The sequence below is a fragment of the Melanostigma gelatinosum genome (assembly GCF_949748355.1).
Source record: "Melanostigma gelatinosum genome assembly, chromosome: 1".
Taxonomy (NCBI): Eukaryota; Metazoa; Chordata; class Actinopteri; order Perciformes; family Zoarcidae; genus Melanostigma; species Melanostigma gelatinosum.
In genome coordinates this window covers 19108764-19252942 of record NC_136634.1, presented here as the reverse complement: position 1 = coordinate 19252942, position 144179 = coordinate 19108764, and the positions used below count along the sequence as shown (strand labels likewise).

Sequence of the window (144179 nt, the reverse complement as noted above, 5' to 3'; positions counted from 1 at the left end):
CTTCGACGCTACTTCGACGCTCATGTCGAGGGAACGTTGATGTATGATGTCCACCCTGGTTCAGACTCGCCGCCAGGTTTGGCTGGCGCAGTCACCCCTATCTGAGACATGTAGGAGGACCCTCCGTACTGTCCCAGTGGAACCTGGTGAGCTGTTCGAGTCAGCTGCTATACAGGCGCTTCAGCGGACTGTTAGAGCTAGCCAGACCAGGCAGCAGTTCTCTGGTATTTGCAGGGACATGCCTGCACCCCCAGACTTAGGGGTCCCACTTTGGCCCCACAAGGCCGTTTTCTCAGCCTCCAGCTTACCCTAGTAGCCGCAACAGGCCTCGGCGTCCTGCTGAGAGGCCGGACCGCTACCTATACAACCCTACTTACGTCCCCGTCCCCCCGGCAGGGGTGCCAGGAGATGTCTCCAGGCTGGCTGTCGGGGTTCTTTCTCCCAGCAGTAGATTTCCAAGGGAGAGTGGTTCACGTCTATCGACGCCTATTCCCATGTTCCCATGGTGCATCACCATAACTCTCAGTCCTGGGTGCTTCCATTCGGACTCTCCCATCTCCCCATGGGTGTTCACAGTGTGTTACTGCTGTCCTTTCCCCCTGCAATTGCAGGGCGTGAACATACTGCCGTACTTAGACGACTGGCTGACCTAGGCGCCATCCCAGCTTCAGGCGCCACAGGACACTGCTCGCCTTCTCTCACGTGGCCCGGTGGGCCTCAAGGTGAACATGGAGAGGAGCTACCTGAGCCCTTCTCAGAGCATAACCTTCATTAGTGTGGCCCTATGAGGGCCTGTCTGTCGCCCCAGCATGTGGCCAACAACCCCCACAACCTCTCCCTCTTCCGAGGGGGCAGACGGTTGCCCTACATCCTTTTCTCCGACTATTGGGTAAACTGACAGCTGCCTCAACTGTCGTTCCCTTGGGTTTGCGGATGGCTGAACAGCCTTCACTTGGATGCCAAGTGGCACAGATACAGGGCAATAATATTATCGAAACAGTGCCTATTCACTATCCCCATGGAGGGAGTGCATATCTGGCGGACAGTGTTCCATTCCACCAGGAGATTGTCATAACAGATACCTGCCTCAAGGTGGGGTGCAGTGTGACAGAACAGGACAGCCTGGGGGCAGTTGTCTGCTGAAAGACTGCAGGTCCAGGTTCTAGAGCTAGCGCTCGAGCACTTCCTTCCATGTTTGAAGGGAAAGCATGTGCTTGGCCGGTGGACAGCACCTCTGCTGTGATTTCCCATGAACTATCAATGGGGCACCAGATCTGCAGAAGTTGCTACGGGGATCACCGTGGCCTTCTGACTTGGGAGGCCCCTCGCCTGACCAGCCTGTGGGCAATGTACCCACCAGGAGAACGGAACCAGGTTGTGGTTTTCCTGTTCCGTCACAAGCCTCCACCGTGAGAGTGGCGGCTGCATCCAGACGTGTCGACCCACTGCCCCCACTGGGTCTCCCTGACGGAGAGGACCAGCCCTCTGGGTCAAGATGCCCTGGCTCACACGTGGCCAGAGGATCTTCTTTATGCCTTTCCACCATTCCCTCTGATTTTGCTATAAGCTTGTCAGAGTTCTTCCCTGACAGGAGGGATCTCCTGTCGCAACTAGAGGGTCGGATTTGGCATTCCAATCCCTGCCGCCTTCAACTATGGGTCACGGGAGGGCCCGACCGGATGCTGAGTGGCTGCATAGAACCAGTCTGACTGACTATTCTGAATGCCAGTGCGCTGTCTACCTGCCTGCAGTACAAGAAACAGGTGGAAGCTGTTCTCTGACTGGTGTGTGGCTCAGAACAAGGTCCCAGTACAGCGCCCCGTGCCTGCTGTACTGAGTTTCTACAGTCCCTCCTGGATAAGGGCCGGTCTCCCCGGCATGGGACCTACCCTTGGTACTGGACACCTTATGCTTGTCTCCTTTTGAACCCCTGGCACAGGCGGAGCCGAGATGACTATCGGCAAGACGGTTTTCTCCTTGCCGTCAATTCAGCTCAATGTGGGGGCGAGCTGCATGCCCTATCAGTGGAAGAATCATGTCTGAGGTGGAACTCAGATGGCTTGGGTGTCACTTTCTGGCAAAGTTGCCCCCCCCCCCCCCCCCATTGGGAGAGGAGAGGTCAAGGCTGCTGTGCCCAGTGTGGGCCCTCAGAGCTTATGTGGAAGGCACCGCCTGCATAATCAGTTATGGTGAGCCTAAGAAGGGCTGTGCTCCTTTTAAAAAAAGAAAAAAGACAGCACCTGTCCCACTGGATAGTGGAGGCCATTGCCTATACATACAAGGTGAGTGGCTGCGCTCGGCCATCCGGGGTGAAGGGTCACTACCAAGAGTGTCTCCACACCAAGGGCAAGCCTGAGTGTTGTGCCTGTGGAGGATATATATGTGCGGCGGCCTCATGGGCATCACCGAGCACATTCACCAAACACTACAGAGTTAACGTTGCCAACCCTCACCCACTGGGGAGGGTTCTTTGGCCAATTTTCTCTGCCGGAGCTATAAGAGGTAGTTACTGTGCTTCCTCGTGACTCTTTTGGTATAAGTCATCCAGTGTGAAGCACTGCCTCTGGCGGTCAGTAAGGATGAAATAGAACGAAAGTTACGAATGTAACTACGGTTCTATGAATCCTGGATGACCGCCAGAGATGTTTTTTTTAATGCTATTCACATCTAGGACTGGCGTAGTAAATTAAAATAATTTAATACTTTTAAAATTAAATTTTCACTATGTGTTCATGATATTTGTCATAATTCCAGCCTTCATTTTATGCTTCAAAATAAACCGTGAATGCCAAACCTAAAATGAAATTAAAACGACAATTAATTCCTTCATCAAAAAACAATGTACTAAATGTGAATATGCAAATGAAAACTGGGCCTCTGAATGTTGACTGTGAAATTGAATGAGCTCCTTTAAATTTAACATAATATCTTACTTTTATTTCAACAACAACCTTTTCCCCAAATGTTTGTGAGCCCTTAAGTTTCAGTTCTGAAAGCACATTAATGTACATTGTGAATTTAAGAATGCATTGTGTACTGGTACAGCATGAATATGCACATACGGATACCAAAACTTATTATTTAAAAAATACAAACTGTTTTTTATTTTATTAAATTTTGTCACATACACACACGGGGTAAAATAAATTTGAATCCAACTGAATGGCCTCTATTTACAGTAAATGTGTCCAGAAAACAGACAAAGCAGACAAAGACACAATCTGCCTCCCATTCTGGACCCATCGCGCCTGAATCCTCCTCTTATCTCTGAGGACGACAGATGAGCTGTCTGCAGTGGCAAGGCCTTGAACGTGCCCCTCATCACTCACATTCAGTTCTCAGAGTCTTTGTTTGAGTTTGTGCGTGCATGTGCATGGACTTTTATTCGATTATACCATGCGTGTCTACAAATCCTCCTAAATAGTCATTTATTTCCTTTTTACACAGATATCCCTCTTCCTCCACATCCTCGTCTGCTCCTTGTGCTTTTTCCGTCTCCACTCATCTGCCTCGACCTTGCCATTTGCCCTCTACCTTCAGCTGTCTTCCTTAGAGATCAGAGGAAAAACGTTGGGTTGTAGCGACAATCACGCAAAGTCACACACGAAAAACATCATTTTCCTTTCAGTGCTGTATTGGGAATACTTTGGTTTACAACCCGCTCACTTCCATCCCTTTGAAGCGAGCCTCGTTCCACCTCCTTCTCCTTGTTAAGCTGTAGTAATGGCTCCATAATATGGGCAAGTGACCAAGGGGCTCTGTTTCAGGCTGCAGTTCAAGGCCATTACCCCTGTTTTAACTGCGGCTCCCGCTGGGAGCTGGGAAGTGGGTCTGCGTCTCACCCGACGGGCCAAAAAGGAAATCATTTATTTAATCATAAAACAAAATATTACAAAGAAAAATAAAAGGAAACGGTGAGCTACGGTCTGTAAGACTGCTGTGTAGACATTCAAATACTTTTATACATACACACACTTGCAAACGCTGCACGCTCTCACACAAGCCCAATAAAATGTCAATACGAACAAATTAGACGATGAAGCAGATGTTTACCTTAGTTTATTTGACATGGTGATCAATATCCTAATGGACCTAAGTATCATTGAAGTTGCAATTAAGGCTACTGCCTTTCTATATGAGCTCTTTCACAGGCTAATGGAGATCATATTTGTCCCCTTTAGTTTAATGTCTCCTTCATTCAGACTTCTACCTCTAATCCACTTGATCTGAGCTCTCTCTCTCTCTCTCTCTCTCTCTCTCTCTCTCTCTCTCTCTCTCTCTCTCTCTCTCTCTCTCTCTCTCTCTCTCTCTCTCTCTCTCTCTCTTCCATTTTCCTCCTGCTTTCTATAGCCATGCTAGTGGCATGACATAGGGATGCCATTGACGGTCTCAGTCAGTCCACCACTTAAGTCCAGAAATATCTCAGCAACTACTGGATGGACCTCAATTTGCACAGAAATTCACACAACAGGATCAATGCAACTTGAGATCCCCTGACTAGTGCTACCAAGAGGTTGACATTTAGTTTTTCAGTGAAAGGTCCCAACACCTTTTGGCTACAGTGCAATGGATTCTGAACAGACTTGCCTCCCTCAAACTGTAATAACTTTGGTGATATTTTAAAGGAACAGTGTGTAGCATTTAGGGGGATCTATTGTCAGAAATGGAATATAGTATTAATAAGTATGTTTTCTTAAGTGTATAATCACCTGAAGATAAGAATTCTTGTGTTGTCACTGTTAATATCTACATACGGAGCCGCCGTGCTTCTACCGAACAGACCAGAAAAGACAAACCAAACACTGGCTCTATAGGGACATCTATTTTCACATTGGCCACCATAGTTCACTGACACACTTAGCACACAGGAGAAGTTTTAGTCGGTTGCAATTGGCAACCTCGCCACTAGATGCCGGCAAATCATACGCACTGACTTCATCCAGCACGGTCATCAGATCAAATGGACCAATACTTTAGTTTAAGGATTTAGCAGGATGAATACAGATGACTTTGGTGATGCCCAGACTTTTCATCTGGTGCCGTCATCAGGTCAAATCTCAAATTTTTCCATTACTTTGCTTACAAATACAGTTTAGCAACCTAAAAGATTTTATTGTGGAAATTTCAATTTATGACACTCGCTTTGTGTTTTGTTTTTATATTATAAAATAGAAGCATGCTGGAGTACTAAGATGGTGATCATGTTGAACATTCTACCTGCTTCACATCAGTATGTCAGCATCGTCATTGGGACTTTAGCACACCGAATTTAGCCTTCAGCTCAAGTATAGCCTCGTGGAGACGCTGGCATGGCTGTAGTTAGTCTTTCCTTATGTCTTCTTGCACTGTGTGCGAGTCTTACTGAACTGATCTCTGTGTCTGTGCAACAGGTACAGTGTGACCTTCGGCTTTATCTTCTCAATCTGATGGCTTTCTTCCTCGGAAACCCAGCACACATAAGAAGGCAGCTCACTCAGACCTGCCTGTGAGAACATACAGGTGCAAGCAAAGCCCAAGCACAAAATGATTTTAAGCTAGTAGAATTGTGATATAGATGTGAAATGATTGTTTTCACAGCTGTGCACTTGGCGCTGATGCTTTTGGCTGGAGTGAGTGGTATGTACAGTATCAGGCAAGCTGCGCGCATAAGAGGGGGGGGGGGGTGCTCGGAGTGTGCTGTTACAGTGAACAGGCCGGGTTGTGCTGCAGCGTACGAGGGACATGAGATGAGGGTTAGTTGCAGGTGATTGATGGTGTTGCCTGCAGCGCTGTCATTGAGTAATTGACCTGAAGTCATCCGAGTTGTTAGTATTGAATCAAGCATCTGTAATGAAATCATAGACCCAGGCAGTGCTAAACGCAGGGTTCCAGCTCTAATGCAGCAGGAGTGATTAGGTTACTGCTGCACTCATGTTTCATGTCCCTGTGTTGCGGGTGTCCTCGTTGGTCTTCAGTGGGTGACACAGAGGTAGTAATAATCTGTAATATCTCATCAATTGTTATAGATAACAAGCTGATTGACTGTGTTTTCCCCCCAAAATGATTTACAAAATAAAAGATGTAATGCCGTGTAGTCTCTGTATAAAGAAGCATGTGGACAGTTGTATATGGATGCAGTATTTGTAAAGTGGTAGAAGAAGTACTCTATTATTCTTTTACTTAAGTAAAAGCAGCAATACCATAGGGTAGAAGTCCTCGATTCAAAATATTTTATTAAGTTATACAAATGTATTAGCATCAAAATATACTTAAAATACCGAAAGTAAAAGTACTCCTCATGCAGACTGGCCCATGTCAGAGTAATACTCGTTATTGGATAAGAATTATAGATGAAGTCATGTGCTTAATGTTGCAGCTGGTGAAGGTGGGGCTCATTTTGATGACTTAATGTACTGCTGGGTAGCTTGTGAATTTCCCCCAAAAATCAATAAAGGCATATCTTAATCTAAGAATAATAATACATCATAATTTATTTGTTGATTATATTTTGTATTGTTAGCTCAATCTGCAAAGTAACTCAAGTTATAAGTGAAATGTGGTGGACAATGCATAATGCTGTCCACCACTGTTCATTGGATATTGAAAAAAACATACAAGTGACAGCAGTGCATACAGTACATAAATGTCTGCAAACATATGTTCACTGTTGATTGTTGATGCTAGATAGAAATCAAAATGAACAGAAGCATTCAAAGTAGATGACTAATAATGAAAATGCCGCCCTTGGATGACTACACTGGCCTTGTGGCGAGACTCGTCGTTTTACTGGAATCCGATTTGTGCAGTCTCAGGGATAATTCCTCCGTCACATGCAATACAGTCTCAATCAAAACAATATTCATGTCTACGGGAATGTCGGGTGGGAGGCTCACTGCCTCTGTGGTCTGACCACTAACTGTGTCACGCACTAAAAGGATGGTTTGGTTCAATTTGTAAGCAGGTATTTAGTTATTTGTGGTACTTACCGAATATGACCGTCATAAGTAACCCGCTAAATTTAATGGCCTCGGGGAGCAAATTGCGCCGCTTCACTTTTAGTCCTTTTCTCGCTCTGCAATTCTCATATGCAGTGCTTCATGCATAATGTTTAGGAACCCATGCAGGTGACACTAAAGCAATATAATATACAAAATAAGGAGTGGATATTGATTTAGTAGGGTGTCAAAATAGTATTATAAACAATAACCAATGGACACCATGGCCAATATGTCTCCCAGTGGGCATAAAAGCCAAATGGTTAACAATGTGACTCATGGTTTGTCAAAGGTAGAAAGAAGGATATGAGCAATAGACTGATCATAAGAACAGGATCTCTGACCTCTGGATACACAATATCTACTGGCAGGAAACAGATCAATGCTGAGTCAATGGGAAAGACTGACACATCAATTTATATTACAGAAAGACAATGTTTTCATCAGGCTTCAAATTGAAATGAAAACAAAAGGTTGTTTTAGGAGGGAGAGAGTAGTGCCTCACTACAGTATCATTAAAGGATTCCTGTGCGTTGTTGTAGCTCTAAAGCTACTTGTTTTTGGTCGATCAACTAACCCATGGGGGAGCCGTGACATTTCCTCTCTGGCTGTATCTACATTGACATTAGCGGGCCCAGAGAGCTACTCTATTGGTGTGGTAGTGAAAGGTGATATAGGGGGAGCAGCTGTTTGGTCTCCACCTCTTGCTTGGGCTGCCTCCCAGCTGATGTGTGTGTGTGTATACACATGTGGATGTGTGTGTTACAGAGAGCAGTGTTCACATAAATCAACCACTATGCTACGGCTCACCCCGCATCATCTTGTTGTCAAACCCGAACTCTGCTTTTGTTACTTCACATTTTCAACTTTTATTTGCACTGTAACTCTGTCCGTTAAGTGTTCAGATGAGGTAAAGAAAACACAGAAATGACTCACACATGTACGTTTGTGTGTGGAACACAATGGATGAAATGATAGAGCAGATTTGAACCATTTACATGATTTAAGGGCAGTGTCTGTGTAAGTACTGTAGAATTTGTCTCTGAAGAAGTCTGGAGGAGGTAGTTACGCAAGTTTCACTGTCTGTTTAGACACAGACTGCAATAAAATGCAGACCTCACGCTTAAATCAAATTCTGCCACTACCTGGCTTCCCACCAAGTGCATGCTGGGACTTAGTCCAGACCTGTGACCATGAATTTAGAGTAAGAAAGAGAATAAATAAAAGAAATACATTTTGCCACATTTGTAAACTAACTTTGGTGTTTCTTTTGTCTGTGTGCTAAAACCTCAACATGTTAGAAGCAGTGCTGCTCAGAGGCACTACAGGAGGAATGAGAACTTGAAAACTATGTAAATAGCTCCTGGAAATATCTCTGCAGCTATAAAATCAACTACTTTAAGTCCCTTTCGCACATGCAATATTTCCCACACGTTTAATAACAAGGCAGTCTCTGACCCGTTATACTAAATTAGGTAACTCTACAGCTGAAGACAAAGCTTGTGGTTGTTAGTATTGGGGGGAAAAGCACCACTCGTAATGTTTCTCAATCCTTAAAAACAGATCCAATGACTTGAAATTCTTGTTAGGATAACAAAAAAACAGAGAAATGCCTTATAATATCATATGCACTGCATTTTGTAGTACATTTATTGAGGGAAATTACTTTTTGCTCTCTTAAGACTGAGATATAAAGCAATAAAGCTGCTGACCTTCCCTACCTGCTGCTTGTGCGAAACATGATCAACACTGCAGGTATAGAACACTTTATAAAATCAGGCCATGCTTCATCTGCTGTGAAACGCCACCGCACTTCTCTCTTGCTGTGCCGAGCTCTCCGCACGAGTCCTCCTTAAACATGATGACTCTCACCCAATGCACATTAGTCTTAATTAAACTAAAGTGTTTTCCCGCTCCAGACTGTATCCTCCCTCCTTCCGCTCCTCCAACCCTCCCTTTTCTGTCCCTTCCTAGTTTTTCCCCTCCGTCCTTCCAGCAAAGCTTCATCACATTTAATGACTTGGTTGACGGGACTCATGGGAGGTGCAACCAGTTTACATTAATTTATCCACAACCGTAGGCAATAAAGAAACAATGAGATGTTTCCAAGACATTTGCAATGACTCTCTACTGTAAATCACGGGCTCCATTTTCAGCGTGCGTAAAGCCTGGTCCAGATCTGTATGAAGAATGTAATGCATTTTAAACTGAACTTTAAACAGCAGTGGTTCCAAGACTTTTATCTATAAAGCACCCCGTTGGAAGATGAAAATAAAAGTCTGGCAATATTGTTTATTTTGTCAAGATACATATATACATGAAGATATTATTTTATCGTATTCCTCTGTACCTGTCACAGCTCTGCCACTACTATCCAGTTTTTTCCACCTCTCACTCACCTAATCAGTTCATTACTCTCACCTGGTCACTCTGCCTCCCCCACTATTTAAACCCCTGCCTCACACACACTCACTGCCAGATCGTTCTCCGCTTCCATGCAAGACTTTCCCGCGTACCCCCTTGGACTGATTCCCAGTTACCGACCCTGCCTGTTTTAGACTACGCCGCCTTGCCTCTTCCCCGGTAACTCACTCAGCCTTCTGTCCCCGACCACAAGCACCTGCCGCTGTTTTCCTATGAATATTCTTCCTGTTGTGTGTGCCAAAGAAAATAAAGTTTTGAGTCAAACTATCCCTGGTGTTTGTCGTACTGCTCCTGGGTCCTTACAACACCCGTTACAGCAGTGATTCTTAACCATAGGGCCGCGAGCGCCACCTAGAGGGCCGCGAAAAACTTTCAGTTTTGCACCTGTGGGCCGCGGGACAGCATAGGTTATCAATTGAAGACACCAGAGATATCACTGTTATCCATGAGACGCTCAGTTACAATATAGTAGTGATGGCGAGATGAAGCCTCATGAGGCATCGCAACACTTCAGCCAATTGGTTCGAGAAAGGGTTCATTACTCGAAGCTTCATGTGCACACGATACCACCTACTGGCCAAGTGTATGATCACAGGCAGCTGTATCTGAACCACATAATGTGATGCATTGAATTTTTGTGTCTGTTATGGCTGTTGGGAATGACTGAATTACAAAAATGTATGACCAAATCATTTCTGTACATAAATTATGACATATGTGCATAATAAAATATTTTTTTAATGTGTTCTGTGTGTGTACATTTTCCCAAAATGGTAGTATCATATGATATGGCAGGTTGTGTAATGATGTTATTATGTCACTTTAGGAAAATGGCATGGGCTTAAGCAGGCAGAGGACAGTGAAAGTGCTTGTGGAACTAGGAAGAGGGGACTGAATATGCTTGTGTAACTTGGACAGTGATGTACAGGACACGGGACATTTTATTCATTTTTATTCAGAAATAACAGTTTCTCAACAGTGTTTGGTTTTAAACGATTCCTTTTTTTTGACACAACCTCTCCGGCCTTTGAAAACACCCTTTCACAGGGTACAGAAGATGCTGGCGTGCACAAAAACGCAAGAGCAAGGCTATATAAATTTGCATATAGGAATTTTTGCCTCTCCCAGTACTCCAGAGGCTTTTCCAGCCTGCTTATATTTGGCTCAGAAAGGTAGCGCTGGACCTCCACAGTGGCATCTGCTGTTACATTTTGAGTCTTCTGTGCCTCCATGACGCTGGTGTCTAAACGATGCCACAGTTTGCTACCTAAGAGGAAACCACAGATCATGTTACTAAGTGTTCTCATCGGAATAATCAATCTCAAAATGTAAAATAATAGATTACCTCCTGTGACATCATGAGAGGTGGAAGCCTGGGGGATTTCCTCTCTGCTTTGTTTTGCCCGTATAATGGTGGCACACTTGGAGGTCAGTCGTTTTATTGCTTCGGTGGCTTTTGTTTGGCTGAAAAATCCTGTTACTTTAAATCGGGATCCAGTTTCGACACAAATGCCCTGAATCCAACATCATCCACAATACTGAAGGGCTGTGTGTCCTTCACTATCATGGAGACGAGGGCTTCGTCCAGCTTTTGTTTTTTGGTGGCTGGTTAAAAGAGAATAAATACAGTGTCTGTTACCTGTCTTTATTTGCACAATCAACAAAAGTGAACAGGGAAAAATTGTGATGGTGCATTTGTAATATTGTAATGACTTACAATGGCTAGGTGAAGCTCCAGTTTCCTCCTTATTCTCATGCAAGGCACGGTGATGCCTTAGCATGGATAAGGTGTTATTGTACCCCAACTCCTTGGAGCACAATAAACACCTCACCTTTGAATAAAATAAGAAACTGTGAAAAATACAGTTCTTGATAAGCAAACCTAATGTGTCTGAAATAGAGTTAGATTTAGCTTACCTTATTAGGAGTTATCAAATCAAAGTGTTCCCACACAGGAGAAATCCTCCTCTTCCTAGCTGGCTCCATCTTATCACCTATCCTTCTCTCCTCACTCTCCTCACTCTCCAAACTATCTCTCTCTAAACTCTCCAAACTATATAAACGCCATCCAAACTATCCAAACTCACAACTCTCCACCAACAACCCACATTTTGAATGGAGCCTGAGTGGTTTATATTGCTGTCAAACCTCTCGGCAAAATCTGAACCACTTCCCGAAGCAGTCACGTGGTACAGCCGGGCAGCGAGGCTTCGGACGTCATCATTTTTGGCTCCTCCCCTAAATGAAGCAAGCCTCGATACGCGCTTCAAGGAAACGCCCCCTCCATTACTCGACACACGCTTCGAAGCGTCGGCACATCTCGTAACATCACTACAATATAGCTTCCCACCACCTGGTGGCGGTAATGCGTCAGTCAGTTGTTTAACAAGCTGCAATAAGCAGAAGAAGACACTCAGCTAGCCGCTAGCCTGTAGCGAAAGTTATGGATAAGTTATTAAAAAGAAAAAATGAAGACGACAGTAGTGCCATACCCCCCAAAAGTCTAAATGTGTGCGCAAGTACAACCCTGACTTTCTTAAGTTTCTTAAGCTTTGTGAACGGAGGCAACGAGGCAGAGCCGAGTGCTCAGTGTGTGGAATGTGAGCTAATGCTATCAAACGAAGCACTGGAGCCTTCAAAAATAAAGCGACACGTAGCGACGAAACATCCAACGCTCGTGGGAAAGTCTGTTGGGCTTCTTGTTGTGTATGCAGGTTTACATACACATGATAATAAATGTCTTTGTGATCATCACATTGTATCATCTCATTTATTTAACAAGGGTTTTGCCTGTTCAACACCGGCATCCTCGATCCCCTCCCCTTCCGTTCCTACGGCTTGTTTGTGCAAATACGTCACAAAACATGTCCGTGTTTGGTATCCCAGCATGCCCAAAATCCTCATCTTTGCAAAGAAATCATCGATTTTCTTTCATTTCTTATGGTTTCTCCACAAAAGGAGCCCAAACACACACTGTCCAAAGTCGCCATAACCGCTGCAAGTCGTATCGTGCAGCATTTCGACGGAAAAAGACACATTACAGACCCGACAACGTGCTAGCGGATGTTACCATGGAGCTACTGCCTTCAGAAAACGCTAGTACTTATAGTACAAACCTTATACTCCTCTTCCATAAGCCGTCAACCAACGTTTGCGTAACTGAGCTATTCTCATTCTCGTTCGTGCGCTCTGTCGCAGCCATTAAGCACAGCAAGTCCGCTACTCACACACCATGTCATCGACCATATATACATCGTTTTTGCAATTTGCAAAGGCTAATAATAAAAGGAAAATAATATAATATCAAAATATAAAGGGAGAAACACCTTTAGTGTGTCAGAATATCATGTGGTTACCATGTGTCCATTTGGGTCTCCAAATGTCCTTTTAGAGCTCCGCCTGGATCTCTTCATGGAAGAAACTGTAGAATGGTCATACTTTGTCCAATCTTCTTCAAATTTGAGGCAGTTGTTCACTGATAGTGTAGTTGCAGCCCTATACTGTCCTTTACCTGTACAGATACAGCCACCGGCAGTTATTTATACTGAAAGATACTTTTCTATTTTATGCAGACAAAAATCTTAAATTTTTGCTGACTCCAAAGGCCCACTGCTCTGTTTCTGTATGACCTACGGGTTGTCTGACACTTTTGATGCATATAGTCAGAGTGGGCCCCGGGACACTTTGTACTTGAAAAGTTTGGCCCCGAGGTCAAAAAGGTTAAGAACCCCTGCGTTACAGTACCATAGAGCTCCTCTATTTAAAACAAATCAAGTACAAGTAAGCCACAACAGGACTTGTTGCTTCATTATCATGAAAATGGGAAATGTAGTTTATTTTAAGACTATCCCACATATAGTGTTTCTCCATAAATACTCACTACATCAAATGTGCAATGATCCATCTCTTAACATTATCCCCAATAAATGCACTCTTTGTTCCTGTTAAAGTATAGATACGTTTAAGTAAACCTGGAGCTGTTTTCGGAAACTATTTAACCTTTAAAAAGAAAAAAAAGTATTAAATGTCAGGGATTCCCAAATTGTGGTGAGCTGCCTAGGGGGTGCGCGCGAGGAAACATGTAATGGTGGTCTAATGGTGTAATAATTAATATTAAATATAATTTAAAAAAATGCACTTCAGCTCCTGCCGCCAGACTGTATTTTACGTACACACTAACTAGCCTAGCTTGCGCAGCTAACGACAGCTAACTTCATTCATTCAGCAACATTCATACAAATATGATAAACTGGCTGAAATCGGGGAAACTGTCAGGTGGGACATCTGCAGCTATCAGTCATAAAAGAGGAGAGGGAGTGGCGGCTGGTGGAAAATGTTCTAGGTAGGGCCATCTTATCAATTTCAGCAAACATCCCAGTATGATTTAATGCAAAAAAAAATGTAAGTATCACACAATCAGTAAATAACACTTATATAATATAATATAACATGTTTATTTATTGAGATGCCCCTATGGACCTTGTTATAGGAGGTAAAGATCAGGAGAAGTAAACATGAAGTGTAATTATGAATACTGATGTTAAATTAAGCTATGATGAGTTTTCACTGTTAATTTAACATCTCTATTACATGTTGATGCCTCCATGACCAAGTTAAGCAGATGAGAGTGAGGGACCCCAGTAGGATAAGGGGTTCAAATGGAACCTGAACTTAATGGAAAGTCAATGTGAAGAAGATAAGATGGGTGTGAGATGTGTCCTGGTCAACTATTTGACGGTGCAGGGACGACTTGCTGAGGCAGGTGAAAAGGGAATTGCATAGAGTGCCTTGTGCTTTGCTATAATGTCACAGCTGTTGCAGATTCCCTCTTTTTTTTCCCAGCTTCGCTACCTCAACAAACCCCTGCTGCATCCTCCGTCCTTCATCCTTTGTTGGCATAGAGTCACTATGGGGAGGCTGGCCACATTTACTCAAAAAATATTTTTTTGTGCGCATTTGGGAACTTGAAGGATGAAAGCTATGCATCTATTTCAACATATTATTGTATATTCAGCTTCCCCGGCTGAGCCCAGATGTCTTGAGGTTGGAATAGTGGGAACAATAAATCAATTAAAAGCAAATTCACAGATATTGAAACAAGCCCACACAGTCAGCCACAGGGCTTGTATAAAAACACTCCAGCAAGACACCCATGGCAGCAGTTTCTGCTCTATTTGAGAATCTAACATTTCACATTTGAACCCTTTGCTTCATTGTGAATGACTTGACAGCTGATGGCGCAGTGTGACTTTGCACAAACATGGCATGGCTTACCAGCAGGGCCGTGCAGAGTGGCCACCTCGAGGCAGATGGCAGTGATTCTGGTAACATCTGCGTCAGGCTGCCCCTGCTGTAAAATAAATTTCCCCTCTCGGCCTGAGACACGACTTTGTCGTCAGGAGCGTTAACATGCCATGTAATCACGCTGCGTCTGTGAATGCCATTAACCTCCTTTGAAACATGTCAGGGAATAAGAAGAAGGAAGGAGGCTTCTCTTTTCAAAAACAGGTGTGTGCACGTTTCCTTCAACTCCTGTATGGTTTTTAAACTAGAGACTTCAGTGTGCCGGTCATTTTCCTAATTCACATGAAATCAATCAAAAGGCCGACCAAGATCCAGGGATGGTGCACTGTTTCTCAAGGACGCTGTGCTGAAGTCTAAATCAGAGTATATTTACAGTAGCCACTTCAGCAGCCGTATAACTTACAGTATATGAAACACATTGTGATTGTACACTAATGAGCCTTGAAAGAGAGCATATTCCACATGGGTTTGCCTTTAATTTGTCAAGTTGATGCTGCATTTAGCAGAACAGGCCCCGTAACGACTGGCCTGGTAACCTCCAGCCCTTTCCTATCCTTTCTCTGTCTGTATTTTATTTTCCTTTGCATTCTTTTCCTGTGCCTTTTACCTTATTTTCATGTGAAGTTCCTGTCCTTTTCCATCATCTTTCGTGTTATTTCCTTTCCTGTGCCTCCAGGTTTAACTACTTATGTATTCCTCAAACGAAATAAACTTTCCTTCTTTCACTGGCTTCTCCTTTGGCTCGATATTTACGATGCTGAGGTGCAGCAGGGGTGTTTGCCCTGAGTACTAAAGGGAGAACCATGGAAAGGGCATTTTTTGCGAGCTGTCCTCTGACACACCACCCACACAGTCCTAAGCAGGGCGTTATCCTCTGCCATAAATCACTCGGGTCATTAAATCACACCCCAGACACTCTTCTGCCCTTTCTCATCACAGTGGTTTCTCTTCATCTTTATTCAATTAGGGGAGATTAATGGCCCAGGATACAGCATCCAGGTTGGCATTCTGTTATGGGGGACATGACTGAAACGTCACAGTCTGAGGAGGACACGGAAGGATGTGACAGGATGGGCAGGGGACGCTCATTTACTTTGGACACATGGTGATAAGCCGCACTGAGGAAGCTCTTTAACCCTTATGGACACACCTGTTGCTACTGGCTTGATTTGGCTTCGAGATAAACATTTCCAGAGGTAATCACAGAATTTTGTTTTACATTTCTGTGCATTGGAATGTAATACGCAATATCAGATTTTTTAAAATACTTTTTTGCACCTTTAAACACTGGTTTACAGTAAGGATTTCTCGTTTTTTTTCATCTGATTACAAGAAAAGTTCTTTCCTCATGAATGAAACTGTCCTGTCGATGGTTTGTGCCCTGTGAAGCTCGATCATCAACTCAGCAGCTGTCAGAACCCGCATACTTCACTACAATAGAAAAGGGAAATGAACAAGGGATTGACCAGTGTTTGATCTTTCAAACAGTGGACAACATGTGACGAGAAGCCCTGGGCAAAGGCTTTGAAGGCTTCTTGTTAGTCTTGCCACCACCACTGCCACTATAATGTCAATTTGGCGGTCAAAAAAACCACCCTGTTATGGTAGAAATATGAGAGACACTAAGTGAAAAAAATAACTTGTTTCCAAATGTATTGTTCTGTTGCTATGGAGAGCAGAGCTCCTGGGGGATACTTCATCACAAAATGATCTAAATATAGATTTAAAATGCATATTTTATACATAGGCCTTGTATAAAGCTGGTGGGATTTAGATGATAAGCTACTGAGTTGACGGGCTGTAATGAATAAAGCCTTTCATCAACTGCATTTTTGAACCAGCCATGTCAGTGGTAGAGTGTCTGGCATGGTGCCAACATGAGAGAGCGATGGGCACATTAAAGTGAAGAAAATTGGGATTTTTGTGGACGAGTGAACGAGTTCTCTGTTCTCTGTTGCATAAGAGCGGCTACATGTCAATGGCATGGCTCCAGAGATGGTGATGTTGGTCTGTAGTTGATCGGTCCACCACTTTAGTCCAAATATCTCGAGAACTATTTGATGTCTTTCCATGTGCTTTTGTACAGACATTCATGGTCCCCAGAGGATGCATCCTAATGACTTTGGAGATCCCCCAACTTTGCCTCTACCATCATGAGTTTGACATTAGTGGCTTCAAGTGAAATGTCTCAACAACTATTGTACGCATTGTATTCACTTTTTATGTAACGCCATCATCAGGTCGAACTTTTAAAATTGCCTTTGTATATAAAACTAACAACATTCCCACCAACTTTATGCTGTAATTTCTGGTTAGTGCTCATTAGCAAATGCTAGCATGCCAAGGCTTACTGACCACAGGCGACCACATGGTAAACATCCTGAACATCAGCATGTTATCATGCCGACATTAGCATTTAGCTTAAAGAACCGCTGTTCCTATAAGTACAGCCTCACAGTCTTGTTGTTGGAATTAAACATGTTTGACTGATTTATTTGATGTATATTTATTGATTTATTTGATATATTGTATGTAAAATAGCGAAACATAAGGCATCTGCATTGTGTGGAAATGACATTTGTGTCGTATATTTATTTTCTCATTGAAATTTGTTGCAGCAAATTAAATGTATAAATATTACATCAATGGTTTAACAGCCCGTAGCTGTCTATCGTAAAATCTATGATTAGATTTAACCTCGGTCATTTCCACCATCTTCACTTGTGAAAAAAAGGTGATGATGTTGAATGTGTTTTCTGCTTGTGAAATGAGTTAAAAAACTTCTTAATGGAAGAATAATGATCCAGTCTAACATGAATTGCAGCAACTTGTTTCCCTGTAGACTCTTTCCATCTGTGGAGGCTCACCCACATGTTGTACATTTCCCATACAACATTAATTGTCTGTGCAAGTGTTTTGCATTTTTTGCCTTCTACCTCCAATATATCACACATATGAAATGTCTCTCTGTCGGGAAACAGGGAGACTCTGTGAGGTCTGAATGTCAAGAACACTTCCTACAATGTGCTCTGTGGTGTTGCAGTCCTCTTATCTAAATAGTTCGGCTATTATGATTTCAACAAGGTTGTTTTCATTCCATTAATTATGCTTTCAACATGAGAAAAACAAAGGTTAGCATGATTTATTATAGAGACTGCAACAAACTAAGACATTTGAAATGTGCATCTGATGATTATCGGTTTTCCTGCATCTGCGTGTTATTGCAAAAGCATCTCAGTCAAGAAGTTCTGCTTTTGTAAAACGTAACTTACTCTGACTTCACAGAGAGTTGGAAGCAGCTCAGTTCTCTCATCATAGTCTGGAGTTGACTCAAGATGTTGTTGGCTGCTTCGTCTCTGGCGTCATCTGGCAGGTGAATGACAAGAGCAAACACTCGGGCCGCCGTGGTATTGTTCATGGGAGGGAAATCTCCTGGGAACCCTCAGCAGACTCCCCCCACACACACACATTTACAAGCCCTTGCAGACACAGGCAGGATTGTCTCCCATTCGTTAGTATTCATTTCTTCCACTGACTGATTGTCAGGCTCCGGGTTGCCATTGTTCAGGTTGTGTTGTGTGGTTTTAGATGTTGTGTAATGTGACAGTTATTGTTAATGAAGCTGACTGCAGTCTGGCAATTTGCTTGCTAAGGAGGAAATAAAATAAGATTTTGTATCAAACTGTAATAAAATGATGTACTAAATACTAACAAGGTACTCAAATAGCCCTTTAATTCAACACTTTATCTGCAGCTGACACACAGGACTCCTTTGTGCACTGCTTATATAATTAACCTTTACTCATCCGTGCAAGCCAAAGCACATTGGAGCAAAACAATCACGCATTTGGCTTCATGCGCACAGATACAGTTTCTCTCTGATGAAATGAGGAGGAATGGAAAGATCCTGATGTGGGAAGTAATGTGATTAAGCAGGGACTCGCAGATGCATGTTTCCAATTACTGCTGCTCTGAGTTTAATCAAATCACAACCACCCCAGAGCATCACCGTCTACATGTTTATGAATTGTATTTGAGAGAGTTGGCTGCACTGTGTGGTGTTCTTATTCTGGGTGGTACACAGCCAAAGATGCTTGAATAATCACTTCCTGTCAATGTTTAATTAATATTTAAATCTGTCATTCTATACCAAATCCAGTCCAGAAAAGTATGTTTTCATAGCAATAACAAAACAAGCATTTTAGTTTAGGTGTTTTTATGAATTTGTTGATTTGATTTGCCTGCTGATAAAGTGGGATTTCCAGCTTGGCATTAGTAGCATCATCCAAGCTGTGTGCATTTTGGCAATCAAAGATTTGAAATGATTCCAAAGCCAAGACAAACAATAGCAACTGACTGCAGCTTATGCTAATGACGCTGAGCAGCTGCAAACACATTCTCTCTTTCTGAACACGGTGTTATATTGTGATATTTTCAATAAATACCAGTGAAAAACTATTGTAATAGTTACACACTTAGCGCAAAACATTGTAAAAGTAGGTACTAAGATGTTGAATATTGTATTGCTTTTTATTTTTCTTGCAAAATGTTTGCAATATGTTGATGACTGCACAGTTACTCCATCTGGTTTAATAATATGGTGTTAATACATCCAAAAGGATAAACGAGTATTCCACCGATTTGCCACTGCGCTCCTATAACATTGTCACTTACAATGAACAGTTAAAAGAAAGGTTGATGTAGCACAACCAGAGATATTATTTTTATTCCACACATTCTTCTACCTTGTCAACCCTAGCGCCTACATTACCCATGATGCAACACAGCTGCAGACAGTTCGGTTGAGGATTCAGTGTGTTATGCTAGTTGTGGCTAATGTTGGTCGATTTTTCTCATTTCAAGTCTTCTGCTCCAACTGGCGCTGCCTCAAGTTATAAGGCTTCACCCTAGAGCCACAAAGGGCTCAATACAACTATTTCACATCTGCAGCAGTACTCCCAAAGAACTGTAAACAGACTTTAATATGTCGGTGGAGTTCCCCTTTAAGACCAGGAAAAGGACAGTAAGAACTTGCATTCCCCAACAAACAGCTGGTGCACTGAGGAAAGGTGCACAGAATAGAAGAAGAAACAATACGGCAACAAAAGGGATAGAAAGTCGTTTTGCTGAATGCATGAACCGTAAAGATGTTATGTACAGATGTTTTAACAAAATGTTCAAAAGTGTAAAAGCATTAACAGCTTACGTAACAGTGGCGGTTGGACTCACCTGAGACACTGGCAGTGTCTACAGCTCACGTACTCAGTGGACAATGATAGGTTCAATTTGATGAATATTTCAAAACAGGAGTGCAAGCTGATATGTTAAGATAGTATAGTCTGCTGTTACTACTTCTGGTGCTATTTGGAAGGTTAACTAAACACAGAATGAAATTAAAAATTGGTTTCGGATGGAAACATTAGAAATACACCAAACTGCATTACATGACAGTAGAAGTGCCAGTGAAAATATGGGTTCCACCTTTGGTTTTCCAATGTGGCCACTGTTTTGGCATTTTCAAGAACAGTTTCATCACTCTTTTCATTAAATTGCCATTTTTAACTCTGGATAAAAATTCCGGTTTTCGTGCTGGCAAATGTCTTTACGGGAACTTTTTCAACTGTCTGTGGCCAAGCAAATGACAAGGTGCGATCATATTGCCTGCTAAGAATTACACAGGCCTACAGTATGAGTGTTTCAATACAGTAATGACAGGAACATGGACTCAATCAGACCATCGGATTTGGCAAATACAACTTAAAGGTGGATGGAAAATGTTGGACCTCGTTTGACAGAAGGAAAATACACCTTCATGCCAGAATAGCTCGTACCAGAATAGCTCTGTGGCTGCAGCAACATACGTGATGTCATACTGTCAATATTAAATTAATCACTATGTCGCCAACAACTTGATTGGATCTCCAGAAGATACTCTAGGCTTGCCTGCCAATCCTCCTCTCCACATAAGCAAGAACAGTTCAGTGACGATAAACAAGAGTTCGGTTATTTCTAAGCCAAATGTTGTCATCAACTTTGCACTGCCTGCCATTTCTCAGGAAACCTCAGATTCATGGGCAAATGTACGCTCTGAATCTGCGCAGTGATGCTTTCACTGTCGCATTCTTCAACAGGATTGATACTTAGTAGGAGGGGAGGCAAACGAGCAGCTTGGCAACTGCATTAGCATAATTGCATCATTAATTGTGAATCCCTTTCACTCTGAGAAATAGTTGCTGGTACTGGGTGCAGCTTCTGGTCAAGAGAAAGGCTCCACACACAGCGGGTAGTTACGAGCCAGAGAAATGCCTGCTGCCTCATTAGTGCGAGGTCCCTACAGGCCCCCTTCTCTATATACAGGGGGGTCTGACGCCTGTGAATGACAAACCCATGGTGTTGGGTAGAGTGGAGGCATTCAGGTGAAAGTTATTACACTTTTCTTCCCACACTCAGCCGCATAACTCAGCTTTACTGTTTCCCCCCACAGGGACACTCCAAGGTTGATTGTATCTCTCCCAAGTGAAGCCGCTACCAAACTTGTGTTTGAAGAACTATTCCAAACTGGTGTCTCTCCACCATAATGAGGACGCTCTCCCAGCATTCCTGCCTGCTGGTGCTGTGAAGCAGAATGGAAGAAAGACTGTGTGAAGAGGATGAATGAGTGAGTAATTAGGAGTGTAAGGCCGATCTTGAATTAGCAAAGGAATGACAAGTGTGAAAGCCGACTCTTTATTTTAGCACAGAGAGAAACCTAGTGAGTGGGCAGAACATGATTCACAACAGGCGGCGTCAAACGCATTCAAGACACAAAGTAGAATGTGTGGAATACACGCTATTAAAGCTTTTCCACTTTACTACAGTATGACGCTTGTGAGATTGTTCTGATTGACACTAAGTGCAATTAAAGGAATAGTTTGGAATCCAGCCAAAAATGCAAAATCGCTTTGTTGCCAAGAGTTAGATGAGAGGCTCAATGCCACTCTTACATCTCCACGAAGCTAAAGCCAGCAGCTGGTTTGCTTCATATAAAGACTGGAAATGGGATACAAATTTGTCTGGCACATGACAACCCATACAACGGGGAATTGTTGCTTTTACACTTTATATGGATGAAACAAAAGAGTGATAACATGTTAATTGTTAAGCTTTAGAGGTGCTCGTAGATGGGTTATGTTGGGGTTGGAGAGAGCCTGGCTATCTGTCCCCCCATTTTAAGTCTCAGTTTTGCTGAAAGTTGAGACATAAGAAGACTGACACCACGCTCATGTTTGTACGGTAAATACACAGCTAAAGCCAGCAGGTGGGTAGTTTAGACCAAGGCAGGTTTATTTAATAGAATTATGTACAATATTTAGTACAATTTAAAAACACAAATTAGAGCAAAAGAATAGACAATTTAATATAGTTAAAATGCAAGCATAAATAAAGTAACAGTGCAGTGTAAGAAATTAATAATTATTTGAAAAGGAAGTGGCAAACAAAAAAGTCTTGTTTTAAAAGAACTAAGAGTTGCAGCCAACCTACAGTTTTCTGGGAGTTTGTTCCAGATTTATAGTGCATGAACACTGAACGCCTGTTTGGGTTTGACTCTGTGGACAGAAAGCAGACACGTCCCAGACGACCTGAAAGGTCTGGACGGTTCATAATGTAGCAGGAGATCAGAAATGTATTTTGGCCCGAAACCATTCAGTGGTTGATAAACCATTAACTAGTATTTTCAATCTTTGACAGGAAGCCAGTGTAAAAACACCAAAACCGGAGTGATATGATCCACTTCCTTGGTCTCGAGCAGCAGCGTTCGAGATCAGCTTCAGCTGTCCGGTAAAGACACCGTTACAGTAGTCAAGTCTACTGAAGATAGCTCACCCTAACTGCATGGACAAGTCTTTCCAAATCCTGCTGAGACGTAAGTCCTTTAATTGATGATATATTCATAAGGTGATATAAGCTGACTTTGTAATTGTCTTGATGTGGCCGTTGACATTCAGGTCTGACTTCATGATTCCACCATGACTTCTGGCTTGGTCTGTGGTTGTTAACATTGCAGATTGAAGCTGAGCGCTGACTTTTAATCGTTCCTCATTGGCATCAAAAAACGACCTCAGTTTATTCTTTGTTTAATTAATGGAAATTCAGTGCTTGTATTGGACCATACCATGAAGGCTAAAAACAGGGGGAAACAGCTCGCCTGACGATGGTACAAAACCTTTAAAGCACCGTTACCATGTTATATGTTTTTGATCTTATCCGTACAAAAACAAAGTGTACAACCTAGTTTTACAGGGTTTTACAGGGTTATTAGGGACAATGCTAAACTAAGCCAACCGGCTGCTGGCTGTAGTTTTAAATTGACCAAACAAACATGACAGTGGTATCAACCTTCTCATCTAACTCTCTGCAGAAAAGCAAATATAAAACTTTTCCTTCAACAAGATGTTACTTTTTAGACAATGTTTTCAGACAATGTTGGGAAGAAAAATTATAAAAGAGCATTTCCAGAAGCACCGTTTGGATTTTTTCACTGTCCTATTTCCTTTCTTGGCTAAATGATCACTCCAATTAAATGAGGGAAATGCAGTCGCTAATTATCGTGGACAAGCTGCTCAACAGTCCACACCCTAAAATGTCTCCCAGATTAAAACAAGCCAAAAGTATTAAAGTAACTTGTAAAATGGTCTCTTTCAAAAGCAATTACTGGGTACATTTCCTCAGCCTGTATGGTTGAACAATTATTCAGCAGCTGTGTCAAAAATGGCCAAGTTACATGCAATAAGACTCACTTGAACAAGAAGAGACGTGAATATTTAAATCATTTTCAGCTTTCAATTACAGCATTCAAGTCTTTATTTTCCAGCAGTTTGTGTTTTTGAAAGCAGCAACACAAAGACAAATTAATAATCCTCTTGCTGCCCTAAAATGTACTGTTCACATTTTGATCTGATATCTCACAGGGATGTTCAGGGTTGTTGTGATGTTCGGTTCATTATTCATGAATGATAAATAATTCAACAAGTATCTCAATGGGTCAGATGCACCGCAGTGTGTTTTTAGTGGAACATGAAGGATTTCACACACAATGCATTTTTAATATCATGTAGCTTTCACTTTTTCCGTGAAAATGTTTCTGACCTTTCTTGTTGATGTGGAAATGAAATAGCCTTCTGCAACGTATGAAATGCGAGACAGAGGAGAGAATTAAATGCACAAATCTACTCATAATGAACAATGCCCACGTGGCAATGTGGTCTCAAATTCATGGAAAACTAAGCACACCAAATGGTTTGGCTGTGCCTTTGTTGGATGGTGAAGTCTGTGTTGAATGACAAGAGAATTATGATTTTTGCCAGTTTGTTACCACCCAGGTTTGTATGAGAAAAGAAAGATCCCTGAAAAATGTCTAGAAATGTCTATGATTGTGTTCAATAAGTTGTTTTTAAAGATTCAATTTGTTTTTAATTGTTGTCAGGTAAAGAGCCAACACACTGCATAGTTTGGTTGAGTCTGTAATTTCTGTAAATGTTTAATGCTTAATAGATAGTATGAATTATTTCAATAGTTTGTTTTGCATCAATGTGTTAATATACCTTCCAAGCCATAATAGCCTACATTACAGGCACTTTGGAATTTTGAATTTGTGGTGCTTCAGCCACAGCACACCCTTGTTGAAAGGAGAAATAGTTGGCAGTATTTACTATAACTTAATATGAATATTTAATATCACATTATTCTACTTCACAGCAATTGTATTTTATCTTGAGTTTATATGCTGTGGTATAGATTGGAACCTCACCATACTCATCATTATGGCAATCATTTTAGGTATCTCCTTCACCAGATGAATTCAATGTTTTAGAGTCAACATGTAGCGTCACACGTTTTGAGCATTAAATGAATAAATGTACTGCTCACAATTTGAAGGAAGAAACTGGAGTGGATGGTTGGTGTGACAAGACACAATCATGCAAGTGGCTCGTGCTTTTAAGGAGACAATGTCAATGCAAGATACAGATGTTGTAATTGTACTGTGCTCGGTTATATGCAGAACACAGCAAACAAGTTCATTAAAACATTGCCAAAACACATTTTTTTCTATCTAAAGTGTGTCAGGTTAATGTCACTACCCCAATTTTTAATATGTGTAATATGTTATATCAACTTCTTTTTTTTCAACCAGTGAATATCACTGTTATTTGGAAGTTTTACTCCACTACTAAGCAACGTTCGCCACAGAGACATATAAAAAGAGTGTGTTGAAAAGTAGCTGATCCACTCACCACCCTGGCAAACAGCTCAGTGAAGAAAACAGGATGAGGATGAGTGCTTCTCAGCAATGAAAATCAGTTCTACTTTTCCATGTTTATAACAAATGGAGCATCCTGCCCAGTGGGAGCCTTTTAAGTGATAAGCTGCATTTATTTCTCAAATGCTTTTCTTTCTTGGTACAAAGCCGTGAACATCTGTCCAAGCTGATTATAAAACCAGATCTGTTTTTTCCTCCCCATGTCAATGAAAATGATGAGCAGTGAAAGGAGCCATCCAGGGACGGGATGGTCGTGATAAAAAACAGATGGTGAAGCATCAGATTCTTGATCAAATCAGTTAGTAGGCCAAACAAGGGTGTTCTGGTAGGCGAAGAGTTAACTGACTTACAATTAATATATTTGATTCATGAAAAATTTGATTCATCACAAGGTAGCCACGCCCTAAAGCATACCCTGCGTTATCATCCATTTTACTGTAAATGGAACCATAATTTACGAAAAGAACATCATGCTGCATTGAAAAAGACTTGATGATTGAAACCATGTTTACAATGTGTACTTGTACTACTTTTTTCATAGAGTTCCATATAATCAAACTTCTTTTGCAACCAGAAGAGTCGCCCCCTGCTGAACGCACATTTAAGGCACTTCAGCATTGGCTACACTTTTAAGACCGGGAGGTTGCCACACTTTTTGTCAGAAAGTATACGACAATAAAAAGTACTTGTGTGAAAGTATCTAGATCTAAGACTCACTGCTTGGGTTGGGGAAAAGAAATGTGTTACTGCCATCTCCCTCTTTGTTTGCTTCCGAATATCCTCAGAGGATCATTCCACTCAAATGTGTTTAACCTTTTAAAATAAGATGCTTTCTGTTTTTACCTTCGTCCTTCTTGTCAACAGCGGTCCCAAAATCATCGCCATCCTGGAGCAATATTTACCTCCCTGCCCTGAACTCAGAACACTCGTCTATTTGGCAAAATGTAAAGCCTCTACAATACATAAACAGAACCCGAGCTCACATTTCTTGTGTATGAACAAGCTCTCAAGAATTCAACATTTGGCCAGAAAGTAAAAGCAATTGCGTTTAAGTATGATGCCTAAAGTAGAGAGGCCTATCTTGTGATTAGAAGAGATGATTACATGGTGAAAATATATCATCATCTTGGATAGGTCTGCACACCAGCAGCGAGCCATTCTGGCTTCGTGCTGAAGTTTCAAACAAACTCGTGCTCCTTAAGTCGACGAAAAGAAAAGCTTCAAGTACATGTAAAGACCCAACAGTGGAGGTCGACATGATGGCGGTGTAAGTAGATGGAAGTTATAGAGCAAACCTTAAAAACAATATCAGAAAAAGTCATTCAGCATGTCATTAAATGAATGAAAAAGCAACCTCTTTCTCTCTTACCTTCAGCCAGTCTGTCTTTCCTTCATCTGCCCAACGTCTCCCCCCCTTGAGCTCACGTGCCAATCACAGAGGCAGCAGGCACTGCAGAATGTTTGTGTTTACCTTACAGATTTACACTATAATCTTTTCTACTAAATGTGAACCATTTGAGTTGGATTGTGAACATAAGATGGTTTGGATCATGTTTTACTGATTGCAGTGTTTTGCTTCCATAAAAGCAATATGGACACATACCATTCACATACAGTGCATGTTTACAGAACAAGGTCTGTGAGTTCAGGCAATCAACTTGAGTCCATTGTTACTCTCATATAAAACTTGTATGATTCTGCAAAACTGTATAACAATACTATGACAAATATAACATTGTCTCAACAGAAAAAAAACAAAAAGAGCTAGAGACATGCCTTTTTGATCCCATGCATTATCATTATTCTTTCCTCTGCCTACGTTACCCACAATGCAACTTGAGATTGGAGTGTGGTATGCTAATAGCGGCTTATGTAGACTCGAAGTAGAGCTGATGAGAGGGCTACAGTCTGGTAAGCTCACTTCTTTCTAGCGCCACATCACCAAATTCTTTTATTTTCAAACTTGAAGTCTTCAGCCCCAACTGATGCTGACTCAAGTGCAAGAGCATCATTTGCAAAGGGGTGCACGGGGACATGTCCCTTGCACTTTTTCAGAAGGCAGTATTGGAGCCCGCACAGTTTTACAGTGTGAAACTAACGTTATACAAAAACAAAGACAGGAGAAACAGCACCCGCTCAAGCTCTAAGTCCCCTTCCAACTCTCCCTCCTCCCTCCTTCAGTGCTGTCATTCAAACAGCCAGCCAGCAGCTCAGCAGAAAATAAACAGAACTGTTAGCAATGACTAAACTCTCATAGTTGTGTATGGCATTACAATGTCATAATATAGGATATTACCATACAATAGGCCATACAACATGTATTAGTATGGTTTGCCATAAAATGCCATGTATGTCATAAACATATAACATAGTATCTCGTATGATCATTTAGTATGCCAAACTTTAAAAGAAATATGCCATAAAAAGTAAAAAGGTCATAGCTGTTAAAATGTCATAAGAAATAAAAGCACAGTATGTCATAAAAAGGTTATGAAAATGTTATTGTACAACCGTTTATCAACAGACTTATTGTTTTATAATATGCCAAAACAAATCATAGTACAGTATGTCAGTAAAGGGTCATTAAAGAGGATAGAACAGAATACCATCACAATTTCATGAACAAAAAAATAAAATGTAATAGTATACTGTGTCATTGTCATTAAAAGGTCATACACATATCATGGTATAGTATTTCATCCAAATAAATATACCATATAGTATGCAACTGTCACAGCTCTGCCACTTCTCTTCTGTCTCTTTATTTCTCACTCACCTATCAGCTCATTCAGTGCACCTGTCTGCTTCCCTCATCACCAGCCTAACTCCCCTCACCTGCCTCTGTTCACAAATCAAGCACTCCCTCCTCATCAGCACAACTCCCCTCACCTGCCTCTATGCAGCCACTATATAGACCCCTGCCTCTCAGTCACTCATTGCCAGATCATTGCCATGTCTACCCGCCCGTTTGGCTCGTCTTGTTCCCAGTTTCCCCGTCTGCCTGCCCTGCCTTGTCCTGCTGGATTTCCCCGTCAAAAATCGATGACTTATTTCAACATACTGTGCTTTGATAAATATCTCCAAAAGTATAACAGATAGAAACTGTATATAGCAAACTTTTAGTACATGAATAACTGCATTTTTCTCCCTTTACACCTTTTAAATCTAAATTCAGCCCTAAAGAAAATAAATCCGTGCAGTCCCACCCACCCTAGCATCCCACAACACCTGTAGGATTTCAGTCTACGTTATCCATTATCGTCACTCCAGAATCCCTGCGTGGATCTTAGTGTGCCCGATGGGGCGCGAGGAGGTCAGAGCCTAGATGCTAAATTTAATCTCTGAACATATTCTTCATTCCCAGTGAGTTGGCTGACTGTACTGTGTGGTAGTGGTGGAAGCGCTAAGTTTACAAAACTGGGGGGTGAACCAAAAGTCACCGCATCAAATCCCTCAACCAACAGGAAGAAGGGCAAGCGACACAAACAAGTCTGTCTATTCTTTGTTTCATCAACTATTATAACAACACCCTTGAGACAGTCAGGTCAGCCTGCTCCCTGCTCTTTTCTTTCACACACCTGTAGCTTTTTAGTTTATTCAGTTGTGGATCACCAGCACCTTTCACATGTGGTCTCCTGCACTGAGATCTAATAGGGGAGTGTGCCCAATATGGCCCCCACATGTTCATTTGAAGGGTCATTTGCTGTTGATGTTGTATTAACACAAGTGTTTAGTTGACTGACCCAACAGTGATTTATGACCTTCTGGGAATTCCAGGAAATTGTGGTGAACGTGTAATTGCAGGGAAACATTTTAAGCACCTCGCAGTTCACTGGACATTGTTGTCCGGTCAGAGGTCTGGCAAACAGAGTGGGACTTACGTCAGAAAAAGATTGTTGGATGCCTGTGATGCCATAGCTTTGATTTCTTATCGATTATAATCTTAATTGATTGGAGTGACCAGTGCAGTTTCATGTAATTGTTGTTTACATATCATCCAGCAGCTCATTCAGTCCAAGCAGGGACATGAATCACACAGTAAATCATACAGAAAAAGAGGGAGAAGTGGAGTCTTTGAACCACGGAGCAGTCCTGCCCCTGCACCGCCTCCATCCTTCCTCGCTATTTCATCCAGGTGTCGATCACACAAAGAGCTGCTCTGTGAGTCAAACCATACCTGCGGTCATTACAAAGCAGCACTCCCACAATGAAACTCTTTGTCCAGGTGCTGCATGTTTTTGGAGCATTTGAAGAAAAAAAGTTCAAATGAATTAAGAAAGGATCACTCTGAATTTCACTGCTTTTAAATTCAGCAGGCCAACACACCATTAAGGATACATGCAGTATCCACAGCAGCAGCAGTCTTGATGCACTTTTTGATTAAGTGTGGTGCTGCAAAGACTTTGTGCTTGCTCTTGACCAAGTGACAGCTCAATGTAAAAGTATGACAATACCTGTAAGAGGCTACACCACAACTTGCATTTTGATGTCAAAGATAGTGTGGTGTGTGTGGCACTATATGGGAACAGAGAGCCTAAAAACAACCATCTTTGATACACATTGCTGTTATTAACACATTATGCTTCTTTCCTAAGACTGGTTCGTTGCAGTGGACAAGCTGAGTGGGTCCCGCTGAGGTCCAAACAGTTACTGTATGTTTCTAACTAACAGAGCCCTTTGGGTTGAATGTAATTTATGTATGACATGAACCAATTTCAATTTAGGCCCAGCTGTCAGAAGGTCTGAAACTAATCTGCTCCTGTAAGACTCCTATTAAAAGCAGCATTCAGTCTTGTTTTCAAGACCTTGTTGAGTGGTTCAAAAGGGAACTTATTTTGTGTACAAACTATGCAGAGAAAAAAAGTGATTAAAGCATCTCTAATTCAAATTGTATCTTCACAACTCAGAACGGAAGGCAATAATGGAGGTTTAACACAAGTCATATCTGACCTCTTGTGTGACCTGAACCAGGTAATTTCTCTGTTTATTTTGCAAATCGAGAGGAAATCCACTCCCATCTGTGTGACCAGTAATGATTTGGCTGTATGTGCCCTTGGGGAGGTTGAATTAATCTAAATCCCTCTAATGAATTTCCTGAACATTCCCAGCTCACACACTCTCATCTGCTTGGACAAACAGCCAATCAGCGGATACTTATTAATAGGATCTGTATTCAGCTTGATATTTAACCTTAGTTTACTGAGTGATCAGTGTAAATCTGATTCCATTTGTTTCTTTATACTTCATTTCATTCTAAATAAAACGTGGGTGGTCCTGTTACCCAAAGCCTTTATTTTCTCCCTTTGTAAAGATGTTGAAAAAAATAACTTCCAATGGTTGTGATGTGATGGATTAAACGTCTGACTTTACCTTTAGAATTATCCTTCTTCACTTTTTAAAACGTGTGCTGTCCCATTACTAAGCTTCTCATGTTATCTGAGAAGAAATAACAGAAAATAGTTTGCTTTGTCAAAAGTACCAGTGTACATTCTCTCCTGTAATGCATGTTGCAGCTTAAATGTGAAAATAATCGAAACATAGTAAGTATTTTGGATGAGAAAATGCCAAGGAGTTCTGATGAAGAGCATGAGCAAAAAAAAATAATATCTACACAGAGTTTCAGTGACTGTGTAAGCTAGCAGAGGGTTCTGTTCACAACACACAAACGGAGGATTTCCAAAAACCAAGAATGAAACACAAACACAAAACCACACAAAAGTGAATGCTTACATTTCCAAGACTGTTAAAACTAGAGACCATCTTACGATGGGATCACAACAGCTGGAACGTCAAATTTAGCTAAGGACCAAAAGTGGCCATAAAGTACCTATTTTACACACACACACAGTCAAAAGGTGAAAACAACAGTTTGTTGACGAGTTGTCATGGCTGGTAATAAAGACTGAGGCTGGTCATGGTGCACATATTCGCCAAGACTCATCATTAAAAGCCTTCAAAGCCCAGTGAAACACTGGTTTAAGCTAATGAAGAAACATGGCTTGGTTAAAACTGACAGCCGAATGGCTGCGATAACCACCAAAATGGCTGCGATAACCACCAGCTGCCTTAGTTCCATTTCATACTCAACATTAAGTGAATATCGTTTTGCCAAATTTATAAACATCTTCTGATTACTTCCAGAGCTCTTTTTTTGCTCTTCCCAGTAGAGTGCACTAACACGCCAAATCCACTCAGTTGACAGATTATATGATGGATGAAAAGTGGTTACCGTTCGGTACCTCTGGGTTGGTGACAGAACAATATGTAATCGGTACAACAGCAGAATCAAACTCCCCACAAAACAACGCTTGAATCCCATATAAAGTAAGTCAGTTCAGTTTTTTTATTTGAGAGGAATAACCCATTCAATATGTGTGCTTTGTTTGGAAATACGTTGAAAATGTACCTCACATTTTGCTTTAGGATTACAATTCAGACTGTTATGCACACATCCATTATCCTGCATACATTTGTCACAAACCTGGGGGGTGTTTACAAGGCTTTTCCTTATTAGTCTTACACGCTGCGGTAAATGAACAACATTTCTGCTGCCGGTCTCAATGGAGACTTTGTTCGTTTTCTCCACTGTCTGGTTTATGATACACAACAGAAGCAGTTGTGCGTGCTGTTTTTTGAGATTTCTCCTCGCATGACGATGGTCTGTGGCCTCAAGCTAGCAGCGTGGCAGTGTATGGCAGAGCTTGACACAATCAAAGGCATCAATTATAATCAGGCATGTAATGGGGCTGTCGGCATTGTTTGAAAAAGAGCTGAATTGCAACTTTGCCTTAAGAGGAAAAAAGGGGATTTTTTTCGACAGGAGACACGTTTGCGTGTGAGCGGAGAGACTCCACGTGTGTGTGAGGCTGCATTCAGGTTGCTTAAACGGATGAAAAACACAGATTTGCAATGTGGTCGAGCCTGTTAATTATTTTAACATCACTGAATGTATTTCAGCCAAACAAACACTTCATCATTGCAACAAGCTAAAACCGCTATTCTAATTCATCAGCTAGAATTTGTTTTGCATTAAATGGATTGTGCATGCTCATATCTCAGAGGGGCCAGATCCAAAAGCATTATCAAGAGTGTCATATGAGCTGAGTCCAAGAGAAAAAATGTTGATGGTAAAAACGAATGCATGGAAGACTGATTTTAGCTGTAAAAGCAATAAATAGCATAACTGCATTTCATTGCCTCGGATGCCTTTTTTATTCTTTTGACGTCAGGACGGATTAGTGTTCTCATCGTAAACTTTAATTTCACTTTCCCAAAATTATCAAAAAGGGGGTAACATACTGCTTTTATCAGAATAAACAGCCCCAGGATTCTTCTGGAGCTCAGTCAGGCCCACTGGTAGATGTCCAAACCGCAGCTTTGAGAGATTTTCCATTGGAATTTGTATCGGACCTGTCAGAGGGCCTCTAGGCTCAAACCCTGGTGCTGAGCATCCTAAAGCCTATTTGCAAATTACCTCCTTCACCAGAGTCGAGGGTAGAAAACCACACAGCAGCCTGCTGTCTGTCCAAGACCCAGCTACCTGGGGTCAGCTACCGCAGGGTGAAGCGATATGGAGGGGGGATGTTAGGGGGATGGGGGGGGTGTCAAACCTGGCTAACCAAACCCAACTGATACGAGACCTGTTGCTCCTTCTACGCTCACCCATCGGTGTCCCATTTCTGTTATTATGGGAGTTTTTTTTAAAGGTAGTGTCCAGAGTTGTTAGCAGCAGACTTTTTACTGGTTTTTGACATGAAGGTATAGTAAAGCAGACTGAGGTAGAGCTGAGCACGGTGTTCCTGTTCTAGATTTGCATGATGGATGGTGGCAGTGGCTGAGAGGGACGGGTTGCCTGCTCTAATGGGTCTCCGAGGAACTTAATCAGCCATTCCTGCAGCGCTAAGGATAAATAACAAGCCGGACAACTCTGCTACAGGGGGCGGCAAGAAAGAGCTGACTGATGGCACTCTTACAAAAAACTAGCAAGAGATCCCTTTTGCAAGATAATGAGTTTAATCATGAGTGAAGGCTGAGAAACTGAGACACATACTCTGAAAATTCATCTAACTGTGTGAATCAATATGTGTGCGCTCACCAGGCTATCTATCTGTGGTAAGGGTATCAGAGTATAAGGTGTGACGGATCTTGGTCAAACCACATATACAGACTCTAGTCAGCTCGCACAGCAAAGTCATACTATATGTGAGAAGAGCTCCACTGCAGTATGCTCATGTTCAATGGAAACTGGCCTGGGTAGAGAATTAAACTGTCAAAGAGCCCTCAGTAGAAAGTGTATTTTTAAACAGCCAGACGCGCTGCCATCCAGGTTTCTGATATGCTCTTATGGAGCGAGATTAGTACATTTACATGATTACGAACAAGAGCATGGATGTGGCTACTTGAAATACATGGCAGCAGCTGTCAAGAATGTGTTGATTGAGTGTTTAGAAATGTTCTGCAGCAGATGGTTGAATACAGCAAAGAAGGAGAGCAGAGTAGCCTGCATCCACTGGTGAGCATGGCCCATGAACTCAGTGTATGAGCTAAAACTGAGAAATACAATATACAGAGTGTACTTTAAAGTTGGAATGGAATCAAAACTACTGCAGCATATACAATTTCCTGTAACAATAAGCTAGATGGACTCCAACAGTCACTGTGTGTGAAGGGATTTTGAGACGAATCAGCTGTCCATGAACCGTCATTTACATTTCTCCTGACGTACACTCAGCCTCCACTCTCTACCACGCTCGGATGAAGTCAAAGGTCATCAGGTGGAATGCAAGATATGAGATGGTTTCCAAATGAAATGTAATAAAGAGAGCTTTTCTGCAAATTCCAGATGCTTTATTGATTCCAGTCATCCTGCCTTCATGTTAGCTTCTCCTGATGGAAACTGATGGTCATTGGCATTCAGATATTCAGCTTATGTTGTCATGTTTGGCTCACTGATCCATCAGGGCTGGAGGTTTATACAGATTGTGTAACACAGAGATGAAAGATGGGCAGTGCAGTCTGTGTTATGGGTGGGGGGTGGGGTGATGGGGGACTGTACTCCATCAACATGGACAGAGGACCGGACAGATGGGAAACCTGCCCAGATGTAGAGGCTCTGCAGCTTGCGTCACAAATCTCCCGACCACTGGTGCCATAATGGAGGTTCTGATAAAAAAATTGGTTGCGTCCAAAAATGTAAAAAGGGCCACACAATTTCATGAAACAAGCACAAATGCAGATTAGAATTGTGGACACTGATGTGACGCTGATGTTCCTCACTGAATTTGACACTATGTCCATACAATAACTGTTTCCAGCCATGTCTCCATCGCGTATACGCATTTCTCTCACCCTTTCTGTCTGGACCACATTACCTATTTTTCAAGAGAGCAGTCTGACAACAAGACCGATGACACAAATGATTGTTGTGACGTGGGTGTGGGTTAATTCAGTTCTGTCTTCAGTTCTGTCAGAAACACTTACATAACATGGCAAGTGGGGATGACAATAAAATATGACTTGGCGGTAGACGTCTCCTCTTGGGAGGAGCCTGCTGCATCAACACGGCAGAACAGTGTGAAAAACACGACACATGATAAATAACATGCAAATAATCCACCGGTGGGTACTGAGTGGAACCAAGGTGCATACAAACAGAGCGGAGCTAAAGCAGGTGGAGGCTGAATCAGAAGCTTCTGGCAGCAGCTGCAGTAAGTAAGAAACGCATCGATATTCCTGCATCATCTGGTCGACTAGGGGAGTAGAGTACTTATTGAATATACTTTATTGTGGTGGCTGAACGAGCACAACGCACTGCAACACTCACCTATTTAACAATATATGCAGCGTAATGAAACAGTGCAAATAGAGAGGGGGGATACTAAAACTGGAGATTATGCTGACTAGTAAAAGCCAGTATTTTCAATGATATCAGAAAAATGCAATTAGAATGTTATAAGTAAATAAACCTCTAAATATCTACTTAACCATCCTCACAGGTTGCATACCTGTATTTCTATGAGTCAACAAAAAATGTATTTTTCCGTGATCGAGGAAAACAGACACTTTTCTAAAGAAATCTACAATTTTGTCGAGCAAAAATATGTTTCCTGTCCTGTGAATCATTGGCGATTGGTCTCAAAACTGTCCAGTGTGTCACAGATTGATGTGAAGCTACAGCGAAGATATGAGTTGAAAATGTTTCAACTTGAATTAATAATTGGAACATATTTTCACGGCTTCATGAATTTGCTTCATAAAAATACGATGGAGGCGAGAGACTGGAGGGAAATAATCGTTTTTGGTGAGTTCAGTGAGAAAATTAGCTGAACACAGACACAGTCCCACATACACAGTTGGTGTGTCTGCAGCTCACAGCTAACATACGGTTGGTACATTGGAATAAACATGGTGCAGCAGCACTTATTTTACAACCTCCCACCCCCCACATTGTGATATTTGATAAGTGATGAAATCTGATAAATTTGCTGTCGAGACAGCATAAAAAATGAACCACAGATGTTTAAGTAATTTGATGAAACCAAATTGTACATTCAAATGTGCAATCTGTTCAACCGCGTTGCTGCTCACACAGCTGAGGACCTCCTTTATGGTTGTCAGTGTGTGTTAAATCAACTGGAATCATCTCTCTGTAGGTCAAATGAATAATTCTTCTCGAACGTTCTATTGCAAGTCATTGATCTTCTGGCGGCAGAAAGTATAGCCCAAAAGAGCCCAAACTGGATTGCACACAACTTCCCTATAAATAGTGTCCTAGAGAGTCCGTCACCCCTAAGCCTGTATTTTGTCCATGTGATGGTCTGAATGAAAATCCAGCTGTCTGGAGAGGAGCCTGATGTTTTGACAGTATGCTGCTGGATCTTCACATCTTGTCTCTGGAACTAATCAATCCTGACGCCACGATACGCACAGGCCGCACCTGCGGCCCCTCTCCGACTACCATACACACATACGGCATATGCACAATCTTGCATACACACAATTCTACACACACGCTCAGAGACCACTGCAGTACTCTCTCTACAGGGCAGAAGAAAGACAAAGTACATTCTGTCGGTATAGATGTAAAAAAAAAAATGGAACCATTTCCTGAGATGTGTATAGGTCCCAGCTGCCCCACAAAACCCACAAAACGGTGTGTTCAGAAGGTCTCAAGAGTTTGGCTGTTAATAGCGCTCTGTAAATCCTCAGGGGTGGCCATGTTGGGGATCTGGCTTGTGTCTCTGACTCCTTTTTCATGCTAACATTGTACACCTGCACAAGCACACGTGACCGCCCAGACAAAATCACACACATGACTGTGGTAGTAGCTGGTATACATGGGAATAAAGTCGGATATAAAACAGAGTAGTCCTTCGACCAACAATTAGTCAGAGCCAAATAATGGGTTTTAGAGGATTCCTACATGTCTCTACTGACATTTGGGAGAGCATTGGCACTGAACTTTGAGTTCTGGGAATCACATGCATCAGCGACTTTAGTTTCAAACCTTTCAAACCCAAACGCATATTACACTATGTACTCTTGTCTGTAAGTTGGTGTGGCGGCTAAAAACCAAATATAGAATGCTGTAGTGTTGAAGATTTATGGCACGGATGACGGCAAACCGCCCAATGTGTTCATTTCCTGTGGTGTGCCAGAGCTCTCGCTCTCGCTCTCTCTCTCCAAACACACACTACATGTACACACACACTTCACCCCCTCTTTTCAATAGCCTGTTGATTTTCGATAGCGTGCTCATGAATGTATAGTTGTTAGTTTAGATGTTAGTTGACTAGATCATTAGTATTAGAACGTAATAAACTCTGTTATATTTTAAAGAGCAGCTGTCTGTGATTACTTTGTGCATGTATTGTGATAATAACTGTATATGTGGTCTGTGCTCGAACTTAAACCTTCACTTTCACTCTGAATGTGTAATAGTACTCAGACTACTGACATTGTGAGTGAACACTAATTATGAGACTTAGTTTATTGTTTGGTTATTGGTCCCTGTTTCGCAGGGTGGTGCCCCGTTATTATTAGCTCCAGATGTGGGTAAGCTAACCTACCCTTGTTTTACAATCAACAATAAACTGTTGTACTATACTAAAGAGACAGAAGGCCAGAGAAGGGACTTGTTGGTTGTCCCAAATCTGCTGCTGCTGTTATCTGTTATAACAGCAGCCCTCTAACGTTATCGCTTCTTACTCAAACACTGCTGTGAGTCCGTGGAGCACTGTCATCATATATGCATACACGTGGAGGTTACATGACCATAAAGCACGGAGAGAGCAAAACAAACCATCTGTTTGGCAGTAAAACCGAAGGACAGTGACGATATTCAGAGCGAATCCCGTTGCTTTTCCAGACCTCAACTTTTGCTCTTAATGATTAAAAGGGCCGGCTAATTTTGAGCTGCGATAATCAAACTAAAGTCATGCGCTGGAGCAGCAATCTTACTTTTGGTTCGAGTCCCACCGCAGATCAAGCCAAATCCCCAATACTGGATGTTTAATGCGGTAAGCTCGTCTGAAGCTGTCACGATGCCCTGTGCCCGTCCCTGGACGTCATGCTCACTGAGTAAGAGGCTTTGAAATATTAGGAACAGTCAGATAGTCCCACAGTCACAGAAGCTGAAGACTCCAACATGACAGACCAATGTCGAAAGGCCTAATCCCAGTTTACACTTGCATTGATCCATCACTCTGTAATGATCCCTAACGCTGTAATCTGGTTTCTCTTTCCCTTCTCCCTCAAATGTATGTCTCTCACTCTCTCTTTCAAAAGGTCGGATACAACTTGCTATAACTCTGTTTAACAGATGAATCATGAACTGCTGAATTATGTGTTAGTACATATATGATTGTTGTGTTGCCGCTGTCTCAGGCAGACAAGTGCAGAGTTTATCCCTTTTGATCAACAAAAACAAAACTGCCCTCAAGTGTTAAGAGCTAAACGTTTCCGCTATTTATATAAGCATGTCAGCATGACCCTGAAATGTGTTACTGCATAATCCAAACAAAATAACAGATATTCTCCTCTTTCTGCTTCATGAGTGTGAGGCTCCCATCCTTCAGTGTTCTATAAGAGGAAGAGCACACAGGGCCAGCCATCCTTCTTTGAGTTGATTAAAAAGAGAACTCCCTGAAGATAAAGGTGAAGACGGATTCCTTTCATATCTTTATCACAACACAACCGGGACACCTTGTCCTCAGCCTGCACTTCTCATAGATATTGTCCAGTCAAAAATGATTACAGCTCTCTGGTTAGCAGGGCCACCGAGGGAATGAAGGAGCAGCCGTCAGTTCTCGCAGGGCATTATGGGACGATCAATCATTCGTTGTGAGGGCAGAGGGAAAGAATACGTGTGGGAAGAAGACATGGAACTTCAGTTTTTAACACTGAGCAATCGCAAATAAGCAACCAGTACATAATTAATATTTGATGCCATTCAATCACACACAAATCCATGTTCCTCTGGTGACGATGCTAGATGGAAAGTTCAGACATTAAAATTGACCTCAGCGAAAAATGAATGTATGTAGCTAATTGTATGGCAATGCATCCAATAGGTGTCAAGATGTTTCACAAACAAGCATGGCTAAGTACTACAGGTGCAGCAAGTGAGAACATTTGGGTGAACTGACCCTTTTGAGAGGAACATAGGTTGAAGGTTGAAATAGTAAATGTCTTAAGCTCCTTTCCTATTTTAACAATTTTTCTTATTGATTTTCTATTTATTTGTTCTGCACATGTCAGGAATAAACATCTGATGGCTATTTCTAAATCAACCCAATATGCCCACAGAGCTTACATTTACATTTACAGTGAACTCAAATCCAAAACATGTTTTATGGAAACCCGTTGGACGAAACACAAAAACACAGCTCTCCACCGCACTTAAAAAACAATTTCTGAGCATCAAACTAATGTTTGAGACATTCCACAATGGTGATGTGGTTGAAAACATCCTAAATGAGCTCTCGGGGTGAGAACAGAGGGGAAGATGTTAAATCTTTTTTTCTCCACTATAATTCACATATGACACACACACAGGGCAAAAAAGAGAAAGCATAACCTCTAGAAAACAAGCCTCTTCCCGGCCACAAGAATGCAAGTGAGCAGTGTGTTTTCAATTATATGAAACCAGCTTGACCATAGGTTGCTTCATTTAGCTGCCTTGGAGTCTACATAGTACTATAAAACATGTCTTTGTTCGTCCGCTGCTCATCCGACCGCCGGAGAAGCTTCTGATTCTCAGCAGTTGATTACTGGATTTACATTAAAGAAATATGCTCCCTTGTTGAGGCAAAATGTAAATTTTTGTGGGATCTGACAAAATGAAATGCCACAGTAACAATTATGAAATCTCCACTTCAGTATTATTGCATACTGTGCTGGCAAATTGTGTAAGACAGCGCCTTGTATGTTTTACATCATTCATATCGACAACAGAAAAACAAATTACATTCGGAAAAATTGTATGAATGACATATTGCATGCATAAAACATGTGGGAGGCAACAACAAATGATTATTTACAGATGTAGTCATAGGGATACAGTTTGGTGGTTTTTGCTTTGTGACAAAAACCTGGGATTCTGGAAGTTCTCCGGATTGTGGTTTACCAAGCCTCCTAAAAGATACACGAGCCCAGCAAATCTTTCCCAGGGTCTCTTTGTGCCAGATAGAGATTTGCTTAATTATTCCTCATATGAAGGGACCGGTGAGCACAATGTGTGTTATTATGCTCATCCGCCGGGTGCTGGTTTTCACGTTGTGCCCCGTGCACTTAGCTTTTTCAGACTCTGTAATTTCCCCCCGGGTCTGTTGAACATAGCTGTCAGTCTGACTCTGGCTCATAGTTGGGAAAGTGGCCACCTTCTCCTAGCAGACATACCGGCTTGCCTTGGCTTGGAGACAGCGGGCTCCCAGTTCCAAGTCCAGCTTCCTGCTCTCCATGGAGGGCCCGGCTTGGTGTGCAGCCTGGGAATAGAGGTTGAGAGGTTGGAGTGGGGACAGAGAGGAGGGAGTGGAGGCTGAGGAGAGAAAAAAGAGGCACATTTGAGGGATATTTCCTTTCACGGCTTCCGCTTCTCTCATTTTCTCCTTATTATCAGGATGGCTGGTGCCAGACCTCCAGCTTGATCCGGCTGAGGTGAGAGATGAGCTACAAAGTGCAGACAAAAAACTGAAAGTAGCAGCTGATCATTTTAGGATGAGGGGAAAATGCCAGCTCTTGTAGTGAGGTCTGCTTTCGATTAGGCTTTCCATTGGTTCTTCCACCAGTAGGGGTTAAAGGAAGAGCACTAGTCCTCTTTATATAAAAACACAAACAAGTTATTTATTCATCTGCCCACCCTCCCGTTCCTAAAACTCAATTCTTCATCAGCAGCTTATTCCTCTTCACATCTCAGCGTGTGTTGTACATCCTTGACTTCAGCTGCCTTGCTATTCACAGAGACCCATAAAAGCCTGTGCACCTCCACTCCCACACTCCCACAGCCTTGAAGGCAGATAGAGGTTTATCGGATGTGAAATGTACAGTGCACACTGCAGCTTTACATCCACCAGCAGGCTACTGCCCTCCTTCGCCAAGGCTCAACCTGCGTTGGCAGCCTGTGATGAGTTGTGCAGCCGCAGGCAGCACTTTTATGCACTGCCAAAAAATGAGAATATAATTGTGCTATAGGCAAAAGCAAGTCTGCAGGGCAGCTGAGAGACTGAGTGGTTCCTCCACCACAGGGATCCACAGCACAGTGGGCCAGAGAGAGCTTCAAGCACACATAGAGACATTCCAGAGGAGCACATGCATCGCTACGGGAACCGCCGAGCTCTCTTCTTTCAGGTTTGTCAAAAGGAGCAGTGACTGATTTGAGTGCTCATAAAGCATGATGGCTCAAACTCAACTGAAGACATTTTATACTGTACAATATTTGAAAAGCGATTTAAAGTTGTAACCCTTAAGATTTCAGTTTTGGTATCTGATAACAGAAAGTTGAGTTTAACACAACCGCAGACATTCACTGAGCAGCTACTTTGTCAGAAGCACAACTGAATAGACTGAACTGAACTGAAACTTAACTGCCTAAATATTTTAAAATGGTCCACTGTCTAAAAAAGGTACAACATATTGTGGCTTCTTCCCCCCCAGTTGAATGGTTTTAATGTAAAGCAGCAGTAGGATTACATGCAAGTGTAATTTCCTGTGTGCGTACAGTAGGTAGACAATCTGAATCCAGCGTGAGAATAGCAGACTGAAAAACGACTTCAGGATCAGAATCTGGTTCATTGCAAGAAATCTGCTTTGGTTTATTTGTGAGTCGACAAGAAACATACAGATAGAATAGAAAAAGTTACAATAAAAATACTATTTTTTTTATATTTGTGCGATGTTAAAAGTGGGAAGAGCAATACAGGAATGTGCAAAATATATCTTCTATGGGTTCGACAAGGGTTTACAGTATTAATAATCAAAATAATATGCAATGTATGGAGATAATGGTCCAAAAGAGGTGTTTTAATTTAATGTCAAAAACGGGGTTTGTTTTCATGAAAATCGTTAAGGCGATTGTTTGGATGTGATGTAAAAATAGTAACAGTAGAGCGAGCGCTGCCCAACCTAATCTCACTCTCAGACTGTGTGCACTGACATTCTAAATGGAGTCACTCCATACAATTCCAAAATCTCTTCTTTCAAGTTAGAACTTAAGCTTCACTGCTCTGCATTCGCCGCTCTGTATTAGAATGGATTATTTGTTAAATCAAAAGTGACTCCCAGGAAAACAACAGAGAGAACCTGCTGACAGCCTGTGTATAGACAAAAAAAAGACTTTATTGACCCAGTCCGTTTTACAGTCCACATGGAGGCTTTAAAAATGGCTTTTCTCTCTGGGCAACGTTAATGAGGTTTACCAAACTCTGCTCCCCAAAGGTAATGTGGTCTCCAGTATGGCTGAGATGCTTTTTAATGTTCAAGCTTATGTGATTATTTAAATCTTACGGGGAGCATAGTGGATACGGCGTAGATGGCATCAGCCACGAGACAACAAACATTATTCGGATGCGGCGTACTGTACATGACGTTGATAAATGACTGTTTCACAGCAGAGCTTCAGCTAAACGCTGAGTTGTGTGTTAACGTTGATCATAATCAGTGATATTTCTGCAGCCAGTCCTGTGTCCCCTTCGCCATAAGTCACTGTCATGCGTTTGCCCCTGAATATACACAGGTGGAAAAACTCACAGTCAGGGGGTCAAATTGAAGCAGCATAAGCGGAACAACTTTGAAACGGTGATATTTTGCAAGAGGCGCACTGACAGGACAGCGCAGAGGAGAGAGAGAAACTGGAGAGCTCGCTCATTATGCTGCCTTGACCTCTGAGGTCAGGGACAGGAAGGAAGCCGGCGGACACAGCGCCAAACTGGAACAGAGGTATTTCTCTGTTTTCAAACCAGCCACAGATGATGAGATTTGTTGTTTTCTACAGGAATTAGAAAATGATCTCTGAGCACCTCGTCATACTTTATTACTACAAGTCAGTGTTTATATTCAGGTTGTCTATTTTGAGAATCCATGCAAGAATTCCACAAAATGTATTATGTGATACAGTATATATGAAAGAGGTCCCACTACTGCTTATAATGTGGGAAGCATCTACAGGGGACATGTAATTGAATGAATCTGATACATTTGTGGCCAATGAATAAGCATGACTTCTCTGAGGCTGACAAGGTCAGCTAGACGCAGGTTAACAGACTTCATTTAAGAAGTAAACGACACGTAAAGTACAAGATGAACAGATTTTTGGCGAAGAAGACAAGAAAAAGAAGCAAAGCGCCTCAATCAAACACTTTCAAACAAGTTCACTGTCAAGCCATGTACACGTGTCTTGTCTTTAACAGATTGGGGGAAGTTTAACCTGCATTTCCATTTGCACAACAAACACTTTAAGCTCAATGAATAGACCGAAACCAAATACGTGTTACTCCACCCATTCAATACCTTCCTACTTCTCTACCCTGTCTGAAGCCCTCAAAGCGTACCTACACACACTGAAAACAGCTTACTTTAACCCAGCGGTTCCCAAACTTTTTAGGCCACGCACCCCCTTCTACATCCCGACCGGGTTCACGCATCCCCAATCCCCCCCCCCCCCACACACACACCTTAAAAAAAAAAAGCAACAGAGCCCATTTATCATCCAAGAAACTGGATGAGTGTTTGTCTCCGGACTCAGACGACCAGATGGAATCCTACCACAGGTACGTCTTTATTCTATTAAACTACGTCTGTATTCTAGTAAACTAAGTCTGTATTCGATTAAACTACATCTGTATTCTATTAAACTACGTCTGTATTCTATTAAACTACGTCTGTATTCTATTAAACTACGTCTGTATTCGATTAAACTACATCTGTATTCTACTAAACTACGTCTGTATTCTATTAAACTACGTCTGTATTCGATTAAACTACATCTGTATTCTACTAAACTACGTCTGTATTCTATTAAACTACGTCTGTATTCTATTAAACTACGTCTGTATTCTACTAAACTACGTCTGTATTCTACGTCTTCTTTATTATATTAAATTACGCCTTTATTCTATTAAACTGTCTGTATTATATTAAACTACGTCTTTATTCTATTAAACTATGTCTGCATTGTATTAAACTACGTCTGTATTCTATTAAACTATATCTGTATTATATTAAACTATGTCTGTATTATATTAAACTACGTCTTTATTCTATTAAACTACGTCTTTATTCTATTAAATTACATCTGTATTATATTAAACTACGTCTGTATTCTATTAAACTATGTCTGTATTATATTAAACTATGTCTGTATTATATTAAACTACGTCTTTATTCTATTAAACTACGTCTTTATTCTATTAAACTACGTCTGTAATCTATTAAACTATGTCTGTATTATATTAAACTACATCTTTATTCCATTAAACTACGTCTTTATTCTATTAAACTACATCTTTATTCTATTAAACTACGTCTTTATTCCATTAAACTGCATCGTCATTCTATTAAACTACTTCTGTATTATATTAAACTACGCCTGTATTCTATTAAACTACGTCTATATTTTAAACTAGGTCTTTATTCTATTAAACTACCAAATGAACTGTGAAGAATAGAAGAACGGATCATAAAAGTCACGGATCAGATTAGCACAAAATTAAAAAGGCTACATATTATTGATCATTAATGATCATTATTCAGAGATACAGATCTCTTTGATGTTTGATTACATCAGCTGGTCTACAAGGATCCACAATATTTATGACAAAAATCATTTTAACGCTCTGAAGTGAGTAAACCATCAAAAATAATAAATCTTATACTTTTACTTTATTATAGTAATTTATTGTTTTTTTCTTCATAAAAACACAAAATTTAAATGATTAGGAAATAAAAGATTACATTTTTACCATCATTATTACCACTGTGGTGGAATGAACTGACGTCAGGACAGCAGAGTCGCTGCCCGTCTTTCATCAGGCTGAAGGCCCCACCCACCTTGAGCCACAAAAAAAATATTTTTTTAATAATATTAATAAATTATCCAAATTGTCAATATTTGTGTTTTTGAGCTATGTAATATACCCAGTAATATTTGTAAAATAGGATATCTGCGCAAAATAAATGATTTTCCCTGATTGATACCTCTCAGCTGTCCCCATGCAAGTCTCTACTGCGCATGCACGTGCTGGGGCCAGATGGATTTGACCCAAGGAAGACGGGTCTAATAAGCAGCTTAGCCAATCACTGATTAAAGAAATAAATGAGTGACTTACAATTTAGCCAATCAGCGCTCTAAAAAAGACTTCCGGGAGGGCCATTCTCATCTGGTCCTCCCGGAAGTCTTTCCCGGAGTGCCCGTGTCTAGTTCTTATCTCGCGTGTTCTCGCTACCCAGCTGGACGACGGTCACCGGCTTGCGGTAAAGAAACACAACGAGGAGGTGGATAAAAACCGGCACATTTTATCAAAAATAATTGATTGTGTCAAGTTTTGTGGGGCTTTTGAGTTGGCTTTGCGTGGGCATGACGAGACTGACTCCTCGGACAACCCTGGCGTGTTCAAGGGACTGGTGGATTTTGTTGCGTCCCTCGACGGTGTGCTGGAGGAGCACCTGGAGACAGCCAGCGTTTTTAAAGGGACGTCAAAGACTGTACAAAATGAGCTGTTGGACTGCATGCTGTCGGTTGTAAGGGATTACATTCTGGAGGAAGTAAAGAACGCTGATTTTAAATCGGCATTCAAGCAGACGAGACGACGGACATTTCCACCCACTCGATGCCAACGGTAACGTACAAGAGCGTTTTAATGCTCTGGCTATGCTCTCCATGGAGAAGGAACTTGTCAGGGACATGCCTGACTTCAATAAGAAGTTCATTGAGAGGTTTGCCACTCAGAAGAGCAAAGTTCCTTTACAAATAACTGTCATAAAAACATGCAGGTTTCCTCACCGCACTAATTGGGTGTTTCTCCAACAAACAAGGTTCATAGGGGCATCTTAAAATATACTTGTTCTATTAGACTATATATGATATTTATATTTTATTATAATATATTCATGATATTTATATTGTATATTTATGATTATATGGTATTTATATATCATATTATACATTATACTGAATATTATTATTATATGATATATATATATCTGTATATATATTAATATACTGAATTGTATGAATAAGATGTCCTTATTATGTCAGTGTTGGAATAAATGATAACAATGTAACTGCAAAGTACTAATGCGTTTTTGGTACCTTTTTTTTTTGTTGCATTGAATTATACTATTTGCTGAAATTGATTGGATGGCCCGACCCAAAAAAAAATCCACCACCCGCCACTGCTCACACTCATTTCAATGATGATATCAAAATCTAAGTTGGGTGCTATTACACTGCACTATTACACTGCATATCTACATTAGTCCTGAAAGCAAATGATGTGACAGTGTCATTTTGATGAATCTGTTGCCTAAACTTAGTGTGGCCGGGATTCATGAGAAGGTGCTTGGACTGTGTTAAGCTTGTATCATGACTCTTTAATGCCATGAGTATATGCATAATGTATATGCATATACAATTGAGTTCCCCAAAGTATGTGAGGAGAATATTAATTTCCTGTGTTACCACATATTACAGATTGAATATGGCAATGGGAGATTTACCTACAATATACTGAGAAATCGGACACAAGAAAAGGCTCAAGAATCCACCTCCTTGTGAACTTTGCAATGTTCTAATGAACACTTTGTATTTAAAATAATTAGCTTCTGTAACATTGGGCTAGTAGCAGTGGTGTATAAAGTACTCAAAAGCCATACTTGAGTAAAAGTAAAGATACCTTTCTGGAAAACTACTCCAGTAAAAGTAAAAAGTCACCATTAGAATACTACTTGAGTAAAAGTCTTAAAGTATCTGATATTTATTGTACTTAAGTACAAAAGTACTTTAGTATCAAAAGTAATTTTCTGACATTAAATGTACATCATAACCTGTTCATTGAAAGTAAAAGTACAAGTAAATGCTGTTAATAAAAAAGCAAAGGGTCAGAATTTTGAGAATGATGAAGTTTATTCTTTTAAGTGCTGTGGCACCATGACCAAGGACATGGAGCTGTGTTGAACATAATTGGGTTGGCTGTGATCCATTCAGGAGCAACAATGTTAAACATAATATATTGTACATAAGTATACTTTTGCATCTACTATGAACTTATCAACATAATTCTCCGAAAAGCAATATGACACTATGAAGGAGTTGTAACAGTGCGTTTATAAGTATGCTCATTAGACTAGAGCAGGGGTGTCAAACTCATTTCCACTCTGGGCCACATCAGCATCACGGTCGCCCTCAAAGGGCCGGTTGTAACTGTAAGACTGTATAACTAACTTCTCCCTAACATATTGTTAAATAACTCTCTGCATTTGATTATTGTTTATTCAAGTGTAAAAATATTGTACATGCAGTTATATAAATGAAAAATTATATTTAAACACATTTCTGTTATTATACCATAAATCATTTTAATTGAGGGTTAATAAACCCACATGACTCTATCAAAGATCAAACTATTAAAGAAAATAACAAAGACAAATATCAAACACAAGTTATTACATTAACTTTGTTCAAAGCTGTTTGTGTCACCTCTCTGCATCACTAATGTTCCTCCCTGTCATCGTTCTGTGCATGCAGCTACATCCAAGAGCTGCTCACTGAGAGTCAGGTCTGAAGAACATGGATAGATGATGTATCCGTGTTGTCTGTGCTTTCATCAACAGCTCATTAGAAACACAAGTACCTGCTCGTCTCTTAGCTAGCTGTGTTGTTAGATTGCTGCTAGTTCATGAACTCGGTCTGCGATGGTGTTTCTTCACAAACTGACATTTGTAAAAGTCTGTATCTGGTCGGAGCACTGCTCACATACCTTTAGCATGCACTGGGCTGTAGCTGTGTAAATATATTCAGCTGTGATTGCAGTCTGCCTTTTAATTCTTGGACAGTTTGATGTTTTTCTTGGAGGCTAAATTTAGCTCCGTGTTTGGTGTCAAAATGCCGACGTGAATTGTATCCTTCATCACCGACACGCCTCATAACACAGAAGACAGACCAGTGTTTCTCCTTGAAGCACAAACATGTATTCGCTTTCCCATCTTTCATTACATTTTCTTCCCTCTGCATCAATTTTTCTCTTCATGGACATTTTGGGATTATTTGTCGATCTTTTTCAATTGTTGGAAAACCACTTTACGGGCTGTTGCCTCTCCTGTCCACCTGTTGTGATAGTTTTAATGTCTGTACACAGACAACATGCTATCTCATAATTTCAACTTTCTATCTCATAATTTCGCCCATGGGGATACTTTTATTATCAAGTCTAACTTTTAATTATTTTTCCAAAAAATAAAAAATAAAAAATCTTTTTTTTATTAAAATTGTTTTTTCGCTGGCGGATTCGCGGGCCACATAAAATAACGTGGCGGGCCGGATTCGGCCCGCGGGCCTTGAGTTTGACACATGTGGACTAGAGGATGTAGAGGGCCAATGCATAATATTATGTTCAGCAAAACATATCCACTTGATGCATCAGGTCAGTGTTTAGAGAAAGGACACCTGCCTTGTAAACTCCTGTGGGCCTGATTTGAACACAACAGAAAAAGTTTTGCTCAAGCTGAATCTGCAATTGGGCGACTGCTACCATCATAACTCCATCTGATCATCCACAACATGACTCAAATATCAAAACATGATCAATACTAAAGCAGCACCGAAAGTAACAACCCAGTCATTACTTGAAACTGAAAAATGTCCTGTTCATCTTCAAAATTGCGAGAATTCAGTCTCGCTCTTCTTGGGCTGAAGACGAGTCCTGCGATGCTAAATAGCCTTTCACAGGCCGCTGAGGCAGGTAGAGGTGTGTTCAGCGTCACACACAGCTTGCACACAGCTGCGAAGGATTTCCCTAATGCTAACGCTAATGCTAACACTAATGCTAACGCTAACGCTGTGCTCTCTCGGCTCCCGTCAATCCCATGGTGTGGTGGCTAGCTATAGCTAACGTTAGCCAACTAGTGCTGCACAACTGTCAACACTTCCTCAGCTCACTAACTCGCTAGCGATCCACTGGTGTTGGTCTTCGTCACCACCGTAGTTTGTTGCGGGAGTAGCAGGTGCTTCCATTTCTGCTTCCATCATGAAATCAGTCATCGTAGAGTGGAATTATACTCAGGTAGTCGCCCGCTAGCTTATAGCATGTAGCATCCTGGGCATCACTGGGAATCAAAACGCCGCGGCTTTGAGAGCACTTGTTTGCAATTGCGCATTAACGTGATTAACCAATGATTTAACTTGCTGCTAGGACCACTGATTCACCAAACCTGCTGGCTTGCAGTCTGTGTTCCACCACAGTCCCCAACGCTGCTCTCGTGATTCATTTTTTTCTCAAGATAGATTTGATTTTGTAGCGAGTAACGAAGGTTTCAGGGGAAATGTATCGGAGTCAGTATCAGTTTTCTTTGCAAAATGTAGTGAAGTAAAAGTAAAAAGTCAACAGAAATATAAGTAGTAAAGTAAAGTACAGATACCCAAAAAAACTACTTAAGTACAGTAACGAAGTATTTCTACTTCGTTACTATACACCACTGGCTAGTAGTAGATATTGCATCGCAACATAACGCCAAAGAAAGACAATTTCCTTTCTGGGCATCAAAACACTTCAATAATATGAAGCAGTCTCATCCTAATGCTTCTTCTATCTAGCAATAACAGTGGATATTGGGTCCAGAGGGGAAGACTTCGCAGCATCACGCACAGCCGTCCACTCGACAGAAGCTGGCTCAGGCACTTCAGATCAAAGGGGTGATAGTTCATCAGCACATACCACAAAATATCTGCTTGGTAACAGCGGGCAGATTTGTCAGGTCAGAGCATAAATAGACAAATTTCTTTCACCCAGTTTGAACTCTTCTGGATGCGTGAGGTGCTGGACACAGGGAATCCAGGCTTTATCAAATGCCACGAGACAAAATGTGAATATTTTAACATCAGAACAGAAAATCAAGTTGAAGGAGATGTGCATTTTCTCATCTCACTCACTCGTCACTTTTCTGACTATCTATTGTGAAAGAAATGTATCTTTCACGATAAATCGAATCACTACTTATTCTGTTCCCAGAGTCAGCACTAAACATGGAGAAGCAGCGTTCAGTTTTTCTGCTCCACATATCTGGAACAAAGTCCCAGAAAGCTGCAGGTCTGCTGAGACCCTCAGCTCATTTAAATCAAGATTGAAGACTTTTCTGTTTGCTGCTGCCTTTAATTGAACCACATTCAATTCATATATTAATCAATTTCCTGCATTTCTGCATTTTACTACTGCATTTTATTTCTTGTACTGTTTTTTAATGTTTTAATGAATGTTCTTAATTGTTTTTAAATCTCCTTTTCTTTTGCCTTATGTTTTGATGCTTTTAATGGTTTTATGTGAAGCACTTTGAATTACCTTGTTGTTGAAATGTGCTATACAAATAAACTTGCCTTGCCTTGCCTTGCCTTACTTTATCTTTTTGGGTCAAATTGTATTTCTTCAGATGATTTCATTAGCAGGCTCTCTGCTGCACATAATGCTGGTGTCAATGGGAAAGGACCCTTGACTTGATTCATCATTACCACTCTAATTTGAGCTGTGCGCTACAAATAAGAACTGACAAAATGATACGCTTGCATAAACACCCAAAAACAAAGTGTTGAGAGTTCTAAAGGCAAATGAGGACAAAGAACCTGGAGAAAAAAAAAATCCTGGAAACATTCCTATTTGTTTTGGCCACTGGCATTGAGATCCAAATAAACTCATAAGCTCAACATGCTGAGTTAATTTTAGGAAAGCTAGCAAGTGAGGAATGGCTGCAGTTACATATCATAGCTAGACTTGCGCAGAAAGAGTTCAGATAAAAGACGTATGATGAGAGGATACTGAACACATTTTTGACCGGTGATCGACCCATCAGGGACAGCCATCACCCGGCTTCTCTTCGGGACTCAGGTCTGCAGTATAGTTCATTATCAGATATGAATTAAGTTTCACATCTCTGTCTGCCCAAATGGTTCCTCTCTCTTCTCTGGATCGCCAATGCGTGCTCGCTTTCTCTCTCTCTTTGGCAAGATTTTTGGATAATGACCTAAAACAGTATCCTCTGCTGCTGTGGCAACTGCCACGTGCAGTGTGGTAGAATTTCAAAGTCAGCGGTCTACTTAACAACATATGGGAAGAAGGCCAAATGCCTCCTGAGGCCTACAGCGAGAAATGAAAGCGCATTGGCTTCGTAGCGTGACTATCCAACAAACCGGCAAGCTTCACCATTTCATTATTTGTGAAGATAAGTGAGGCGCACCTGTGTTTTGAGAAGAAGATTCAAACTGGACTAGACAGCCCCGGTGCATTCCAGTCCAATAAGGAAAGCCGGGAACCATAGTGAGCCCATACCTTCCATGTAGACATGTGAGAAACATCACACGGCAGACTGCTTCGTTCTCAGGGAAGGGTCTTCTGCTTGTCAGCTGGGGTTTGAATTGTGAGGGCAGTCGTAATCAAAACACACCAGCCATATGTAGACACTGTGCTACCCCTTCCATATGGGATTATTTATGTGTCTTCTCTGTTGTTGAAAGATCAAAGAGGAGGAAGGAGATTCGTTTGAGTTGATTTTATGACACATTTTAGCAAATTTGCAGGGGGGGAACATTAAATGCCCTGTAAAACCTGTTCCACAGCATGCAAGACCACCCCATTAAGTGTGCTAGCCCACATGAATACAAAGGACATCTGACTTAGTGCTGTACACGTTGCCACAGAGTGTGAAGGGAATGGGTGTTTCAGTATGGCGGTGAATGTTAAAAATCTGGAACTTAAATGTACTTAAAAAACAAACAAACAGCTGCACAGGACCCAGAACAAAAGGAGAACACAATCAATTTATTGTGGAAAAAGAAGCAACATTGTGAAGAAAGAAAACAAAAAAGTATTTTCTGGCACATTGTTCATCTTTATATTACAAAAAGGAGAAAAAGGCTACAAATCTCGATAATTTATACAAATACGACAACTTCCAAAAATAAATCTTTAATTTAGTAAACGCTCTGTGAACAAGTTTCTGCAATAACCCACCGCTTGAGATCCCTGAGCAGAGACACGGAGTGAAACACTTTTTTTTTTTATTTTTTTTTTTTTTACATCTTCACTCAAGCAATAATAATTATCAGTGTTTGTTCATAAGCACTTTATGTACACGGGAGAACTTAGCGAGCTCTTTGACAAAGGGGTGTGTGAGGTGAAGGTGAACCGTGATCATCTGACTGAACATATCACTGGTGACCATCACAGTCAAAAACAGAACAGTGTGACTGCAACACGCAACGTATATATATTCAACATCTCTATCCTCAACTGTCGGCGTCACTCTGTATTCACCAATAATGAGCCACTCAGCTGTATTTGGAGATTTTTCTCAGGAATGACCACATCCGCTAACTTCCTTCATGTTGCATGTAAAAACACAGTGCCAGCTGGTTCTGTTGCTAATGTAACACACACACAGCAATAACTATCAATGTTTAGACTGAGGACACGGAAAGCTCACGAGGTTTGTGGCCGACGACAAACAAGTGATAACAAATACTGTACATATTCTTACTTCCCGCAAGGTGCCGTTTCACTTACTTTATGCTGACAACAACAAACAAACAAGTAGACGTTAATAACACTGATTATATACAAAATGAGACTTTTAAGACGGAGTTTTGACGATATGGGAAATACTTCATGTAACGGACCAAACTTTCTCAGTATCTTGAGATTCCACTTCAAGTCCGGCTACTTTTATGCTGCAAGATTTTTTCTGTATACTGCAGGCAATGTAGGTATATATTAGAATTCATTTATACAAACACAATGAAATTAATTTGATTCCAACAAAAAAACATAGGCATTAAAACTCAAGACGTGCTACGTCTGTGTGCTGTTCAGTGATGTGTGGTGTGCATCGGCATAGCTTCTGTATTTGGTTGGAATAACTCATCAGTTTCAGCTCCTCACGCTCGTTTGTAACAACTTCAGACGTGTGAGGGGACGTGTACCGAACTACTGCACCGGCCTCTTTGTTATTTCCACTGGTATCTCTTTACTGTTGCCGAAAAAAAACGAGTTACCGTGGTGACTTGGCTTCCTTGCCAGTGCAGAACAAGAGGCAGTAGTGGTAAAAGTGCCACCTGTATGCTTCATGTACACTGCTGTAGGAGATTCATACCTTTTATTATAAGGCATTCCATTGTGAACAGAGTCACAGTTTTCTTGCCAACACATACTGTATTTGGCAAAAGTCCAGCCTTGGTGGAGCTTTTAGAGGCTATTGTTGTGCTTTACTCGCTACCAAATAAAATTCCTTTTTTCAAGTTTTCAGCAAATATTAGGACATCTGCTTCAAAATGGTTTGAAGTGATGGTTCTAATTTCATATCTTCATGAGGATGTGTGAGTAATCTCATGAGAGAAACAAAGCGATTGGTGGTAATTGGTGAGTTTTTAGGGATTTAAACCTGTTTTGGTGACGTTGGATGGTATATCCTGTTCCTCATTTTGCTTCTTTTTTTCATTATCAAGATGGAAAATGAGATCAAACAAAGAACTTTAATAAAACGTGATGGAAAATGCCCTCAGTGCAGCGGCCTGAGATATTTCATTTAATATCTTATCTCACACTGCTCTGGGGGGAAATTTAAAATCTCCGAACCACAATTCTTTTTTTGAAAAAAAAAATTCATCACAAATGTTGAAGGATGTACCCACTGTATGGTCTTACTTCAAGTCCAAGTGCTCTAGGTCTAAAAGGAAAAAAACAAACAAACAAAGAAGTGGTTCCTGTGAGAGCACTAACTTGAAGAAAGTTCTAAAGAGTCCAAATACCACGCAGCGCCTGCCAAACTGTGAGCAATGCTTCAGAGGAAAAGCTGCTGGCCTGAGGTCTATGCAGAGCTCAGGATTCATTAGAAGGGCTGCGCGGCACAGTCGTGGCCTCTCTGAGAAAACATCCTCCCTGAGTCTCTTCTATCTTTCCTGGATGAGAAGAGGGAATGAGCAGCGTGCAGGCCGTCCTTTCCCCCCCCAGGTCTGGCGTACAGATGGGCAGGTAGGCGGGCAGGGTGAGCTCAGGGGCTCATGGTCCGCAGGCCCTGTTTCTCCATTATGTTCCACAGCTTACGCAAGTTGGACTGGGTGATGTTGTCGTCCGGTTTCAGTTGAAGTGCTCGGAGGTAATTGGCTTCAGCTTCTTGCAGCTTCCCATTGAGGTGGAGGATCGCCCCCAGGTTCATCAAGGCGGCAGGATACTAAAAGCAAAAGAAAAGAAAAGAGTATTGGACATTTTAGGACAAGATCAGTTCCATAAGTAGCAACAGCTCGGGGTAGTTTCAAAATCAAATCCTGATTATCTTTTGTTTTCAGCCTTTTGTTCTTGTTGTTGTTGTTACTGCTGCTGCCCATATGGTTGCTTAACTCTTCTGTTTCAGTAAGTTGGAGTCTAGTTTGCATTCGAGCTAGTTTGGCTCGTCTTGTGTCATATGTTTGTTTCACGTTGCTCACTTGTATTGCACTATCAACAAAGAAAATGAAGAGACAGAGCAGGCACACAGAGTACAAACACAGTGAGTCATCTTCTAAGAGATAGCGAGAAGGAGCGGACTTGGGGATAATAAGGCTTATTTACTCGCCACTAATGGTGTGTTTAGAGAATTCATTTCATGAAAAATAATTTTTTTTACAACATCATAGGGCATGAATGGATAAGATGAATAATGCAAATGAAGTATAACTATTCACACTTCGGGGGTATCCACACATACAAGCATTGACAAGATGGTATTTCTGAAACTTAAAGCTTTAAACACTATAAAATATCAATCTTATAACAAGACCAGTGAAAAATGGCAGTCGATGACTACAAGACGTTATAGTATGAACAGTTATTTTGTCCTTTTAAATAAAACAGTCACTGTAAAAGACCATTTTTTCAGCAGACCCTAACACGTTATTGGTACGTTTGTCAGATCACACAGACTTGCGGTGGCGTGTTTGGAGTTTGGTAACCAGGCTGCTTTGCGTGTTCCTCTGTCTTGTCTGGGGCCAAAGATGTCAGAGGGATCAACCGCCGCTTTGAAGTGGGTCTAGAATGAATACACACCAAATTGCAAGGGGCAGTGCGACGGGCGGGTGAGTCACGAGGACATAAGTACAGGAAAAGTGTCCAGGGTGCAATCACGGCAAGACCGTTGAAGTATCTAGGCCAAGGGAGGGGCCCACATCTGATCTCCATTTTAGTTAGAAGTGTGGAAAAGATGTCTAATCCTGTAGCAAGGCTACTGTTTTACTGCTCCAGACGATTGCAATTTCTGTAATTGCCATTTCTAGGAAACAAGGAATGTTCAAATAAAACAGTCTTCGCAAAAACGGTTCTGTAATTTCAGAGTTTGTGAGCTTTTCTTATAATTGTCTGCCTAGACATCATTGTCACAGGGAATGGCACACGATTATGGCATCTTGGACATATACCGAGTGCTCCACCACAAGCCTTCATTTCTTTCTCATGGCCTATTAAATAATCAAGAGTAATTCCTAGAGCAACAGTCCTGCACGAGAGAATAGTGCTTTTCTATAAATGTTATGAGAAATGTGTGGAACGTTAGGAGAAACGCGTGGAAATGTGAACGATTCAAAACAACAGCAGTGCTGCAGAATAACAGTAAGACTGTAAGTCTACAGCGTGCCAGTGGCTCCGTGAGGTGGTGCTTTGAGCTTAATGGTAACGTCACAGTGACGATGTTAACATGCTGATGATTAGCACGCAATGTTGACAATATTCACCATCTTTAGTTCGGTGTTTTAGCATGCTAACATTTGCTAATGAGCTCAACAAAGGAGTCCAGCTGAGGTTGATGGGAATGTCAGTAGTCGTGCAGGCATTTCGCTGTCAATCAAAAGGTGGACAAATGAAAAATTGGCACTCGATGAAGGTGCCGGATTTCATTTTGGATGATGAGAACAAGGAAGGCTGTTCATATTCAGTCTGTTTTAAAATAATCCCGTGTCAGGATCCAGGATCGTTGTCTGACCCGTTGTGTGTTTCCCCTGATCTCCTCTCCTCATGTGTCCTGTCATTCCCCTGTTTGTTATTGTGTGCCATGTGCTCTGTGTTTGTCCTCTGCCTCCAGACACCTCCCATGGCCACACCCTTGATTGTGCACAGCTGAGGACACTCCAGCCGATCACCTCCTGCAGCCTGACACACCAGACTCAGGGCCCACTAATGATTCCCCTGTCTCTATATAAACTCTGGTCCTGCAGGCTGGGGTTGTCAGGTCGTACAGTCTTTCACCCGCTTCAACCCCGTGGCATCCTCGGCCCTCCTTGTGGTCTACCGATTACACTCCGCCGCTCTGCCCTCCTTTGTGTTCAACGGACTACACACGCCGTCAAGCTGCCAGCCCTCCGGTGTCGAGCCACGGGCCTCACACCGTCGATCTGCCAATCGGGTGTCGGACCACGGGCTCCACACCTTCCTGTCTTAGTCAGGCTAAATAAAACCTGTTTCCATTAACTTCTGTCTCCTGTGGTCTTGCGTTTGGGTCCTACCTGTGAACTCCCGCCCTTTATTGAAACTTAATTTAGAGCATAGCTTTGTAGAACCTCTTCCAACTTGTACCAAATGATGGAAAGATTGCAAAGATCCTATCTGCAAAATGATCCAGGCATTTTTCAGATAGGAACTTTTGCTCTTCGGCCATCGATATGATACAAAAACTTTTATCAGATTTAAAAAGCCAAAGATGACCAGTTCATTCTCTGCAGATCTCTGGTTTAGTTATCCATGCGTAGAGAACCTTTTCAGAGAGGTTATCAAACAGACTCTCATCACATGGACATTTATCTTGCTTTGTCCTCTCTGCAGGTTGTGTGAACCTTGTGTGTCCTTTGCTGGACTGTTCCACTCTTGTCTCACAACTCTGTTTTTCCAGTGTAAAGCTTGGATGAGTGATGCTCCATGCATGAGAATTTCAATGGGAACAATATGTCCCAATAGTGCTGCTTTTCTCATAGGGAGACTTAAATTGGTGAATAAATCAAAGAGAATAATCCTGTTGTCCAGTTTTCCACACACACACATATAAAACATGCTACTAACGCCTCGGCCAAAGTAAAGGCTGCCACATATTAGAAAGTTACGAGATACCAGTTCACTAAATTCGCTGCATATTGAGCAATTACAATAATCCCCTAGCAAAACAACATTTTCTCTGTGTTTCAATTATTGTTCACAGGATCAGCCGGAGCTCTTGACTTTAATAGTGGAGGTAATTCTAGGGCTGTTTGTGCAGTAAATTACCTTCAGTTTGACTCACCATTGGAAGGTCAAACCACAAAACAACGCTGAGGGATCCATTTGCAAGTTCAGGACTTTTTACAACTCAGAATGATGCGAGCCAAAATACATAACTGTTTATACATATGGACATAGTTGGAAGTGACAGTCAAGGGGCCACACACTATTACTATACCCACAACATATGTGGCAAGTAGGTGAAAATGTGGAACTCTGGTGTTAATGTCATGTTGTGGCGTTGGTGAGGATTCTGTGTTATTATCACTTATCCTCAGTCAGGGGCGTAGGTTTGCTTTCTGAAGTTATGATTAACTTATTATTGATCATAATGAATGAATAACTAAATAAATTATGCTAGTTAGATTGTTATTATTTTAGTATGAGGGTCTTTTTAGGAGAAGTGTCTGTAAAGAAAAACGACTGAATTATTTTCTTTTTCCCCAATATAGAGGAGTTGGAGGATTTTATTCAACCCCCCAGGAAGAGAAACGCACTTTGAAGCAAATGTTTGAAGTGGCCACACAGTGGAATTATAACCCATAGACTTACATTGGGAAAGAGATGTCTGTAAGTCCACGGCTGTTTTTGAATTTTTAGCTAAATCAACTTCCCAGTACGAACATAAATAACCCTTATTGATATCATTGGGTCCTAAAAGTTGTAAAATGCACATATCCAGTTATTTTAGTGCTGCGGTATATTTGAATGAGCCCTCGCAGCTAGGAGGCGGAGTTAAAGAAAACACCAGTGATCTTGCCCATTAATGTGCAAGATCACTGGAAGATCGGGGTAATTTCATCACTCTGGTTGATCAAATATTGCTCAAGTTACAATTGGGAAGGAAGGATTTACATTTGACTGTCTCTGACAGAACCGGCATGAAAAAAAAAAAAAAGAAGTTTACTCCAGAGACAAAGGAGTCTGCATCATTTCCTGTTATTCATCATGTTAGCTGGCCGGTTTACTGCCCAACTAATCGATACAATAGATTGAGAGATTTAGCTTAGAGACGACACAGTTTGAAAGGCCAATGGGGAGCAAGCTTTTAACGAGATAAAGTTTGTCGAGAAAAGAGCATGTTTTGGATGAATGAGAGGTCAGTGAAGATGTGTGCCCACAATTCTGAAATGGGCTTCTGATCCCTGGATAGAAAGTTAACTGACTCCTGGTTTTCCTCTCAGTGCAGCTCAAAAGATCTTTTCTTCTCCGCCCATGCGGGACTTATCAATTCCTGAGTTAAGTTTCCTTCCACCAGTCTCCCCTGTAGGCTCCCACCATTCCCCAGCCAAGCCTTTCTACCCCTACTTTTATATAGCGAAGACTTTTGTGATTTATAACCTCACTCCTGCATTCTTCCTCACCCTTGCAACACTTGCAACTCTCTGCTAAACGTTCCCTTGTCAAAAGCTTTCATTTTTTTCCTCATTTCCTGCTGCTCTGCAACCTCTCTGCCTGCCTACCGCTCCCAAAACTGGCACGTAGCAGCAGAGGCATAGCCAGATGTGGAGCATTTTAGCCCTAGACCATAAAGAAACACATGGTGGGAAGGCTGTGAGAATGACCTGATAATAATGATTTAAGATTGACATTTGGGTTAAGAATATCTACATGTCACAGGGTGCAGAGAACGGCCAAAGCAAACCAAGCATCCGCTGGGATTTAGCTCATCTAGATAGAAGGAATTGTTGGACTTAGGGGGTAAATCCTTTCGAATGGAGGGAATTGTGCTCTCACTCAGAGCAAGCAAAAAGATATGCTTAATATAAAACACCAGTGCTTTTGGAGAGCGAAGAGTCAAGACACAACAAATAAAGATGGACAGGGTACATGGCATAAGTCAAGTTACATCGGAGAGAACAAAGGATAAAGGAGAAGGATGAAGATGCTAAATTCAGCTGTAAGCAATACACATGACAAAAGGCATCCAAGCAAAAGTGACCAAGTAGGGGCAAAAAAGTGCCCCTGAGTGTGGAGGCGGCCGTCTAATGCGTGTTTGTACAATTACAGATGCCAAGAAACAGTCATGAGAAAATTGCACGGATCTGGAAATAGAACCGTAAGGAACACAAACATCCTCCGCACGTTTTTTACAGAAGTGCATATCCATCAGGTGGCGGCACGACAGCGCTCTTCTCAATGGCCCACTCTGTTTCCTCACAACCACTCCACTCCACTCTGTTTCCTCACAACCACTCCACTCCTTCTCAAGGTGATTTCCAAACCTTTCTTTAACTCCACAGGTTCTACGAACTTCAACAAACGGAGAAAGAAAGTGGGCAGCACAAAGACGAGTTTGTGCTATTTATTAACAGATACTCTGTGGAAACACTCACACAATTCACCGTAAACTTATGGTTGTCTTACATCATTCCATCATGTTTGAAAAAATGCATCTGGGGTTAGTTAAATGTTAAAGATACGCTACATTGATGCTGAGAACAACAGAGATGTGATAGCAGCTCAATTTCATGGTTTCAGTGGAAATCTTACATTCTATCCCTTTGTTGTACTCAACTTTTCATTCATCTTTTTGTTTGTATATATTACACTGGGGTTTGTAAGCCTGCAGAACTAAACTACAACATTGTCCATATATATTCAGATCATTAATCTTGAAGTGATTTCTTCTAATCACGACACAGGAACAAACAGGCCGACCACATGGCAAACACATTTCGCCAAAGCTCTCAAAGGCTTGGACCCCATTCATTTTCAAGATGTCAGAGTCCCCTGACTGAGTGTTGTTGTCATTATTCTTTTCAATCTCCTTACCCCGGCCTGCCCCTTTGAAGCCGGTGATGGATGCTACACAAACAAACCTCTGAGCTTAGCAAAAACCTCACTGACAATGAAGGCCGTTGTGACAAGGCAGACCGGGCAGTAATAATATTGGAAAGCCACCCAGACTGTGATTGCACAGTGTCCATCAGGGTAAATAGTAACGGGGATGGTCTTACTCACGTTGGGTCTCAGGCTCGCTGCTTGTCCGTAATACTTCTCGGCTGCCTCGTTTAGGCTGGCTTGTCTGCAAAGGGAAAACAGAGAGAGAAGCGGTCATTACTCATCTTTATTGCTCCTGGCTTCGGATGAGGCCTCGAACCCTGCATGTTTACTGGCACCCAGGGGTCACTGAGAAAATAACAGGAGGGAAGAGCACGACGAGGGATGAGGAAAGCCAATCCAATCGCCTGCTCTCCTTCGATAGCATCTTTCACTTGATAACATCTGTGCTGAGCAGCGCACAGCAAGCACTTTCTGCTTTAATTGAACATTGATGTTCGGGACTTTTGGCTTGTTGGGAACTTCAAGAGAACTCATTAACAAACAGAGTCTGAGCGGCAATATTCACTGTACATTTCTGTTGAAGCTGGTGGGGGAGACTGTGGTTTGACATGCTGGCTGGATACTGAGACACTGGAGGAATGCAAACAGTGTGGAAACACAAAGTCATTTAATCATACTATCATAACAACCTGGACAGCAGAGTCGATGGCACAGATGCACCAAAACACGCTGCATATGCCACACTGCGACAAAAAGGATTTCTGGGGCAGATGGCTTCTCGGCATGAGTCCCTGGAACCAGATATATTTTTGTTCCTGAGGACATAGAACCTGTAGTCAAGACAGGATGTCCTATATTGTGCTTTTTTACCTTCTTTCATAAGCCCCCTGCTCTGCCTACTGTTATACACAAACCTGTGGCTCCTCTGTCACAAGGCCTTTCCTGTTATTAATGCTCTGGTGTCTCAGAAATCACCTTCGTGGTCCACAGCTGCATGCTTTTCACCGATGGTAACAATTGTCTCATTGCAAACAATTTAACTTTGACGAAGTCAAGGAGAGAGTCAACGACGGCTGGCCGCGGAGCCCCTCAAGTCGTGATGATCAAAGGAAGCGAGGCCGTTGGAACCACAGTTTCATTTAGGCTGTCGCGGTCTATTAAAGGATCATCATCCATGTGGTGCCAGATAAAAGGCAACGCTTTTATTTTAGGATTAACAGATCAGTGGCCAAAGTAAATACATAGTATTTATGTTCGGTTTTAAAGACACTGTCAAATATTTTTACGATTCATCACTGATCAATGAGCAGACAAGTAATGTTTTCTTCAGTAAGATATAACATATGTTCTTATTTAAAAGTTAAATATATTGACAGAAATAATTACTTTTTAATTTACCAAGAGCTGTGAGTCAAGTGGTGAACCTAGAAACTGACATTTAAAACCAATGGCGACCAATAAAAGCACCGTGATGCTCTAACACCAGTGATGGGGCTGTACCTTTAAACAGGAGAGCACAGTTATGATGCTAAGTGAGAAATAAAAGCCACAACGTGAGAGTGTTTTAGGGCTAAATGATTCCAGCAGCATGCTAACATGCTCACAATGACAAGGCTAACATGCTGGGAATCACCAAAGTCAGTAGGATTCAGCCTCTGGAAACCACGAACGGCTGTTCCATGGTAATTATTCAGATGCTTGCTGAGAAATTTGAGTATGTAAGCAATGTGGTGGACCAACTGACACGGCGATCCCTTATCATGCTGACATGACTCAAATGTCTTTTGTGTAACATTGATCTTGAAGAAGTTATCCTGCATGTTATCATGTCGCATACTTCCGAAATACAGACGAACATGCCGCCGCTCTGTGGTTTTCCAGCTCTGGTCCAAAAAATTCCATTCCAGGCGAGTTACTGAATTTGTCCTGAGATTATAAATGTGGGTTTCATGTCCAACCACAACCATATGTTTGTTTGTCAGTATAATATTTAGAAGGTGCAAACCTTCTGAGAAAACAAGAAAAAAAAAAGTAATTGTATAATATCATTATCACATTATCGCTGGAGAGCTGCCACACCATGAGCAAAGGGGCAGCGGGACCTCCTGGGGCTGTCTGCGGGTTCTCACAGGGCAGACAATGGAGGCCAAGTATGTAAACCACTGCCCGGCTTTAAAACCAAGAAAGAGAGAGAGAGTGTGAGGCTGCAAGAGCACAGGAATAAGGAAGAGGACGGGAAATGGAGTAGGAATACAACAAAAAATCTGCTTAGAAAAGAACTCTTGACCACATTTCAAATCAGCAACTTAACACTCATCTTTTCACCCTGACGCCTTGTTATGTAGAGATGGTCTATTAACCCCAGGCATGCACAAATCAGAGCACTGACAGTCCTGCTTGTAAGCGTGACATTGTTAGATACTAATGACAGATTTTCAACAACAGCCAGATATTTGTGCTTAAACCGCAGCCGTCCCATCTGTTTCGAGTGCAGAGTTAGATTATTTTATTTTCGTTAGAATACTACACTGATTGCTACACTGGCAACGGTAGTCCTGCATGTGTAGTGTAATGTAACTGGTGTAATCCTTTTATTACCATTATACGGTTGGCAATTTATACACTTTTTTGGAAATTGGGACGGCTAAAAATGCACAAATTGGCATATCTGACATAATGACGTGCCAGTAACATACAGTAATCTTTTAGATATGGTCGATTATATTATGATGTAAGACATGTGGTTTGGATAGGAATCCAGGATGTGAACTATGAGTGCATAACCTGCTTGAGTTTGTCTTTTAGAGATTCATTTCCCCCCCACTGGCTGTCTGTGAATATACAGATTTAACATTACTATATGATGTCACAGTGTCATTTTTTGGCTTTCACTGACATTTGACACATTAAAGGAAAGTATAAACACATCCCCATTTGCCTCACCACTAACCGGCCTTTTCTGACCAACATTCAAACTATAAACAAGAAAAAAGAGAAAACGTTGTTCAAAGGAGGTAGAAGGAAATTATTAGTTTGGAACGGTCAAAAGACCGAGCGGCCCGGGAGAGCAATAAAAGACATTTGTACGTCTGAGAGCGCCTGCCTCTCCTTTTAATCTCTTCCCTTCCCCCGCGTAGATTCACTCGTGTCCCCACCGACCGAGGGCCTTTCCGTGTTTGCTTCCAAGACAAACACATAAAGAACATGAGCTGTGGAGGAGTGGGACCCCATGCCAAGCAGGCAGAGAACCGTCCAGCCCGAGCATTGCATGAAGCTCTCTTTAGCTGACAGGGGTCGGGCCATGGAAGAGGCTCTCGATGCAGAAAGCTTTTGTTTAATCTGAACCAAGATCGAGAAGTGTAAATATGACAGATTAGGTTTTACAGGCAGCTGCTTATTGCCATGCGATATCAATGGAATGAGTAGAAAAAGATAATCATGATCAAGATGATTGTTGGAATAGTGGAAAGACTAACAGACTAATAGTTTTGGTGATTTTTGTTTTCTTTCTCACAGTCCAATTTGAAGTGTTTTACAATGTGTTAACAAGGCAATTAACTCTTTATTTGTTCGATGTAAAAATGTTTATTTATCAGACTCATGCAAACTCGCCACTTGCACGCAATGCGTCCTGGTGCATGTAGGCACAGCCGGCACGGCTTCTCAGCAGGAGAAATCAGCTTTCTCTGACAATATAGCACGCACTGGGGGTTTATTGCTTCAGAAGACTATATTTGCCGTCAGCACTGATTGGACATCCACATAAAAGTTGGCAAATTTGAGAGCGGTGTCAAATTTCCCACCTCACGCTGCAAGAAAGAGAATATGTATATGTCCCAAAATAAAAAAAGCCTTCAGTGGCCTTTGATGTGTTTAAAGGAGGAAATCTCTCCACAGGGTCATCGTTTTGTAGGTTTATTCAGTCAGTGGGGCAGCAGACTGTCAGTTGGCACATCGCTGTATTTACAAACTCCCACTCATGGCTTTTGTTCAGAAACACAACAGCTTGTGCGGCTGCTAAAGCTCATCAGCTGAGCCTTGCGCTGATTTGGAAGCTGACTTTCCAGCATGAGCCAGGCTGAGCGGGGGAAAGAGTGAGACGGGAGTGAGAGAGGGGTACAGCGAGAGTGAGAGTGAGCACGTGAAGAAACATAGCTGCACAGCATGCAAAGACAAACCAGCAGCTCTCTCCGGCTGGCGGTGCGGCGAGAAAAGAGGATTACAAAGTACAGCCAAGTAAATCACACTGGCTGAGGAGCAGTGTAAGCCCCCCTGGATAAACCGTGCCGACAGTAGACCTCCCTCTCTCTCTCTCTCTCTCCCTCTCTCTCTCTCTCTCTCACACACACACACACACACACACACACACCTTTCTACTCAACCATGGAAAACTGTGGCCCGAGCCGTCTCATCGACAAAGAATGAATCACAGCACATGGAGTGTCTTTACAGAATCGTTCCGGTCAAACACTCACCTGAGCATGTGGGCTGCACTGAAGACCACGTCAAACTCCCTGCTGTCGAGGCGTGCGGCTTTCTCCGCCATCTCTGCGGCCTCCAGCAGCCGCGACTCTTCCAACAAAAACTGACCTGGCACGGCAGGAGAGAACAGCACTACCGTTACAAAAACGCTGAGGGATCCCTGCGGAGGCACAGAGGGACACACAAGTGTTGCCTTTGGCCCTGGTAGAGCAACAGCCCGGCCTGCCCCTGAAATAACACGCCGACACTAGATATGAGTGCAACGTACCGTCGCTCTTCGGCCGTCTCTCAGACTCATTTGTTCAGGGTTAGCCGGCCTCGATAGATCGGTTTCTTTCAGATGAAACTGTTCCTGGCGGAAGGTTTGAGCCTTATTACGGGTGCGGCTGCGTTTGGAGTCGACTTCTGTGGACCCGCAGAATGAGCCGGGATCGTGGAAGCCCGACAGGGCTCTGAACAGAGGGCGGACCGCTTGGTCAGGGCCAGCTTTAGAGAGGAATGAATACCCTGTTGACTTTGGTTAGCCCCACTACTGTACCAGGAGGCTAAACCACTGTGAACCATAAGCATATTTTCCTTAATAACTGCGGATGAAACTGGAGCCATGAGTACAGGCCTAAGGTGAGAGACGGATGTAAAGTGAGTCTTCAGAGGGTGGAATGTTTTTATAATTTACAAAGCTATGTATACAGACTTTGATACTGTAATCCTTTGTTCATCATGTAACAGCGGGACTTTTAAGGGACTATTGGAAGATCCAGTACAGTACAGTGGGGAACTTGAGCTTTTGGGTTTTTCTGGTCAGCAGCCAGTCCTGATCAGAATAAGGTACTGTAATAAATGGATGGTTTGTGTCTGAGCCAATAAGAAATCAGTTTGCATCACGGGGATGCTCCACCTTTAATCATTCATCAATTGCACGTCTATCTATATTCCGTTCTTTGCCTCTGAAATGAGTCATTAACCTTTAAAGGGGACAACTTAGACATAATAAAGTACTTCGGGAAAATGCAAAAACTCCACCATCCAACGGCAGCGAGCTCGCACTTCAGTTCATCGTAAAATGCTGCTTCAGACAGACAGGGTTTTAAATGACGGAAGTATTTAACTCGTCGGCTTATTCAAAATCAATATTAAAATATTAAAAAAGAAGTAACGCTGCAACTTCAAGTCGTATGTAAATAATGTAAGCTAAGAGATTTTCATCAAATCAAAGAACAATCTGAGGAAATCGTCCTCTACCGATGGGATCTACACTGACCACGTACAGACTGACACAGTGACTGATCAGGGGAAGAGATGGCAAAGGGGTCAGCCAACAAGCTGCCAAGCTGTGGAAGTTCCTGCCTTTGTGCTCGAGTGCATCATGTATGTGTTGAATTGACAAATAATATATTTGAGGATTTAAAGATAGACAGGTAAAGGTAAAAAAATCCCCCAAAAAACTGGGTACTTACCATAATGCATGTAGCAGTTGCCTTTTGCGGGATCGAGCTGGATGGCCTTCAGGAAGTACCTCTCCGCTTCGGTTTTCTGCCCCTGAGAGGGACGAATGAAACGGCGTCATTATTGTTTCAACTGCTCCTCAAAACTACTCACAATAAAAATGCTGCACTCAACAGCAAAAATATCTTCCAGTATAGCTAATGTCCCTCTCCAAGCCGCAGACCTACTTTCACAATAAATCTTGATAAATGGACTGCAAGTGTTGTTTCTTTCAAGCTCGTGTGTCGTCCTGTCAAAGTGCACGCTGTCAGGCCTGGCACAGCAGAACAGGCTCATTCATGACACACTTTTATCCGTGCAAGTAACGCTTCCAGAGCATGACCACAGACTGGCAGTGTGTGGCCCTGAGTGCTGTGAAGCAAGGCAGAGGGTGGAAATGGAGCGAGAGGAGAGGAAAGAGACAGAAATGTTGAGGGTGATCATATACAGTATCTATAGGGATCTTTAGGCTCACACAAGCACAGAGGTGCATGGCGCACACACACACACACACACACAGGTTTTTTTTAATCTGTGTGTTGCACCAGCTTTTAGACGGATAAAAGAATCCATACAGGGAGGGTGAGCATAGCATGATGAAGAGAAGCATCACTGAAGGCCTGAGGAGCTGAAGAGCTCCCTCAGGTCCTTCAGACTGTGACACGTAACCAATCATAGCTCAAACGGAACAGAGCAGCTGGCCAATCGTGGTGCCAGCTGGGACTTTGTCACATCCCTGCTCTCGGTAGGGCACCAGATACCATCTGATCAACAATTAACAATACACATCTCTAACGGCTGATGTTTTAGCATTGACAATGCAGCCATTAGTGTGTGTTTCACTACAAGAGGATGCCTTTGCATGAATAAAACTAAGTATATTGGTAAATTGGAGTTGTGTCAAGTCCTTTAAACGCTTGAGGGAAAATTCTAAATCGTCAAAAATGATGGAGGATCAAATTGCATAAGCCAGGAGAAATAATGTATATAAACTCAGCGTGAAATACAGCAAATGCTTCAGTTTAGTCAAATCGAAAGAATGGGCTCAAATCCAATCAGTGCAGAGTAGCAATAATGACATCCACTTAGTCCAGCGTATACCTTTTCAGTGGGCTGAGGATTCAATAAATACATAATTTTCTAATGTAAATATATGAGTGGGGTTTCCCTTGATGCTGCGGAAAATCAAGCCTGGGCTAAGTATATGTTTAGTGGAGTTGATGGTGTCCAAGTAGCGATCACAGTTCCAGGCTGAAAAGCATCCTCGCTGTGTATTTTTGTACTCGTATTCACAGATGTAGGAATGTGTAAGTTTGAGGGCCAGCTGGTTTTATAATAACAGAGGCCTTCGTCTGTTTATTAAACCTCAGAATAAAGCTTTCACACATTGAAGTGAGTTGAGCAGTTGTAAGTGGTCTGCGGATTTATACTATGACACGTCTAAGTATATTAATGGACATCATGCCCAGAGTAAGATATATGGCAGTTAGGAACTCAAGAAGTAACACGTTGCTCTATTCTCATCCTATTGCAGTTTTTATTAATCCCTAGAGAGGCAATTTGTTACAGTTGCTGTTGTATCGTTGTTGTTTTTTTAAAACACAGCCAACTGCATTGTATTTCATCTTCAAATTATTGGATTACAACGCATTTGGCTCACCTGTATGTCTCCATGAAAAATCATGAAACCCAACCAGCACTGATGCTCAATCATCTTGTTGTTGTTTTTCTCAGCAACGTCAATGCGTCCAACCCAATGTGAGTTAATTGGAAAACACAAAAATAATATAGGAAGTCAATAACAAAATACCAACCACCCTTCAAACCACACTTTCCATTAAATATATCCACTTCTCATTCTAGTCAGCTCGCTGTGTGGATACAATATCCTCCCTTCTGTCACACACACGCTGAGAATATTAGTGCGTGCCTGACACCCTCAAACCTCCTGATCACATCAGATAAACTGCAGATGCAGCCGGGGCTCTGTGGACGCCGAGGTGATTATGAATGACGCCTGCATCGTATTAGCAGAGGAAATGACAAGTAGATGACTGAAACCAATATTGCAAGCATCGGGGACGGCCGGGTCCATCTCTGACCCGTGGGTTTGTGACGAGAGCCCGAATCACATCCTGATCTCCGGGGGTGTAAGCGGCGGCGTGGAGGGGTCAGCGAAGCAGGGGGGGGAGGACGATACTGATCTGGGTTATTAACTCTCCCTTCCTCCCCACATCCACAAATCACAGCAACTTGTTGCTCTCTGTAACCAGTTCAGTTCCACCGTCCTCCCCTCACCCTTCTCTGACCCTGCTGCCAAGCCCCATCTCGAAGTCTCTCCACCTCCCCCACAGGGGATCTGAACCTCAAAAAAAAGAAAACCCTGACGGTATCTAAAGTTTCTTCATCACTCACAGTGGTGCCACAATGAGTGCGGGAGTATAGGGGTAGAAAGGAGAGGGGGCTGTTGGGCAGGTCAACATCCTGCGCTGGTTTTGATCACACTTAAATGACGTTGTCATCAGGCACAGAGGCCATAGCTACAACAGGAAGAGAATACATGAAGTGGTACCCTAACTTTGAATTCATTTGTAGAAACTTTCCAATGCATTCCATGTTTTTCTTATGGATAAAGAGGCTCTTAAGCTTGTGCAAACAACTAAGTTCCTTTGGCATTATGTGCACTCACAGAATCACGAGGGCTCACCATTCATCACGCTCAGAGATTTACAGAGATTCATCCCTGCAGGTTTGAGCTCTACTTTCCTCCAAAATCAATAACACTTTCTGATATGAAATGAGTTTCTCTTAACGGCCCCGACTTCCCCAAGTCCACTTCACCGAGTCTGAACACTGCCCTCTAAAGAATAGTGTTGTTCCTGTTGACTGTCCTCACTGACAGCGTTGGGTTTCAGATCGTCTTTGATATATCCGATGGCTTTTGTATACAGAGCGGAACTCACGTCAGCTTAACAAGCGACTTTTGTCTGTGGTGTCAGCTGAACTATTCTTCAAGCTGACCATTAGTCTGTCTACTAGTGGTGTAACGGTTCACAAAATTCACGGTTGGGTTGGGTACGATACAGTGGAGCCACGGTTCGGTACGTTTCGGTACAGTAGAAAACTATAAATGCCAGAGAAATGTACTTGATTTTAAAATATATTTATTGATTACAACGAACATCATAAAGTTATTCTTTGACTTTGAACAATGATGGAACTATACCTGAGTGACCCATCTTCTGGGGTGTCTTCTTAGCAACACATAAGCATAGAAAACAAAAACTGCTCCTTAATGTTATGTAGTATTGTTACTTACATCTTGTATTGTTACTTACATCTTGCAAAAGAGATTTTTAATCTCAATGGGACTACCTGGTTAAATAAAGGTTTAAAAAAAAAAAAAAAAAAAAATTATTTTTAATTTATTTTTTATTTTTTCCCAAACGTATTCGGTTAGTCATGCGTACCGAATCGTGAGCCTCGTACCGAACGGTTCAATACGCGTACCGTTACACCCCTACTGTCTACGGATGGGAACATCAATCTAGTATGGTGCTGGAGCTCTATTTCATTTGAACACAATGATCTACACTACAACATTAAGACTTCTTCACAGACGATACGCGATGCAATGAAATGATTGAGCCACGCATTTATGACACACATGAGGAAGAATCTACACAATTATCAAATTAGATGAAATTAGTTAGATGAAACGATTAATACCACTCTCCTGTATGTGCAGCTTAGCTTAGCTTAGCATAAAGACTGTAAGACTCTCCAAAGACAACAAGACCTGTCTAGTTGTTTACACCTTTGTGTGGATTTAAGAACCAAGATTTAACATGTTAATAAGTGAACTTTTTGCTGGACAGAGACAGTCCACTTGTTTTCTCTTCTCGCCAGTCTTAATGCTAAGCTAGGCTAATGTTGCTGGTGGTAGCTTCATATTTACTGTACAGACATGAGAGTGGTATCAAGCTTCATCTAACTCTCCGCAACAAAGCGAAATGTCACACTTTTTTAATCACACGAACAAGTGCATTTCCCTAAATGTCTTTTTAAGCATATATTTGATGTGTTATAGCCAGAAGTCACTTGCCAATCCTTGCCAAGAAGTAGTCTTGTGGGTGGATTTTTGTTGTAGACAGAGCCAATCCTTAAGCTAAGAGCTAACCAGCTGCTGGCCGTAGCTTCATATTTGATGTGCAGATATGAGAGCGGTATTAATCTTCTCATCGAGCTCTCGGCAGGAAAGAAAACAGGCATATTTCCCAAAACGCCACACTATTCCTTCCTATAGGCTTAAAATAAAGCTCTGATATAAAAACTGACAAAAATTGTTAAATCTTGGATTTTCCAGCCAGTTTCTGGAACCAATGTGCGAGCAAAAATCTTCCACGGATATCAGTTGTGAAACACAAAACTCATAATTTTGGAAAGACGACAAATAAAAAGAAGACTGTTTCCATAAGGGAAATGAAAAGGGACGGGCCAGGAAGACTCCGGCCTCTCTGTGGAATTCCAGCTGCTGCCGCAGGCTATTGAACACATTGCCGTCTCTTCATTAGGGCCCAGACTGTGTGAGAGAGGCGTACGAGCTGAAGAGAAGGGCCTCCACCCTCCTTCTGACCTTCTGTGCAACTCTTCTTCGAATTTGTTTATTTCTCTTCCGACGGTCTCTCTCAGCTCTAACTGCTCCCCTCGGTCAGCATCTACTCCAAATACGCCTATCTAGCTGCGATCTTTAACGGACGACTGTACGAGCCGACCACGTGACCACCTCCTCGCCAACCCGGCGACGCTGGAAACCGTTTCTGCCCCCGAGACCTTTCCCGCATAGACGGCACTTTCTTTGGTTATTGAAACACAGGTCAGCTGAGCGACCCTGACAGGATATTATCTCCGTCTTGGAAAATGCTGGGCAGATGCTGATTTGTTTCTTTAGATATTTCAATTCTTTATTTTGGAGAGCAACGTTACAAGCATGCCAAATGCCTGATATCTGTAGGTTCAAAGTTGTGAATGCAGCTTTTTGAGCTACTTCTTTAAAACCCTATAGGACCAAAACAACAGGCTGCTAGGACAAGGTTTTTAAATCAGGAAGTCCTATTCCCAGCTCAGACAGGAGCATCTTGAGAAACACAACGTGATAACCTTCTCTCTCATGCCCACTATCTTCCAATCGTTTCCCTCTCTCTCACCCACACACTATTGATTAACTGTAGAGACTTGAGAAGGACATTAGGAACTATCAGTAAAGAGCTGCAGAGGACTGATGAAAGAGTGTAATAAAAAGGAGAGTGAGCACAGGCAGAGAATGAGAAGCGGTTCAGGGAAACAAAAAGTTTAGACAACGTCACCGCTTTGATACAGTCGGCAAAAAATATCCATGAGAAAAAGAATATGTAATTTCTTCTTTCAAAGGGAAAAAAGTGTCTCGCCTCAAAGGTAGAACGAGCGAGGACGGAATTTAAAGTCTCACCGTCATAGCCAGTAGTTTGCCATAGGTGAGATGTGCAGGAATGTGGTCCGGCTTGGCTCGCAGGGATTCTCTGTACCAGTGTTCAGCCTCGGTCAGCTTGTTCAGTCTAATGTAGGCCTCTCCTGTGGGAGCAAAGTGAGCGTCCAGTCAGGGGTCAAGCTGTCGAGAGGTTAAGACATCACACATCTTCCCATTGTTCAGCTGAGCGATGCAGCAGCGAGACCAAAGCCCAACCCAGAGGGCCTCTCAGTCTCAACCGCATGTTGTATTTTCATCAAATTATACGTTTACTTGTATGATGCCTGGCACTAAACGGAAAGAATGCAGATGCCTTTGTTTCAGAGTGCCACAATGCAAAAATAAATGGACTTTCTGTCTTTCACAAAAGCAAATCTTTGATACCCAGTCATGTAATGAATACCTCAAGCCGCCGTCAGGGTTTTTATTTCCTAAAAAGTGAAATGAGCAAAGTTCAGTGCGTGAGTTAAAAACTATGGGAGAATACACTGGGCCTATAACACACTCCCTCACTCTCCCTGATCTGTCAGACATCATGGGATACCTCCCCCACCATCTGACCCCTCTGCCTGCAGCTGAAAAAACAATACCCTCTCTTTCATAGCCATCCAACAACACGTGTGTTACTGCAGGAATTTGACAACAGCGGCGGCTGGGGATTGAACACAACACAGTTAAAATCAACATCGTAACATATTTAGGGAAAGAAACTGAATGTACACCAGTTGTGGTAAAATTCCACTGGAACTGGAGCAGACAAGTTGTTTGGACTGGAGTGGACCGACACTTTAATTCTGAGAGGATTAGGTCTAATCTCTTCCCTCATAGGAAACAGGTGTCCCACGCCTAATCGCAGCTCTGGGACCTTTTTCATGATTTGAAAACACACATTCCCCTTTCCCTGCGAATGAGCAATACCGCTGTGTATTAATACCTCTTAACGCACGAGTGTGTATCCACCTCCCCCCTTGAGATGTAATGCGATACATGAGAATATATTTTCAAGATGATATCCATCAGTACAGCCTGATGTTTCAGATTTAAGTGTTGGAAATCCATAAAGTTGTAGCTACATTGTCGCAAATGTCCTTGTCACCAGCTAACATCAAATAGAGCAACAGAATGGATTAGAGCAGAGGTCTTCAACAGGGGGGTCCGTGAAATATTTGGTTAATTAGACAATAAAAAAATTTAAAAAATAATAAACAAATCTCTAAACATGAATGTGTCCATCATTGTAATAGTTCAGTATTGTATGCAAGATAACAGGTATCTTTATGCATGGCAGTGGCACGAATAGGCCATCACTCATTTTCCACATTTATGTTTAAAATGAAAACATCAATTTGAATAGCTTGTATGCATGATTATCATGCAATTGACAGACAATGTTGATATTGGCATATCAGCTGACAAGGTATGTTTATAAATGGCAGTAGCACGGCCTCCCTACTCACTGTACCTTGCACATGTTTAAAATAAAAACATGGACATATGAACCTGTGTATTATTTGAATAGCTTAGTATTGAATGCACAATAAAGAGGTATGTTTATACACGGCACTAGGCCCAATTTAATATAAAACACAATTGTATACAATATATATAGTCGGGGGTCCCTGCTCCATCTCTCTATCAGTTTGGGGGTCCTTGGCCTGAAAAACATTGAAGACCCCTGCAGTAGAGGATCTCCATATTGTTGTAAAATAGAGATTTATTTTTAAGCTTCCAATATTCCAATAGCCAGTTTGTCCCCCCCCCCCCCCCCCCCCCCCCACCTGCTCCAATGTGACATTATACAAAAAATACTGAATAACTTCAGGTTAATGAATCATCAATGTGTTTGATGGACAGGATTATCTGGATTTTTAGAGATTTACCAGCGACCCAAGGCACCGAGCTAAACGAATGGACGTACAGGCCTGTTTTGACACGACCGCTTCATTAGTTCGTGGCTTTAAACGTGGCAAAATGACTTGCCTCGCGCTCGCGGCAGCAAGACGTCTGTATGAGATTAGCACAAACATCAACGTGCAATTAGAAGTGGCATTGAATCAGAGGAGCTGAAAAGCAGCCCCTCGGAGTCGAACATTCCTCGGCCCCACCAGAGAGTGTTGGAGCGAGACCAGCAGGGTGCAGATTACCACCCAGGTCTGCCTCTGATGAAAGCCTCTGATGAAAGCTTCTGCTGCCTGGCGTCTGACAAACAGCATCAGAGCAGCGCAGCGAGCGAAAGCTGGAGGCGTGTATGAGCAGGTGTGCCAAATGCGCAGATTCAGCGAGTGAAACAAGACGATGCTGCAGACATCACAGATCTCTGGCTCAGTGCCTCCATTACAGACGCAGCGCTGCTCCTTAACGCTGACTGGAGCTTTCAACAACATTTTGACATAATCTCGGGAGCTCTGTCAAAATGCATTTTGCCAACATGTAAGCGAACCCGTGGCACTACCAAGTCTGGATTACAGACATCCCAGGTTTCGAGTGTGTGTGTGTGTGTGTGTGTGTGGGGGTGGGTGTGTGTGTGTGTGTGTGTGTAAGCAGCTGCATGTGCGTGAGTGAGAGAGAAACAAAGCAGGACGGAGACGGGGAGAGAGAAAAAAAAGAGTAAAAAAAGCAAGGAGAAAGCAGATATAATGAGCCTGAAAGCAGCTGTTCTACAGCTGTAATATAACAAGCTGGCTTGTTATATTACAGCTGTAGTGAAAAGCTAATTAACTCTGTTTAACATATTATGAAGCTGACTACTGTCTCAAAACGCAGTTTAGCGGCATTAAGTCGGGTTCGATTTCTTAAAGAACGACTTCACTGATATAAATGGTTGTTTGTTTGATGTCAGATTTTTTTTGACAATCTACTTTATTCTAGCACTCGTTGAAACTTTTTCCGTGGGCTTAACCCAGTGCAAGGCCTTCTCTGCTGGCCTAGACAGAATCACAAAGTTATATCTATTTCATAATTTAATAATTTTTCATAAATACACTACATGCATTGTAATTGTTTTCCCCATTATCTTATGTTCTCATTGCACAGCTACTGTCTTCCTCAGTTGCTCTGCTTGCAGTGCTGCTTGTTTTAAATCGAGCTTTTATCCAATCAGATCTCTCCTCTGTGTCTCTAGATAAGAAGAGAGGCCCGAGGCCTGCAGACTCACAAGTGCATCCATGTGCAGTTCAAATGAATGGGGATGATATTGTTGATTGTCATAGTCTTCAACCAATCAGATCTTTAGTTTGACATGTTGGGCGTATTCTTTGACGTGTCAGCGCCTGCTAGCTGGCCTACAAGTACGTGATTGGTCAGTGGGCTAGCCTGACGTGTTGGGCGGTGACCATGCCAAACGCATTACACCTATTCAAGAAATACAACTGGGGAGGCTCGACTGTCTTCACTGGCGTCCATGAATCGAGAATGACTTCTTACTGGAACTAAAACGCACGGATGCACTGAACAACCGAAACAAAGAAAGGTGGATGGACTTTGTCTTTAAATAGTGAACAGCAGCTCTCGTAAGTCAACTGCATTTGTTTTTACATCTGCAGTAGCTTTAATATGTTAATATATCATTATCTGTACAACTTGTTTTTATGAAGATGGATTTTTGTTTGGTTTTATATGTGATAGGATATATTGTTACGTCCAATGTTGCTCTGGGGACACATTTAGTTGGTACACAGCAACAAGAAGACACGTGAAGCGGCAGAAGTCTATATACTCCGCGCAAAGTGTTAAAGTTAAGTTTAAGTTCAAGCGTTTAAGTGATCATCTTTAAAGATTCATGTGTTTCCAAGTGGACTCATTTTCCCTCTCGGTGTTGACAGACGAATAAATCCGTCAGTAACAAGAACTACGGTTTCGTGTATTTCTTGGAACGAGTGATCGTCCCATGGCTCGTTTCTACTCTGTTAATGTGTCTATGGTGTACATCGTTCCCTCTGATGTGAATGATATTTGAATGAATCAGTGTGCGGTGGAATGCATGTTTTAGCGCGGCAGTTTTTTTTAATGCATTGTCCGTTAATGACGCAGAGTTCATGTATCTGCACTCTGCAGTTAGCGTATTTACAGGTGTTGAGCTTCATTTTTACACGAAACAAATAATAACCGTAGCTGCGGCGTAATCATGAGGTTAGGTGGTTCAACCGCAGGACAGCAGCGAAGGGCCGGGTATAAAATGCACGGCCCGCCACTGGCTTAACCTAAACACCAGGCTGCAGAACGCTAGAGTGAGCGTAACCTAGTTTTCATCTTCATATCGAACAAGAAAGGGCTGAAGCTAAGCCCCAGCTTTCTAGAATCACAAACAACAACCATTCTATTGGTTTTGTGTTAACTTATCCAACTGATTTCAACTTACGTTTTTGGGGCAAATTCCCAAAAGTGTGGAAGATCCCTGCTCCACAGTGGGTGTTAGTGAGCCTAATGCTACCCCACAGTCAAAGCTGCAAGTGTAAAACAGCTAATGGGGCTGTAAGCAGTGGTCTTACTTGTAATTAGTAATCCATTAATTCTCATTAAAAGTCTGGCTCAGTTAAAACGCTGCCTGTCCGGAAGAAAATAAATAGTTATTTGTTTAAAGGGACCGTGCACAACAAAGTCAAACAAAAATGAATGAGGTACAGCAGCCAATTGTTCCATAACACTCCAAAATAAACTTTGACTCCTAAATACCGCTGACTGTTCTATTTCGTGGACTTAAAAACGACAGCTTTTATGCTCGTTATTGTAAAACATAAGCAGCTCTTACCCATCATGTTGTAGAGGCTCTGTGGTGCAAATTGTCTTGGCATTTTCTGTATTGCTTCTTTAAACACTGTGAGGGCCTCCTGTGAATGAAACAAATAACACAAAAATAAAAAAAAAGAGAAGGCGGGGGATGTTTGCATTAGAGACCCAGCCAGAGGAACTGGCGCGGCGGTAACCAGTCATCCCTCCCCTGCAGCCGGGGCCCTGACACTGTGAATACACAGCGTGGAATTGGGGGTCGCTGGGAGGCTGCTTCATACAGAATCGAGCAGAAAGGGCCTATCCGCAGAGTCACGGCTGTTAGAAGGACTAGAGCGGCGCCACACATTTGACGCTGGGATGTATAGCGTGTAGGTCCAGCGATTCACCTCAGAGTCCCTCCGAATTTAAATGGTAGAAGGAGCTGGAGCTACTTTATTGCTGAAGCTGAAATGTTGCGGTTAAAGACCGGAGGAAGTGGGACTGCTCTCGTCTTCCGGCATGCCAACAATTTACGAAAAAGCCCTGATTGAATCTGCAGTTGTGCTGCTTCGATCCTGATTGAATCGGTGCTTATGTACAGTATAAATGTGCAGCGTTGGAAAAACGGTGACTTTAGCCAGCACTGTGGGTCTTCAGAGGCATGAAAGAGAGTTCATCAGTTAGAAACAGCCCGAGGATTGTCTTCTTTGGGTCCATCACCAACAAATAACATATCGACTGACTCATCCTATCTCACCGTACTGAAAACAAATATGTAAGTGAAGGAAATGAGAGTAACTCAGCACATAGCTAGGTCTGACATGTGTATATCTCTGTATTTACTTCAAATGATCACAGTCCCGTCAACAGTACTACGCCTGCCAAGAAAGTGCCCAGCACGCTGAAATATTTATGAAATGCACAACTGTGAAATCGAGGTTTACCTCCTGGTGTCCCTGTTCGTGGAGCAGCTTGCCCATGTTGTACAAGCAGCTGGTGACTGAGCTCTTGTGGGCGTGGGGGTCCTTCAGGTTTTCGTCGGGGATGTCGGCGCAGGTCAGGAAGGTGCGCTTGGACTCATCTAGGCGACCCTGATTCATCAGGATGATGCCGGTGTTCAAGTAGGCCGCTGTTGGGGAAACAAAACGTGGACAATAGCGTGAGTCCTGGCTGAGCGCCGGTAACGTTCAACCAGATTCACGGAGGCGTACACTGTACACCTGACTTCATGCCTACAACTTCCACGACTGCAGCTTCCTCCACAACGCCCAACCTCCTCCATGTGCGGTGCATTTTTTTGTACTGTTGATTTAACTAGACAATATTTATGTGTTTATTAAGTAGGGTTCAGTTAATTAAGTAGAAACCTTGCTGCTTGGACTTATGGAGAGCTTCCTCAAAGAGAAGAACCTGTTCCGCCAAATCTAACAATATAACCATTTCCCCCAAATGGTCATTTCCTTCTCAGAAGTGTCTCTCACTGACCTGCATCCTCACAGATCAATGGTGCTGAAAAGATGAGTAATGGCTATTTCTACATTCCACATCTGAGGTGGAACAATAAACCACTGTTGCTCTTTGTAATGCTTCACTGTGTATTTGGCCGTTGCGTGTGCATCCTGTGGGATACTTTGGATGCTTGTTAAACTTTTTCCTTGAGTGGTCAGACACTAATAATCAATACGCAGCGGTGAGAGTAATTAATCTCTGCGGACCTGCCTCTCTAAACAACTCTGTCATGTCTGGTTGTTGGAATAAATTAACTTGTTACAGAAGATCAATCTGGAGGGCTCTTCTATAGGGTGTTGACATGTAATCAAGTTTAAAGGGGGGGGGGGGCTGAGAACCAAACAGCCTTTTTTTCTTCCGATCAAATAAGTGGTCTTCTTCCGCTTCTGTCTTTGGGATTTGTTATCTTAAAAGCTCACATTGTTGTATCTCCACATCCTTACTCCTCACAGTCTCATCGTTGCTACATGGTGTTGCATTAGATGGTCACGATAAATGGGCTTTTTTTCCCCCATTGCATGGATTTGCAATGAAAGCAGAACAGATAAGAAACACAACGGATTGACAAAAGAAATTAGGAATTTGCTCTTTTAAACTGATTTTCTGTATGCAGCAAATGTGTCACAAATCAACAGCACTTTATCACAAAAACAGCCTCGCTCTGAATATTCAATAAAAAAAAACGCTACAGTTTTCACTAGTTAGCTCCCAATTAGTCAGCGAGTAATGGTTCAACCTTGAGAAACGCTTTTAACCGTCACATTAACATCCTGCCTCGAACATGTCTGCCGCTTGAGGTAACTAATTAAGCTCGTTATCGGCTATAACAGATTGGATAATTGCACGCTGAATGGAAATGTTCTCGTCTTACCGCGATCTTGATGAGGTGGATAATTCATCCAGGGAAGGAAGGAGACGTTTTAAGATTCTCTGTTCACCTGCCATTGACTGACGCCCAGAACAACGGGGAGCTCATTTATTGCATGATCAGGTAAGATTGTGAGCCATTTGTTCTAAATCAACCTGCTGAAGGTGACAGCGTATGAAAAACGTACCGACAGCAAAATCTCACGGGACAGAGAGGAAGAGGAACTGGGAGAACATAGTAGACGCAGTGATCGTGGGAGGGATGATGTGAAATGAGAGACTAATGGCCTGAATTCATATTAAATGACATCATGCAGTTGCTTGGTCTGTTGACACGGCTTTGGCTTTGAAAGGCAGTCAGACGGCTGTGTTGAATGTTGAATTCAGTCGCACACCCACTGCCCTTTGCCACCTACTCCTCTCCCTTCACATAGCCACGGCCGTTGTTCCCTGTTGCCTGGACACAGCGCAGCCGCAACCACAAGAGCTGGAGATTGTCAATAAAAAAAATAAATAAAGAGCTGTACTTACAAGCCAGAGTTGGCCGGCTCCCAATGGCCAACTTATAGTAGTGGAGTGCCTCTGAGAACTTGTTGCTCTCCTGTAGCAGCAAACCGCTGAAACAGACAAAAGGAAAGACGGCACAAGCAGTTTAGAGCTTTCAAGAACTCAAAAGGAGGAGATGTTTGAAAGTTAAAAAGGCCTCTGTAAAAAAGCAGCTGATACAAGTGAAGAGGAAGATTTAGATCTCAACAAACCGCAGACACTTGAGCACACATTGAGTGTTGGCTGTGGATGTTTTGTGTTTGGCCCTCAGGCTAACACAGCGTCATTAATAACCCTGTCAGACAGACAGCCCTCCGGGGAATACAAGACAAGACGGCACTTCCTCTGAGAGAACTGCTCTGATCAATGGACCCACGCATGTAAAATGAGAACGTGTCCATTTGTTCGACACACTCCCGAGTCATTCAACCAGCCAGGAGCGGAGACACAAAGAAACTCAGCAGCGGCGAACGAACGTGAGCATTAAGGATAATGTAAAGCACAACACAGCAGTATGATGAAACACGAACTCACAGGTTATACAGCATGTCAGCCATGTTGCTGCGGTAATAGAGGGCATTTCTGTACGCCTGCTCAGCCTCCTCCATCTCGCCCTGGCTCTTCAGGACATTTCCAAGGTTGCCCCATGCTGACAGGTTACAATAGAAAAGGTTAATCACACAGAGTGAAACAGAACATTTGTGGCAACCTTCTGAAATAACTTGTTTTTCAGAATCTTTAAAAGCTTTTTAGATTTCAAAGCATCAGGAGAGGACATTTCTGTGGCAGGCAATCATTTTCACGAGTTCTGTGTTTTTTTTTTAACCTCTAAAAAGAACGACATTGTGGGCAGAGACAGGCGGGGGAGGTTTGAGCCAAAAGCACTCGTCAATCCTACGTCGGTGGGTATGAAAAGAAGACCACCACAGAGCTGTTGCACAGCGAATGGCATTGGGGTCTGAATGGCAGGAGTTCAGCAACTGGCAGGTGAAATAAAGTTGCTAAGAGCTTGTGCAGAGACCATGGAGTGTGAAAATAAATGTATAGGGGAGCAGAAGAAATAATCAATGGATGTAAAATAGAAGCCAATGGCAATGGGTATATAACATAACATCCTCTTTGATCTGTTTTTAACAAGGTTACTTTATAGTCTGCACAAACTCAACTTGAGTAACTATGAGTCAACAGAATGAAAGGTCTGAAAAACAATCATTAAAATAGATAAATCGGCCTAATGACGTCATTGTGCATCGATGGTGTTATATTATACGGTTTCTTCTTTCATCTCCACAAAGTAGTATTGAATAAAGAAGATCAAATCTTGGCTCTTTCTGCTTTTGTTGACATGCATTTAAAGTGCTAAAATATACAGTGTGCCCTTCAGCAACGTATTTACAGTATTTAGTTGTTGAAAATCCAAACATCCACGGGATCCCGGAAGAATATTCAGCATGAACAGAGAAAAGCAGAAAAACAACCCGAGCGTCCTTCGTTCCACTGCGCTTCAGTTGTGCACAGATGAGCTCGTGAAGTGTCTTTCACAGGGAACAATCCAACGCGTGTGTCCGTGTTTGAGGTCGGGTTCTGTTCAACTCTCATATTAGCAATAACGAATGTGAGTTGGGGACATTGCTGCTGCTCTGTTCGGGCTGATGGCCTGCCAAAACAAACAGCTGTCACGCCTCAGCTCTGCTCAGAATCTGAGAGGGAAATTAGCTCACACAACATGTCCTTGCGAGTACCCTGCCCTGCTGCCCTGCTGCCCCTCCTCAGCAGCTCTGAGAACTTTGCTTCGGATAGAAATCTGTGTCCGATGACCTCTGAATGTGGAGGCTGCTGAATATTTCCTCCTCTGTTACAGGTGCCAATAAGAGACGGATGATTTCGTCCTTCCGAGTTAAACGGGGCATCTTGGTGTCATTAAACAGATCACATGCTGGGTATAAGAAGCTGTATGATAAAGTGGTACAACTCTGTTGTAGGCCTTGGAAAAGTAAAATTAAGGAAGAAGCCTCGAGTAGTGCTCCAGTCTCATTTGGCTTTTTAGGCACTGCCTTGTGAGCCCTTGTATATTCGGTGGTAAGGCTGAGTCACGAAGAGAAGACATTTTTGAAGCAGCTTGCCTTTGAATTATTCAGGGCGGCAGTAGTAGAGCGACAGCAGCACACATTATCAAATTCAAAACTGTGCCTAAGAGCTCGCTCACTATTCAACGAAATGTGTTGGGTGAAAGAGGGTTTTTTTGGTGCTGGAATGTGTATAAAAGTGCATAAAAGTGTGTACGTGCACATGCGAGAGCGGTTGCACCTTTGTGTGTGCTGATTTGAATGAAAGGGCCTCCTTACCTTTAGCAGGATTGACATAAATCCCAGACTTGTAGAGCATCTCCTCGTTCTGCCAGTCCCGGTTCCTCAACACAGTTTTGACACCGAAAAGAAGGAGGACGGCAGCGCTGCAGTACACCAACAGCGCCCTGGAGGACCTGCGTCGCAGACGGACGTACAGCGACCTCATCCCCACTGCCACCAGCAAGCAAAAGCCCATGCTGGGGATGTACAGTACTCTCTCTGCTATCACAAACCCCACATAGAAAAACAAGTTTGTGGCAGGGAGGAAAGGGATAGCCAACAGGCCCAGCGAGAACACCACGACATTTTCAGTGGTGGGCAGTGGAGTCCTGCTCTCGTAGTGCTTTTTGGTACCATTCTGGGCACTGTTAATGTGAGCGTCTGTGTGGGAATTGTTCAAATGTTCATGATTGTTATGTTGGTAACTGTGCCCATTGCTGTTCCCATTCCTGCCATTGGTGTAATGATGCGCTTTGCCATTGGTCTCCTTGCCTTTAGCCGCCTGGTGCGTCCACAGGCTGAACCCAGCCAGCGAGAGCAACCCAAGGTAGAAGACGACAGTGTGAATGTTCCTCCAATCGGCAAGGCTCCTGATCAAAGGCAGGGCGTCCATTGACCAATCGAAGCTGAGCGTGTTCGGGCAAAGGAGAAGCCACGAGTTGGCGGCGGGCAGGTAGGAAAAGGTTAGCGTCCTGGTGAGGAGAGAGGGTGAGTCGGCTGCCGGGTTGTCAGAGTTGGAGAAGTTGGGGGGTTTGTTACCCATCCAGTAGAAGCGGCCGGCCAACAGGACGGCTCCGCAGGCTGCCAGCAAAAACACATTGAGCAGCAGGTGGACGTTCTTTCTCTAAAGGACAAAGAAAACACAGAAACAGTGATCAAACCCTCAGTCCACAGGATAGGAGAGGAACGACTGTTGCAGAAAATATACTGCACATGTGGAAGCATCAAGCTAAACCTAGCTTTCTGGGTGGTTGTAATATTTATGACTCTTGGACCTTTACGTTTACTATGAACCGAGGCTATGGATTGGAAATTTATGAAAGCAAAGCCTGATTTACTTCGACTCTCAAGAAAATAAAATAGCTGCAATGGTACAGCTGCATAATCAGCTGCCATCTGGAACAAAATGAGTGTCCAAGACAGTTTAGAAAGTGTTGATTAAATAGAGTGGCTTTGATACATTTCTGTTCTGTTCTGTTTTGGCTGCTGCGCTTCATCCAAGAGGGGAAAAAAAACCTGCACATTGACTTTTCATTTAAGCCAGAACATGTCAATTAATCAATTTCTTTATATAAATAAGATGACTCTGCACCAGAATTTTCCATTCATGCACACATTCTTTTCCTCCATGGCCTCCATAGACATCTCAAAACAAACACAACTATTCATCATAGTACAGACTCGATATTAAACACTTTTCCAAATGCAGTGTTGGAATGCCTATGAAATATATACAGTGTGTTTGGTTGTTTAATACTTTGCCGTCAAAGCACTGAAAAATGACTGGACATATTTCCCCACAAGCATGTTTCCAAGTATTTTGTCAAGTTAGGACCAAATGACCTTTCGTATTCTGCTCATGTTGGAAATCCAAATAAATTTTGTTCTCTGGCTTTTTCTCACATCAGCAGCTGGAGAGCGCACAGTAATGTCCACTCGTGTCCCGTAGCATCCTCCATGAACTATGCAGCAATAGATGGTTCCATTAGTCGCAGGCGTCTAAATCTAAATCTCAGGGCATCACAGTCCTCGATTTCTTCTCGGACGAATTGCTTTTCATTACTTACAATTAAACCCGAGGCAACACAGGCTAACCCCACACTACTTTTATTCCAGTGGATGTGATCTCTCTTCATCTCTACATACCAAAAGGGCACAATCATGTCTCGTCTGTGATCATACTCTTCATATCACCACTGCTCTGGGGGTGTACTATTGATCCCCTTGCCTGTCCATTGTTATTTACAGATTGCATCTGTGAAGAGATGCTTCAATAACCTCAGGAGACATCTGACTGCAGGGCCAACGCTTTGTTGTCTGCTAATGATCACGAGCTGCAGCTCAACACTCAGGCGACAAGGAAATGAGACTGGAAACACAGGAGACAACACCGTGACAACACCATGACAGCTCATTACAATATGTGCTGTAGTGCAGCGGAGGAGGTGAACACGACAGCCGGAAAACACAATGCAATCAAACACGACGCGTTCGTATGTTCAGTGTGTATACTGACGAGTGAAAGCACCAGGTGCACTTGTGTGGTTGAAGCACAACACTGTGGTGCTGAATATTTGCATTCAATATTCATAGTAGTTTTTGAAAATATCTACATGTATAAGGTCAACTTTGTCAAACCCTCCGGGGGTGGCCTGACAACAACCCAGAGTGCAGTATCTCATGATGATCAGCCACTGCTGAGGAAGTTATATGGTTGCTTGGCAACAAAAGGTCATTGTTTCAATCCACATCACCATGTCTCATGAATATGAGCCAAAGGTGTTACAGTCAGCGCGCTATGAATGTAATGGGAAGACAGGAGGGAGTAAAGTAATGTCTAGTAGGAATCAATAGAAGGCTAGAATTATGAGACAGAGTTCAGGATTATTAAAGTAAGACAATGAACATTGAGGCTCTGTGAAGGGTGAAACATTTTAACATTTCAAGCCGTAATTAATCTACTTTAGCTGGAAACCTGCTGTGAAAACGGATGCTCCAGCATAACAACAGCAGACCACAGCTAAGCAACTGAATACAAAACAATGGAGTCAACAACAAATAATTGCAATGATCTCAATGCAATTAAAGATTAAAAACAGGGAAAGTACGAACATATGTTGCTATATTCAGATGCAACGGATAACTTGGTGCAAGGTTCCAGAAATAAGAGAAAAGTGGAGTTTTGTCTCGTGAGAATTCAATGTGACCGACTGAAACTGTGCCAGTTCAAGTGAAGGCTAGAACAGAAAGCACACGCGTCACGATGCAAGTCATATTGAAATGGTCTAGCATAAAATAAAACAAATAAGCCCCATTTCCTGTTGAACGAATATAACAGCATGGCTATGTATCATTCTAATTAGCATACGGTGACACAAAAGAATGCAGCATCTACGTTCCTGCTGATTGTGGGACTGACCGCTGAGGCCGGCTTCACCAAATATAAATGCATCCTTAAAGACAGGATGACATAGATCCTGTTATACAAGTCAAGAGAATGCCCTTCTGTATATTTTGGGTTTTGCACAGAGTAAACAAAGAAGATATAATGGAGGTGAAATGTGTTTTTTCGACAGAGCCAAGCTAGTCGTTTCCCCGTTTTCATCATTGGTGCTCAGAGCTACCGGCGGCTAGCTGTAGCTTCGTAGATGTCCCGTTCATGTGTCATGATGTCTAAATTAATACAGCCGATTGAATTAAACTTTAACAAAACAAGAAAAAAAGTTTGAAACAAACTGATGTGATACTCCAAGAATATCAGTGGCATATTATTATCCCCATGGCCTTCAAATGTAGAACTGTACAAAGTGCAGCCCACACTGAAAATCTGTCATCCGAACTCCATATGAACTCTTGGTACGGATGGATGGATGGATGAGTGCAGATTATCCTCTTCAAATCTCAAACACCAGGTCTCAATCAATCCCTAAAATCACTGGAGTGGCAAAAATGGAGGTCTAAGCAGGTGAGCATACATTCTTCAAAAGAAATGAAGGAGGCTGATGTGGTCTGTGAGGCCCAGGGGATGTACTTTGTGCAGACTTTGCCAGCGAGGCTTGCTGAGCAGGGTTAGTACATCTCAATCACTGCTTCAGCGAGATCCAGCTTGGATTCACGAGGCTCTTCTATAAGCTCTCAAGTCGCCTCTCTGGCCGAAGCGCCTGCTCATGAGACACCCCCTCAAAGTTATCTTAGAGCACTCTGGAGGAGAGACTGGAATAAAAGCTTCCTCTATTTTTAGAGCAAACAGGTCATCCAAAATTGGATGCGATATGTATGGGGCACTGTGCCAGGTTCCCAGAGAACATTCAATGAGCCAATTTATTTGGCCGATGGCCGATCTGTGCGGTATACCTTTGATTCTGCAGAGCTGCTTTGCTCCTGCTGCAACGAGACCACCGTCCGAAGGGCAACGAGGTGGCATGTGTGTTTCATGTTTTGTGTGTACACGCCTCCTAAAAGTGCTGACGACAACCTGGCACGGCTCCCATACATGCTCAAACCTGGCCGCCCCGAGACAAAAAGAGATGTCATCCTGACTCTTCCCAGACGCAGCGCACGCTGGGACACCAGCACCTTAACCACATCCACGTGTCGATGCTGAGGGCTGAGCCGGTGTTTCATTTACATTCTTGTGCTGCACTTCCACATTCAGATTCCCCCTTTCTCCATGCAGAATGACGTCTATGGGTGGTATTGAGAACAAAAAGACAAAACAATGCTTTGATTCCTCAGCAGTAACCCCTCTGCTCCTCCTCTTGGCCTACTTTTCCAACTGCGCTGCCTTAGGACAATAAATGTGAACGCAAAGACGTATACAGGCAGCAAGCAAACAGGACGTGCTCTCGAGATGATCTGGAGGACACATTACTGCTGCGACAACATGAACCTCATGTCTATTATCTCTTGAATGAACAAACATGTGCATCCTCCCTAATATGCCTGCGGTTAAAATGTCTACCATTCAAAAGCACAAGTTCAATTACCAGCCGGGCAACGGCTCCCTGGTCGCTGTAGCTCTCTTATGAAGGGGAAACCGAGGGGATTCCAGCTCTGCGTCTTTTGTTTATAATCCAGTTTAGTTTGAAATAAGTGGTTCAGCACAACCCCGTAGGAGGCTTTTTTATCCCCTTCCCTTTTGTGTTTCAGGCGCAATCAGTCCAGAATTGAAACAATTTAGCAGGCATGTGAATAAAATATCCTTAGAGATGAAATGCAAAACAGGCCAATTACGGAATCCCTATTCGTGCCTGTGCCTGCACCCCCCCCCCCCAATAGACATTAAGTTGAATTGACTGAAATGAAAACTCGATCTCAGACGTTTCTTTTTCTTCTTCTTCTTTTTTTTTTACATCCACTCGAGTGATGTGAAAAAAGGTTTGTCGGAAAATAAAGTACAAAAGAGCTCAGAGAGAAAATTCATTCATTATTTTGGAGAAAGTACTCTATTCTCCACACACAGGCTTTTTTATTTGCATAATTGGCTGATGCACACCATACCATTTTAAGAACAATCCATCACACGACACATCTAACTAGCCCATCAAACTGAAGCGCCGTGACTGGCTCACACTCCGGCGAGCTCCGAGAGAGAATCCTGTGAAAGAAGAAGTGGCATGTCTGACCTATCCCCTCCTCTTCATCATTACCGAGATCAATTGTCTGCAGAGGGCTTTTCATCAAGATCCGGCTTCACATTGATGGCCTTGTAATGGAAGTGAAAATGAGCTCCGGGTACCAATCAGAGAGAATAACCACCTTCAAAGCCTTCACACTCACACATACAGAAAGCTCAAATTGAATAAGAACACCGGATCCCCTTTAAACATTCTGCATACATCTTTCTAAGGGTTTGATGGATTTATACACTCCGTGTCCTTGTTCCTTGACCGCTGGAACAGCTAATCGAGCTTGTGGTTGATGAAGCACAAACGCACCACCTATCTTTTCTCCTTATCAGCTACAGCTGTTGTGATCCCCTCCTATGAGACAGTAAAGAACCGTTGGTTGTAAAATCATGATTGTTAGCAGGCAAGACAAGATAAGAACCCGACTATTGCACTTCCTAACAACGTGTTATGGATTACCAACAGCTGGCTCGTGTTTTCAAAATGTGATTAAGCTGATGCCTGACAATTTACTCCCACACACAGAACGTGTAAAGCTGCCCCATTTAGTTTCGGCCCATTTCATAGACATTTATGTCACAATAACAGAAATAAATTGGGTAACATTTCTGGCTCAATATAAAGACTGAAAAATGCACTTTTCTGTGTTTTTTGTGGGTGAGATGAGAGGAGTATATCGATGGTAATGAAACCAAAGCCAGCTGCCAGTTAGCTTAGCTTAGCATAAAGACACGGGGTAAACAGCTAGCCTGGCTCTTTAAGAATGTAAGAAAATCAGCCGACCAACATGTCCAAAGCTCATAATTGAACACGCTATAGCTCGGTTGTTTAATCTGTGTAAAATATGAAGTGTAAAAACAAGTGGTTTTATGGGGTTATTTCTTGGCTGGGCGAGTGGAGTCTCTAGCTAGGCTAAGCTAACTAACACCAGGCAAGTAAGTGAATAAGTGTATTTCCCAAAATGTGTATTCATTTTAATAAGTAACAGAGTTTTGATGAATTTAAAGCTAAAAGGCGACAGGTTCACTCACTTGACTTCGAGTTTGCGAACACCCAAGAAGTGTCTGTTTTTTGGGTTTTTTCTTTTCACAATCTGCTTTATAAACAGAGGTAATGAGCAGATCAGACCTTGAGTTATCTCAAGGCACACGTTATAAGTTCACATTCCGCAATTTGTCATGTAGCTAAGATAAGCAACATATTTGCTGTCATCACTTTAGGATAGATAACCTTCTCTAAATGACTGCGTGTGGGTGGAGTATATGGTTTACTTAAAGGCAAGAGGACAACTGCTGGGTCGCGGTCCGCATGGTGCGAAAGGTCATGGAGTGAAACCCCACAGCGGACCTGCCTCACACTGCTCATGATCAAAGCTTTAAACCCGTGTGAACCCATCAGGAAACCCACAGAGTCAGCTGGTCTGGCAGATAGGCAGAGCACAAAGATGGGAGAGGGAGAGGATCTGCCTCAGAAACAGCAAAGCCCCGGAAAAAAAAGGCCAATGAAGGAATCCGTTGGAGACAAGAAACAGACTTTTATTGACTGTGAAACATTAAAGTTAAAGAGAAGTTAAAAACATGCGGTTTCCAGTGGTGGGGGGGATATTGGTGTGGGACTACAGGGCGGTCGGAGAAAGTGGGAAAGAGAGCGAGAAGGGCAACGCGCAACAGTATGTGGCGCTGGATGAAAGCCATTGACAGGTTACGTTTCTGTGCTCAATGTGAAAAAGAGCAACATCTCTCCAAAGGCGCACTGTGAGAAAAAAAGAGTTGGAATTCAAACGTGTGTGGCGAAAGCAAATAAATTGAAGCATGAACATTTCCGACCAAGAAGTCGTAACAACACGCCAGCTCATGCTCTCTTGGTCAGCTTTTATTAACCATAATCATTGAACCAACACGGGCTCCATTTCTTTGTAAAAGCTTCACTGGACATTCCAGCTCGTCTCACCCCGTCTCACTTTGACGCACACTTATTTAAGATGTCCCAATCACGCTGCAAAATGCTCTTTGTTTCATGCTGAAGCCAGATGATCCTTGTTTAGGGGTCAGAAAGGGTCTCCCTCTCCCGATGCCATAATCAGAGTACCGTACATTTATTTTGTCATCAGTGGCAATCAGGCATCTATAGATTCATAACGGCACCGGAAAAAAACATATCTCATTCTGTCAACCAGAGGGTGCCTCTTCAGGGGATGAAAGCCAAACTTCTGGTTGAGTTTAAATGGAGAAGTGTGTTATAGGTAGGCAGGAGGAAGATGAAGGGACGGCCTGAGGCAAGGAACATAAACAGCTAATCAATGGAAATTCTTACACTTTGCCAAGTTCTCAGCTCAAATGTACGGAAAAGCAACGAAACTTCACACTTTTTTTACGAAAGTCACACCAGTTTGCCCTCTCCAAGTTCAACTCAAGCACCAACTTGAGCCTGTGCCATTTTGTTTTCGGTTATTTTTCAAAGTGCGTTGCCAGGTCACACAGCCTCATCGAGGTCATGCATCGTGATTTAGCAGAGGAACCGGAAAGTCGTGAAGATGAAACCGTTCTAAATCATCTTCATTAGCACTCAATACAAGCTGTCACATTTCGGGGAGAGGCAGACCAAACAATAAGGACATGATGACAATGGGAAAACCAAAGTCAACTCAAAACCCCTTAACATTTCATAAGACATATTTATTGAGTGAAACCACAGTAATGGTTTGAAAAATAAACAGTGTTCCTTATATTGGGTCTTTCGTTCCACGTATTTATTTGTACTGAGAGGGCCAACTAGACTGTGTGACCACTACTGCAGATTCGCTGTGACACGATGCTGATTCAAGCTCTACGGGGGGGGGGGGGGGGGGGGGGTTAGGGTTAGATGCGCTTTATGCTCCATGCTGCTCACGGACTCCAGAGCTTTTCCGAAGCATTTTGCCAGTTTGTAACCAAACTAGATTAGTCCTGTCCATGCATGGATTCACAGTCATTACTGTGCATTTGGGAGATCAGAGCCTTTGTATTGCATGCTTTTAGAGAGGCGGTAAGCTACTGCGGAGCATGCACGAATGAGACGCACAAAGCCGGAGTCCAAAGCTAAGCGGATGAACTGTCAAGAGAAATGTCAGAAGCTGGAAGTAGCAAAATTGCTCCGCTTGGATATTTTCTCTCAACCGCTTTTTGAAAATAGCTCTCTGGTGTGTCACATTACGTTGACCACCACGTCTCGGTGACAGCATGAGCTTTTTTTGTTGATGTTTGTACTGGCTAGTAACAAGCACAATAGGGACTCGGGAAACGTAAAAAAAAAGATGACTTGTGGTGTGTGGGATAATGACAAACTGCAGAAACAACAGACAACCATAAAGCACTCAGGTTCGAGATTCATCATCACATGATAGCCTTCCAATTTTTTTACCATTGGAACCTTGAATGTTTTTTCACAGATAATTGAAAAGCAATCTAAAGACAGAGGGAGTGTCTCTGTGAGACGACAGCCACGAGGCTGCAAAGCTGCTGGAATCCATATTTGTACTATAACAATGCCAAAACAATGTTAAGATGTGAAAGGGTTCATTTGTAATGATTCTCACATCCGAGCTTCGCTCAGCTTTACAGAGAGTTACAGCTTCATTGTTAAAGTCTCCGACACCTCACACCTCACTTTGCTGTTTTGTTTCACTCTCACCTTTCTCACTGTGCAAAAATGCTCCAAAACCCCCACTGTACACTACCTGTTCAGACAGAAATCAAGAGAATACGCACCTACGGATGAGGCTGTTCTTGAACCTGAATCCAATTAAAAACATGACGCTTTCACAGAACATCCAGCAGGTAGAATTAACTTGGAATACCGAAAGGGCACTGCGCCTCCACGTGTCTCCATGCAGACTTGAACTCCCACAAGGGCATGATAACTCAATTCTACACCGGTACGCTCCGAGATTACCAATGAATCTGCGGATTGAGAGCAGAATCTCCCAGATGTGCTGGTGCAGAAATCAAGCACCTGCATGTCTCCTTGATGAGGAACACTCAATCCTTCTGTGACAAGACGGTGACGGGTTTTCACAGCCTGTTAATTAATTATTAATCCTGAGGTAAAACAAACTGTGAATTTCTGTGAATATCAGTTATATTATGTGTCCTTTGGGCTAAGTTAATATGTTATTGCTCACAAAACCAAGACTTGGTCACGTATAACGACTCTCTGTACAACTGAATTTCCTTTTACAGATCCTATTGTTGAGGATTCTTTCCACAATTTGGCATCCATGTTTACAACCGGCAGATCGTCCCACGTGGCTTCGCTTTACTGCTGTTATAATCGCTCCAATGTGTCACGGAGGAGAAATTAGGGTTGGGCGTGGGCCAGAGTCTATTTAGTCCACACGGTCGACTGGATGTTTAAAGACAAAAAAACTGCAACTCAGCAGCAAAGCAAGAAGGCATTTGAAAACAATTAAAAAGTACTGTAGGAGCAGAAATGAGGGGGACATGGCTGGAGAGCAGCACTCTGTCTTTCATGGCTCGCATGCCCTATGGGATGAGAAATTGGAGAAAAAGAAGAAATGGACAAGTCGAGAATTTTGGAAATGTTTGCCTCACAGCTTTGTTCTTCAAAATTCACAGTGGAGTCTTTGTGTTCATCTCAAAGAAGAAACACATTCTTCATCAGAACATCATGTCTGGATATAGTGGATAAAACAGCCATTAAATACAGCACAACCTGTCCCGACCAGCCAGAGGACACCAAAGTGGTTGCTGACTTTCAATAATTCCTGGACCGTGTCCTGGATTTGTCTTCTTTAAGACTACATCATGGGACTTTTTTTTGTCACAGCAACTTGCCTGTATTTACAGACTGGAGCGGTCTGCCTTCAGGAGCCTTTCGTGAATACAGGACGCGATGAGACGATGCATTTGGCCCTTCGTTTGGTTCCCTTCCCTCTGTTTGTTGAAAGTGGCAGTTTGCCCAATCCACATGTGAACGATTTCAGTCCTCTTATCAATCAGGAAGGTTTTGCCGGCAGTTTATGGTTTATTGTCTTGTCTGGTTGTTTGCTTTGAAAATAATTCCTAAAAGACATATTTACTGCACTAAAAATACAAACAACGAGCATGAGAGAATTCACAAGAGTTCTGTAAAGCTGTCATAAGGCTTTCAGCTGTTCCAGTAGCTGTTCCTACCACCAGAAAATCCCCTCATTTAATTAAAATGAGGGGATTTTCTCCACCGTGAGTGTGTTATTTGCTGTAATACTTCTGGGTGAATCGATTATCTCTTGTGAAAGCTTAACGATTCAGGGAAAACCCAGTCCATATATTCAGGCCTCGTGCTGTATTTCACGATTTGTTTCTGATACCGACGTTTTCATCCTTTCTCTCCGCTTCCAACGTCTCACAGCAGGCACAGTGCAGGGTCACTGCGCTGGCTGTCGCCGGCACCCTGCCCGTCAGGCTCACTTAGACGTGATGAGCGGCCGGCTGAAGACCTGCCCGATCATCTGTGTTTGGAATGTCTTCACTCTGGCCCTGCTTCTGTACGTGATGTTCTTCAGAATGACAGACGCGAAGCGAGTTTCAAAACATATTTAACGGAGCAGTTTGACATTTTGTGTAAGATGAGGAGATCGGTAAAACTCGAACGACTGTCTGCTAAATGTGCAGCTGACGCTTGACATGGTTAGCTTAGCATAAAGACTGGAAACCAGGGGGGGGGGGGGGGGGGACAGCTAACCTCTGACCAGTCCGAAGGTACCGACATCTGCATACCAGTGACTCTAAAGCTGAATAAATAAGTCATATCTCTTCTGTTTTATCCGAACAATAACCTAAGAATAAAAAACAACACGTAGTTTTGTGCCGTACAGTTTCTTCTGGTTTTTTTTCAAGCTCACAGTGACTGCAAGACACCAGGTTATCTATTTCCTCGTTTCCATTCTATAGTAGCAAACTGCTTACTATTCCTTAAAGTTATACAACCTAAACATCGACCTGCATGACCTTTTTGTTTTCCTATGAGTGTCGTTCCATTATGCATGCCTCCCACCCATTTCCATGTCCAAACCAGAAGCGGTGGTGTGTATCCCCGTGAGAGCGGCAGGTGGGTGAGGGCAGGGGGCACAAGCTGAGCCCACCAGGCCCAATCCATCACACAGTGACGGGAGCCATTAGAGCACGGAGGAGCATCTGTGGAGCCCCAGGTAAGAATGCATTGTCTGGGCTGTGTTTCCTTTCACCTCATCGAACACACAGCAAGGGTATGTATGGGCGTGTATCTCACACACACACACACACACACACACACTCACACACACACACACCTTGGAGTGTAGCCTGGCACACATACATATGTTCCGAGGGAACTCACTTCTCACATCTTCCCTCCCTGAGTTCAGAACTCGCCGGCCTCACCAGCTCCACGACACCTGAGCTCTCTCGCCCTCCAGACACATGACACACACACACACACACACACACACACACACACACGTCAAAAGCAGTGACCTTGCACTAATAGCCAAAGTGTGAACAGAAAATGGGAGGTGTGGAAAGATAAACTGTGTAAGCTTGACATTCACCAAGGGCCAGCTGGGTCCTGTCCCAGATTTTGGAAATCATTTTCCAGCGGCAGCGTCACCGGACGTGAACAAAGAGCGATCACAGAGGAACACCTCGAGCTTCTCTGAAGACACATCTGAGCCCCTTGTGTACTGATTGATGTACAGCTTTGGAGTTACATCACCGAGATATTGTTCCTCTGTGTCCAGTTTACACTTTTCAAAGCATCAGATTTCTGTGTTTTCAAAGGGTTGTACTCGTCATCGTCACGTAAGAAGTGTCAGCCCCGTTGGGACTGCGTGTCATACGCACCTGCATGTCCACAGCATTGTCTCTGCAGTGTGAAAGGAACTCGCTGACATTTTCTCTCTCTGGGTAAAAATGTGGACACGGAGAGTAGCACTATGTGGGCAGCACTGTCAAACAGAAGAAGAATGGATGCTCATGACTAAATGAAAGAAAAGGAGTCAAGATGGAGTGAAAATGTTAACGTTGGTCTTGTTTTTGCTGGAGTCTGTGTTCAGGCAAATTATACATGTCTTCAACTGTCCAAACATTTATTTGAATGGGAAACTAACAAAGAAAGAACAGCTCAGTCCTCAGGACTGCGAGTTCTGATTAAAAAGCATTCCTTCCTACACTAAATTAGGAGCTCTAATTGTGTTTCAGTGTCTCTCACAGAAAATGAGGCTATTACTGTGCAGGGAACGGTCTCGTAAAAAGCACGTTTTTCCACATTAATCGTGGTAACACCGCACCCTCACGATTTTGTGCGCCGTAAACTCATTGCTTGGGAGTAGCTCGATGCACAAGAACACAGTAAACTATTTAATGATGCTTTGTTTTCGCCACATTTGAAGACAGCACATGTCTTAGAGATAAGTGACTGTAGCTGTAGACTTACACTGGTTATCAACACTGTATGTGCTGGTGGGCTCAGGCTAATGACTGGAGGAAGGAAAAAGGAAGCGGGTAATGACTGTTGAAAGGTATATCGGAGATTATAGGTCATACAAAATTAAGTTGCAAGCTAGTGCAGGCAGGTTCTGTAAGAACCAGGTGTTTTGTGTGTATATATATTCATAAAAAACATCTAAAAGTGCAGATGGGTGACGTTTTAGAAATGTTATTCGTGCATGCAAAGGTTCTCTTAATCTTGATCTCTTAATAAAAGCTTTCCCCAGAGATGTCAGAGGATGCCAAGAGCTTCAACTCCAGCGCCACCAATAAACCCAACGTGTGCTTATTCAATTACTGTCCAGGCACTATTGTTTCCCTCTCGCCGCCTCTCTTTAATTATTTTAGCGAGAGAGGATCCTGTACCACCAAATGAACAAGATGCAGAAGCAGTCCTAAACTAGTATTAGCTTTTTACGCTGAATGCATTGTGTAATCTATTGTATAATTGAAGTTGACATGCATTTGTCTAATCCTTTATATTACCCGGAGACTATTCAATTTGATGAATGGAAGAATTGGATCCATGTCAGCTCTGGAGGTGGCATCACACAGACAAAAGCCTGCAAGTAGCGAGACACACGCACAGTACGCAAACAAATTACAGTCCATTCACAGCGGCAATATATTCTGACCGAATACAGCATGTAACCTTTGATTTTGCTCTTTAAAAGCTATCATTTCCTGGGTTTATTTTTGCATATGATTAATTGTACCGAGTGCTTCTCCTGTTCCAAGATCCATGATGCAACATATGACCAATAAATCCAGATCATATCCATGCATTACCTCTTCCCTCAGATTTGCATGCAGAGAGCCTAAACTTAAAAGTCTTGATAAAATGAGTTATGAACCGACATGGAATTACAGTGACGCTCCCACTCTCGCCTGCCTACAACCTTCAAAACCGCACACAGAAGCCGTAATGACACAACGGGAGATTTGCAGCAGATATAAAACTGTAATGTAATTGACTGTGCGCCACGATCAGATAAGCAGGCCCCCATTTCACCATTTCCAACGTTAAATGTCAAACGGCTGCGGCTGAGTGGAGAGCTCGGTGATAAAAACGTAGCGCCGGCCCCCCCCACTGTGGCCCGTCAAGTCATGCAACAAGCCGGGCTCATTCGTCCGGCTGAACGATGGGTATTATGTACTCGAACAAAGGAAAGGCTGGACATGGCTTTCATGCGTCTCCCTCTTATGCCGCTTTCCCATTCATAAAAGACAGTTCGGGTGACCACGTTTGTCAGCACCCGATGGATCTCAAACCCCGAACTTAAGGGAGGGAACTGCAGGAATAACTCCCTCTGCTTATCATCAGTCAAAGTGACCGCCTCCCTCAACGGGGACAATAGGGGGACGAATGGGCACGCTGCCGATGAGGACTGTTCGCCGTGACGATGACAGATCAAGGTCTCGCCACTCATACATACGGACCTGTGATCACAGAGCACCATCACATCGCAAGAAAGCTCCCAAGTAAACATGACTGACGTGATGATGACAGTTTGTGCTGCCTTTTATGTCGTCTGTGGTGCGAGTAAATGACACGCTATGACAATTGTATAATATGGTGCCACATACGGCAGTCTCTCTTCCAGCTGCTTTACCGCCTTCTCTCCACAGAGAGAAAAACAGTTACCGGTAGCTGTTTTGCAGAGTGTTTCCAAAAGTGCCCGAGAAACCACGCAGTTCCATATTTTTCTTTGCAAAGTACAGAAACCCCCATTGTGAGTTTTCCTTTTCCTCTTTCGCTGGACTCTATCGAGTGTGTTAGTTTGAATGTGTCCAATTCACTTCAAACTTCTTGAACGCGATATTGGCTTTTTCCTTTTTCTTTAAGATTTAAGTGTGCAAATATAGATATTGGACGCTTGCAGTTTGCAGTGTTGGAAACATACCTGCAGCCTTCTACGTTGTGCTAAATTTCACATTGTGTTAAAGTAAAACTGACACATTCAGGGGTTTTGTGAAGGTTCACCTTCATACTTCTTTTTTTTGCAATGCATCCACATTAACAATTAAATCATCGATATTGTTCATCTGACAAATTACTTTGGAGGGACCAAATCTTTTCGCCGTAGCTCACAAGTCAACAAGAATTGAAAGGGTTTACTCAGTCAACGGTCTCTCCCTCTATACTCCCAGCTCCTGCCTTATCGAACAAACAGTTAAGACAAAGACTTTACTTATTATTGTTGACCAAACCTGCCAGCAACATTCCACATGCAACTTTCAAAAAATTCCTTGAAGAAACATTTCGACTTTTGAATCTTGCTTTCATGTAGTTTCTAGTTGCCTCACTTATTTTACTGAAACTGAACTCGCCAATTCAGTTAACCATGATGGCAAGCCATGAAAGAAAACTGTACGGCTTGCCCCGTGCCAGAAGTATAACTATCTTGCCAGTCCATTCCCCCCCCCCCCAAACTTTGTGGAATTTCGATCAAAATGTTGAAAAACTGTCAGCTATATGAGGCATCATCTCCCTCTGCCCTTTTGGCCCTGTTTCCTCTTTAGTCTAGCCATGCCTGACAAGCCATTACAAGGCCTGTCTGCCTGCAGCAATGGATGGGCCTAGCTCCAGAGGACACAGGGAGTCAGAAGAGGCTTGAATCAAGAGAGGACAGCGTGGAGAAGACCTCGCTCTTCATTTCCTCCCTATGCTGAGCAATGAAAGGGACGGAGTGGATTTGATCTTCAATTAAACCATTTTCTCTTTGTTTCCTTCTCCGTGTGTGTCCCTCTTGGTTTTAGCCTCTATTCTCTCCGACCCCCCCCCCCCCCCCCCCCCTCCCCCTCCTCAACCCCCTTGCCGCACAACAAAGTGTTGTTCTTTGCTGGGGCGTGCCGGATAGCCATTGGCTGCTCTGGAGCCCTTTTGTCACGTTGGTGCACATGTCTTGTTCGTTTTGATGGGTAGAGAGTGTGGATGTCATATTGACTAGACAGCAAACAGTAAATACTTGTGACAGGAGCTGTTGGGGGAACTTAATAGCTGAATGCTTCAAAAGCAATAACAAGATATAAAATGGCCATCACTTTTTGCCATCTCAGCTGGTTTTTGCTTTCTTTTGCAGTGTGTAATGTGAATATACGAGCAAATGTAGGCAAAGAAACACAAGCGTATACATGTGGGTTTGCATTTAGTCCTGAGGCTGAACGGATTAAGATTACGCATTTTTTAATTCAAGCAATGAACTCCCTCCTACCGACTGCTGTAATGAGTTTTCATGATGATAATGATCAATGAGATTCCTCTCAGATGACCTATATGCATGAATAAATACACATGGGCAGGGCTATAGAACAGCAGTAGTGTTTGTTCTCTCTGTTCTGGTCGCTTTCCTGTCTCAACATGTGTTTCCTTGCATTTAATGGGAAACACAATAATCTGACAGCTGTGCATACACTCGCAGATGTTTTTCAAATCATATTGTGATGAAAAGCAAACACATATAGTGCCCACATAGGCGCACACACACCTATATATACACAATTTTCCAATGCCGTTTGTCATATTCTTGCGAGTCAGAGGAGCGGCTGCAGGAAATGATAGAAGTGGAAAAAGCGGCACCACGGGGGGGCGAGAGCAAACTGTTTACCTTGTAGAGGAGCATGATGACCTGTCGCAGCTTGAGCTTGTGGAAAACGCAGACGTCGTACAGCGCCGACACAGCCAGGACGGTCACCCCGAGCTCCTTCCACAGCATGCTGCACGCAGCGCAGCCCAGGCTGCCCAGGAACCAGGCCACGAGTCGCCAGGGCCCGGCGTGGCCGCGCAGCTCGCAGTGACGCATGTAGCACAGCAGGGACAGCAAGAAGAACAGGGCGGCCCCTTCGTCGGCCCGGCCCACGACGCCGGCCACCGCCTCGGTGTGGATGGGGTGAGAGGCGAAAAGCAGGCCGGCGAGCAGGCTCCACAGGCCTCCTCCGAGCAGCAGGCGAGCCAGGGAGGTAAACAGGCCCGTCACGGCCCCGTGGAGGGCCACGTTAACCAGGTGGTAACCCCAGGGCTCCAGCCCACCCACAGCATGGTTGAGGCGGAAGGAGAGGGTGCAGAGGGGCCTGTAGGACTTGTGGCTGCCACTGTGTGTGAGTAAGGTGCCCCAAAAGTCATCGAAGAAGATATTTGTCCAAGGGGTCTCTGGAAGCAGATCCTGATTGGTCTTGATTGCACGACTGGAAAGAGAAGAAAAAAAGAAAACCGGTTAGAAAAGGAATCTTGGATACTTTGCTCAATTTATGTCAATTAAATTAGCGTCACACTGCTTCGCTGCCTGGCCACCACCGGCCTGCCACATTTAATGAAATGCTCCGTGTGAATACAGTGTTTATGGGATACAGTATTTCCACTGGCAACGCACTGCTGGTTCCCCCGAGGAGGATGTATAGCTATTCTTCACCAGTGCGGACTAAGCACAAAATACTATATTTCTGCGAAATGAAACTCCGCATTTGCTCACAGCTTTACCCCCAGAGTGTGGTCATGTGGCATTCACTTACAGAGAATCAGGGGGCGAGCTTCAAGCTCTGGGCAGCTTTGCCACCGCAGCTGTTACAGCTCTTACAGCTGCGGAATCTGTGGGGCTTAAGCAAGAGCACCACACCCTGAGCCCCAAACAAAAACGGACACGCAATAAGGGGAACGCCATGTTGGCAAAATGCAGCTTGGAGAGAAGGTGACCTGTGGTGACAATCAAGCTCAGAGTCTGTCTGGGGACGAGGCAGCAGTGGTGCAAAACAGAGCTCTACGTCCATGGTTGAAAACATTTTAAACATGTGTACTACCAGGCTTTCTTGGCAGGCATGGCCACTAAGTAAGGGGCCAGTTTGACCTCCTCTGTGTCAGGGATGAACCTGCGTGACCGAACCTAATGCCGCTACATCAGCCACAAGCTGTGCGTGTCAGTGGCTGAGGGGGACGGACAACAGGGGTCAAGGGAGGGGCAAAAGAGAAGGCACGTTTCTCCCTACGGGAGTCCCTGAATGTTAAATGTTGTTCCCGTCTTATCCGCCACGATCTGAGGCGTCAGGCCGTTAAAGTGTGGGGGGGTTGATGATTTGAGGGCAACATAATGAGCCTCTGCAGAGACAATTGGCTACAGCAGCGCAGAGGTGTAATTAAAAGGACATGACACGTGATAAGAAGCCAAGTGCGCCAGATACTAATGTGTCCTCACGGCAGTCACAATTAACACACTCAATCAGTTCAAAGAGAGACGGGTGCAGAAAAGGTGGGAGGGAGTCACAGACAAGAAGGACAATCAGTATTTTTATCCGTGTATAAAATAACGTAAATGTGAGGAAAATGAAAAAAGACAAAACTTAAAAAGCAGCTAAGGGAAATAAATACTACCTGGCCTCGGGACGTTGGAAGAGGCATATAAATAATCAGCTGGGATATAATAGAAATGCCTTGGCTGTCAGCGCACAGATGATTTGGTTTCTCTGCAGGGTCTCTGGTCAGACTGACGGAGGCTCTAGCTCTCCACCAGCCCGGCTTATGACTCAGATATGCCGGCTTGTTTTCTCTGGCCCATTTGTCAAGTGAGATCTTCATTGCGCTGCAAGATGCTCACATAAGAGGCATTATGGTTCAATCTCAAAAGCCCTTTTGGAGACAAGTGCGCTCTTTTTCCACTGAGTGGTGGAGCCAGCGAGGGCAGATACATCATATGTTGCCTTCAAAACCACACAAGGCTTTTCTGGCAGCGAAACACAGACGAAAGCCAGTGCCACTCACTCACTCCAGGCCCTCTGCGTTTACAGCCGTGGCTCCCGAAGTCGCCGTGCACGAGGTTCACCTCTCAGATGGTCTCCTGCCTATATGTCACGCACTGGGGTTTGACAAGCAGAGAGTGGAGGGACGTATAAAAAGAGTGATAACTGCTCAGTTGAAAGGGAAACAACCACAACTGAATTAACACATTTGCATCCAATCTATGGCAAATCATTAATCCACTGCAGGGCTCGATCGCCGTCATCGGACCCAGCTGAGGGGCCAGGAGAGGTGGATTGAGTTTCTGCGGCTCAGGCCAGGGCCCATTTCTCAGCAGAGCCGGAGGCGAGGAGGACCTCTCTGTGGACTGCAAACCTTTTCCAGCCCGGGAGCACATTCCTCCCCCGACCGCGCGCCCGTACGCCGACTCCCTGGGGAGCGAGGGGAATCGTGTGGCCGCTAACAAGAGAGGAGCGCCTGGAAAACATCTACCTCTCGCTGCCGGCCTCTATTCCTCCACAACTCGTCTGGATCTCAATCTGTCACAATGTGGACTGAAACTGGGGGGTGGAATCACAAACTAAAGTGTTGCCCTCGTTTGAAATAATAAAAGTAAAGGCTTGTTTCCTTATGTAGATACCGTATGGAATATGCAAGGAGCATAATGCTAAGTTAGCCTTCTGTGCCTATGCATTACACTGTTGCCACTGATTGGAATAACTGTGGTGGACCCAGAGATCTTAGACATGTGTACAGAGAAAACAAAGGCAACATGGTGTCTGTTGCTCCTATCAAAGGCCTGACTCAGTCTCCTCATAGCTTCACAAAACAGATCACTTTTACTCGAACACCTCTTCAGAAAGCAAGCACACTGACAACCTCCAATTGCTCCTACTGTTTTTACTGTCACGTGTAAATTCTCTGTTCGGGATAAAATTATAATATTTTTTGATTCAAAACATTGCCATGCCTCGCTTTAAAAAAAAGCCTTGCTTTTAAATTCAGTATTTGCATAAATGAGCCTCTAATGAGGGACAATTGCTCAAGCACAGCTGTCGACCGTGTCATAAAGCCAGAGTAAAACAATTTCCTGAATGGGCGTACCTTGAACCCTTTTTGCGGAGTTCAAAAGCATTTCCATGAAAAATGCTCCGTGCTACCTCCTTATCTCCTTAGATGAGGAATAATCACGTGAGCGCTAACCTCTTCACCTCCTGGAGCAGCTTCATGTATAATGTGAATGCACCAGCAGGGTGGAGAGAAACGCAAAGACGATCCCACGGAAAAGAAGAGGCGATCTAAAATTGGAGATTGATCGGCGTCCATGCGGCGGGTGCACACACGCAGGAGATGAGACGGGATATTAGAACGGAGATTGAAAACCGAGGACGTTGTCTTCAGGATTCCACCCTATACTACTCCATCAATTTGAGACGAGGCTGTGAGTGAAATGGACCCATGAGCAGAATAACACATTTCAGAAATCCTTCCAAAAGAATAGGCAAACTATTCTCAACAAAGAATGCACATGCTGGGGGCGTCTATCCGCAAATCACACAGTGGTAGGAGACTAACTTGTTATGGATATTGAAACGCTGAGGAGAAAGTCAGCCCTTTAAAACACACACGCCATATGAAGATTTCCATTTGTGACAGCGTATGAAAAGAAAATCAACTCTGGTGGGAGTTTGGGAGAAAGTGATCGAAGGTCTGCCAACTATGTGTCATCGCCCGGCTTCAATATCTGAAAGAGGCACAGTAGTATTTTTAGACTGCCCACAGAGACACCAGGGTAGTCCGCTCAGTGTTTCCGGCAAGCTCTTTTGTCTAATGCTTCTTCCCATGGGCATGCTAGCCGACCATTAATGGCATACCTCCACCGCACTTATGTGGTACCTAATAAAGAAAAAAAAGGTTTTTCCTATGCCGAAGAGCATTTATTCAATCGGTTTTCTTTACTGAAAAGTTTCACAACTAAGGAAATACGGTTAAAATAACAGCTCATTTAACAAAGAATTGTCTTTTCAGGAAATGAAAGCTAAATAATTCTGCTGTGATTACTTGTGTTCAACTCAACTCTCAATAAGCTCATTTTAAAACATAAATGATTAATGCAGAGGGTTAATGATTAATGCACAATGATGGGTTGATAATTTGTCAAACGAGAGAAAACGAAACATGACTATTTTGGGGTGTTGTTACTAATAGCCTGCTAAAGCTGGGGGAGATGGATGAGTCCCACCAGCCAACGTCAATGGACGCCAAGCAAGATCAAATGTAAGCAAGCGTTGAAGACTAGCTCAGCCAGGGAGGAAAGAAAAGCACCCGGGTCCCATTCAACGTGGAGAAAAAGTCCAAATTATTTTTAGGCTTGTGTTCAAAACTACCCGTTTCTGCATTTTCCGGCTAAATGTGATTAATAACTCCAGTAGCACAGAGTCCCTGCATGTTTTGACATCCTAGCTTGAACGAGAGGGTAAGCAGTGAATGAAAGATGAGGGAGGCTTGAGAGGACAAAGAGAGAGAGAGTGGTTGTGGGGTCGCTCACTGTAGCCAACACACCACCACTGAGGCCGCCGTCAAATCCCTATTGTCAAGAATGAATTGCTGCTTTCCTCCTTTTGACATGTGATTAGTAAGCCTATAATAAAAAGTCCCAATGAAATACAACGGCCGCAAGGAAGCGTCGGAGAGCCTATTTTGTTTTTACGATTTACAATTTGAATTTGTTCGGCAGAGGAAATATCTCATGCTATAACTGAATTTACTGACCTTAATATAACTTGTTCTGCAAATGTCTGAGTGAGAAATATAACATTTATACTTTTTTTCCTGTCAAACTAACCAATATCATATAAATTTACAGTACAAGGAAAACAAATCAAGCTGTCCTCTTCGCCTTTCCTTCGAGCAAATGAAGCGGAGGCTGTTACAATATTATCCCCGGCTGTGTGACGCCTCCACTCCATCACTGTAATTGATGAAAGGCAGCAGAGTAAAGACGGATGAGCTCGTTGTGATGGACAATCAGGGTAAAGGTCATTAATTAATTGTGGATCTACACTGAATTTACTCTGTTCTCCTAATGGACCAATTATTCCCTTCAATATTCTTCAAAATCTTTTTGTCATTGCTGCATTATATACAGATCCTTTGTGTGTGTGCGCAGGTTTTCCTCTACCTGCTTCTTTTAAATTAGGATCTTTATACAGTATGATGTGGTGTAATGTGGTGAGGCGTAACTGCCAATCTTGAGACGTCAAACATTTCGAAAACAAAGCAGGATCTCTGAAAACAAAATGGAGTTTCAGAGACTTTGTTTCCTGCATTCTTCCGACTTTTACAAAAGGAAAATACTAAAACAATAAGTAGACTGTACACTTTGTTAAACATGCCTAGTTGTGTATGGGTGCACCTTTTCTTTCAGGTTGTAACTCATCCATTCAATCAAGATAAAAACACTTCCTTACCAAAAAAAACATTTTTTTGTAAAAGTGTTTTTTATCATATTGCAAACCTGCTGCCACATAAAATGCACAACAAGGGATCTCACTAAAGACTCGAAAGAGTAAAAAAAAGGATCAAAGTGCTTCGTTCAGAGTGCAACATGCAACACCGTGTCCAATTCATCCAGCGGCGTTCCCTAACTAAGTGGAATAAGTCTTCCCCTCTGGGAGGGTATTTGCATTGCTCCACTGGCACAGTCATACACACTCGCTCCATTTCAAGGCACAGTAGACAAGCAAACACTGCGACACTGAGACTCGGAGTCTGGAGCGGGGCAGGCCCGTCCAGCACCGCGGTGTGCATTAGCTCGGTGAATGCCCGTGCCTGCTGTCCAGCATTCCTGATCAGCCTTTTGTGCGGCGCGGGATGGGCACAGTAGGGCACGACCTGAATGCTGATCCCCGAGAGCTAACCAGCCAGCCGGCGAACCAACCAACCAGCGAGCCACACTTCTATCCAGCCAACCCCCGGGCTGGCAGAGCAGGAATCCTGGCAGCCCGGCATTGAATCGCACGGTGTAAAGTTGCCAGGGGCACGAATGAGTCCTGCTCAAAACCTCTGATGTCCAGCAAAAAGGCCTTCGGGCCACTGCTCTCTTTGATGGAGCTGTCTGGAAGTATGTTTCCATTACTTCCTGACCAACCAGACATCAAAACAACTCACCAACACTGAAATAACAAGGATACAAAAATCCCAAACTATATTTCAACAATGTTATTGCGGCTCCCCATGTTAAAGCAAACTTTGAGAAAAGCCTGTTGATCACTGTCTAAACCAGGAGTGTTGTGAGCAAATCACCTAAATGTCGAAGTGTAAAGTTGTGTGATGTTTATGGGCCATTCCAGGTGTAAGAGCCAATTCCAGGAGCTGCATGTGCACCGCAGGGTGATACACTCCGATTATTGTATCCAGTAAATCTGTCAGCATGTGCAGGGCTGCTGGTCACTCCTGTAGGCCTCTCTCACACACAAACACACACACACACACACACACACACACACACACACACACACACACACAATTCTCAACTCTACGCCTCGTAGATACTGTGAATACTTTTAAGAACCAGCTCAAAACCCACCTTTTTAGGCTGGCGTTTGAGTAAAAAGTAAGCCCATGTCCTAGACCTGCTCTTAAAATATGTTTTACATTTTTATTTTATTTTTTATTATTTTTCATTTTATTTTTTATTTTTGTCTGTGTATATAATTTATTGACCCTAGGGTCACATTGTGTTTTTTATGCTTTTAAATGTCTGCTCTGTTTGGCACTTTGTGATATTATGTCTGTGAAAAGCGCTCTATAAATAAAATTCATTCATTCATTCAATTCCTAATAAGCTAAAAATGCTATTAAATAAGGATGAAAAGTAATCGCTTGAGAACGCTTTATTACAATAACATAGCACTACATTTCTTACAAACTTAAATATTCTTAACTGTTTACTACTTGTTGAATTTCTCAAAATGGTCAAATAATGGTCACCAAATTGATTGATTTCATTTCTCAGCGTCTTTTTATCCGCTTAAACACTTAAGTGGAAAATGTAACCACACAGGTTCTTATTAAATGAACGTCACAGCTCAACAAGAATGAAGAACGAGGTCTTTGTTCTCCAGCTAGTTGTACCTCCCGTGTTTCCCCGCAGCCTGACCCATGGCTAATGCCGCGGCGGTCACCCAGGCTCTGCTCGGAGGGGGCCACTCCACAGCACTCCTCCTCACAACAGGAGGGCTTTTGTCACGCTCTGACCTTTTCATCCATGTGGTAATAAAAGTGTTTGATTTGTTCCTCCTCTCCTGTTTAGAGTGCTTCTCTTCCACATGGAGTGGGAGATCAATGCAGGGGGAGGCCAGCCTTCCTGGGCTTATGGCCATGTAGCACGCAAGACCCATCCGGCCTGACCGACCACTGGGCCGTTTAAGTGTTCGGATTTGGGCTCGGGAGATGTTGACCCACAGAGCGCTTCAGCGAGACCCTCGCCAGATACACAGGACCAGCAGAGTGGGATGGAAACATCTTTTTCGCGAGCCAGAGCTCAACGAATGAGCGAACAGGATCGCCCGGCCAACATTTTGCCGTCCTTCTTCCCAAACCTTTCTGCATGGAGGGGCTTTACGAGGCACAGCAGCCCTGAAGGATGAGCCTGAATCATGGCAAGTCAACGCAGAGGCCTCCGCTCACTGATGTTTATTGCATGGTGGTGGGGGCTTAAGTGCAGGAAGAGCCTTTGAGAATACCAGTGGTGCAGAAAGGAGAAGACATCTTTAGTGGCCCGACCATCTTATATCTGCAGCATTTGAAACAGCTGTGTGTCGTCCCAGTTCTCCTCACAGCTTTGGAGGCTCTTCTGTTTAAATATGAAGATGCTGCTGGAGTGCAGGAGGACTCCGGGAGCTGGTCTTCCTGCAGGCGGTGCGATTAAAGGCTATTTTCTAGAAGCCCTGTGCAATCAATCAAAGAAACAAGTACGAGAGCTACAGGCACTAACGGCACAGGAGAGAGGCAGATGGAGACCAGGAGAAAGAGATCAATTGATTACTTTGCTCAGATCCTCCCGCAATTAGCAACATCTCAACCTCTAATGCAGGCTCATTGTTGCTTCTCTCTGCTCACCAGAAGGCAGCAACCCCAACACAGCATGAAAGCTCCCTTGGATGAATTGGGACACGCGCGCATACACAAAGAATCATTACATTAATGAACGGCAGCGTTGAAGGATGCAGCTCTGAGTGATCTCATTAGATGCTATCACAACAGGCCAGTGTTCTCACACGGCTCTCAGTCCGGGCTTTTTTTTTTTTTTCTTCTTCTTCGTTCTCCCATTCGGGCTCCAGTTCCAGGTCCTAATTGAAGGCACATGTAGTCTGCTCACACAGAGATCGAGGGCCCCCATCGACAGCCACGTGGGTGTGTGGTGGTCGACAGTGGAAGGACGGGAGGGGGGGGGGGGGGGTCGGTGCTCCCTCTGGGATCAGCGAGGTTTTTCCGTGACAGACTGGACTGATGCACCTCCGATAGCTGATATTTCTGCCTCATTACCGTTTGCTTGATCTCAGATAGTCAAGCCAATGTGAGCTGGTACACAGGGAGGAAATCAAGCTAAGGCGCGATGTTAATCAGGCATTTATTTTAGCTTAAACTGGAACCGGAAAACAAGGCTTTTAGGGGGTTGATGCTTATATGTTACGAAATGAGATGAAAGATCATCTTTACTTTAGAATAGCCCTTGGAAAACAGTGTTTAAATGTGCAACTGAAAAAGTTGAACTTTGAACAGACAAACCAAATAAAGGGAGAGTAACAATGAGCCTACTTTTAAAGTGAAAGAACCTTAAATATCCTTGCGTGAGACACTGACTTGTAAACCTATAAACATGTCCGAGAGGAACCCAAATAGCCTCTTACGTGTTTTTAAATGCCTCGTCTTCCACATGGTGTCAATTTATATTTTTGCAAAGGAGCTCATTTACGCATGTGAAAGTTTATGGCAGCCACATCACACAAAACCGCACCTCCTCTGTAACCAGTGCCTGTGCTCTTTACACACTCTGGATTTGCTCGCCTAGTTTTCCATTTAGAAAGTGTAGAATCTCTGAAATACATGAATCAACACACGTAAACACAGAAGTTGATTCCATCTGTTCGAATAATTACCAGAGAGCTTTTTAAGTGCTCGCTATCTTCACAAACACAGCCCCCTCTTTTACGTCACGCAAACTCTTTGCCCTCCATTTTAGACGAGTGCAAAACTGTTCAACCCAACTGCAACATATACGGTATGAACAGAATATTCAAGTATTCAGCAAAGTCAACTGATGACAAAGGGAAGGAAAAATTACACCAATCTGAAACAATTGGGTACAAATGAGTCATTTCACTCAGCTCGTATTGCATCCATGCGTCTTTGTGCCCTGAAATGGACAAAAATGGAAAACCTGCTGTATTAACAGTTATGTTTCCTCCTGTGTCTTCATGTCGTCTCTCTATTGTATTCTCAGCCACGTCACTGCACCACAAAAGACTTCCCCCGAGCTAATCTCTGACTGTTATTGACTCAGAGACGGACGCAATTTCCTTCAGTTCCCATTGTGGAGCTGAATTGAATTCCGAACTAATACACAACATGTACCGCAACAGTCAGCACTATTGGATTTGCCACATTGTACAACATACACAATGCAAGAAATCAAATAATAACAACGTTCAGATGAACTGTATATATGTTGATGAGGCCGTAGCATCAGCTTTGAATTACTGTGGGATGAGGCGAACAGAATCAATTGGATAAAGTGGGCGGCGATCGATGTGCTTTGGTTCGAGTCTGAGAACAGGTATCACACAACAGCAGCAATCCATAGTTTCTGGGTCCTGAGGGCAGTCCTGGTTGTTAAACAGACAGCTGCTTGTTTTCTCGTTCCTAACTGGCCGGCCTAAATGATCACGGTCATGTGACTCCAGAGGGAGAGCAGCTCAATTTCAATATTTCCCTGAGAGGCTGGTGTTGAAGGTGAGAAACAGTCCCAGGTGATGATACTGAGCGCATGTTGACATTTCAAATTTAGCCGGTGCTGTGAGTAGCAAAAACATTGTTTAAAATTCCTGCTATGAATGTGGAAGCATGGGCAGCACACTGGGCCTCAGAGGCTTTGAAGCTCGTATTTTTTTGATGAGGGGTTGTAAAAGTTTGGCACGGCTGAGATCTGATGTTACAGAGATTTAGTGGCAATAAAATGATGCTCAGTAAAGACAGTTGAAAATTTTACACGGGTCAGATAGATATCATGAAAAGAATCCAAGCCGGCTCTGCAGATGGAAACTTTTCAACCCAGCGATACCTCAAACACTTGGACTGAAATAACTATTTTAAATACTACAGGCAGTACGCTGACCTGAATGAGTGAAACAGGGGGAAAAAATTATAATTCAAGGCCTCTGGTAAGGCTACCCAAGAGGTAGCGGTTTCCCTTTGATGTTTCCCCAAACTGTATTCTGGTTAGCAGCAAAACAACAAAGGACCATGTGGTGCAGAGGACTTATTACTCGAGCGGACCGGCATTAACAACGGAACGTTACGCTTCGGTCTTGCAGGTCTGTGAACGCAGCAAAGCAGCACTAACAAATCAATGCCATCCGTCTGGTAAACCAGAGCCGAGTGAATTCATGAGGTATATCAAATGACATCCCTTTTATAGTTTAAAATGGTTACAATGAAATCCTAGTCAAAGAAGGATGGGGATTTCATTAAATTTGCATCATTACCATCCGACATGCCCCATGTTAATAAAGTGTCAGGGTGGTACCATCACCGCGGGCCTTGACAGAAGTTTTCTAAATTAGCGAGGCCTCCAGTATAATGAAAGGAAGAAGAAAGAAACCTCACTGACATGTGTGTCAAACATCAAAAAGCTCCACTCTACAGATAAAAAGGAAACTTAATAAGCCTCGCATATAAAGATTTATTGATGCAAAGTCAGACCCGTTGGTGGACGTGGAGACAGACGGACATATATTAAGTTTTTAGTGTGCTATCCAGACTTCTGACGCCTGTTTTTTTTGGCTCTGTAATTCGGTCAAGTATGATAAATATGTCTACAGGTCTGATCAAAATAGCCCTTTCTGGGATCCATGTGGTCTGTGATGGAGGCAACTCAACCGTTGGGGACTCCTGGGACCGAGGTCTGCTCTGTATTGCTGAGTTCACTGCCATTAAAACCATACATGAGGCTTTAATTCACTAATAACACTGTACGTAAACACCTCATATAGGAAAAATGTTAATTAATTAACTCCTTAAAGCAAGGATCTCGTTTTATTTTCTCTAACAATAGGGAAATAGGGAAAGAATGCAAGGATCCCCCCCCCCCTAATTAATTGATCTACATCATCAGCTCAATACACTGCAGCGAATCCTCCTGAGCAACATGAAATCAAAAAAAACCTTTCTCGGTCTTTACTTAGGCACATTCACACTGACAGACTTGCATTCATTGCATTTCTGGAATACTTGTTGGTGGCATATTGTAGGTGGAGTGAACAAAGCGGAGGCAGTGGACGCTGAGGCACCGGGCCCCCGGATAGGAGGACAAAGGCAGAGCTCAGGCTAAGTGAAAAGGGCCCTGACAAAAGGCTGAGAAGAAGAGTGCTTTATGGGCCGGCTGGAGGGAGAGGACGCGGAGCCGGGGGCCTGTGCCCACGCACCGAGGCCGTGGGTCTTGGTGAGCCGCTGGAGCACGACCATGTGTGGTCCATTATGGCAACCAGCAAGCACCACGCCTCCCTCAATGGGAAGACGGATGCCCCCTCGCTGATTGCCCCCAAAACCTGGTAAAAAAAAGGCTCCAGGAACAAAAGGCGCCGAGAGAGCCATTGAAAAAGGTCGCAGGAGCATGCCTGGATGGGTTTACTCGTCTTCAGGGGAGGACAATGGAGCTGACAGGTGCTGGAGGAAGACAGACAAGAGGACGGAGCACAGAGAAAGGAGACTGGTGGGTTTGAGTGTGGTGGTGGATGAAGGGGAGACACTGGCTTCCTGTGGAGAGCACAACGAGCATTTATGTCCTACATCTTGAGTTGGCTTGTTTATTGACGGAGCGAACAATGGAAGCTTGCCGAGTAAACGTGCCGATGTTGAATTGGTAAACAGCTAGAGACCGAAACGTCAGCGGAACCATCTACTGTTTGTGCTCATCTGCTTATCACGACGCCTGATCCCTGACCAGCCTCGCAGTCATTTTAACAAACTTGCCAATATTTTCAGGCTCAGGCACTCAAGCAGAAGTCCTTGTCATAACACAGGGGAAAAAAGCCGTGACTCATCCTTCCCGTTTGTTCATTTGTCTTCATCCGATGCAAATGCCGCAGCCCTCGGGAGCAGGAAACAGATGGAGCCGTGTCCTTCATCAGATCAAAAAAAAAAGCCAGGGAGGCAGTTCAGGTCCTCCGGGGCCTTGTCTGAAGCCTCTACAAACACGCATCCTCCTTCTGCGTCAGCCGACTTTTGCGTCTTTTCCAGGTCAGCCGCCAAAAGGGAGCGGGGGAGCAGGCGGTGACTTTTCTCAGGAAACCTTTCCTTAAGGAATTGGGGTCAGTGGCTGTGCTTCCGCTGACCTCCCGAGAGAAAGGAAGGGAGAACGGGAGGGCACTTACGTCATTCCCTGTACTCCTCCCGCCCCCGTCTTCGGTGACCAGGTCCCTTATACAAGAGGCTTTAGAGCTGCATTATCCGCTGCCAACAGCAGATGAGAAGGAGGACGGTTCAGAGAGCTGCCGCTCATCAGACACCACGATCCCCGTCCTGGATGTCCAGCAGGCCATATCTCACAACTGTCACTGCATATCCGTCAGCGCCGAGCACGTACGGCACATAAACACGCACGTTTCGCACGGCACTCTGCAGCTCGTTACAGCCTGTGATGGATTCCTGGGAGCGGCCGCGATGTGCTCGAGAAGCTCAACAGTGCTCTTGTTTCCACGCAACGGGCCATGTTTAGAAATCAGCTCAGATAAGGTTGAATGAGCTGCAACACAGAATATGCTTTTCGGACAGAGTGGCGTGTCTCACTGTTGTGAAATATGATGGTTAATGTTACGCAGCTGTAAAAGCAAGATTTGTATAGGGTGGGGGGTGGGGGGGGGGGGTAATCCCGGCTGGTCCCGTGGTAGCTTTTATGTGATCAAATTAACAAGTCAGTCTAACCGTGCGATCACACGGTGACTAACAAGATCAACAAGTCACCAGAGGGCCATTTATTACTTACAGAGAGCCGAGAGAGGAGCCAAACTGAAGCTTGCGCGAGAAGCCTGGCAGGCTGAGAAAAGACGCCACGTCGGAACCTTTCAAGGACATCGGCCATTAGCAAACAGATTTTCATGCTCTCCTTGTTTTAAAAAGGTGGGTTCATATTATATTTGAGGACGTTTACGCACTGTTGCTAGCTAGTTTCTTCAAGTCTGTTTATCGTTCGTCTTACAGACAAGGACACAACTACACATACAGATTTAGGCTCTGCTTAAAGGAGGTATTTAAACAGTGTTTTACAATATCTCAGGGAAACTTCCAAGAGGAGTCTAATCGTCAAGAATATGAGTTGGAAAAGCGGGGATGTCTTATCATCAAAAATCGTTTTATATTCTGGCCAGTATGATAACACAGGGTGTCCCCACATCCATGCTGCCGGACCAGCTCCACCCTCAGAAGAGAGCAACCCCATCTGGCTCACATTGTGAACATTGGTGGTGAGAGCTGATGAGACTATCATTAGAACATCTGTAAAGGAAACATCTCTGTGACAGTTGAGTGGCTTTGCCTGTTAAATGGTTTGGTCAACCAGTGAAACGCCTCTGATGGGCGGGGCTGATTTTTCCAAGACTCCTGGACACGCAGAGACAACGGTTGGTTAGCAAACAAAGAGGCAGCAAAGAGGCATTGTGCAACATCGCGATGGGTGTGACCACCCAGGTCCAGCATCTGGGATCGAGTCTGGAAATGAGTCAAACACCAGCGCTGTGCAACACAAAGACTAACAACCACATGTTCTTCCTGTCACGCAACAATCAAAGCTCTTCCTTCTAAGATAAATATCGGCAAACAAAGAATATCACACGCTCTTTTCATCGCCGGGCCAAATGTGGCGAAGGAAACAATCGTTTTACAGAATGTGCAAACATAAAGGCTAATTTCCGAACGTCTAGGGAAGTCTGAGGTGGATCCATAACGCGATCACTGCCACGAAGCTTTTACTCTATCTGCTTCCAGCCACCCCGGCGTGCAAACCTTCACTGCGGAAAATCCCTCGGCTTATTTCTCTCCGGACTGAATTATCCTGAGATATACGCCGTATCACACCATCAAGACAGGAACACATGAAACAGAGCCAGCTATGATGAAACCCTTCACCCGAAGAGAAGGTGATAAGTTCATCCTCGTTCAGCCTTCTCCACTCACCGCCACTCCACTCCCACCTCGCCGCCAGATAAAGACACGACGTCCAGATATAAACTGAAGGGGAGGAGATCAAAGATGTTTGGAGTTGAGCCGGGCCAGAAATACCATTCGGAGGTGAAAAAAGTTGCTCTCCAAGCATTTGTCCAGGTACCAAACTGTCATTTCTGGTATGTGCTACTGAATGCGACTGGCTGGGACGCCCTTCGCAAAGTCGTATTTTTCATCTCGCGACACCCCCAGCTATATTTCAGGCACAACCCTCAGGCATATGCAGTATATTAATAAATCAAAGACAAAAAAAATCATCCAGACTGCGGCTTTTGGATGTTTTTCCTACACACTGGGGAGTAATTTGTTATCGCAGGTGGCCCCTTACAAGCCCAGTGTTCCTTCTCACGTCTCCCAAATAAAGAAAACAAAAGGCCCTCAGATTGGAAATGCAGCACTTTCTTTCTTTGCTCTGCACAGAAAGCATTAAATAGAAAAAGTGAAGTTTTGGATGATTAAGGAATAAAAAAAATGTAATTAAATGTTCCTGATTTTTGGGCTTGTGTTGTTGCAGACACGTTGCATAAGTAAATACGCAGATTTGTCTATTTTTTCCATAATCCCTTTTGTTGCCCAGAGGAAGGGATTTGTGGGGGAAGCCTGAGGGGGGAGGATGGCTTCAGTCTGTGACCATCTACAGTAGTGTGGAGAGAGAAGCTAGGATGCTTCAACCAGACAAGCAGGAGAGAAGCCTCCCTGACTCGCTCCCCCTCCCCCACCAACACACACTCACACATGCACGTATATTCCCTCAGACGGACCAGGAACACACCATAATGGCACAATGACCTACAAACCACAACCGCACAGGAATTATTCACAAGCTTTTCAATCAGATTGCATTAAAAGTCAGCTGCAGCAGCAAAGCAGGGGAGGAGAGGGGGGGGGGGGGGGGGGGGTCATGCTAAACAATGCTGCTTTGTTTCCAAAATACTGTATATTGGTAATCCAGTGGAGGGAGTACAACACAGATACTAATATAAATCAATAAAAAGGGGAAACAGAAAAGTTGTAGCAGCAAAAAAAAAAAAGTAGAAGACACATTAGCATTAATGGCAGATTACGTGATATTTTTCTGTTATCTTTTCTTCTGGCTGAGTAATTATCATAAAATTAGATCCTATTATGATAAGTATGATATAAGTAATTAACCTAACTAAACCCAATTAATACTGTGCAATGAGTGTAATTTGAGATAAGAACCTTCCTGAAAAACCCCTAAAAAACACAGTTGCACATAAAGCAGATGAATCCGTAGACTTTGAAGGCTAATGAAGAATAAAACGATTCATCATGACCAAGACATTTCCCAAAGCAGCAAATACAGCTGGAAGTAGAGCTAAACCTCTTGTCATGTTTCTCATATCCTTTCAAGATTTGTAATTCTAGAAACTTAATGAATTCAGCAAGAAAAACAAAAGAAAGAAAAATGTAAACAAGATGTTGCCCTGTGTCAAAAGGTAGAAACCAACATTTTCTGTCTTTTGTCTTTTAGTCGTGGACATGTAATGGAGAGAAAGGCAAGCACCTTTTCTAATGTTCAGTGAAGCTTTGAACCAAGTCTTAACACCAGTATGCACACATGCTCACCCACAATGATGCCATGCTAATGTTTAGCAGGTATAATGTTTACCATGTTCACCTTCTTAGTTTAGTGTGTTAGCATGCTAACGTTTGCTTATTAGCACAAAACACAAAGTATTTTGTGTATCGGACAAATTGAAATTTTGACGTGATGGATCGACCAACAATTGGCACGCCCACGTTGCTAGCAGATAAAATGACTTTGTAAACTCAGCTAGTTAAGCACTTCAAAAATATAGTTATATTATTGTGACTTTCATTAACAGTAAAAGGCAACGACAAGGGAACCTAGTCTGGTTGTAGCACATTACAATTGCAAGAAATTCAGCTTTATGTATGTTCGTAAAATTGCCATTAAAAGAAAAAAAAACTACAATGGATGGCTGCCAATAATATACAGGCTTCACTTATAGACCACTACTGCTTAATATCATGCAAATGATTTTCACAAAGCATATAATAAACCCATGTAACATAACCTGGAAGTGCAACTGGAAACAATTAACACTATTACAACTATTTTCATTCCAGTTGTTTAAATTGCGCCCCCATTTTATAAGTTCAAGATCATAAAACAAAGCAGCTTTTTCACAGGACAAGTCAGAGTGTGACATCATCATCCTAAAACCATTCAATAAACTGGGACGAACTCACAGCTTTTCTGAAACCGTTTGGTAATTTACAACCACAAACCACAGAGTATCTCAGGCTGCCAATCGCTGATACAAGGAAAGTGTTTAGAATTCCATTTCCTCTCGGTATGGAGAAAAGAGTAGCACTACCGGTATGAAATAAAGCAACTTACATGCAAACAGCCTAATTCCTCTTGTTCTCAGTGCTCTGATGGACCACCTGTTAGACTTGATGCTCATTAGGCTGGATACTGGGAGGCCGCCATGGGGCTTTTCTATCAAACAGTCAGACTCATCCTGGAGGAATCCGGCTGTTAAACGCACTCTCACTGGGAAATCACTCAGACAAGCTCATAAAAAGACAGACACACACACACACACACACACACACACACAGTCCCGAACAACATGCATTGCAGAATTTGAGCTGCGTTCCAATAAACGCAGAGGCAATCACTATCAACAGTCCTGAAAGACTCAAAGAATCATTATCCAGCGGGTTGGTATTTGATTTTCTCTTCAGGTGGCTCCAGTGTGGAAAGTTGCCAGTGATCTCGCCAGGGAGTAAGAAATAACGTCCTCCAGCACAAAACAGATGACGTCTTGTAGACATTTTGCGATCCCGTTCTTCTGATGGAGTACATGTTGTCAGTGTTTACTGGTTTCCAGCAGTAACTGTACGACTGTGTGGGAACATATCCATCAGACAGAAATCTATAAGCCAAAGACATAACTTCTAAAGATGTCAGTTGTTTTTTTACCACCATAAGTCATGCCTTACCCCACAAGATTTTAAAGACATTACCGTGTAAGAAAGAGCACATAGCCAAATAAAAAATAGCTGAGATAGCATCCCTCTGCAAGCCCCTTTGTCTTCTTTAATTACCCCTAATTCCTCTCACTAGAGCGAACAGATAATGCTTACCTCGCCTCAGGTATTTATAGGTGTTAAACAAGCACACGCTGTTTCTTTACATCGCCTGCTCTACCGTTTTCTATTCGTGTGACTCGTCTTGGGAGCTAGCATCGCCTCCACCAGGTCGTGTCTCCACTCCAAACTATTTTGAGTCTCGGGGTATCAGGTTACACTGTTTCACATGAACACAGGAAGTTTTTCCAAAGGTAATGAGAAGCTGTGGCAGCCCAGAAAAGTGCAAAGCGCACTCAGCGGGCCCCAGGGGCAGACAAAACAGCATTAAGTATTAAGGCTGCTTAAATGGAAAGAATTTCACTGTGTCAACCCAATTTCCTCATGAAGGAGCAAGGAAGCCATAATCTTAAGTGAATTACATGTTGACAGAAGGTGTGTTCAGCTTCTTACTAGTTCTGTGGCGATGACCAAAACAGTGAGGTGGCGATGAATTATATTGGCCTCGATTTGCAATCCTGTGACTCACAGTGGAAGATTAGTAATGAGGAAGAAATTTACAAGACTATTGTGTGAATGAATAAACTGCCAACCACCTAATGTAGTAGCTTATGATAGTCAAGAAAAGCAACACGATACACAAGATAAGGTGTTTGGGGATTTAGAAATGATTAGTCATCAGAAAATATACCGTCAGCTTTTTTGATGAATTATTAATTGTAATTTATGAAGTCAAATTGTCAAAAAAAACAAACTTTTTACAGATTCTCAGATTTGTCTCAGATGATTTGCAGCTTTTCTCAATTTCATATTGTTGTAAATTTAATAACTTTGGGGTTTGGACTTTAAGTTAGACAAAACTGAAATGTTGCCTTGGAGATAGGCGATTAATCAATTAAGAAAAGAAAATGATTAATTGCAGCCCTACAGCTATCTTAAAAAAGTGTTTATACCCAGTATAAATACTGTTAGCATGCTAAACCATCTTCACCATCTTAGCATGTTATCATGCTAACATTGTTTATTAGTAATATACACAAAGTACAGCTGAGGCTGCTCATGTCAGTAGTTTTGCTGGTATTTGTTCATAAACTAAAGTGTTAAAAAGATCATAAAGATGATGAAAAGTCAAAAACACTGAAAAGGTAAATAATGAAATTCAGACAAACTACAAAAAAGAATTAATAACCAACTAGTAAACACAGCTTTGTCCTTAAAAAACAGTCATAATGTGACATGAACACCGGCTCTTTGTGACGCAGTCTCACTACACTCAGCTCAGGTGCTCTCCAAATACTAGGCCATCGGTCCAATCAGCCTCAGAAGAGCTGCATGGGTTGGCGTGGGTTTGTGTTTACTTATCCGTGCATGAGCGTGAGACACACCTTCATCTCCAGCGTACCCCCGAAACAAATCAGCACCAGTGAGCCCTCAATTCACTGATGTGCTAAATTATGAGCGAACAAGGGACACAAGGGAGGCCAAAACGTGTTGAGGCGAAAGAGAGACAGAGACGGCTCATGTGAGACACAGCTGCATGCAGATGTGAGCAAAGCAGTGGGCTTTAATTACATCAACCTGCTAGCATGTCGGATCCCAGATAACAGAGTTCAGAGGAGGACGGGCCTTCTCAGAGGAGAGATTTACCGCCCTGTTTGACCTAGAAGAAGTCAGTGAATGAAGAGTGCAGTCAGGACTCATTTCAGACTCCTACCGAGTGAGCCGTATACAATCCAGAATTACGGTTCAGTCAAACATTTATGGCTACGTACTGCATACCCTAGTCCATCTCCCCTTTAGCTTTTGATTATTTATGGCTCAGCTGCAGAGCAATACATTTATCTTAAAAAATATTACAATCTTTTATTAGCCACGCTAGCGGTTTGGTTCGACGGATGGCAATGTTTCTTGGTCGTCTAGCTCAGTCTCCTATCGTTGCCCAAAAGTAGTGGATGCAATGGAGACCCCCCGCTCTCTGCCATGCCTGTTATGCCAGCGCCACAGAGTGCATTCCTGGAGCTTAGCAGGTATTCAAAATTCAAGTCACACCAACTGGGTTAAAACGCCACACCGTGCACACATTTAGCACAGCTCAACAGCCAAGGGTTCAGGCCAAACTCTTGCATCTTGTGGCAAAGAAACACACTATCAGCATTTTGGAGTGTCGACTGGAAGATGTGGCCGTCCAGAGGAGCCAGCAGGGGGGGAAAAGCTGCTCAACTCAAAAAAAAGTGAAGCCAAGAAGGTATTCGTGATGCCCTGTCATTCTTGTACGACACTTGGTGGTTTATGGTGACGGATGGTGGGAAGAGGGCTAAACACAAACGTCAGTGGTGTGAAGGCAGATATCATCCTCTCCACTGCACTCCCCATCACTTCTATTATCCCCAGGGACCGCTTTGAGGGCTGCAAGCATGGGACTTTCAGTGAGAGGCCGTCAGCAGCAGCAGCACTCGAGGTGTGCTCACAGGTTTTTTTTACGAGGTGCAAAGTGAGCTATTATTCCCTCCAACCCTTCAGCCGTCTTTCCTGAGGGCGAGGAATTCTCTCTAAACCCCAAAGAAAAATACATGTATATGGATTTTTATGACTCGAAAAGTGTACTTGCAATTGGCCTATCCCCTCTTTTGGCTGGGGACAAGCTAAGTTGGGAAGGCAATAGCCGCCAAATGCTGCACTGCATGGATTCTACACTGTAAATGCAAACAGATGGATGAAGCACTACAGCTGGATTCAAAGTCGGATCCACAACCCAGGAAGAAGAAACAGACTCACATCATCTCTGCAGTAGTGTCCTCCGATTGCATTATTCACGTTATACCAACAAATTATTTCGGCCTTGCCCCGAGCAAATGCCAGTATTTGGTGGGATTAATGGAGACCATTTCCCCCCCACACATCAGGCAGGTATTGTACGCTGCAATCAATCCCAAATCCCAAAGACGTGAGCTCATCCTTTTCCAAAAGAACAGAACTGTGGTTATTAATCTTTGCAACGTCTTCTAATATGGGATTTGAAACACGAAACGCAGCGTAAGTAAGTGAGTGACGTGTCGATTCCTTTGTAGTGGGACTATGGGATACCAAGAGCCTTTTATCTGGGATCCACATTGCATTTTATGTCCTTGATATCGCTTACAATGATAGCCAGTTAAAAAGAATCATTCTCTGCCTGCAGCGTGGAAAACCCACATGGTCAAACATATGGCCAGTAAAAACAAATGGCCTGTGTCACTTAGATATTTTTTTTTTTTTTCTAATAACATCACAAGAGTAGTGTGGCAAAATGGTTGGGGCCAAGGCCTGGATGAGAACAAAAGCCTGCGGCACCATTTCCACGACCTCATCATGTAGTATTGATCTCCCTGTGGGTCATGGACCTCTCCCCCCCCCCCCCCCCCCCCCCACCCATCCTTCCCTCCCCACGCAGCTACGCCTTAGAACTGTACTTGTCATCTCATTTCAGCAGGCCAGTCGGGGGTCTGAAACGAATCAATTACCAATGCTGGTTACCACCGGCCCCTGGTTGTGGGGCAAAACACTATGCTAACACTATGCACCAGCCGATACTGCTCTACGCTTGAGTCATTCAAACCCATGAAGCTCCACCAGTGCTGGCTGACAAAATACTTTTCACAGTTCATAATATCTGTGTAGTCAAAGCCAGATATAGATTACTTCTCTGTGCCATAGAATGCTGTCATTGTCCAAACGCCATTAAAAACACGTAAATGAGCCACACCGTTGCACTGGGTGACATGTTCCATCATCACCATTAGTGTCGACTCGGCACTGTAGTTTAGTGTCAATTACATGTACATCGTCCAGCTGCCGTTTACGCTCGCTAGAGCAGCACATATGCGCATTAATCCTCGACTGAAAGTAGTCACCAAAAAAGGCCATATTCACTCGTGTTTAGGTAACTTTTACTGAATGAGGTAAATAAAAGGGTATATTTGTGACCATGTGTGTTTAAGATGTACGTCTTCAGTAATAAAGAACAGACTTAAGGCTGAGTGCCACAGGGTTTTGATAAAAGGAGAGTATTTTCCTTATTCTTAAAACTACTATTATATCAGGGATATGACTATAAACGCTTACAAAGATAATGTGGATCATGTTTATGACTTCAATGGATGCGAAAGTAAGTAAGACATTAATGTGGATGCTTGGAATGTAACATGAAGAAGACATGCCTGATATTGCACATATTTTTGTTCAGTTTCAGTCTTTTTACAGAGCGAGCTGGGTTCAAAAAGCAGCAGGATAATTACTCTGCACTAAGTCAGCCACACGTGCAGTTCCTCACAATCAGACAGCATTCAGGGAAAAATCAGCAGGTGCTTTCTGTTCATTCTAAACCAGGCATAATCATTTCATGGTGTTCCGTAAAGGTAGCAGATGTTTTAGCTGTACCGAAACTATTGAGGTAAACACTGCTGAACACTGAGCTGGTGTTGTATTCAGCAAATACATCTCACAATTATCTGACGGGGCCTACTGTACACTGCAGAAGCTGGTCCCAAATAAACAGCCTTAAATCCTGCTCAAATAAACACAGCTCCAACAGCCATAAACACATCCGCAACGGAGCTAATAACCCAAACCGAAGCTGCTGACAATAATGAAAGTGCATGCTGTCCATCCTAGCAGACAAATACAGAATGAGGAAACTGTGTTTACTTCTGCTTTTTGGTCAACTGATGCTGGAGATATGCCAGGATGTTGGTCCATCGCACTGGATCCAGCTATGAATGATTTATATAAGAGTCAGTACATGTTGATTTGGCATTGTTGGATTGCCTCATTATCCTGCATCATTTGCAGTAAACACCGTAAGGCATCAGGTGTTATTTCATATTTTATTTTTCTGGGAATAAAGTGTGGTTGACCTTCAGAGTATTTGCTAATGAGGGCTTTAGCAATAGAGCATTTGTATTCCTTAAAAAAAAATAAAAGTGCAAGAAAATGAGGAAGGCCGCTCAACATTTTAATGTGCGATATAGGTGAAGGCGAGTGTTCCAGTAAAGCTGATGTTACTACACAAAGCTGGCAGGGAGAAGGACTCATAGGTCAGCCAAAGGTTGCACCGCACACAGCTAAACTTGCATCACAGTGGCTTTATTGGATCAACAAAGTCAAAGGTCCTAGCGGCTCTATATTTTACATCAGGGCCTTGTCATGCTGCATCCAGCGTTTTCACACAGAGTGTTCACTTAGTGTGCCGAGACTTATAACTCTGGACTCATCATGGCGCACGATATACAGCACCGCGATGTAGAAGGAGTAGAGAGCAGCTGCACCTTATTTTGTTGAAGTTTGTCCTCAACAACCGCACTGCATCACTCTGCAGACATGTGAGAATGTTTAGAGCTGAGCATATCCCCGGTAGACATCAAGTCAACGGCAAAAGCTTTATGAATATGCAAGTGACCTCTCGCTTCAAGGTTTAGAGCTGTCAGAAAGTGCAAAAGTGTTGAGGTGAAAACATTGTGCACGCACTCGTTGGGGGGAGAACTGGGTTTTATCTCTTGCTGCAACGCTGGAGATAAAACCAAGATCAATAAGATCAAGATGTTTGACCAGTTTTGATGCACTTTCATCTCTGTAATCTTTTTTTTCACAAATTCTCTGATCAAGATCAAATGCACATCGCATTCAAAGCTCTTCTTTTTATCTTTTGATAGCTTTCAGTTCAGTCATGAATCATCTAGTAACCATTATGTTTAACTTTTGCACAGTCTCGCATGCAGAAATAAAGGTACGGGCTTAAATTAGGTAAAGCTTAGCATCCTCTCGACAGGGGACTAAAAGGTTTAAATTCTTAATCTGGTTTTAGACTATAGGCTTGGTCTGCAGCAGCTGACTCCCTTGGGAGTCCACTGACGGTTACACAGAAAGCCTCCAAAATCAGACAAATCTGCAAGTAATTAAAACTTTTGGGAGAATCCTCTGTTTTATTAATTCATTATTCTAAATCTTTCAGGATGCAGCTGTTTGGGTGAGAAAAACATCCAGTATCCATCGGTTAAATTGTTTTAGGTACCTTTGCTAATAACAGTATTATCTGTCGGGTTGCCGTTTTTGATTGTTTTGCAGTTAAAAAGGACCCGCGGCTCTTCTTCAGCTCTGCTCAGGTTCCCCCTCACCGCCATTCATTCCCAGGCCAAGGATTCCCCTGCTCATAATGATTCAGGACATTTGAATGGAGACGTATTGGTTCGGTTGAACACTGGAAATGCAACACTGTGAAAAACATGACCACCGATGGCTTCCAAGATGTAATAAGCTATATTTCATGAAACAATTACCTCCATCGATCAGATACTGGACATGATGTGAGCTTTGCTGGTCTAAATGCCATGAGATCATTCATAATGATCATTATGTGATTATGGCAAAGCTACAATACTGTCCTTTCCAACAATATACTCAGTCAGACGGTGTATTGTAAAACTATTAGGCTTTGGTATTACGCAGTATGACTCTCAAGACACAAATCGGAATGATCGAGGAAGTGCTTTACAGCACATCATTTCCATTTCCAAAACAGACTTTTGACTAACTCCCAACAGGAGGCCTCGCCTTGTGTTGAGCAGGTTGTGGAAGCCAAGCATAGCTGAATCCCAGCAAACTAGTAACCGAAGCCAAACTTTGTCTTGAAATAAGTCAAAGGGTTTAACAATACTGGCACAACAGACAAAAAGCTAATTTCACTTATACCTTGTGCCAAAGAGCTTTCTCCCAAATGCAGCCAAACACTCTTCTATTGAACATTTATTTTGTAATGTCTATACTTTGCATGAAAAGTTCCACGAAGACCGTTTCTGTGCCTTTCTTCCAAAAAGTCAATTAGTCATTTTGTGTGCAGCTCAGATCATCTTGGGTGCATCTTATAAACAAGTCCTTTATTCTCCCACAGAAGTCAGATGCTCTGATTTCCAATGCTGCATCTCATATGCTGATATCATGTTGTTACCGCAAATTAAAAGTTCATTGAGCAGGCAAACATGCCAGCGTGTGTCCTGCCAACTCATCTGTTCATTGTAACAACCCATATCCATCACTCGTCCACCTGACGCCTCCGCCGGTGGAGTGTGAGATGCACCACATAAACCTGAACTGTACGTCTTAATACTAAACTTAACCCAGAGAGAATATATTCTACGTAAAAATGTATACTGCTGTGAAACTGCAGGCAATAGACACATAAGTCATTCTTATTTTCCTGTATTGATTCATATTTCATTGAATGAATGGGCTTTGCAATGGCTGCAGGAAGAAATTAATGAAATTCTTATGGACCTAATAAAGGTCCTGCAAGATGCATGCTCACGGGGAAACTGTGGTGGATTGTTCCGTCGCTAGAAATCAATAACCTCTGAATGAGCTGCCGGTGTTAGTTTGCTAGCTACTCGGGAGAGTGAGAATATGAGCTGTGGGACGTGCGGTTTAGGAGGTGCCATAATCACAGCGGCAATCAAGGTCCATAGTCTCCCAACAAAAGGGCCGGGTCCCTGGGGGACGTACGAGCCCACATGGCAGGTCCCCCCCTGAGGCCTGCCTGCTCTGCGTCAGCTGTCATGAGGGAGAGTCATCAGCTCCATCAATCAAGTGGAGTGATGGGCGCACTGCATTAGCAAGTGTTTCAGACTGGGTAGTGCTAAAGGGAGAAGCGGCGGCACGGAGAGCAAGTCCTTTAATCTCGTGTTTAGTGCTGACGATGATGTCTTTTTCTTTACACAAGCAATGGAAATACGCCAGCAGGGTAACATCATTTCACTCCTTCCCACACAGAAATCGTCTCGCCTCAAGAAGTTTCTTGGGGGAAAAAAAGTGTCATTCTCCTCACGGCATCTTTTTTCCAAGATAATGGTGCTTGTTTTTATAAAATGAAACATTAAGCCTGAGCATGAGGCTAGAATACTTTCTAAGGCCAACACTGTTTTGGCAGAAAAAAGAAGCCTTGAGTGACAGCTTGTTTGAACAGTCGTGAGCCTCTTGTGTCTGAAGGTTAGGGTCTTCATCGGGGACCCCCGGCATGTCACTCACACGTATGAAAACAAAGCTTGTGAGCCAGCAAGGCCATGGACGGATTTTCCTCGAACTGCTATGTAATTAAAGCAGCCGCTGATGTTTCTACCATGTGATATCGAGATATGTGTCTACTACAGGCCGGACACGTTTGGAGGAGCCGCCTGGGGGATCCGGTGTGGTTTTGAGCCCTCTTAACATCTCATCAGGTAGATGTTGTAAGACCCCAAAAGCTGCCGGAGTTCACAGTCAGGACAACACGTGCTCACCGCAGAATGAAAGAGATCAGCCCCGAGGCCTTCACAGTCACACTTAAACAGACCTTCCATCTAATTCCTTAATGCCCCATCAGTCATTCGTTCTTGCCAGCTCTGCTCTTTTCTCTCAACCTCAATCCCTCCCAGATTATACATGTATTTTTCTTGAGAGCGCCTTTAAAAGGAGTCTCATTATTCTGTCAGAGCGCTTCTCTCCAGATCCTCAAACCTCAGCGGTTGGTAACGGGAAAACAGTTGCGCACACTTTTCTCCCAACCCAAACTTCCTCCTCGGATCAAAAATAAACTCCAATTGTGTGTATCCGTCTCCAGCCATAGAGGAAGACCTCACTTGGCAAAACAGCCAGAAGGTCAAAGATGAGGGGAAACACCACAGCCAGAGATACTGAGGGTCAGCACTCAGCCAAAATAAACCAGTGAAATCAACCCCGTAAACCATCATGATTCCATCAATCTGTCACCAGCGTGATTTCATTCATGGTGACAGAGAGAGAGGGAGAAAGGGAGCGAACGGGAGAGTTGGCTCCGGCTGTGAAACACAATACAACACAAGCTGTTCTCCATCTGGAGAGATGTCAGAGACGTCTGTCTCACCAAGCCATGACAAGCTACATTAGAACTAGTCAATTTACACCCCATTTGATTGGATTTGGTAAAGCCACATGAATGTATCGAAACACCAACAAAATGTATGGCCCTTGCTTCTGCATCGCTAACTAGACATATAATCATTCGATTTTAACAACTCTGCAGGTGTAGCTGGTAAGGAAACGCAAAAGTACTAACAGAGACAGCAGCATAAAGTCAGCACCAACAGCAGGAACTTAATAACCTACAGATAGAACTGGTTTCAATCTTTCATAACCCACACAGCCATTGAGTGAAAAGACCCCTAAGGCTGAAATTACAGCTCTGGATTGGATTCAACTCTTACCCTCTCTCAGTGTAGCTATTTGATGAAAGGCTTGGCAAGGGTCACATTCAAGTGCGGTGGGTATCTTTTCTTTTTTTTAACTTACTTAAATGAAACTATGCGAAGACCTGGGCCAGACTGGTCGTCTGGTTGTAAATAACCTGTGGTGTCCCAGAGGGTGGCACACTGCAGGCTGTTGTGCTTTGCACGCATTTTGCAGAGTATTAAAACCACACACTGGGTTCCCAGGGCTCGGCAGTATCAATTAGAGGCAGCTTGTGAAAAAGATGTGCTTCCTCCGTGGCTGTGGTCTGGTCAGAGGTAGGAAGCGAGGGGGAGGAGGTGGGTCCTATCAAGATTTCAGTCTTCCAGTTTGCTCCGTCAGCCTGTTCACAAATCCACAAATAAAGACAACTCTACTACAACACACCTGTTTCTCTTATCTGTTCCCTCTCTATAGATACATAAACTCGGTGACTTGAAAGAGCACACGGCATCAGAATAAAGGCCACAAGGGGCACAAGTCTTCTTGTGTTCCTGGTGTTACAAGCCTGAGGGGAGCAACAGGTTAGCCACAGTGGCTAAACTGTGCAGACCACAGGCCCTTCTGTGCTGCATTTGACTCACTTACCACACTTAGGAAACACCAGATACTGTAATCATACTTGAAAACCGCTTTAACCACAATAATAACACAAGTCAGAGACATTCCAACACTTGTGTCCTTAAGGATTGAACCTGAACCTCAGAAGACAGGGGAAACAGCCCGAACAGATGATATTGTCAAATGAATAGAATAAGTAGCACAACATACTGTATATTCAGTGATGGCCCGCTATACAGCACTAGAAGTCTGAGTTATAAGTTTCTTCCACTGGGTTCAACAGCAGAAATTGCCATGCCGCCCCAGTAGCCCCGATAATTAAGTTCACGGTTAGCCATTTGGTTTGGGTTCCACTGCTACTTTGGTAAATAAAGTCCAAATAAGTCCTTCAAATGAAGCGACAAAATACGTTGTGTGTGACTGCCCTTTAGTAAGACGCATAGTTGTGTCGTTTTCTGATGTGATGCCCAATATCAGCAAAACAAATCACTGTTTAAAAATCAACAATATGGTTGATGGATGTGGCACACAAACTACAGTTAGGGGAGCTTCGTTGTCATGTTATAATAATAAAAAGATGCTTATGGTTGAGGGGGAACTTGCTGAAACAACTTTCTGCCGTTCTTCTTGTGAGGACAGTCTCAAAAGCCCTCGGTGGGGAATTTTCCAAAGAGGCAAGTGAGTGCTGCTGTAAAGCCAGTACTGTCAACAGCTAAATGAAAGAGAAATAACCTCAAATACTGAGAGGCAGCAGTGCACGACCGCGCTTATGAATATAAATGCGGCAAGTCAGGTTTTTCACAAAAGCTTCACAACCGTTAAATCAGTTCTCAAAAACACCAAAACCCAACAAGAGAGCACCAACAAGTGGTTTTCGTTTATGTAAAATAGGTTGAAGCATTCTTGATTTCACTTTTTCATGATTAAAATATGACTTTTAATTAAAAAGCAATTTAATTACTCTAATCCTAAATTGAATATGGCAACCATTCTGGCAGCTTTGGCAACCAAAAGTTGATGGCTGCTTTCCAGCTTGGCAACCAGCTCCAAAAAGTTGTCGGGCCGCATTTCTCAGAGTGCATTGACCGGTGCATCATCTTTCCATCCATGCCACCGAAAGCTAACAAGTTGAGCTGGCATATTCATAACACAAAGAAGCCTCTGTTAGCTCACCAACTGGGAGTCCTTTGCCCTCCGTCCTCTGTCTCGCCACTTGAAAACCCCAACCAGAGCGCGTACGGCCGTAATGAGTTCACCCGATTGGTTCTGACAGGTTTGGTTCGCAAGCAGTTATCGGCTCTGTCCAAACAGGGAACACTGAGGTCTTGCTTCTTTGTCCTTCATAAACAACAGAGCAACACAACCAGGGCTTAATTCCCCTCTATTTAGGGACAAATGGCCTCCTTCATTGGGTCCAGGGAGAACAGAGGGACCACACAGCCCCCCTTCTTCTCACAATGGACAAAGGCATTGCCCCCGAACTGGCCAACTTGTGTCATAACCCTATCGAAACGAGCCAGTGCTCCTTGTCAGAGAATAAGGCCACCGAGATGGAGAGGCCCGGGGAAGAGGGGTAGTCTTCTCCTCTTCTTTACTGAAAAGGGGGAACTATAGCATCCCAGTTGGATATGGGGGACAGGGGAGTTGTTGTTTCTAATGGCTTGGGGTTCTCTGCTTACACGTCGTGCCCCCTCTCATCCACAGTCCTGTTAATCCCATTAATATGAAGAGGGCCAAGAGCCTGAGAGTGGCCACGGCTTAAGAGCCATCAGCCAGCATGAGCCCTCGAAATCCAAACCGTTGTCTAGACCCATTAAGAATTTAGCCTGGCAGAGTCAAATCATTTGAGACCCACGTCTAATGATGGGAGCATAACCTACAGCGAGCATTTACCCATCACCGCACACGATCAAAACATTGTTTTCAACACACCAGATGCATCATGTTATTCGATTATAAATCCCACTAATCTCATTCGGTTGGTCCAACGGCACATTTGATCCATCATTTTTGACTTGGTGCGTTCCTTGGCAGCTTTAACGCCTTTCTCACATTATTGAGTAGCTGTGTTGAACATCTGCCACGCAATACTGACTATGTGAGGGATTTTCTTATTGGATGAAGAAGAAAAAGAAGAAAAATAAGACGAAACCATTTTTATTGTCATATACATTTACACAAAATTTGACTACTGCATTTAACCCATCCCTGTATATAGGGAGCAGTGGGCTGCCATTGATCGGCGCCCAGGGAGCCGGGGGTTCAGTGTATTGCTCAGGTACACTTCGACACGTGACACGTCCCAGTTGGGGATCGAACCGTTGACCTTCCGATTCCCAGACGAACCTCTTAACCCAGGGAGCCACGGTCGCCCCCAGTCCGGCATTAAACATCATTCCCATTTTAAGGCGATTATTGTCTGTCTGTCTGTGTGCAGTATACTGTATGTGTGTGTGCTGCTATAACCACATGATGTATTAGAAGAGATAATCCGCTGGCTTTTAATTAAATGGCCAGGCAAGCAGCACTGAGAATACCAAATAGGACTAAGGTCAACATCTTGTGCAGGGCAGCGAAGACAATCTCTAATGCTTCAATCCACCACCAGGCAGCCAACCAGACATCTACATATGGCTACATTACTCATCCCACCGCATACCAGTTGGGTGATTATAAAGCATTAGAGCCTGATTAATGCAGCTTTCAAGCAGCTTGCCTTGGCCAGACTGGAGCACAGCGAGGGCTTTCATAAAACCATGGCCATGGTGAGCAGCTCTCAATCCCACAGTGAGAAAAGTGACCTATAGCAGTAGAGTATCACAAATGACAATCAGCCGAAGCGGGCAATCACCGGAGTGATTCAGCACATATTCAGTTTCATCAAATGCCGATTGCAGTTTTATCCGGCAATCAAAGGGTCTAGAAATCCTCTGGGCCTGGAGATTACGGGTGTCCGGTAGTGCGTTTACCTTTGTAAAGTCTCGTTCAGGATTACTGTGACGAGGTGAAAAACTTGAACTGCAGCTTAGTGGCGCTACCTTGTTCAACCTGATTCTGTTCACACGCTAATCAGATTTGAATGCAGTTGTTTAAAACGTGTCTTTCAGTTGCAGCATAGTGTATATAAACCATATCAGTCATTCCCAAAGACTGGGTCAGGACCCACTGGCGGGTCCCAGGAGATTTTACTTCAATGCATAACATAAACAAACATTTATTTATTTATCTTTAAAATCGTGACCAAAAGTGGCACTTTACAGTTTTCAGGTGTTGGTAATATCATTATCGCTCTAGGTATTTGGCCATGAACCAAACTATTGGCAAAAGTTACATTTTTACCTGATGAGGGCATTCGAGGAAAAGTCAAAGTAAGTAGTATTCATCCTATGGGGACCATGAATGTCTGTACAAAGCTTAATGGAAATCCATCAGTTGGTGAGATATTTCAGTCTGGACTAAAGTGCTGAACTGACCTACTGAAACTGCCATAGAGCCAAGCTGCTAGCGAGGCTAATAACCTTGTTCGTGTAAAAGTGTCGCTGTTTGGATGAATATGCATTGGTCTTGTTGCATCATGTAACCGTGGTAATAAAGATTATAATTGCTGTACTTCGGTGTAGCTTCAGTGCTCTTTGGCGTCTCTATCTATACAGTATTATGCCTCCGCATTAGGAGCACCTCCTTTGTGTCCCATTACCATAAGATCCCTCCCTCGTCTTTTTTATTGTTAATTTAAACATATCTGAAGCATTTCTGTACAGCAGTTATATAATTGCCAAGATATTGGCCCGGCTGAATCATAGAAAGTGATACAAAATATTCCAAGCATTGCAAACCAACATATTTTCTCAGTTTCGTTGTGTTTGTGTAAAAAAAAAGAATGTTCAAGCCTTGACATAGAGAGAGGTGATGGTAGGATAAAGTCACACCCGCCAATACTCAGCTCACACAGTGGAGGCTGCGGCCCCACTCTGGGCCACACAGGATTCTGAGGAGCTAATTTCACTGTTTTGACAGTCACTAAGAAACCTGTGGCGACCCAGAATGGAAAGATAAAGGTAGGGAAAAGGAAGTCCACACATTTTTACATGTTGGGAAGTGCACCAATAAAACACTTTCTCAAATTCAATCGCGATTGCACATTTTCCAAATATGCAGGTATTTCAGATTTTTCCTTTTTTGCCCTCATCACAGGGAACGCAGTACAGAAAGGCCAGCATTTGTATGAACTTTGGGAGGTACAATTCAACAACCAAGATATAGTCTAATGAAGCCCTATTCTGGGTCTGATGACAGTGAGGGAGAAAAAGGAGCATCATATCTAGTCAGCTGTTTCCAATTGACCTAAATATGAACTCGTGCTACCCAAGACTCAGATGCTTAAGTAATTCTGTAGGGTTTTGGGGGTAAGGGAAGCGACACAAACGTATCATAACCCCTCATTAATGGTATTTTTAGAAACAAATTAAATTCTGCCAGGACAGCTTCTCTTACATTGGTGGCAAGGGTGAAAATAACAATTTCTACCGTCATCGGCTAACTGTCGGAGGATGAGAGCTTAGGAAAAAAGAAGATCCGATCTGTCTGTGGTTAGACACTGAGCTGATCTTTCCGGGCTGCTGGAGCTCAACTAAAGATGGCCCCAGTGACGGCACATTAAAAGAGATGAATCCATTTCTGTGAATGACTCGATGGCAGGAGATCAGTTATTGTTTCTGTGACGTTTAATCATCTTGAGAGAACAATTTAAAAGGAACTGGGATGAAAATAAGTTTCTACCTCTACAAGTGTGTTGACACGTGTCAATAGCTAATGTGCATGGTATGTGAACAGTCTCAAGTTGGCGCGTGGAATTTTGGTTTAATCTGTAAACTTTGGTCAGAAATCACAAACACCGTCTTCCCCCTCATCTGAGAGACTCCATCAGAGAAAGTGTGTGCGCCAACAAGGGAGGGCAGGGTGCCTCCCACACACCTCCTTCCTCTCCTGCCAACAGATCGTACTCCCGGGTGATTTAAGGGAAGGAAATGCAGGAACACCAAAGCTTCCTCCTAAAGACAACAAATCCGTTGCACTTTGAAAATAGCCACTACCACCATCATCAATCATTTTCATAATTTATTGGTATTTGCATTTGATAATTGATATTAAATTAACCTGCAGACCCTGATTCAATTAGCCACTTTCGTGCAGAAACAAGCTATCAAACACTAGCTACAGTATCACCTTATTAGTTGCTAAGGCTAACTTGTTAGCAAACAGTTTAAACACATCCAGCAGATACAGAGCAACATTAGCATTCCTTTAGAGGAGTAGGCGTTTGATGCAGGGAAGGTAGTGTCGAGTGGGTACTTTGAGCGTTTTCACTAAAAACAGCTACTTGTTGTGGCCTAAAAACACAGTGACAGAGGTGAGAGTGAACCATGCTGGTCTTAAAACCAATTAGGTGAAAGATGATACAAAGCTAATTCGCTGTAGCTTCTTCTTTGTCTACTATGAGTGAGCCCTTTCATACTACTCACTGCCATTTGACAATTTGACATACGACAATATGGCTGCATGTGCTTTTGCCATGAGGCCCTCTTCACTGGCTCCGTAACGCACCGTCTGTGTCATTGGGCACTTTGATGTGTCCACCCTGGCAACGACAAGCAAACACGACATCCTCCATTTGAATCCATTTCAAAACCTTCCCCTTCAAACTGCAGAAGGGAGAAAAACCCTGAACTGCTTACCAAACGGGACCATCTGGAGGCAGTCGTTGGATGATGGGAGCTGGAGAGAGAGCGGAGCAGCTACGTCTACCAAACCATGTAGGTAATTACAGGGAGCAGACAGAGAGCCTGACTGGGAGGGGAAAAAAAGAGGAGATACTCAAACTGCTGGGTTGCCGCCCTTGGGCCCTCAACATGACCGCAGACAGCCCATCCTACAGTATAGGCCATGAGAGAAGGGTTCCAGATCAGCGCACTGACACACAGTGCCAAGGAGGTGGAGGAGGCGGCCATGGGCACAGACGGCGGCCTACTCCACGTCAGGCCAGGTAGGTCAACAGGCCGGCAGGACCACACAGAGCCCTGTATGAAGATTCTGCAAAGACCTTCTTGTCATTCGACAATAAGTCGAAGTATCCAGCCTACTTTTGTTTGTGTGCGCATCTTTGAGGAAACCGCTGATAGAAAGTGGAATAAAATAAGCAAAAATGGAAAAAAAAAGTACCAAAATACATCAATAAAGATCCCCTGCTGTTATAGATCATTAAAGCAACATGAGTCACTTCCCAGAGCGCTGTGTGGCTTCTTTGCAGTCATCGACTCGAAGCTCACATCAAACCGCATCAGCGTGAAGCGTTCGGTTGTGCCCCCCGATCCCGACTTCTCTAAATACAGCTCTCTGGGCCACGGAGCAGAAAGCGCCGGCTCGCCTTCTCACCTTCTCACCGACTGTCCCGAGCGTTATAAATCATCGGCCATGGCCAGGGAGGATGCGACCTTCACACATCCTCACACAGTCGAAACCGTAAGACATCACGCCGGGGCTGGGCGCAGTTCACCACATCTGTCAAAGCTCCTGACAGCGAACGATAATCCATAGAGCCAGTGTGTGTGTGTGTGTGTGTGTGTGTGTGTGTGGGGGCAGGCTGAAATATACCTTGAAAACAACTCAATGGTCTCTGCTGTTCAATGGAAAAAGTGGTCTTTTTTTAGTTCTATTTAAACCTCACTACTCGTGCGCTCCCCTCGGTTACCCTGAGGCACAGGAAGCTTCATCATTCAGAAACTTTTCAAAGGGCTGTGACATAAATTCTGCCACCTGCAATCAAGCTAATAATGCCCCGATGCCTTCACCGGGTTTTCGCTGTTGTGCCGCAGGTGTGCAGGCTCACGGCCAGTCTGCACACTATTGCGGCAGTATTTCTCCTCTGACATTTATCTGGGCTCTCCCGTTCCTTCGCTCGGCCCTAACTGTGGATTATATAGCAGCAGCGATATGAACTGCATGACGTACGATTCCCATTTTCCAGGTGCAGGTGTCAAAGCTGTGTGTGTGTGTTAATGATGAGTGTGTCCTGGAGGAAAAGCTCCCTGGGAGATTGGCTACTCTTTCAGGCTGTAGTTTTTTTTATCCAGGGAGGGATTGTGACTGGCTGTCAAGAAACTGTCATGCATGAGATTTCTTCCTTTTGTTTTTTACATCTTGGAGGGTATTTCTTGTAACACGCGTAAACTTCTTTCCCCTTTAACTGTGACCTCCTCATGGCCTACACAGTTTGCTCAAATGAATGTGTGACTAGCCGAGTTAGTGATAAGAAGCCCTTAACAGTTTTATGTTTCTCAAACACTCCTTTCACCACGAGAAGAATACACAAAGAGAAAGCCACATTAAGTATTCCGCCGCCGTACGAGACTATATCAGCCAATCGATTGCAAAATCCTCAGATGTCTCTTCTGAGGCTCTGTAGCTCTTAGTCATTTTACACACACCCAAAACACACACACACACACACACACACACACACACACCACAATTTTGGATTCTAACTTTTTATCACTCGCCGAGTTAAGTCAATGCATTGGTTTCACAGCCAGGAGTAAAACAAAAAGAAGCACAACTCGTCTTCTCACGGAGAGGAATCAATGTTGCACTGTGACAAAATACCCATATTTAATACTTCTGCAGCTGTTCATCGTGAACACTCAGCAGAAGAGTTTACTTTCACTTTTAAATGGAAAACGAAGAAAACATCCAACTATCGGTCGTTATTTTTGGAGCTAGAGGCCTTTACATTCTGTAATACCGATGTCCTTTAAAAAACATGATCTGAATGATCCATAAATTATACCGTCGGACTCGCAGTTAAAATAAATCCTGCCGATACGAGCTGCAGGGCGTTGGGGTGATGGCAAGCGTGCAGTTTGATTTATCGTCTCTCACACGTTCAGTATTTCCTAAAATGCAGCATTAGCGAGTTAGATCAGTCTGTGTGTGTCCAGGGTTGCTTTTCCCCCCTCGCAATATTATCGCTGTCACAACCCTCCCTCCCTCAGTGGAGCCCAAGGGGGACAGGAGACGGCTGCTAATTGCAAGCCCGAACCTAACGCATGGTGTTAAAAACAGATAGCGCCGGATGAGATATATAGGCCGCAATAAAAAAAAAGCATGTCAGAGACGGAACACGTCAGAGAGCCTGGACTGGAGGACTCACCGGTTAGGAAGCCTGCAGTAACTTGGGCCAAAAAACGGTGGTTAAAATGGTAATAAATAAAATGGTAATAAATAACACGATGTTTTAACATCTCGTCACAGAACAATCGGGGTTAGGCTTTCTGTCTTGCATTAAAGCTCAGAGGCTCGAGGCTCTCCAGCAGCCACACAGCGGCTGACAGCAGCATCGGTAGGTATAGCCTCTCACCTCTGCACAGCACCGCCACTCCCTGACAGCTTTATGGACACAGAACACCATCTCTCTCCCTGAACCACCTGACCATAACACAAAGTGCAAAGACACAAGCGACTTTAACACAAGAAACGTATTGAGACTTTCAGCAAAATCTTTTCTTTTTTTTTTAAAGGCCTTTGGGGGACGTGTTGAGCAGGAAGTGTTCCATGTACAGAGCTAAGCTGTAAAGGAAATACACCAGCGGTTGATGTGGAGGGTGTTAATGTAGTGTTAGCTCACTAAGATGTATCCTCTGGGTGTGCTTTGAAAGGCTGCACCTGTTATACACACACAAACCGTGTACAACGTGTACATGTACAACGACAGCAAGACGCAACATGGGGGGGGGGGGGGGGGGGGCAGGACTACGACGGTGCGTCTGACCTACATGAGCGCGTGGATGCTGCATAAATGAGCCTGAGGCACCGACAACCATTCAGCCATCAAATAGCAAATGGCCAGCTATGAGTAATGCAGTAACGCGTTAGAGCAGCGGGCTGAACCGAGCACCGCCCTCGCCTCCTCAAACTGATGGTTCCCAAGTGCAGGGTGACGACTTACTCCATATTTTATACAGTAAATACAAATGAAGAAATACTTTGCTCAAAGTTTCAGGTGAAGGCTGCAAAGTCGGATCTGTTTTTCAGGGGGAAAAGGGGGACTTCTACTGTCGGGCTGTGGGGAGACACATTTGTCCTCCAGAGATCAATTATTTCCTCAGCACAACTCAAGTCCAAACTCTGGAGGCTGCAACACTTTGCACTGAGGCATCCGAGCACACTGCCTGTTTAGTCCTGGTGTCACTGTGTTCATCATATAGATAGTGGTCCTGGAAAGACAGCAGGAGTATGACAGGGGGTGTGAAAATACTGTATGATCATGATCTCTATATATAAAACACACACACACGTGTCTGTCGGAATGCTACAGTGATTTAAAAGTTTCTTACACACTGTAGCTGCTACAGATGGGTAAGGATGACCAGCAGGGCAGTCAAAGCACCCTATACTCTGTTGATGAATGGATACTTTCCTGAGGGCAGACTGCTCCTGTTAATGAAAAAGCTTCACACGGGTCAGCTGCCAGTGTTGCTGTTACAGTGAAATAGCAAACTGCTCATTCGGAGTTATTGCAAACATGATGAATGAAGCCCCTTTATTCATATCCATGATCGATAACGGTTACAGGTGAGGACAGCAGCGGAGACAAGGGACGTTAGCGGCACCGGAGCTGCACGTCATTCATTCATTCATTCATTCACCCAAGTACCTGTCATCGTAGCAGAAATCGGCGTCCAGAGTGTTGACATACAGGACCAGAGCCACGGCGCTGCACAGCAATTCTGCAAACATTTCTTTGCCTCGCACACACGCGGGAAAAAAATGTATGTATAAAATAAAATTTAAAAAAAATGCAAAAACAGGAAAATCAAAAAGAAGACAAAGATGCAAAGCGAGACAGAGAGGAGCAGGGAAATCCCGATCTCTATTCCCTCTCAGTCCCCGTCTTTGTCAGGATGTCTCAGGGAAAACAAGTCCCCCCCCCCCCCCCCCCCCCCCCCCCCCATCATCCTCGGCGAAGTGCACAAAGTGGCTAATCCATAGGTCGCTTCCGCTCTAACCCATGTTGGGACCGAGCTGGAGAGCTTTATATTTCTCCGGCTGAGAGTTGGGCAGAAAATAAAACACGAGCAGCGCGTTCAGTGGATCTCCTGACAGCGTCTGCTGCACGCCTCCCCAACACAGAGGAGAGGATCAGCGCTGTGATGCTCAGCGGCCGATGCTGGACGGACCGCTCTCAAGTCAGCCGCAACCTCATCTACGACTTCCGGTTAGGCTTTCCAAAATAAAGCTGATTGACTGAAAATAATAAAGCTGGCTGACTGAAAATAAAGCATTATCGTCCACGAGCAATAATAGACCATATATAAGTGCATATCAGAAATGATACATGAGGAAGTGTTCTTCTAACGGTAGGCTTTAACACAAATAATATGGAGCCTTTTTTTGGAGACAAAAAATCATCCATTTCAGCATTATCTGGTCGTTGATGTGTGTCATGTTGTTTTATTCTCGCCTAAAACAGCAATTGGCCAAAAATATTATTGATATAAGTTTATTTGTATTATAGCTTCTACATATAGTTGTTTTCCTAGTAGTGGTCTCTCATTCTATAATCGATCTCATGCTTTAATACTGAGATAAATCTGCATCACTTCCGCTCCTGCTCCTCGTGTCTCTGGTAAATTGATGCAGGCGTTATTCAAACGCATGTGGTTGGGAGATCTTGAGCGCATGCGCACTGCCCCTGCTCTGGAGACGGGAATAAATCACGCTACATGATGCCGAGACCCGTTGGTAAGGGTCATTTCCTACCACTAACAGTAGTCAATAATATGGAGGTGGTCCTCAGAGTGACGTTCTGGGACATCTAGGAGTTATTGCTGGTGGGTACCATGAATTCTCAGAGTATAATCATGAATATTTCATTAAATTTGACGATCATTTTATTCTCTAAGGGTTACTACCTTAATGAATGGAATATTATCTCCATCAGAGGTGTCACTCTTCTCATTTACCAAACACCGTCTTATGAGTGAATTAAGATATAGTTTAGGATGTACACTCCTACTCCCTAATTAAGGTAATTTTCGAAATTATCTTTATTGAATTATATGAATTAGAAAAGTGCTGAGGTTATGTAAAATACAAAAGCATTGCTCAAAAAAATCAGTGTGTTGTAAAATGATTGTAGTAAATCCAACAACTTTTATTCTAGTACTGATAGGTCAATGAACTACATGATCACAGCTGCAGAAAATAAATACGAAAAGAACATTGTATGTGATTTGGCATATCTGTAAAAAGGTGGAAGATTCTCAATTGTTTATCTGACGCTACTTAATAGTCTGTTTTTAGTTTTTAAAAATCATTCAAATCATCATCAGTTTTGTCGTTGGACTTCTATCAGTCCACCGATTCTGTCTGAGTGTAGAGACCACTTGATCAAAAGGACTGGTTGTCTGATCAAATCATAATGGGGGGGGGGGACTTTCCCTTTAGTTGATGTGAAGAATATGTGACATGTTTATCACACTGGCTACTAAACGTCTTGTCAATGTCATTCCAGTAATTGCTTTTTATTGCTTTAGGTGTGAGCAGGCTCACAATGAGGAGATGTGTGACCAGTAGAGGGCTCACAGTGCACGATGTCTGTGGGGAGACAGTACAACTCAAATACTTAATACTGCAGTCTCTGTTGTAAAACTATGTTCAATAAAAACAAAACAATGATTTTGTCATTGTTCCAAAATGACCCATTTAAAACACTGATGGAGTAAAATAACAAAAGTGAGTGTTCATTTACATTATGTGTAGCTTTCGTTGTCTGGTTAGTCGGCCTGCGATACTTTTGTAGATTGGATCTTGTTTCATCAATTTCAGCAGGAACAGCCTTTGTAAAGTTTGGATTTCCAAAAGCAATATAGCGCATATTAAAATCAGAGTGTTCCACTCTTCACGACTGTTGAAATGTTCTTTGACTCGCTTCCATATTGCATACAAAGAGGTAAGAGAACAGCAGCAAAGAAAGGGGAAAAAGAATCATTGTAAAAGTGCTCCACAGACAAACGCATGTAGCCTGGCCCACTGCATATTGATTCAGAGTTGTTTCAATGGACCGACCCCATCTGTCGGAGCAGACCTCAATGCAGCCTTTCACGGGACAGCAGCAGGACACTACGCTGTAACACATTTCAGGAATTAATTAGACTGATCAGAGCGACCGGCACAAGGTTTTTGCTTCTGGTCCACAACTCACTGAGGACTGATTAGATATCCAAACATGAATGACCCCACCCTGCAGGTTCAAAGCATGTGCACATGTGCTACACTGACTCGCTGTTTTATGCTGCAAAACTTTATGATCTACCACTGGCAGAGGTGGCAAGTAACTTTAATCCAGTACTGCACCGAAGGAACATTTAGAGGGATGTGTACTTTGCTTGAGTATCTTTATTTCTACTCCAATCCATTTCTGAGTGAAATAGTGTACTTTTTATTCCACCGCATTCATTCAGTGACAGTCGACCGACAGAAAATGGCGACTCTTCTGATAATCAATTCTTCATTCAAGTCATTTTCCAAGCAAAATATTCGATGGGTCCATAGAATCCTTTGTAAGAATGTGCTTATCTTTGTCATGTGTGATGGTGAAATATATACCGGTATATCTGGCCGTTTGTTGTGGTTTTTCTTTTACATTTCACACAACAAACATTGAGCAATGAATCTTTTTTTTTTTATTTGATCGAAAATGAACATAATCAATAATGTAAATAAGTGCCTGTTGCAGCCCCATACTTTACACGTCACATTAAAAACATGTCGAGAGCTTAAAACAGGAAGTATTCAGATTTACTGAAGTAAAAAATACCACATGCACCTGCATTGAAAATTGTACTCAAGTAAAAGTACGTCATGTTAGAACAATGTACTTGAAGCGTAGAAAGTACTGGAGGCCAACATGGATTTTGTCACTGTTATGAGCTCATCAGATTCTTACTGATGCATTTGCACTGCTGTTGTCCAAACGAATGTCAGATTCATTCCAGTCAGCAGCACATCCTGACATTTGAGAGGCTGGAACAATGAAATGAATGAATGAAAAATAAATCAAACTCATCCAGCTGTGATAGCTGATGTGTTTTACTGTCATTTAACAAACTGATTAATCAGCTAATCGTTCATAAATATCATATGATCATCATACTCAACAAGCTCATCATTTGTTTTGTAAAATCGTAATCTAAAAAGTAACAACAGCTGTCAAATAAATGTAGTGGAATATGTCTGAACTGTGGGAGTCAATGTGGCAATAATCATGTATGAAGTAAAGTACCTTGACCAACGACTACATTAAAATGCTGCCTGTTGATGCATTTGCAAAAATATAATGTTATAATAACACCCTTTCTGCTGCACAGTCTTACTTTTACTTACAATAGGATATTCATAAGCTGTATAATATATATCATATTTACATTGTGTGATTGCTACTTTTACAACAATCTGAATACTTTTGACGCTACTTTCTAGATCCTTGTGTTAACTGTGTTAAATATATATCCTTTAGATTAAAGTATTGTAAAAAGTATTTACACTGGAGCTTCTGTGTGCAGGAATCCCGGTGACTGTACTTTATGGAGATAAGTTCACAGCTTCACGCATATAAAGTGTCCACCAAAGTGAAAACACGTGTGTGTGTGTGTGTGTGTGTGTGTGTGTGTGTGTGTGTGTGTGTGTGTGTGTGTGTGTGTGTGTGTGTGTGTGTGTGTGTGTGTGTGTGTGTGTGTGTGTGAAGAGGGGGCACTGGGGGCCTTTAGCCTGATGTGTGACAGAGGAAGACCTCCCTGAATGTCTTGGGATCCTGGACGGTTTAAAAGAATTACAGGGACACTGCTCTGGCTGTTAGATAATTACAGGTTCAGACCCGCGTCTGAGGGCCAAATCACTTCTGCATGAGTGAAAAAAAAATAAAAAATGAAGAAGAAACGCGAGTGCGGTAAAACAGAAAGTGATGCTTAACGCAGGCTCTCTTAAGTACGGCTTCGCACGAAGCCATGAGGCTTCATCGACTTTGTGGCCGATTCGGAGGGACTGATATGAATATCAAGTGAGATGTGATGTGAGATCTGAGTCTGCTCACACTGCAAAAGAGACACTTCAGCAATCAGGAAAAAAAACGCAAGTTAGTTTGAGGCTCCGAATATTCATCTCGACTCAGCTTACTCAGCAGTAAACCATCATCAGTAAATCACTTTTCACTTCAGAGTTGATGACGCAGTCGGAGAAAACGTAGCGGTGATGGACAGGTCGAGTGGAGGTGGAAGAAGCATGTGTCCGTCAAACAGGACGCTGTGGCATTTCCATTAATGTAATTTGTCTTTTTTTCATTAGAGAATAAGCGAGTCCGTGTGGCAGGTCCATTAACTGTGACGAGACTTTGATGGACTTCTGCTGTTGGGAGAAAGGAGATTCAAAGTGCCTGGTGGTGTGATGGTAGGAAGACGAGATTGAACCTGGTCCCTCTAAATATAGATGGAGATAAAGTGCCAACATGTGCACTCACACACGTTTATCTTCCCACATCAGTGTGCGATGGTGCGTTGAGAACTACACTTCCAATTTAAAAAGCAATTAAATCAAAGAATCAACTGCATCATCGAAGCGCCCGACTGCAGCTTGCTATGATAGGGCTGCCTGCCAAAGAAATTGGTTGTCGACTACAACTCACACGATTTTGTCGACCTATCGATTAGTTGATTCAATCGAGAGAAACGGTAAAACTGAGCTTAAATATCACACAGATGCACCACTTTGAATGTTGCGTTGATAGGATTCTTAAAAATAAGTTATTAAGCATAAAAAACGGATAATCAACGTAATAAATCTTGGTCAACTAAGCCCAAAACAACTGATTAGTCCACTGATCGGCTAAGACGGGGCAGCCATTCTTTTATATTGTCTAAAATCAGTTCAAGGTTCTGTGGCTGCACTGCTTTTTTTTTCTCTTCAAGTAACCACCACGTTTTTAGGAGTCCATCAGCACAGTCTGCGTCTTGCTTTTGAGCCCCGATGCCCCCTGTGGCGGCAGCCACGCTGCTGTCTGCCTCACAAGTCAAAGCAGAGAGGGAACGTCTTGATCTCTGGCGTGGAAGGGAACCAACCCTGTCTCTTCTATTTTAAGTCATAAGTTCTGAGGCGGATTCTTGCTATTAACCCAAAATGAAAGCAAGCTGGAGTGGGTAAGCCATGGATGACTGACTTTGATTTTTCACCTTATTTTACCCACATCACCCGCCACCTCAACTGATAAGTATCGGAGAGAATTCAGCGTACGTTTGCGCAGTTGACCAATCACATGCAAAGGAAAGCTCGGAAGGATCAGTGCACGCATTGCACAGCGGCAGAAATGGTTAAGATGTAATAGCAAGAGGTAAGAGGGTGATTATTTACAACACAAAGACAGAAAGGAAAGACAACAATAAAAACTGCCTCCAAGAACAGAAAACCAACCAATCATCAACAAAATGAAGAGTTTCCACGGTGCATGTCAACGCGTCGTATGAAGCCCGTTATATTAAATGTCCACTTTCATTTTTGTTGTCATTAGCAACGAAGGTCTCAGTTCCTTCCAATTCTTTTTGATTGAGCACCAAAGTCTCCACAGGATAAAAAAAAATGCCAACACAGCAGCAGCCTGTAAAAAATGACAACAATAGATCGCAGAGCAAAGTTAATAAGCGGGCGACTCAGCAAAGCCAAGAACTCCCATCTGTGTATGCTATACAGACATAGGCATTGTCAGAGGAATGCTGTGGCTTTCTTTCTTCAGAATACCATTTCCCCCCCTGTTCAATCAGGGAAAGGGGAATAACTGCAAGTGATCAGGAGCTCACTGTGGTGCATGGATAACTCTGCCAGCCCATACGTGTTCCTGCCAGCCGCACGCCGCCCGTGTCCTTTTCAGCGCAGTCACGGACACAGGAGCACTCACAGTCATCTGCATAATGAAATTACCCAGAGCAAGGTCTTTCCACGGATGAATCAAGCCACTCCAGAGACAATCGCTGAAACCTCTGTTCTTCCTAACCTCTGCCTCTCCCCTGCACATCGGATCCTTGTGTAACCTTTATAGAACAACTAGAAGGACACTTCATGGACAAAGGGACGTTTATCTTACCGCCTTTCTGCTGCAGAAAGATTTGTTTTTCCTTCAACATATCCTGCAGATATTGGATGCAGTCTCACACGCGAGGCTTTTCTTGGTAGCAGACTTCCCATTGTATGCTCTAAGAGTCGATAATATTGTGCCTCGCTGTACGAATAAGTGCAATAAAACAGAGAGCTTGTTGAAACACAAGCAATGAAGGAACATTTCAAGTGATGCACGAAATGAGAGTAAACGATGATTGTCTGTAAAAACTTGATCTTCAGCAACAACCTGCATCATGAATGATCATTTGAATGAGACATCTCTCTACTAGACACCATGAATGTGCTCAATGAGATGATGTTTACAGCCACTTTAATGAACACTCGCCAAATCTGTTCCTGCAACATGAGCAGACTGGGATTCCCAGAGCTGTAGCTGTGTGAGTGTGCGTTTAAAGAACTGGAATACGGTGTGTGCTAGAAAGACAGGTTGTGTGCGTCTGCTTTGCACACACACACATGAACCAGTGCGTGTGTTCATACGTCCATCCCAGTCGTTTTTTGATGTGCGACATTTGGTCCTCAGCCTGTCTCTGATGAGAAGCGCAGCTGATCTGGAGTTAATGTGTTCTGCAGAGGATGATTGGAGAGGAGAGCCGAGTCCAGGGATCCTTTTAAACGTCAGCTCGGGTCTCCTGCGCCTGCTCCTCTTGCTCTCGGCCTGCACTCCTCTGGTTAAGTGCACACCAGAGGAGGGCTGACTACAAATAAAGGTTTCATTGATGTTCAGGAATTGTGTATTTTTTGATGACAGAGACAGAGTTAGACAGAATTACATGGCCGCCGGTCTCTTGGCTCAGCTGCAGTTTGGCAGATGTTTGACGGAGCCGTATGCTCTGAAGATGACAGAGATAGACATCCAGAGGAAAGAAATGAGGGAACATGTTCATGAATTACCAGTTACTAAAATTACCACCGAGGAAAAAAAAACATTTTTCGTAGCCTAACATTCTTTTACGACAGGCCTGTTTATTTTTACATTTTGGCTTGTCATAACAGGAAAAGCACAGGTGTTACGATTCACACTAACGACGTCTCCCAGTAAGCCATGACAGTGTGAGAGTCACATGACGTCACATCCACAACTTCCTGAGGAGGTGTAGTCAGTCAAATTCAGTGAAAACACCGGTGTGGTTTTTACAAAAGCTTTACGGAGTTTTATAGCGTCTTTCAGCTCTTAGTTTAGATTTTCTGACCCTCAACTTCGCGGTTTTGGTTCAGTCTCACTGCTCTCATGGCGTCCTTTTTCATCCACAGATGTTTTCAATTCAAAAAAAGAACCCTCTAAAAACCCGATGCACACTATCTGCTCAACACCGAGCAGCATACAGACACAGTTAGGGTCTAGAATAGATGGTGAACATAGTGGAGCGTTTAGCAGCTAAAGAGACAGGTATTTCCCTCAGGAGACTAAAAACAGAGTAAATATTAGACCAGAAACACCACTCATGCTAAAGTAGCTCAAGTCTGGAAAAGTTTGTTGTGATAACAGCTTCTTTCCACGACCCCAAGAGAATTATTGCAGGTGTAGGTATTCGATTGAGTTAGCACATCAGATAGTCATTCACCACACCTCAGGCCAGCGAATGCTGCTTTGGAAATCCAACTCTGATCAGTGACTCTCCGATGTTCCCTTAGAATCCATTCAGTGGCTCAAAGGAACAGTGGGACCGTCTGGGAGCCTTGACGAACAGTGAGATCCTGTTCGATTTGTGAATGAGTTGATATTTGCTAAGAGCAGCCATGGATGCTATCACAGAGAACTCCCAGACAGTTGATTGAATTGCATAAATGACTGGAAGTCGTTCCTGGCAAAAAGGAGGTTTTATTGTCTGTCGGATGCCAATTTTCAGTCAAATCAATTTTTATCAAGATGTTCTCCTGAATGTAATTTGCATAGAGAAACCATCTTAGACTGCAGGCTTTGCACATGAAAACAAAATCAAATGTGAAGCGCTCAGAGTGTTCTCATGGTGTGCATTGCATCAGCAATAACTCCTCCGTCGTTGCACTCCTACGCAGTAAACATGCTGTTTGATTTATAGTGGGGTGAGCACATGGTGGAGAGTGACTAGTCACTGAATGCTAATGTGCCAAAGTTAAGCCTTGCATACAAATATCTTCCCCCTCTCGCCTTTGCCAACACACTTCTCGTACGATTTCTTTCTTCCGTCTTTGCCTTTTCTCTTTTTTTTGTGCCTGCTCTCCTGCTCTCGCTGTCGTCTGACTTACATTTGCGCTCTCTCTCTAGGGACACAACACTCAGTTGCCAAATTGTTGTTGGGCCGCTCTCGTGCTTTCTACGTAGTGGAACAGTTTCAGTGGTGAGGACAACACGCAACAGCAAGGAAAAGCAAGCAAGCGGGCTCCAAAGTTTTCCTTTGTTCTCCTTCTGCTTTCTTTTCCCCCTCAGCTGCAGTGGTGTTCAGAGCCAACATATTCACATGGTGCCTCAGTGTTGAAGTGGAGCCACACACCAGGGTTTCAGACTGGAGCGATATGGAGGAGACACACAGTGAACTCTGTTTGGAGGCTAAAAGACACGGCACTCAGGCTGCAATTTGTCCATATAATGTGGTCTTCTAGGTGATTATGTGTTATTATACATCAGAGGGAACCCACATCTTTTACACTGGTAATAATGTCATTACACGTATGACAGAACAGAGACCAGTGCCATCAGAGACAAGCAAGTGGGATAAAACACATCAAGCAGAAACCGTTCAAAAGTCAGCTGTTTTCCGAAATACTTAATAAGTTTCATGTGTCATTGCTT

At 43.1% G+C, this 144179-nt stretch overlaps 1 protein-coding gene across 2 annotated transcripts; it reads right to left on the bottom strand.

Annotated features, from left to right (window-relative positions):
- Window positions 1-51492: 51492 nt before the first annotated feature.
- On the bottom strand, window positions 51493-135133 carry tmtc2b (transmembrane O-mannosyltransferase targeting cadherins 2b). 2 transcript variants are annotated; one of them, XM_079270949.1, is made up of 12 exons: window positions 134898-135133; window positions 97659-98235; window positions 81198-82044; window positions 79387-79501; window positions 78838-78923; window positions 76875-77059; window positions 75971-76049; window positions 71206-71327; window positions 65690-65771; window positions 64226-64340; window positions 59928-59991; window positions 51493-53919 (listed from the first exon to the last, which is right to left on the bottom strand). In XM_079270949.1, exons 1-12 carry the CDS (start codon window positions 134978-134980, stop codon window positions 53740-53742), a joined length of 2535 nt encoding a protein of 844 aa, XP_079127075.1. In that variant the 5' UTR covers window positions 134981-135133; the 3' UTR covers window positions 51493-53739. The 2 variants fall into 2 exon arrangements, with proteins under 2 accessions (XP_079127075.1, XP_079127076.1); XM_079270950.1 differs by lacking the exon at window positions 59928-59991 and having other exon boundaries at window positions 53771-53919.
- Window positions 135134-144179: the final 9046 nt, after the last annotated feature.

Coding starts and splice junctions, on each gene's coding strand:
- tmtc2b (XM_079270949.1), bottom strand. CDS start 134,980: ATGTTTGCAGAATTGCTGTGCAGCGCCGTGGCTCTGGTCCTGTATGTC. Junction 98,236..134,897: donor GATTTCTGCTACGATGACAG/GTACTTGGGTGA, acceptor TTCTCTTTCCAG/TCGTGCAATCAAGACCAATC. Junction 78,924..79,386: donor GCTGACATGCTGTATAACCT/GTGAGTTCGTGT, acceptor TGTCTGTTTCAG/CGGTTTGCTGCTACAGGAGA.